General features: G+C 54.3%; 30 non-coding genes and 1 pseudogene across 30 annotated transcripts; all 31 read left to right on the top strand.

Annotated features, from left to right (window-relative positions):
* Nucleotides 1–5,763: 5,763 nt before the first annotated feature.
* On the top strand, nt 5,764–5,882 carry LOC149457182 (5S ribosomal RNA). Its single transcript, XR_016313700.1, has one exon. It is a non-coding gene; the product is annotated as a 5S ribosomal RNA (ribosomal RNA).
* A 2,762-nt stretch (nt 5,883–8,644) lies between these two features.
* On the top strand, nt 8,645–8,763 carry LOC149457181 (5S ribosomal RNA). Its single transcript, XR_016313699.1, has one exon. It is a non-coding gene; the product is annotated as a 5S ribosomal RNA (ribosomal RNA).
* Nucleotides 8,764–11,525: 2,762 nt separating this feature from the next.
* Nucleotides 11,526–11,644, top strand: LOC149457180 (5S ribosomal RNA). Its single transcript, XR_016313693.1, has one exon. It is a non-coding gene; the product is annotated as a 5S ribosomal RNA (ribosomal RNA).
* Nucleotides 11,645–14,406: 2,762 nt separating this feature from the next.
* Nucleotides 14,407–14,525, top strand: LOC149457179 (5S ribosomal RNA). The gene has a single exon (XR_016313743.1). It is a non-coding gene; the product is annotated as a 5S ribosomal RNA (ribosomal RNA).
* Nucleotides 14,526–17,287: 2,762 nt separating this feature from the next.
* On the top strand, nt 17,288–17,406 carry LOC149457178 (5S ribosomal RNA). Its single transcript, XR_016313682.1, has one exon. It is a non-coding gene; the product is annotated as a 5S ribosomal RNA (ribosomal RNA).
* Nucleotides 17,407–20,172: 2,766 nt separating this feature from the next.
* On the top strand, nt 20,173–20,291 carry LOC149457177 (5S ribosomal RNA). The gene has a single exon (XR_016313742.1). It is a non-coding gene; the product is annotated as a 5S ribosomal RNA (ribosomal RNA).
* Nucleotides 20,292–23,057: 2,766 nt separating this feature from the next.
* On the top strand, nt 23,058–23,176 carry LOC149457176 (5S ribosomal RNA). Its single transcript, XR_016313656.1, has one exon. It is a non-coding gene; the product is annotated as a 5S ribosomal RNA (ribosomal RNA).
* A 2,763-nt stretch (nt 23,177–25,939) lies between these two features.
* Nucleotides 25,940–26,058, top strand: LOC149457175 (5S ribosomal RNA). Its single transcript, XR_016313687.1, has one exon. It is a non-coding gene; the product is annotated as a 5S ribosomal RNA (ribosomal RNA).
* A 2,763-nt stretch (nt 26,059–28,821) lies between these two features.
* LOC149457174 (5S ribosomal RNA) lies at nt 28,822–28,940 on the top strand. Its single transcript, XR_016313733.1, has one exon. It is a non-coding gene; the product is annotated as a 5S ribosomal RNA (ribosomal RNA).
* Nucleotides 28,941–31,706: 2,766 nt separating this feature from the next.
* Nucleotides 31,707–31,825, top strand: LOC149457173 (5S ribosomal RNA). Its single transcript, XR_016313741.1, has one exon. It is a non-coding gene; the product is annotated as a 5S ribosomal RNA (ribosomal RNA).
* A 2,766-nt stretch (nt 31,826–34,591) lies between these two features.
* Nucleotides 34,592–34,710, top strand: LOC149457172 (5S ribosomal RNA). Its single transcript, XR_016313655.1, has one exon. It is a non-coding gene; the product is annotated as a 5S ribosomal RNA (ribosomal RNA).
* A 2,763-nt stretch (nt 34,711–37,473) lies between these two features.
* LOC149457171 (5S ribosomal RNA) lies at nt 37,474–37,592 on the top strand. The gene has a single exon (XR_016313686.1). It is a non-coding gene; the product is annotated as a 5S ribosomal RNA (ribosomal RNA).
* Nucleotides 37,593–40,355: 2,763 nt separating this feature from the next.
* On the top strand, nt 40,356–40,474 carry LOC149457170 (5S ribosomal RNA). Its single transcript, XR_016313685.1, has one exon. It is a non-coding gene; the product is annotated as a 5S ribosomal RNA (ribosomal RNA).
* Nucleotides 40,475–43,231: 2,757 nt separating this feature from the next.
* Nucleotides 43,232–43,350, top strand: LOC149457169 (5S ribosomal RNA). Its single transcript, XR_016313732.1, has one exon. It is a non-coding gene; the product is annotated as a 5S ribosomal RNA (ribosomal RNA).
* A 2,769-nt stretch (nt 43,351–46,119) lies between these two features.
* On the top strand, nt 46,120–46,238 carry LOC149457168 (5S ribosomal RNA). Its single transcript, XR_016313671.1, has one exon. It is a non-coding gene; the product is annotated as a 5S ribosomal RNA (ribosomal RNA).
* Nucleotides 46,239–49,001: 2,763 nt separating this feature from the next.
* LOC149457167 (5S ribosomal RNA) lies at nt 49,002–49,120 on the top strand. The gene has a single exon (XR_016313698.1). It is a non-coding gene; the product is annotated as a 5S ribosomal RNA (ribosomal RNA).
* Nucleotides 49,121–51,883: 2,763 nt separating this feature from the next.
* LOC149457166 (5S ribosomal RNA) lies at nt 51,884–52,002 on the top strand. Its single transcript, XR_016313697.1, has one exon. It is a non-coding gene; the product is annotated as a 5S ribosomal RNA (ribosomal RNA).
* Nucleotides 52,003–54,759: 2,757 nt separating this feature from the next.
* Nucleotides 54,760–54,878, top strand: LOC149457165 (5S ribosomal RNA). The gene has a single exon (XR_016313659.1). It is a non-coding gene; the product is annotated as a 5S ribosomal RNA (ribosomal RNA).
* Nucleotides 54,879–57,647: 2,769 nt separating this feature from the next.
* On the top strand, nt 57,648–57,766 carry LOC149457164 (5S ribosomal RNA). The gene has a single exon (XR_016313665.1). It is a non-coding gene; the product is annotated as a 5S ribosomal RNA (ribosomal RNA).
* Nucleotides 57,767–60,532: 2,766 nt separating this feature from the next.
* Nucleotides 60,533–60,651, top strand: LOC149457163 (5S ribosomal RNA). Its single transcript, XR_016313658.1, has one exon. It is a non-coding gene; the product is annotated as a 5S ribosomal RNA (ribosomal RNA).
* Nucleotides 60,652–63,420: 2,769 nt separating this feature from the next.
* LOC149457162 (5S ribosomal RNA) lies at nt 63,421–63,539 on the top strand. Its single transcript, XR_016313657.1, has one exon. It is a non-coding gene; the product is annotated as a 5S ribosomal RNA (ribosomal RNA).
* A 2,769-nt stretch (nt 63,540–66,308) lies between these two features.
* Nucleotides 66,309–66,427, top strand: LOC149457161 (5S ribosomal RNA). The gene has a single exon (XR_016313664.1). It is a non-coding gene; the product is annotated as a 5S ribosomal RNA (ribosomal RNA).
* A 2,766-nt stretch (nt 66,428–69,193) lies between these two features.
* Nucleotides 69,194–69,312, top strand: LOC149457160 (5S ribosomal RNA). The gene has a single exon (XR_016313660.1). It is a non-coding gene; the product is annotated as a 5S ribosomal RNA (ribosomal RNA).
* A 2,762-nt stretch (nt 69,313–72,074) lies between these two features.
* On the top strand, nt 72,075–72,194 carry LOC149457159 (5S ribosomal RNA). Its single transcript, XR_016313690.1, has one exon. It is a non-coding gene; the product is annotated as a 5S ribosomal RNA (ribosomal RNA).
* A 2,763-nt stretch (nt 72,195–74,957) lies between these two features.
* On the top strand, nt 74,958–75,076 carry LOC149457158 (5S ribosomal RNA). The gene has a single exon (XR_016313738.1). It is a non-coding gene; the product is annotated as a 5S ribosomal RNA (ribosomal RNA).
* Nucleotides 75,077–77,842: 2,766 nt separating this feature from the next.
* On the top strand, nt 77,843–77,961 carry LOC149457157 (5S ribosomal RNA). The gene has a single exon (XR_016313694.1). It is a non-coding gene; the product is annotated as a 5S ribosomal RNA (ribosomal RNA).
* A 2,764-nt stretch (nt 77,962–80,725) lies between these two features.
* LOC149457156 (5S ribosomal RNA) lies at nt 80,726–80,844 on the top strand. Its single transcript, XR_016313684.1, has one exon. It is a non-coding gene; the product is annotated as a 5S ribosomal RNA (ribosomal RNA).
* A 2,762-nt stretch (nt 80,845–83,606) lies between these two features.
* Nucleotides 83,607–83,725, top strand: LOC149457155 (5S ribosomal RNA). Its single transcript, XR_016313683.1, has one exon. It is a non-coding gene; the product is annotated as a 5S ribosomal RNA (ribosomal RNA).
* Nucleotides 83,726–86,487: 2,762 nt separating this feature from the next.
* Nucleotides 86,488–86,606, top strand: LOC149457154 (5S ribosomal RNA). Its single transcript, XR_016313696.1, has one exon. It is a non-coding gene; the product is annotated as a 5S ribosomal RNA (ribosomal RNA).
* A 2,758-nt stretch (nt 86,607–89,364) lies between these two features.
* LOC149457153 (5S ribosomal RNA) lies at nt 89,365–89,478 on the top strand (annotated as a pseudogene).
* A 2,763-nt stretch (nt 89,479–92,241) lies between these two features.
* LOC149457152 (5S ribosomal RNA) lies at nt 92,242–92,360 on the top strand. Its single transcript, XR_016313692.1, has one exon. It is a non-coding gene; the product is annotated as a 5S ribosomal RNA (ribosomal RNA).
* Nucleotides 92,361–111,336: the final 18,976 nt, after the last annotated feature.

The following is a 111,336-nucleotide window of genomic DNA, read 5'->3' as shown; positions in this document are numbered from 1 at the left end:
CTGTGCGAGTGGGCGGTCCAGGGAAGTATAACACTTAGCCTGGTTACCACAAACACTTCGGGTGGTCAGGATCACACAAATTGCGCTGTGGGAGTGGGAGGTGTGCTCTCAGTCTGACCGCCACTTGATGCGCTTCGGGTGATCGATAAGTATCACATAAATTACGCTGTGCTGGGAAAGTGGTGGAATCAGGCCTCTCGGTAGGATCCCACCGAGTGCTCCAGGGGGTAAACAGGTACCCGGACGCGGGATATATACCAGTGACTAGTCACGATGGGCAGTAGTCAGTCCATGAAGAGAGAGGGGGAACCAGCCCTCTTCAGGGTAAGGACAGCTGCACAACTGATGAAGGTGAGTTTGGGGGGGAAGTCTACAGAACCCCTCAAAAGGTGGAATAAATGGTCGAAGGGTACCAGATGGGAAATTCCCCGGGAAGGTACATTTGACGCATGGAGGTGGGAAAAATTCATCTCTGAATTTGAACCACGGATGCAGGCGTCAGAACTAGAGATCGCACAGCTATGGCTTCACAGGTCAATCCGATTAGGGAAGCAGGGCATACATAAACTGGTGTCTGTCCGGAAGAACCAGGTGATGTATACCTGGCCTCCAGAGGGAATAAAACAGGAGGATCCGGTGTCAGAGGTGGAGGAAGCTCTTTCAGGGCTGACTCTACTAAGGCAGGCAGGATCAGGGTCTGCTGGGGTCCCCCAACAACCAACAGTGGCTGAGATAAGTATAACTGCACCTGTCTCTTCTGTTAGTGACGTCACTCTTGACATACCTTCTGTGTCTTCTGTCTCTATGCCTCAGCCTCTGCCTCTACCTCTCCCTTCTCCCTGCTTCACCCCAGCTCCTTCTGTTTCCAACTATGAAGCCTACTCAACAACCGATTTGCAGACTATCTGTGAATCAAGGGGAATAGACACCCGGTTAAAAAACAGGGCGGATTGCATCAAAGCGCTACGAGCCACTGATCAGACCCCTGCCCCCCAGCTATACCCTGATCTGAGGGACCTCAAACCTGAAGGTGCAGTAAGCGAGGTGGTTAATCTAAGCCCACCGATGATGCTGGGTCAGCCCTTGCACTCTTCCCGGACCGAGGCCTATCCAGTCAGGGTGCAGCAATTTGAAGGTCCTCCCAATGCACGGGGGGAACGGACTTTAGGGGAACGGGTAGTTTGGCATGTCCCCTTCACCCCGGCAGAGATCCGCACTATTCTGGCTGAGCTCCCGGACTATCGAGTCAATCCGAGAGGATTTGCTCGAATGTTTGGACAAAACCAGTTCAGCTATGGTATGAGCGGGTCAGATTGTGCACAGATCCTACGGGCAAAGGTGGGCATGGAAGTGGCCAGTACAGTGATTGCAGGGTGCTCTATAACCACGCATGAGGAGATGACTTCAGGGGGCAAAGAGTTCTGTACACAGCTAAAGGCAAAGCTTCCAGAAATGTATGGTGCTACCTCTACTACGGACATGATGAAGCTCACCCAGGGTCCTAATGAGGAAAGCGCCTGCTTCTGGCGCCGTCTCAAGCAGACGGCACTGGATGCGGATCTGGAAGTTGGACCTGATGCTCCAACTGAAGGGGTAAAGGTGACCGCGACGCACATTCTGTTGCGGGCCAAATTTTTGGAAGGCATCAATATTAAAATTCGGGAAAGGCTGGTTCTGGCCCGACCCGAATATAATGAGATGTCTATCCCTGCTATCCTTTCCACTCTTGCGGCAATAGAGAGGGAAATGGATAGAAGAAAACAAGACAAGGCCAAAGTTCTTATGTCCCAGACCCCACACGAAAAACCAAGGGATCTGGGTCACAGGAAGAATAGGCCCCCACCCAGGTGCTTCCAGTGCCACCAAACGGGGCACATGAGGAGGAGCTGTCCCCAATTACCTAAAGGTCGGTGGCAGTTCATTCCTGATGAGTCCTCCGCCCCTATGACCACCATGGTAAGTAACTCCTATGAATTCTCATAGGAAGTTGACAAATCGGTGTCGGCCCAGATCCATCTTTTTCTAGAGGAATTAAAATATCCCCTCCCTTGCCTCACCGACACCAGTGCAGCAAGAACGGTCCTGCGAAAACAGGACATCCAAGGCAAGGTACCCCTCTCAGGGGAAAACCCTCCTAACCCCTACTAACCTCACTATCAAACGATGCACTATTCTTAACCCAGCTTCTCTTCTTCCTGTGTCGGAAGATGAGAAGGGGGGGGAGGACAGCAATGACAGTGCTGAATTTTGCAACACGACTAACAATACTAACACCTCTTCTGCTAACATGTCTTCTTTGTCCACTACTAATCTCTCTTCCAAAGGACACGACTGCATCTCTTTGGTGGAACTGGAGTCAGCGGCGACACACCCCATATCACCCCGAGAGTAGCGGTAAGGTTGAACGTCTTCCGATACCCAAAAACCTTGGCCTGAGTGTCTCCCCATTGCCCCCTATTCCATCCGGAATGCCCCTCGGCAACCACATGGGCTGTCACCCTACGAGGTGTTGTTTGGGGGACCTCCCAAAACAGGGTTGTACTTTCCTCAACAGTTGTCGTCTTTGCATTCACAGCTTACAGGTTATGTGCAATCTCTGCAACGGGAGCTGCAGAAGATACACCATCGGGTTCGCGAATCGCTCCCCGATCCAAATACAATAACAGGTGTTCTTTCTATTGAGCCAGGTGATTGGGTCGTCCTAAAGAAACATCAAAGAACCGGACTCGAGCCACGGTTCACCGGACCATACCAAGTCCAGCTGACGACACCTACCTCACTCAAGCTCGAGGGACGAGACAACTGGGTGCACGCAAGCCACTGCAAGAAGCTTCTCAGCTACACCAGAGAATGAGGGGTGTCATTTTCCTTTTTCTTTTTGTTTGTATGTCATACATGTGTGTGAACGGAGGAAAAGACGGCAGATACCCCAACCTTTTATTTAAAATGCACCTGCGTTTAGCCAGAACCGCCAACAAAACCAACTGTTGGGTATGCTCTAAGCCCCCACCCAGTCATCACATGTCCGCAATGGCCGCTGTTCATGCCCTATATGACATCCGCGTCGGCATGAAAAAGCAAGGGACCCCTGGTCAGCCCCCACGTAGACATTTGTCGGTAGAACTTAATGACACATTTTTAGCAGGTAACATCAGTTTCAGCACCAATATTAGCTCTAGCTCCTGTAGGGCCCTCACCAGTCCATTATGGGTAACTGGGCAGCTAGGCAGCCCTCAGGTGTGCTTTAACATCAGCTTTGGCACAGGTAACAAGTTTGTTGGGATTACCACCTGCGAGGGAGGTATAACTGTCAATCTGACTAACCAGACTTCCTTTCTGAGTAACCACACTGACCGACCAGACCACGTGTGTTGGAAGGACGGATGTGATGTGCAGACTGAGGGAGCAATCCCCCAGTCTGTGCAACTGTTGCTCAGTACCAGAGGCCGAACGAGGAACTCCTCCTGTTCTGCTCTGACAGGTCCATACTATTTTCTGTGTGGTTCGGCAGCCTATAGAACATTTCCCCAGAACGCGAAAGGTTCGTGTGCCCTCATAAAGCTAGTCCCCGCATCCTATGTAGTGATGGACCATGAAGAGTTGATGGTCCACAAGAAGGTAAGGATGGCAGGGAGAGTTCGCAGGGAGCTGTTCTCTGAGGGCGACCAGGCATGGGCTTGGTTCCCCTCATGGACAGGATGGGGAATAGAACTTATGAAGCGCCTGAACAATTTTTCTGTCATCGTGGATAGTATGTTTAACGAGACCGTAGAGGCTGTCAGAGAAATTGCCCAAGAACAACGGCAGATGGGAATTTTAGTGCTTCAGGAGAAGATGGCCCTCGATTATCTTTTAGCCGCCAAAGGGGGGTTCTGTGAGTTCATCGGAGAGGATTGTTGTACTTGGATAGAAGACACCGATGACAAGGTCCAGGCCCATATGGACAAAGTTAGTGAACTACAGGGAAAAGCTAGAGCTATAGCTAGTGAGGGTTGGAATCCGTTCAAGGGTTTGGGAGGATTGGGAGATTTCCTGTTCTCCATCGGATCTTGGTTGAAGGAAGTGGGAGTGTATATCCTGATGCTTCTCTTTTTCATCTGCCTTTTATATGCCGCGGTGAGATGTTCCTGTTGCCTCATCGACCGTGTAAGCCAAGCTCGGGCAGACGACCACATCTCCATGCCCGCTCCGGGGATCCCACTCCAACCACTGATCGGAGGAAGACCTCACCAACCATCCACCTTCTCTACAGATTACGTCCTGGCTTCCCTCTAATTTATCTCTCTGAAGACCACATTCTCCAAGACCTTCAAGCAAGCTTCAAGCCTCATCATGGTTTGTGTCTGCGATTTGGAAAACTGTCTGGGTCGAGACCAGCCTTGTGTGGCCCCGTCTGCAGGGGCAATTTGAGAATCTGTTGCTGGATCTCCCCAGACCACCGTGGGATCACAAGCTTTATTCATACCACAAGTCTGTTTGTGGTTTTTGCAAGAGCCTTCCTGTAGTGAAGGTTCCAACGCTCTTGAGGATCATCGCTTCAATCAAGCCTGTTTGCGTCGAGTCTGCGTCGGGTCTTGTTGTTTCAGGTACCCCGTGGAGCTTTATTCTCAGGGACAACTACAGGAACTCTTTGAAGTTTGAGACTACACCCATCAAGCTGAAGAAGATCAAGAAGGGACACGAGGAGAATATGATAAAACAGGAGGGAATGTCATGGAAATTTTGTATTGTTGGTCGAACTTTAAATGTGTCATGTATTCGTGTTATTCATATGTCTCTCGTGTGGCTTAATTAAAGCTCTGAAGGCTGCAATTGGGCCATGCGCATGTACAATGTATGTATTACAGTACTCGGCTTGGTAATGGATGAGATGGCAGATCTGCGCTTATAGACCGGCGTGTATACCACCACGGCATTCCATGCGAATGCTGCTGTCAGTAGACCGTGGGCCTGTATCCACATATCAGCAGCATGGTACCACGTGGGCTTCATAACGCAATGCGCAAGCGGTGTGAACTCCACGTGTAGGCTTGTGCATATCTTACAACCCATTACTAATCTGAACTGTATCTCGGATGGATGTGTTTTAATAAAGATCGTATCGGGCCCATCCAGGTACAGACTGATATTTTTAGGGAGTCCTTGTGCAGAGAATTTTACATACCAATAGAAGCTAGTAGGACAGGAAATATGACCTCAGATGGCTCATAGGGGGGAAGGGGAGGAAGTCTGCTGACCTCAGAAGGTTCATGGGGGAGGACCAGTGATAGATAATAGCAAAGGCTATGCTCCAATTGGAATGTATATCCTCTGTATAGGTACTCCCCATTGCATTGTTCGGTGGGAGGGATTGACTTTATTCATGTGGGGGGCATGTGTGTATTCTTAATAAAACAGAGAGCTGAGCCTAAAATCAGCCCTTATGTGGATTGCAACACCAGCCTTAGAGTGTCGTGTGATCATTCTAGGGTAGCGGAGCTCCAATCACCCACAAATTCAACAGGACCAAAGTATTTGGATGGGCAGGAATCGTGTAGTTTGGCTGCAGTCGTGGTAAGCGAGATTCGCACAGCTTTATGGGGGATTTCTGCGCATCCAACTGCGAGTACTCACGGTAAGGAGAAATTCGTTAAAGCGAATTTCCAAGACAAAAGGAAACAGCAGTAGCAGCAGGCGGCTTGTCCTGGGTAGTAGAGCCGAGGAAAGGCGGAGGCCAGGCTGCCCGTGACAAGTAGAAGAGGCTTGAAGGAGAGCCTGAGTACTGCCTACGGCCACACCACCCTGAACGCGCCCGATCTCGTCTGATCTCGGAAGCTAAGCAGGGTCGGGCCTGGTTAGTACTTGGATGGGAGACCGCCTGGGAATACCAGGTGCTGTAGGCTTTTGCTTTTCCTCCAGCAGGGGTCACTCTCCTCCTCCATGGCTCTTTCACATTCGCTTTTACCTCCCCGCTCTCCAAGCCCTCCTGCTGCACACCTGCACTCAAGCAAACAACCTTTTCATCCCCTGCTCGTTTGCCAGCTCGGCCCACTCACAAACAAATCAGCCCTCTCAAAATACAATGCTAGCTGCTGCATCGGAACACTCACAGACAGAAGAGCAAGAAAAAACTCACAAGAAATGCATGGCTAACAAATCAGGCGCTCATTTGCAGCTTCACCAGGGAACACAGGTATCTCACCCCCTTCACCAAACAGGGCTTAGTGCTTGCTGGCAAATCCCTTCTTGGCAATCCCAGAGGTCAGGCGTTACCTGGAGTTGGCCACCAGCTTTGCACACATCTCAGGAGGGATTTTGGCCCACTCCTCTTGGCAGATCCTCTCCAAATCATGAAGGTTTGGCGGCTGACGTTTGGCAACTCCAACTTTCAGCTCCCTCCACAGAGATATTGTCAGCCGGATGAAGGTCTGGAGACTGGCTAGGCCACTCCAGGAGCTTAACGTGCTTCTTCTCCAGCCGCTGCTTTGTTGCCTTGGCCGCGTGTTTTGGCTCCTTGTCATGCTGGAACAGCCACCCGCCATTCATTTTCAATGCCCTGGCTGAGGGGAGAAGGTTCTCGCCCAAGATTTGCCGCTCCGTTGCCCCGTCCATGGTCCCCTTGATGCGGTGCAGTTGTCCTGTCCCCTTAGCAGAAAAACACCCCCAAAGCAGCATATTTCCACCGCCATGTTTGACAGTTGGGATGGTGTTCTTGGGGTCATAGGCAGCATTCCTCGTCCTCCTCCTCCTCCTCCAAACGCGGCGAGTTGAGTTGATGCCAAAGAGCTCCATTTTGGTGGTCTCATCTGACCAGGACACTTTCAACCAGTCCTGCTCTGCCTCATTCAGATGTTCAGTGGCAAACTTCAGACGGGCCTGGACATGTGCTCTCTTGAGCAGAGTGACCTTGCGGGCACTGCGGGATTTCAATCCTCGTCGGCGTAGTGTGTTACCCATTGTTCTCTTGGTGACTGCGGTCCCAGCTGGCCGGAGATCATTGACAAGATCCTCACTCGTAGTTCTGGGATGATGCCTCACTGTTGTCATGATCATTGACACTCCACGAGGGGAGATCTTGCTCGGTGCACCGGTCCTAGGGAGACTGACAGTTGCTTTGTGTTTCTTCCATTTGCGAATGATTGCACCGACTGTTGTCACCTTCTCACTAAGCTGCTTGGCCATAGTTTGGTAGCCCAGTCCAGCCTTGTGTAGGTCTTCGATCCTGTTGCTGACATCCCTGGACAGCTCTTTGGTCTTTGCCGTGGTGGAGGGTTTGGAATCTGATGGTTTGATTGCTCCTGTGGACAGGTGTCTTTTATACAGGTAAGAAAATGAGATTAGCATCTCTCCCTTTAAGAGGCTGCTTCTAATCTCAGCTTGTTACCTGTGTGAAAGACACCTGGGAGCCAGAAATGCTGCTGAATGATAGGGGATGGAATACTTCTTTCCCTCAGGAACATGCGAATCAGCGCATCATTGGTTAGACATGCAGTGCTTTTGAATGTTTTCTTGCTAGTCTGTCTCTCAGTCAATACACCTAGCATTGGATTTTTAGACCGATCGATCATTTGTTTGTGAGCGGGCAAAGATTCAAAATCAGCAGGGGGTGAAATACTCCTTTCCTTCACTGTAGCTCCCCCAAAGTCCTCAGGCCAGCCTAGGCTTTTGTGAGCCCGCTTCCCTTTTGCGGCCCGCTCTTTTCAAAACACGCTGGCTTTCTTCTCTGTGTCCCTCAGGAGCTGGCCACGCATCCAGTCCCCTCCGGCAGCGGAGCAACGCTCAGACGCCACCCCCCAGCCAGCTAGCCCCGTCCTGCATCCCGCTTAGGCTCCACGGCCCAGCCCTTTGCCAGCGCTCTCCTCAGCCGCTTTGGCGCTCTCACGCCTGCTCTCCAGTCGCCTTGCGCCGACACATTCCGCTGCGCTCCCCAGGCCGGGGGACAGCAGCGGGGAAGGCAAGCGCGCCGGCCCCCCAAGCCAGCCAGAAGCAACAGAGCCGCCGAAGGCCACGATACCTGCGCCCTGAGGCGGTTAGAGCGCTGGGCCCGCTGCTGGAGGCAGGGGCCTGAGCGTCAGGGCCCTGTGGTGTGCGCAAGGGGGAGCCGGCCACTGGGGCGGTGAAAAAGAGCGAGGGCCGGAGCGCAAGGAACTGGCGTTTGTAGGCCCCGGTGCCAGCAGGGTCCCTAGCCTTGGTTTGGGTCAGGGGCAGGGAGGCGGGAGCGCTGTGCGGCGCCCCGAGAGGTGTGGCTGGCAAGCGAGCTTGGCCCCTTGCTTTGCGGTGCGCTTTGCGGATGCTGTGTCCAAAGCTTGCTCCCTGCGGCTGGTGTGCTGCTCAGCCCTGCGAGCCAAAGGCTTGAAGTCAGGCCAGGGGAAGGCGGGAAGGAGAAGGAGGAGCGGTTGAGGCCAGGCTGGTGTGGTGTGCTTGTGCGTGAGGAGGTGCGGTCAGGAAGAGGTTAAAGAGGGAGCAAAGCAGCGGGAGGGAGGCAGGGGTTTGAGGAGAGTGAGTGAGAGAGGAGAGACGGGGCGGTGTGTGTCAGTTTTGCCGGTGGGTGAAAAGGAAACAGCAGTAGCAGCAGGCGGCTTGTCCTGGGTAGTAGAGCCGAGGAAAGGCGGAGGCCAGGCTGCCCGTGACAAGTAGAAGAGGCTTGAAGGAGAGCCTGAGTACTGCCTACGGCCACACCACCCTGAACGCGCCCGATCTCGTCTGATCTCGGAAGCTAAGCAGGGTCGGGCCTGGTTAGTACTTGGATGGGAGACCGCCTGGGAATACCAGGTGCTGTAGGCTTTTGCTTTTCCTCCAGCAGGGGTCACTCTCCTCCTCCATGGCTCTTTCACATTCGCTTTTACCTCCCCGCTCTCCAAGCCCTCCTGCTGCACACCTGCACTCAAGCAAACAACCTTTTCATCCCCTGCTCGTTTGCCAGCTCGGCCCACTCACAAACAAATCAGCCCTCTCAAAATACAATGCTAGCTGCTGCATCGGAACACTCACAGACAGAAGAGCAAGAAAAAACTCACAAGAAATGCATGGCTAACAAATCAGGCGCTCATTTGCAGCTTCACCAGGGAACACAGGTATCTCACCCCCTTCACCAAACAGGGCTTAGTGCTTGCTGGCAAATCCCTTCTTGGCAATCCCAGAGGTCAGGCGTTACCTGGAGTTGGCCACCAGCTTTGCACACATCTCAGGAGGGATTTTGGCCCACTCCTCTTGGCAGATCCTCTCCAAATCATGAAGGTTTGGCGGCTGACGTTTGGCAACTCCAACTTTCAGCTCCCTCCACAGAGATATTGTCAGCCGGATGAAGGTCTGGAGACTGGCTAGGCCACTCCAGGAGCTTAACGTGCTTCTTCTCCAGCCGCTGCTTTGTTGCCTTGGCCGCGTGTTTTGGCTCCTTGTCATGCTGGAACAGCCACCCGCCATTCATTTTCAATGCCCTGGCTGAGGGGAGAAGGTTCTCGCCCAAGATTTGCCGCTCTGTTGCCCCGTCCATGGTCCCCTTGATGCGGTGCAGTTGTCCTGTCCCCTTAGCAGAAAAACACCCCCAAAGCAGCATATTTCCACCGCCATGTTTGACAGTTGGGATGGTGTTCTTGGGGTCATAGGCAGCATTCCTCGTCCTCCTCCTCCTCCTCCAAACGCGGCGAGTTGAGTTGATGCCAAAGAGCTCCATTTTGGTGGTCTCATCTGACCAGGACACTTTCAACCAGTCCTGCTCTGCCTCATTCAGATGTTCAGTGGCAAACTTCAGACGGGCCTGGACATGTGCTCTCTTGAGCAGAGTGACCTTGTGGGCACTGCGGGATTTCAATCCTCGTCGGCGTAGTGTGTTACCCATTGTTCTCTTGGTGACTGCGGTCCCAGCTGGCCGGAGATCATTGACAAGATCCTCACTCGTAGTTCTGGGATGATGCCTCACTGTTGTCATGATCATTGACACTCCACGAGGGGAGATCTTGCTCGGTGCACCGGTCCTAGGGAGACTGACAGTTGCTTTGTGTTTCTTCCATTTGCGAATGATTGCACCGACTGTTGTCACCTTCTCACTAAGCTGCTTGGCCATAGTTTGGTAGCCCAGTCCAGCCTTGTGTAGGTCTTCGATCCTGTTGCTGACATCCCTGGACAGCTCTTTGGTCTTTGCCGTGGTGGAGGGTTTGGAATCTGATGGTTTGATTGCTCCTGTGGACAGGTGTCTTTTATACAGGTAAGAAAATGAGATTAGCATCTCTCCCTTTAAGAGGCTGCTTCTAATCTCAGCTTGTTACCTGTGTGAAAGACACCTGGGAGCCAGAAATGCTGCTGAATGATAGGGGATGGAATACTTCTTTCCCTCAGGAACATGCGAATCAGCGCATCATTGGTTAGACATGCAGTGCTTTTGAATGTTTTCTTGCTAGTCTGTCTCTCAGTCAATACACCTAGCATTGGATTTTTAGACCGATCGATCATTTGTTTGTGAGCGGGCAAAGATTCAAAATCAGCAGGGGGTGAAATACTCCTTTCCTTCACTGTAGCTCCCCCAAAGTCCTCAGGCCAGCCTAGGCTTTTGTGAACCCGCTTCCCTTTTGCGGCCCGCTCTTTTCAAAACACGCTGGCTTTCTTCTCTGTGTCCCTCAGGAGCTGGCCACGCATCCAGCCCCCTCCGGCAGCGGAGCAACGCTCAGACGCCACCCCCCAGCCAGCTAGCCCCGTCCTGCATCCCGCTTAGGCTCCACGGCCCAGCCCTTTGCCAGCGCTCTCCTCAGCCGCTTTGGCGCTCTCACGCCTGCTGTCCAGTCGCCTTGCGCCGACACATTCCGCTGCGCTCCCCAGGCCGGGGGACAGCAGCGGGGAAGGCACGCGCGCCGGCCCCCCAAGCCAGCCAGAAGCAACAGAGCCGCCGAAGGCCACGATACCTGCTCCCTGAGGCGGTTAGAGCGCTGGGCCCGCTGCTGGAGGCAGGGGCCTGAGCGTCAGGGCCCTGTGGTGTGCGCAAGGGGGAGCCGGCCACTGGGGCGGTGAAAAAGAGCGAGGGCCGGAGCGCAAGGAACTGGCGTTTGTAGGCCCCGGTGCCAGCAGGGTCCCTAGCCTTGGTTTGGGTCAGGGGCAGGGAGGCGGGAGCGCTGTGCGGCGCCCCAAGAGGTCTGGCTGGCAAGCGAGCTTGGCCCCTTGCTTTGCGGTGCGCTTTGCGGCTGCTGTGTCCAAAGCTTGCTCCCTGCGGCTGGTGTGCTGCTCAGCCCTGCGAGCCAAAGGCTTGAAGTCAGGCCAGGGGAAGGCGGGAAGGAGAAGGAGGAGCGGTTGAGGCCAGGCTGGTGTGGTGTGCTTGTGCGTGAGGAGGTGCGGTCAGGAAGAGGTTAAAGAGGGAGCAAAGCAGCGGGAGGGAGGCAGGGGTTTGAGGAGAGTGAGTGAGAGAGGAGAGACGGGGCGGTGTGTGTCAGTTGTGCCGGTGGGTGAAAAGGAAAGAGCAGTAGCAGCAGGCGGCTTGTCCTGGGTAGTAGAGCCGAGGAAAGGCGGAGGCCAGGCAGCCCGTGACAAGTAGAAGAGGCTTGAAGGAGAGCCTGAGTACTGCCTACGGCCACACCACCCTGAACGCGCCCGATCTCGTCTGATCTCGGAAGCTAAGCAGGGTCGGGCCTGGTTAGTACTTGGATGGGAGACCGCCTGGGAATACCAGGTGCTGTAGGCTTTTGCTTTTCCTCCAGCAGGGGTCACTCTCCTCCTCCATGGCTCTTTCACATTCGCTTTTACCTCCCCGTTCTCCAAGCCCTCCTGCTGCACACCTGCACTCAAGCAAACAACCTTTTCATCCCCTGCTCGTTTGCCAGCTCGGCCCACTCACAAACAAATCAGCCCTCTCAAAATACAATGCTAGCTGCTGCATCGGAACACTCACAGACAGAAGAGCAAGAAAAAACTCACAAGAAATGCATGGCTAACAAATCAGGCGCTCATTTGCAGCTTCACCAGGGAACACAGGTATCTCACCCCCTTCACCAAACAGGGCTTAGTGCTTGCTGGCAAATCCCTTCTTGGCAATCCCAGAGGTCAGGCGTTACCTGGAGTTGGCCACCAGCTTTGCACACATCTCAGGAGGGATTTTGGCCCACTCCTCTTGGCAGATCCTCTCCAAATCATGAAGGTTTGGCGGCTGACGTTTGGCAACTCCAACTTTCAGCTCCCTCCACAGAGATATTGTCAGCCGGATGAAGGTCTGGAGACTGGCTAGGCCACTCCAGGAGCTTAACGTGCTTCTTCTCCAGCCGCTGCTTTGTTGCCTTGGCCGCGTGTTTTGGCTCCTTGTCATGCTGGAACAGCCACCCGCCATTCATTTTCAATGCCCTGGCTGAGGGGAGAAGGTTCTCGCCCAAGATTTGCCGCTCCGTTGCCCCGTCCATGGTCCCCTTGATGCGGTGCAGTTGTCCTGTCCCCTTAGCAGAAAAACACCCCCAAAGCAGCATATTTCCACCGCCATGTTTGACAGTTGGGATGGTGTTCTTGGGGTCATAGGCAGCATTCCTCGTCCTCCTCCTCCTCCTCCAAACGCGGCGAGTTGAGTTGATGCCAAAGAGCTCCATTTTGGTGGTCTCATCTGACCAGGACACTTTCAACCAGTCCTGCTCTGCCTCATTCAGATGTTCAGTGGCAAACTTCAGACGGGCCTGGACATGTGCTCTCTTGAGCAGAGTGACCTTGTGGGCACTGCGGGATTTCAATCCTCGTCGGCGTAGTGTGTAACCCATTGTTCTCTTGGTGACTGCGGTCCCAGCTGGCCGGAGATCATTGACAAGATCCTCACTCGTAGTTCTGGGATGATGCCTCACTGTTGTCATGATCATTGACACTCCACGAGGGGAGATCTTGCTCGGTGCACCGGTCCTAGGGAGACTGACAGTTGCTTTGTGTTTCTTCCATTTGCGAATGATTGCACCGACTGTTGTCACCTTCTCACTAAGCTGCTTGGCCATAGTTTGGTAGCCCAGTCCAGCCTTGTGTAGGTCTTCGATCCTGTTGCTGACATCCCTGGACAGCTCTTTGGTCTTTGCCGTGGTGGAGGGTTTGGAATCTGATGGTTTGATTGCTCCTGTGGACAGGTGTCTTTTATACAGGTAAGAAAATGAGATTAGCATCTCTCCCTTTAAGAGGCTGCTTCTAATCTCAGCTTGTTACCTGTGTGAAAGACACCTGGGAGCCAGAAATGCTGCTGAATGATAGGGGATGGAATACTTCTTTCCCTCAGGAACATGCGAATCAGCGCATCATTGGTTAGACATGCAGTGCTTTTGAATGTTTTCTTGCTAGTCTGTCTCTCAGTCAATACACCTAGCATTGGATTTTTAGACCGATCGATCATTTGTTTGTGAGCGGGCAAAGATTCAAAATCAGCAGGGGGTGAAATACTCCTTTCCTTCACTGTAGCTCCCCCAAAGTCCTCAGGCCAGCCTAGGCTTTTGTGAACCCGCTTCCCTTTTGCGGCCCGCTCTTTTCAAAACACGCTGGCTTTCTTCTCTGTGTCCCTCAGGAGCTGGCCACGCATCCAGCCCCCTCCGGCAGCGGAGCAACGCTCAGACGCCACCCCCCAGCCAGCTAGCCCCGTCCTGCATCCCGCTTAGGCTCCACGGCCCAGCCCTTTGCCAGCGCTCTCCTCAGCCGCTTTGGCGCTCTCACGCCTGCTCTCCAGTCGCCTTGCGCCGACACATTCCGCTGCGCTCCCCAGGCCGGGGGACAGCAGCGGGGAAGGCACGCGCGCCGGCCCCCCAAGCCAGCCAGAAGCAACAGAGCCGCCGAAGGCCACGATACCTGCGCCCTGAGGCGGTTAGAGCGCTGGGCCCGCTGCTGGAGGCAGGGGCCTGAGCGTCAGGGCCCTGTGGTGTGCGCAAGGGGGAGCCGGCCACTGGGGCGGTGAAAAAGAGCGAGGGCCGGAGCGCAAGGAACTGGCGTTTGTAGGCCCCGGTGCCAGCAGGGTCCCTAGCCTTGGTTTGGGTCAGGGGCAGGGAGGCGGGAGCGCTGTGCGGCGCCCCGAGAGGTCTGGCTGGCAAGCGAGCTTGGCCCCTTGCTTTGCGGTGCGCTTTGCGGCTGCTGTGTCCAAAGCTTGCTCCCTGCGGCTGGTGTGCTGCTCAGCCCTGCGAGCCAAAGGCTTGAAGTCAGGCCAGGGGAAGGCGGGAAGGAGAAGGAGGAGTGGTTGAGGCCAGGCTGGTGTGGTGTGCTTGTGCGTGAGGAGGTGCGGTCAGGAAGAGGTTAAAGAGGGAGCAAAGCAGCGGGAGGGAGGCAGGGGTTTGAGGAGAGTGAGTGAGAGAGGAGAGACGGGGCGGTGTGTGTCAGTTGTGCCGGTGGGTGAAAAGGAAAGAGCAGTAGCAGCAGGCGGCTTGTCCTGGGTAGTAGAGCCGAGGAAAGGCGGAGGCCAGGCTGCCCGTGACAAGTAGAAGAGGCTTGAAGGAGAGCCTGAGTACTGCCTATGGCCACACCACCCTGAACGCGCCCGATCTCGTCTGATCTCGGAAGCTAAGCAGGGTCGGGCCTGGTTAGTACTTGGATGGGAGACCGCCTGGGAATACCAGGTGCTGTAGGCTTTTGCTTTTCCTCCAGCAGGGGTCACTCTCCTCCTCCATGGCTCTTTCACATTCACTTTTACCTCCCCGCTCTCCAAGCCCTCCTGCTGCACACCTGCACTCAAGCAAACAACCTTTTCATCCCCTGCTCGTTTGCCAGCTCGGCCCACTCACAAACAAATCAGCCCTCTCAAAATACAATGCTAGCTGCTGCATCGGAACACTCACAGACAGAAGAGCAAGAAAAAACTCACAAGAAATGCATGGCTAACAAATCAGGCGCTCATTTGCAGCTTCACCAGGGAACACAGGTATCTCACCCCCTTCACCAAACAGGGCTTAGTGCTTGCTGGCAAATCCCTTCTTGGCAATCCCAGAGGTCAGGCGTTACCTGGAGTTGGCCACCAGCTTTGCACACATCTCAGGAGGGATTTTGGCCCACTCCTCTTGGCAGATCCTCTCCAAATCATGAAGGTTTGGCGGCTGACGTTTGGCAACTCCAACTTTCAGCTCCCTCCACAGAGATATTGTCAGCCGGATGAAGGTCTGGAGACTGGCTAGGCCACTCCAGGAGCTTAACGTGCTTCTTCTCCAGCCGCTGCTTTGTTGCCTTGGCCGCGTGTTTTGGCTCCTTGTCATGCTGGAACAGCCACCCGCCATTCATTTTCAATGCCCTGGCTGAGGGGAGAAGGTTCTCGCCCAAGATTTGCCGCTCCGTTGCCCCGTCCATGGTCCCCTTGATGCGGTGCAGTTGTCCTGTCCCCTTAGCAGAAAAACACCCCCAAAGCAGCATATTTCCACCGCCATGTTTGACAGTTGGGATGGTGTTCTTGGGGTCATAGGCAGCATTCCTCGTCCTCCTCCTCCTCCTCCAAACGCGGCGAGTTGAGTTGATGCCAAAGAGCTCCATTTTGGTGGTCTCATCTGACCAGGACACTTTCAACCAGTCCTGCTCTGCCTCATTCAGATGTTCAGTGGCAAACTTCAGACGGGCCTGGACATGTGCTCTCTTGAGCAGAGGGACCTTGCGGGCACTGCGGGATTTCAATCCTCGTCGGCGTAGTGTGTTACCCATTGTTCTCTTGGTGACTGCGGTCCCAGCTGGCCGGAGATCATTGACAAGATCCTCACTCGTAGTTCTGGGATGATGCCTCACTGTTGTCATGATCATTGACACTCCACGAGGGGAGATCTTGCTCGGTGCACCGGTCCTAGGGAGACTGACAGTTGCTTTGTGTTTCTTCCATTTGCGAATGATTGCACCGACTGTTGTCACCTTCTCACTAAGCTGCTTGGCCATAGTTTGGTAGCCCAGTCCAGCCTTGTGTAGGTCTTCGATCCTGTTGCTGACATCCCTGGACAGCTCTTTGGTCTTTGCCGTGGTGGAGGGTTTGGAATCTGATGGTTTGATTGCTCCTGTGGACAGGTGTCTTTTATACAGGTAAGAAAATGAGATTAGCATCTCTCCCTTTAAGAGGCTGCTTCTAATCTCAGCTTGTTACCTGTGTGAAAGACACCTGGGAGCCAGAAATGCTGCTGAATGATAGGGGATGGAATACTTATTTCCCTCAGGAACATGCGAATCAGCGCATCATTGGTTAGACATGCAGTGCTTTTGAATGTTTTCTTGCTAGTCTGTCTCTCAGTCAATACACCTAGCATTGGATTTTTAGACCGATCGATCATTTGTTTGTGAGCGGGCAAAGATTCAAAATCAGCAGGGGGTGAAATACTCCTTTCCTTCACTGTAGCTCCCCCAAAGTCCTCAGGCCAGCCTAGGCTTTTGTGAGCCCGCTTCCCTTTTGCGGCCCGCTCTTTTCAAAACACGCTGGCTTTCTTCTCTGTGTCCCTCAGGAGCTGGCCACGCATCCAGCCCCCTCCGGCAGCGGAGCAACGCTCAGACGCCACCCCCCAGCCAGCTAGCCCCGTCCTGCATCCCGCTTTGGCTCCACGGCCCAGCCCTTTGCCAGCGCTCTCCTCAGCCGCTTTGGCGCTCTCACGCCTGCTCTCCAGTCGCCTTGCGCCGACACATTCCGCTGCGCTCCCCAGGCCGGGGGACAGCAGCGGGGAAGGCACGCGCGCCGGCCCCCCAAGCCAGCCAGAAGCAACAGAGCCGCCGAAGGCCACGATACCTGCGCCCTGAGGCGGTTAGAGCGCTGGGCCCGCTGCTGGAGGCAGGGGCCTGAGCGTCAGGGCCCTGTGGTGTGCGCAAGGGGGAGCCGGCCACTGGGGCGGTGAAAAAGAGCGAGGGCCGGAGCGCAAGGAACTGGCGTTTGTAGGCCCCGGTGCCAGCAGGGTCCCTAGCCTTGGTTTGGGTCAGGGGCAGGGAGGCGGGAGCGCTGTGCGGCGCCCCAAGAGGTCTGGCTGGCAAGCGAGCTTGGCCCCTTGCTTTGCGGTGCGCTTTGCGGCTGCTGTGTCCAAAGCTTGCTCCCTGCGGCTGGTGTGCTGCTCAGCCCTGCGAGCCAAAGGCTTGAAGTCAGGCCAGGGGAAGGCGGGAAGGAGAAGGAGGAGTGGTTGAGGCCAGGCTGGTGTGGTGTGCTTGTGCGTGAGGAGGTGCGGTCAGGAAGAGGTTAAAGAGGGAGCAAAGCAGCGGGAGGGAGGCAGGGGTTTGAGGAGAGTGAGTGAGAGAGGAGAGACGGGGCGGTGTGTGTCAGTTGTGCCGGTGGGTGAAAAGGAAACAGCAGTAGCAGCAGGCGGCTTGTCCTGGGTAGTAGAGCCGAGGAAAGGCGGAGGCCAGGCTGCCCGTGACAAGTAGAAGAGGCTTGAAGGAGAGCCTGAGTACTGCCTACGGCCACACCACCCTGAACGCGCCCGATCTCGTCTGATCTCGGAAGCTAAGCAGGGTCGGGCCTGGTTAGTACTTGGATGGGAGACCGCCTGGGAATACCAGGTGCTGTAGGCTTTTGCTTTTCCTCCAGCAGGGGTCACTCTCCTCCACCATGGCTCTTTCACATTCACTTTTACCTCCCCGCTCTCCAAGCCCTCCTGCTGCACACCTGCACTCAAGCAAACAACCTTTTCATCCCCTGCTCGTTTGCCAGCTCGGCCCACTCACAAACAAATCAGCCCTCTCAAAATACAATGCTAGCTGCTGCATCGGAACAGTCACAGACAGAAGAGCAAGAAAAAACTCACAAGAAATGCATGGCTAACAAATCAGGCGCTCATTTGCAGCTTCACCAGGGAACACAGGTATCTCACCCCCTTCACCAAACAGGGCTTAGTGCTTGCTGGCAAATCCCTTCTTGGCAATCCCAGAGGTCAGGCGTTACCTGGAGTTGGCCACCAGCTTTGCACACATCTCAGGAGGGATTTTGGCCCACTCCTCTTGGCAGATCCTCTCCAAATCATGAAGGTTTGGCGGCTGACGTTTGGCAACTCCAACTTTCAGCTCCCTCCACAGAGATATTGTCAGCCGGATGAAGGTCTGGAGACTGGCTAGGCCACTCCAGGAGCTTAACGTGCTTCTTCTCCAGCCGCTGCTTTGTTGCCTTGGCCGTGTGTTTTGGCTCCTTGTCATGCTGGAACAGCCACCCGCCATTCATTTTCAATGCCCTGGCTGAGGGGAGAAGGTTCTCGCCCAAGATTTGCCGCTCCGTTGCCCCGTCCATGGTCCCCTTGATGCGGTGCAGTTGTCCTGTCCCCTTAGCAGAAAAACACCCCCAAAGCAGCATATTTCCACCGCCATGTTTGACAGTTGGGATGGTGTTCTTGGGGTCATAGGCAGCATTCCTCGTCCTCCTCCTCCTCCTCCAAACGCGGCGAGTTGAGTTGATGCCAAAGAGCTCCATTTTGGTGGTCTCATCTGACCAGGACACTTTCAACCAGTCCTGCTCTGCCTCATTCAGATGTTCAGTGGCAAACTTCAGACGGGCCTGGACATGTGCTCTCTTGAGCAGAGTGACCTTGCGGGCACTGCGGGATTAAAATCCTCGTCGGCGTAGTGTGTTACCCATTGTTCTCTTGGTGACTGCGGTCCCAGCTGGCCGGAGATCATTGACAAGATCCTCACTCGTAGTTCTGGGATGATGCCTCACTGTTGTCATGATCATTGACACTCCACGAGGGGAGATCTTGCTCGGTGCACCGGTCCTAGGGAGACTGACAGTTGCTTTGTGTTTCTTCCATTTGCGAATGATTGCACCGACTGTTGTCACCTTCTCACTAAGCTGCTTGGCCATAGTTTGGTAGCCCAGTCCAGCCTTGTGTAGGTCTTCGATCCTGTTGCTGACATCCCTGGACAGCTCTTTGGTCTTTGCCGTGGTGGAGGGTTTGGAATCTGATGGTTTGATTGCTCCTGTGGACAGGTGTCTTTTATACAGGTAAGAAAATGAGATTAGCATCTCTCCCTTTAAGAGGCTTCTTCTAATCTCAGCTTGTTACCTGTGTGAAAGACACCTGGGAGCCAGAAATGCTGCTGAATGATAGGGGATGGAATACTTATTTCCCTCAGGAACATGCGAATCAGTGCATCATTGGTTAGACATGCAGTGCTTTTGAATGTTTTCTTGCTAGTCTGTCTCTCAGTCAATACACCTAGCATTGGATTTTTAGACCGATCGATCATTTGTTTGTGAGCGGGCAAAGATTCAAAATCAGCAGGGGGTGAAATACTCCTTTCCTTCACTGTAGCTCCCCCAAAGTCCTCAGGCCAGCCTAGGCTTTTGTGAGCCCGCTTCCCTTTTGCGGCCCGCTCTTTTCAAAACACGCTGGCTTTCTTCTCTGTGTCCCTCAGGAGCTGGCCATGCATCCAGCCCCCTCCGGCAGCGGAGCAACGCTCAGACGCCACACCCCAGCCAGCTAGCCCCGTCCTGCATCCCGCTTTGGCTCCACGGCCCAGCCCTTTGCCAGCGCTCTCCTCAGCCGCTTTGGCGCTCTCACGCCTGCTCTCCAGTCGCCTTGCGCCGACACATTCCGCTGCGCTCCCCAGGCCGGGGGACAGCAGCGGGGAAGGCACGCGCGCCGGCCCCCCAAGCCAGCCAGAAGCAACAGAGCCGCCGAAGGCCACGATACCTGCGCCCTGAGGCGGTTAGAGCGCTGGGCCCGCTGCTGGAGGCAGGGGCCTGAGCGTCAGGGCCCTGTGGTGTGCGCAAGGGGGAGCCGGCCACTGGGGCGGTGAAAAAGAGCGAGGGCCGGAGCGCAAGGAACTGGCGTTTGTAGGCCCCGGTGCCAGCAGGGTCCCTAGCCTTGGTTTGGGTCAGGGGCAGGGAGGCGGGAGCGCTGTGCGGCGCCCCGAGAGGTCTGGCTGGCAAGCGAGCTTGGCCCCTTGCTTTGCGGTGTGCTTTGCGGCTGCTGTGTCCAAAGCTTGCTCCCTGCGGCTGGTGTGCTGCTCAGCCCTGCGAGCCAAAGGCTTGAAGTCAGGCCAGGGGAAGGCGGGAAGGAGAAGGAGGAGCGGTTGAGGCCAGGCTGGTGTGGTGTGCTTGTGCGTGAGGAGGTGCGGTCAGGAAGAGGTTAAAGAGGGAGCAAAGCAGCGGGAGGGAGGGAGGCAGGGGTTTGAGGAGAGTGAGTGAGAGAGGAGAGACGGGGCGGTGTGTGTCAGTTGTGCCGGTGGGTGAAAAGGAAAGAGCAGTAGCAGCAGGCGGCTTGTCCTGGGTAGTAGAGCCGAGGAAAGGCGGAGGCCAGGCTGCCCGTGACAAGTAGAAGAGGCTTGAAGGAGAGCCTGAGTACTGCCTATGGCCACACCACCCTGAACGCGCCCGATCTCGTCTGATCTCGGAAGCTAAGCAGGGTCGGGCCTGGTTAGTACTTGGATGGGAGACCGCCTGGGAATACCAGGTGCTGTAGGCTTTTGCTTTTCCTCCAGCAGGGGTCACTCTCCTCCACCATGGCTCTTTCACATTCACTTTTACCTCCCCGCTCTCCAAGCCCTCCTGCTGCACACCTGCACTCAAGCAAACAACCTTTTCATCCCCTGCTCGTTTGCCAGCTCGGCCCACTCACAAACAAATCAGCCCTCTCAAAATACAATGCTAGCTGCTGCATCGGAACACTCACAGACAGAAGAGCAAGAAAAAACTCACAAGAAATGCATGGCTAACAAATCAGGCGCTCATTTGCAGCTTCACCAGGGAACACAGGTATCTCACCCCCTTCACCAAACAGGGCTTAGTGCTTGCTGGCAAATCCCTTCTTGGCAATCCCAGAGGTCAGGCGTTACCTGGAGTTGGCCACCAGCTTTGCACACATCTCAGGAGGGATTTTGGCCCACTCCTCTTGGCAGATCCTCTCCAAATCATGAAGGTTTGGCGGCTGACGTTTGGCAACTCCAACTTTCAGCTCCCTCCACAGAGATATTGTCAGCCGGATGAAGGTCTGGAGACTGGCTAGGCCACTCCAGGAGCTTAACGTGCTTCTTCTCCAGCCGCTGCTTTGTTGCCTTGGCCGCGTGTTTTGGCTCCTTGTCATGCTGGAACAGCCACCCGCCATTCATTTTCAATGCCCTGGCTGAGGGGAGAAGGTTCTCGCCCAAGATTTGCCGCTCCGTTGCCCCGTCCATGGTCCCCTTGATGCGGTGCAGTTGTCCTGTCCCCTTAGCAGAAAAACACCCCCAAAGCAGCATATTTCCACCGCCATGTTTGACAGTTGGGATGGTGTTCTTGGGGTCATAGGCAGCATTCCTCGTCCTCCTCCTCCTCCTCCAAACGCGGCGAGTTGAGTTGATGCCAAAGAGCTCCATTTTGGTGGTCTCATCTGACCAGGACACTTTCAACCAGTCCTGCTCTGCCTCATTCAGATGTTCAGTGGCAAACTTCAGACGGGCCTGGACATGTGCTCTCTTGAGCAGAGTGACCTTGCGGGCACTGCGGGATTAAAATCCTCGTCGGCGTAGTGTGTTACCCATTGTTCTCTTGGTGACTGCGGTCCCAGCTGGCCGGAGATCATTGACAAGATCCTCACTCGTAGTTCTGGGATGATGCCTCACTGTTGTCATGATCATTGACACTCCACGAGGGGAGATCTTGCTCGGTGCACCGGTCCTAGGGAGACTGACAGTTGCTTTGTGTTTCTTCCATTTGCGAATGATTGCACCGACTGTTGTCACCTTCTCACTAAGCTGCTTGGCCATAGTTTGGTAGCCCAGTCCAGCCTTGTGTAGGTCTTCGATCCTGTTGCTGACATCCCTGGACAGCTCTTTGGTCTTTGCCGTGGTGGAGGGTTTGGAATCTGATGGTTTGATTGCTCCTGTGGACAGGTGTCTTTTATACAGGTAAGAAAATGAGATTAGCATCTCTCCCTTTAAGAGGCTTCTTCTAATCTCAGCTTGTTACCTGTGTGAAAGACACCTGGGAGCCAGAAATGCTGCTGAATGATAGGGGATGGAATACTTATTTCCCTCAGGAACATGCGAATCAGTGCATCATTGGTTAGACATGCAGTGCTTTTGAATGTTTTCTTGCTAGTCTGTCTCTCAGTCAATACACCTAGCATTGGATTTTTAGACCGATCGATCATTTGTTTGTGAGCGGGCAAAGATTCAAAATCAGCAGGGGGTGAAATACTCCTTTCCTTCACTGTAGCTCCCCCAAAGTCCTCAGGCCAGCCTAGGCTTTTGTGAGCCCGCTTCCCTTTTGCGGCCCGCTCTTTTCAAAACACGCTGGCTTTCTTCTCTGTGTCCCTCAGGAGCTGGCCATGCATCCAGCCCCCTCCGGCAGCGGAGCAACGCTCAGACGCCACACCCCAGCCAGCTAGCCCCGTCCTGCATCCCGCTTTGGCTCCACGGCCCAGCCCTTTGCCAGCGCTCTCCTCAGCCGCTTTGGCGCTCTCACGCCTGCTCTCCAGTCGCCTTGCGCCGACACATTCCGCTGCGCTCCCCAGGCCGGGGGACAGCAGCGGGGAAGGCACGCGCGCCGGCCCCCCAAGCCAGCCAGAAGCAACAGAGCCGCCGAAGGCCACGATACCTGCGCCCTGAGGCGGTTAGAGCGCTGGGCCCGCTGCTGGAGGCAGGGGCCTGAGCGTCAGGGCCCTGTGGTGTGCGCAAGGGGGAGCCGGCCACTGGGGCGGTGAAAAAGAGCGAGGGCCGGAGCGCAAGGAACTGGCGTTTGTAGGCCCCGGTGCCAGCAGGGTCCCTAGCCTTGGTTTGGGTCAGGGGCAGGGAGGCGGGAGCGCTGTGCGGCGCCCCGAGAGGTCTGGCTGGCAAGCGAGCTTGGCCCCTTGCTTTGCGGTGTGCTTTGCGGCTGCTGTGTCCAAAGCTTGCTCCCTGCGGCTGGTGTGCTGCTCAGCCCTGCGAGCCAAAGGCTTGAAGTCAGGCCAGGGGAAGGCGGGAAGGAGAAGGAGGAGCGGTTGAGGCCAGGCTGGTGTGGTGTGCTTGTGCGTGAGGAGGTGCGGTCAGGAAGAGGTTAAAGAGGGAGCAAAGCAGCGGGAGGGAGGGAGGCAGGGGTTTGAGGAGAGTGAGTGAGAGAGGAGAGACGGGGCGGTGTGTGTCAGTTGTGCCGGTGGGTGAAAAGGAAAGAGCAGTAGCAGCAGGCGGCTTGTCCTGGGTAGTAGAGCCGAGGAAAGGCGGAGGCCAGGCTGCCCGTGACAAGTAGAAGAGGCTTGAAGGAGAGCCTGAGTACTGCCTACGGCCACACCACCCTGAAAGCGCCTGATCTCGTCTGATCTCGGAAGCTAAGCAGGGTCGGGCCTGGTTAGTACTTGGATGGGAGACCGCCTGGGAATACCAGGTGCTGTAGGCTTTTGCTTTTCCTCCAGCAGGGGTCACTCTCCTCCATGGCTCTTTCACATTCGCTTTTACCTCCCCGCTCTCCAAGCCCTCCTGCTGCACACCTGCACTCAAGGAAACAACCTTTTCATCCCCTGCTCGTTTGCCAGCTCGGCCCACTCACAAACAAATCAGCCCTCTCAAAATACAATGCTAGCTGCTGCATCGGAACACTCACAGACAGAAGAGCAAGAAAAAACTCACAAGAAATGCATGGCTAACAAATCAGGCGCTCATTTGCAGCTTCACCAGGGAACACAGGTATCTCACCCCCTTCACCAAACAGGGCTTAGTGCTTGCTGGCAAATCCCTTCTTGGCAATCCCAGAGGTCAGGCGTTACCTGGAGTTGGCCACCAGCTTTGCACACATCTCAGGAGGGATTTTGGCCCACTCCTCTTGGCAGATCCTCTCCAAATCATGAAGGTTTGGCGGCTGACGTTTGGCAACTCCAACTTTCAGCTCCCTCCACAGAGATATTGTCAGCCGGATGAAGGTCTGGAGACTGGCTAGGCCACTCCAGGAGCTTAACGTGCTTCTTCTCCAGCCGCTGCTTTGTTGCCTTGGCCGCGTGTTTTGGCTCCTTGTCATGCTGGAACAGCCACCCGCCATTCATTTTCAATGCCCTGGCTGAGGGGAGAAGGTTCTCGCCCAAGATTTGCCGCTCCGTTGCCCCGTCCATGGTCCCCTTGATGCGGTGCAGTTGTCCTGTCCCCTTAGCAGAAAAACACCCCCAAAGCAGCATATTTCCACCGCCATGTTTGACAGTTGGGATGGTGTTCTTGGGGTCATAGGCAGCATTCCTCGTCCTCCTCCTCCTCCTCCAAACGCGGCGAGTTGAGTTGATGCCAAAGAGCTCCATTTTGGTGGTCTCATCTGACCAGGACACTTTCAACCAGTCCTGCTCTGCCTCATTCAGATGTTCAGTGGCAAACTTCAGACGGGCCTGGACATGTGCTCTCTTGAGCAGAGGGACCTTGCGGGCACTGCGGGATTTCAATCCTCGTCGGCGTAGTGTGTTACCCATTGTTCTCTTGGTGACTGCGGTCCCAGCTGGCCGGAGATCATTGACAAGATCCTCACTCGTAGTTCTGGGATGATGCCTCACTGTTGTCATGATCATTGACACTCCACGAGGGGAGATCTTGCTCGGTGCACCGGTCCTAGGGAGACTGACAGTTGCTTTGTGTTTCTTCCATTTGCGAATGATTGCACCGACTGTTGTCACCTTCTCACTAAGCTGCTTGGCCATAGTTTGGTAGCCCAGTCCAGCCTTGTGTAGGTCTTCGATCCTGTTGCTGACATCCCTGGACAGCTCTTTGGTCTTTGCCGTGGTGGAGGGTTTGGAATCTGATGGTTTGATTGCTCCTGTGGACAGGTGTCTTTTATACAGGTAAGAAAATGAGATTAGCATCTCTCCCTTTAAGAGGCTGCTTCTAATCTCAGCTTGTTACCTGTGTGAAAGACACCTGGGAGCCAGAAATGCTGCTGAATGATAGGGGATGGAATACTTATTTCCCTCAGGAACATGCGAATCAGCGCATCATTGGTTAGACATGCAGTGCTTTTGAATGTTTTCTTGCTAGTCTGTCTCTCAGTCAATACACCTAGCATTGGATTTTTAGACCGATCGATCATTTGTTTGTGAGCGGGCAAAGATTCAAAATCAGCAGGGGGTGAAATACTCCTTTCCTTCACTGTAGCTCCCCCAAAGTCCTCAGGCCAGCCTAGGCTTTTGTGAGCCCGCTTCCCTTTTGCGGCCCGCTCTTTTCAAAACACGCTGGCTTTCTTCTCTGTGTCCCTCAGGAGCTGGCCACGCATCCAGCCCCCTCCGGCAGCGGAGCAACGCTCAGACGCCACCCCCCAGCCAGCTAGCCCCGTCCTGCATCCCGCTTAGGCTCCACGGCCCAGCCCTTTGCCAGCGCTCTCCTCAGCCGCTTTGGCGCTCTCACGCCTGCTCTCCAGTCGCCTTGCGCCGACACATTCCGCTGCGCTCCCCAGGCCGGGGGACAGCAGCGGGGAAGGCACGCGCGCCGGCCCCCCAAGCCAGCCAGAAGCAACAGAGCCGCCGAAGGCCACGATACCTGCTCCCTGAGGCGGTTAGAGCGCTGGGCCCGCTGCTGGAGGCAGGGGCCTGAGCGTCAGGGCCCTGTGGTGTGCGCAAGGGGGAGCCGGCCACTGGGGCGGTGAAAAAGAGCGAGGGCCGGAGCGCAAGGAACTGGCGTTTGTAGGCCCCGGTGCCAGCAGGGTCCCTAGCCTTGGTTTGGGTCAGGGGCAGGGAGGCGGGAGCGCTGTGCGGCGCCCCGAGAGGTCTGGCTGGCAAGCGAGCTTGGCCCCTTGCTTTGCGGTGCGCTTTGCGGCTGCTGTGTCCAAAGCTTGCTCCCTGCGGCTGGTGTGCTGCTCAGCCCTGCGAGCCAAAGGCTTGAAGTCAGGCCAGGGGAAGGCGGGAAGGAGAAGGAGGAGCGGTTGAGGCCAGGCTGGTGTGGTGTGCTTGTGCGTGAGGAGGTGCGGTCAGGAAGAGGTTAAAGAGGGAGCAAAGCAGCGGGAGGGAGGGAGGCAGGGGTTTGAGGAGAGTGAGTGAGAGAGGAGAGACGGGGCGGTGTGTGTCAGTTGTGCCGGTGGGTGAAAAGGAAAGAGCAGTAGCAGCAGGCGGCTTGTCCTGGGTAGTAGAGCCGAGGAAAGGCGGAGGCCAGGCTGCCCGTGACAAGTAGAAGAGGCTTGAAGGAGAGCCTGAGTACTGCCTACGGCCACACCACCCTGAACGCGCCCGATCTCGTCTGATCTCGGAAACTAAGCAGGGTCGGGCCTGGTTAGTACTTGGATGGGAGACCGCCTGGGAATACCAGGTGCTGTAGGCTTTTGCTTTTCCTCCAGCAGGGGTCACTCTCCTCCATGACTCTTTCACATTCGCTTTTACCTCCCCGCTCTCCAAGCCCTCCTGCTGCACACCTGCACTCAAGCAAACAACCTTTTCATCCCCTGCTCGTTTGCCAGCTCGGCCCACTCACAAACAAATCAGCCCTCTCAAAATACAATGCTAGCTGCTGCATCGGAACACTCACAGACAGAAGAGCAAGAAAAAACTCACAAGAAATGCATGGCTAACAAATCAGGCGCTCATTTGCAGCTTCACCAGGGAACACAGGTATCTCACCCCCTTCACCAAACAGGGCTTAGTGCTTGCTGGCAAATCCCTTCTTGGCAATCCCAGAGGTCAGGCGTTACCTGGAGTTGGCCACCAGCTTTGCACACATCTCAGGAGGGATTTTGGCCCACTCCTCTTGGCAGATCCTCTCCAAATCATGAAGGTTTGGCGGCTGACGTTTGGCAACTCCAACTTTCAGCTCCCTCCACAGAGATATTGTCAGCCGGATGAAGGTCTGGAGACTGGCTAGGCCACTCCAGGAGCTTAACGTGCTTCTTCTCCAGCCGCTGCTTTGTTGCCTTGGCCGCGTGTTTTGGCTCCTTGTCATGCTGGAACAGCCACCCGCCATTCATTTTCAATGCCCTGGCTGAGGGGAGAAGGTTCTCGCCCAAGATTTGCCGCTCCGTTGCCCCGTCCATGGTCCCCTTGATGCGGTGCAGTTGTCCTGTCCCCTTAGCAGAAAAACACCCCCAAAGCAGCATATTTCCACCGCCATGTTTGACAGTTGGGATGGTGTTCTTGGGGTCATAGGCAGCATTCCTCGTCCTCCTCCTCCTCCTCCAAACGCGGCGAGTTGAGTTGATGCCAAAGAGCTCCATTTTGGTGGTCTCATCTGACCAGGACACTTTCAACCAGTCCTGCTCTGCCTCATTCAGATGTTCAGTGGCAAACTTCAGACGGGCCTGGACATGTGCTCTCTTGAGCAGAGGGACCTTGCGGGCACTGCGGGATTTCAATCCTCGTCGGCGTAGTGTGTTACCCATTGTTCTCTTGGTGACTGCGGTCCCAGCTGGCCGGAGATCATTGACAAGATCCTCACTCGTAGTTCTGGGATGATGCCTCACTGTTGTCATGATCATTGACACTCCACGAGGGGAGATCTTGCTCGGTGCACCGGTCCTAGGGAGACTGACAGTTGCTTTGTGTTTCTTCCATTTGCGAATGATTGCACCGACTGTTGTCACCTTCTCACTAAGCTGCTTGGCCATAGTTTGGTAGCCCAGTCCAGCCTTGTGTAGGTCTTCGATCCTGTTGCTGACATCCCTGGACAGCTCTTTGGTCTTTGCCGTGGTGGAGGGTTTGGAATCTGATGGTTTGATTGCTCCTGTGGACAGGTGTCTTTTATACAGGTAAGAAAATGAGATTAGCATCTCTCCCTTTAAGAGGCTGCTTCTAATCTCAGCTTGTTACCTGTGTGAAAGACACCTGGGAGCCAGAAATGCTGCTGAATGATAGGGGATGGAATACTTATTTCCCTCAGGAACATGCGAATCAGCGCATCATTGGTTAGACATGCAGTGCTTTTGAATGTTTTCTTGCTAGTCTGTCTCTCAGTCAATACACCTAGCATTGGATTTTTAGACCGATCGATCATTTGTTTGTGAGCGGGCAAAGATTCAAAATCAGCAGGGGGTGAAATACTCCTTTCCTTCACTGTAGCTCCCCCAAAGTCCTCAGGCCAGCCTAGGCTTTTGTGAGCCCGCTTCCCTTTTGCGGCCCGCTCTTTTCAAAACACGCTGGCTTTCTTCTCTGTGTCCCTCAGGAGCTGGCCACGCATCCAGCCCCCTCCGGCAGCGGAGCAACGCTCAGACGCCACCCCCCAGCCAGCTAGCCCCGTCCTGCATCCCGCTTAGGCTCCACGGCCCAGCCCTTTGCCAGCGCTCTCCTCAGCCGCTTTGGCGCTCTCACGCCTGCTCTCCAGTCGCCTTGCGCCGACACATTCCGCTGCGCTCCCCAGGCCGGGGGACAGCAGCGGGGAAGGCACGCGCGCCGGCCCCCCAAGCCAGCCAGAAGCAACAGAGCCGCCGAAGGCCACGATACCTGCTCCCTGAGGCGGTTAGAGTGCTGGGCCCGCTGCTGGAGGCAGGGGCCTGAGCGTCAGGGCCCTGTGGTGTGCGCAAGGGGGAGCCGGCCACTGGGGCGGTGAAAAAGAGCGAGGGCCGGAGCGCAAGGAACTGGCGTTTGTAGGCCCCGGTGCCAGCAGGGTCCCTAGCCTTGGTTTGGGTCAGGGGCAGGGAGGCGGGAGCGCTGTGCGGCGCCCCGAGAGGTCTGGCTGGCAAGCGAGCTTGGCCCCTTGCTTTGCGGTGCGCTTTGCGGCTGCTGTGTCCAAAGCTTGCTCCCTGCGGCTGGTGTGCTGCTCAGCCCTGCGAGCCAAAGGCTTGAAGTCAGGCCAGGGGAAGGCGGGAAGGAGAAGGAGGAGCGGTTGAGGCCAGGCTGGTGTGGTGTGCTTGTGCGTGAGGAGGTGCGGTCAGGAAGAGGTTAAAGAGGGAGCAAAGCAGCGGGAGGGAGGGAGGCAGGGGTTTGAGGAGAGTGAGTGAGAGAGGAGAGACGGGGCGGTGTGTGTCAGTTGTGCCGGTGGGTGAAAAGGAAAGAGCAGTAGCAGCAGGCGGCTTGTCCTGGGTAGTAGAGCCGAGGAAAGGCGGAGGCCAGGCTGCCCGTGACAAGTAGAAGAGGCTTGAAGGAGAGCCTGAGTACTGCCTACGGCCACACCACCCTGAACACGCCCGATCTCGTCTGATCTCGGAAGCTAAGCAGGGTCGGGCCTGGTTAGTACTTGGATGGGAGACCGCCTGGGAATACCAGGTGCTGTAGGCTTTTGCTTTTCCTCCAGCAGGGGTCACTCTCCTCCACCATGGCTCTTTCACATTCACTTTTACCTCCCCGCTCTCCAAGCCCTCCTGCTGCACACCTGCACTCAAGCAAACAACCTTTTCATCCCCTGCTCGTTTGCCAGCTCGGCCCACTCACAAACAAATCAGCCCTCTCAAAATACAATGCTAGCTGCTGCATCGGAACAGTCACAGACAGAAGAGCAAGAAAAAACTCACAAGAAATGCATGGCTAACAAATCAGGCGCTCATTTGCAGCTTCACCAGGGAACACAGGTATCTCACCCCCTTCACCAAACAGGGCTTAGTGCTTGCTGGCAAATCCCTTCTTGGCAATCCCAGAGGTCAGGCGTTACCTGGAGTTGGCCACCAGCTTTGCACACATCTCAGGAGGGATTTTGGCCCACTCCTCTTGGCAGATCCTCTCCAAATCATGAAGGTTTGGCGGCTGACGTTTGGCAACTCCAACTTTCAGCTCCCTCCACAGAGATATTGTCAGCCGGATGAAGGTCTGGAGACTGGCTAGGCCACTCCAGGAGCTTAACGTGCTTCTTCTCCAGCCGCTGCTTTGTTGCCTTGGCCGTGTGTTTTGGCTCCTTGTCATGCTGGAACAGCCACCCGCCATTCATTTTCAATGCCCTGGCTGAGGGGAGAAGGTTCTCGCCCAAGATTTGCCGCTCCGTTGCCCCGTCCATGGTCCCCTTGATGCGGTGCAGTTGTCCTGTCCCCTTAGCAGAAAAACACCCCCAAAGCAGCATATTTCCACCGCCATGTTTGACAGTTGGGATGGTGTTCTTGGGGTCATAGGCAGCATTCCTCGTCCTCCTCCTCCTCCTCCAAACGCGGCGAGTTGAGTTGATGCCAAAGAGCTCCATTTTGGTGGTCTCATCTGACCAGGACACTTTCAACCAGTCCTGCTCTGCCTCATTCAGATGTTCAGTGGCAAACTTCAGACGGGCCTGGACATGTGCTCTCTTGAGCAGAGTGACCTTGCGGGCACTGCGGGATTAAAATCCTCGTCGGCGTAGTGTGTTACCCATTGTTCTCTTGGTGACTGCGGTCCCAGCTGGCCGGAGATCATTGACAAGATCCTCACTCGTAGTTCTGGGATGATGCCTCACTGTTGTCATGATCATTGACACTCCACGAGGGGAGATCTTGCTCGGTGCACCGGTCCTAGGGAGACTGACAGTTGCTTTGTGTTTCTTCCATTTGCGAATGATTGCACCGACTGTTGTCACCTTCTCACTAAGCTGCTTGGCCATAGTTTGGTAGCCCAGTCCAGCCTTGTGTAGGTCTTCGATCCTGTTGCTGACATCCCTGGACAGCTCTTTGGTCTTTGCCGTGGTGGAGGGTTTGGAATCTGATGGTTTGATTGCTCCTGTGGACAGGTGTCTTTTATACAGGTAAGAAAATGAGATTAGCATCTCTCCCTTTAAGAGGCTTCTTCTAATCTCAGCTTGTTACCTGTGTGAAAGACACCTGGGAGCCAGAAATGCTGCTGAATGATAGGGGATGGAATACTTATTTCCCTCAGGAACATGCGAATCAGTGCATCATTGGTTAGACATGCAGTGCTTTTGAATGTTTTCTTGCTAGTCTGTCTCTCAGTCAATACACCTAGCATTGGATTTTTAGACCGATCGATCATTTGTTTGTGAGCGGGCAAAGATTCAAAATCAGCAGGGGGTGAAATACTCCTTTCCTTCACTGTAGCTCCCCCAAAGTCCTCAGGCCAGCCTAGGCTTTTGTGAGCCCGCTTCCCTTTTGCGGCCCGCTCTTTTCAAAACACGCTGGCTTTCTTCTCTGTGTCCCTCAGGAGCTGGCCATGCATCCAGCCCCCTCCGGCAGCGGAGCAACGCTCAGACGCCACACCCCAGCCAGCTAGCCCCGTCCTGCATCCCGCTTTGGCTCCACGGCCCAGCCCTTTGCCAGCGCTCTCCTCAGCCGCTTTGGCGCTCTCACGCCTGCTCTCCAGTCGCCTTGCGCCGACACATTCCGCTGCGCTCCCCAGGCCGGGGGACAGCAGCGGGGAAGGCACGCGCGCCGGCCCCCCAAGCCAGCCAGAAGCAACAGAGCCGCCGAAGGCCACGATACCTGCGCCCTGAGGCGGTTAGAGCGCTGGGCCCGCTGCTGGAGGCAGGGGCCTGAGCGTCAGGGCCCTGTGGTGTGCGCAAGGGGGAGCCGGCCACTGGGGCGGTGAAAAAGAGCGAGGGCCGGAGCGCAAGGAACTGGCGTTTGTAGGCCCCGGTGCCAGCAGGGTCCCTAGCCTTGGTTTGGGTCAGGGGCAGGGAGGCGGGAGCGCTGTGCGGCGCCCCGAGAGGTCTGGCTGGCAAGCGAGCTTGGCCCCTTGCTTTGCGGTGTGCTTTGCGGCTGCTGTGTCCAAAGCTTGCTCCCTGCGGCTGGTGTGCTGCTCAGCCCTGCGAGCCAAAGGCTTGAAGTCAGGCCAGGGGAAGGCGGGAAGGAGAAGGAGGAGCGGTTGAGGCCAGGCTGGTGTGGTGTGCTTGTGCGTGAGGAGGTGCGGTCAGGAAGAGGTTAAAGAGGGAGCAAAGCAGCGGGAGGGAGGGAGGCAGGGGTTTGAGGAGAGTGAGTGAGAGAGGAGAGACGGGGCGGTGTGTGTCAGTTGTGCCGGTGGGTGAAAAGGAAAGAGCAGTAGCAGCAGGCGGCTTGTCCTGGGTAGTAGAGCCGAGGAAAGGCGGAGGCCAGGCTGCCCGTGACAAGTAGAAGAGGCTTGAAGGAGAGCCTGAGTACTGCCTATGGCCACACCACCCTGAACGCGCCCGATCTCGTCTGATCTCGGAAGCTAAGCAGGGTCGGGCCTGGTTAGTACTTGGATGGGAGACCGCCTGGGAATACCAGGTGCTGTAGGCTTTTGCTTTTCCTCCAGCAGGGGTCACTCTCCTCCACCATGGCTCTTTCACATTCACTTTTACCTCCCCGCTCTCCAAGCCCTCCTGCTGCACACCTGCACTCAAGCAAACAACCTTTTCATCCCCTGCTCGTTTGCCAGCTCGGCCCACTCACAAACAAATCAGCCCTCTCAAAATACAATGCTAGCTGCTGCATCGGAACACTCACAGACAGAAGAGCAAGAAAAAACTCACAAGAAATGCATGGCTAACAAATCAGGCGCTCATTTGCAGCTTCACCAGGGAACACAGGTATCTCACCCCCTTCACCAAACAGGGCTTAGTGCTTGCTGGCAAATCCCTTCTTGGCAATCCCAGAGGTCAGGCGTTACCTGGAGTTGGCCACCAGCTTTGCACACATCTCAGGAGGGATTTTGGCCCACTCCTCTTGGCAGATCCTCTCCAAATCATGAAGGTTTGGCGGCTGACGTTTGGCAACTCCAACTTTCAGCTCCCTCCACAGAGATATTGTCAGCCGGATGAAGGTCTGGAGACTGGCTAGGCCACTCCAGGAGCTTAACGTGCTTCTTCTCCAGCCGCTGCTTTGTTGCCTTGGCCGCGTGTTTTGGCTCCTTGTCATGCTGGAACAGCCACCCGCCATTCATTTTCAATGCCCTGGCTGAGGGGAGAAGGTTCTCGCCCAAGATTTGCCGCTCCGTTGCCCCGTCCATGGTCCCCTTGATGCGGTGCAGTTGTCCTGTCCCCTTAGCAGAAAAACACCCCCAAAGCAGCATATTTCCACCGCCATGTTTGACAGTTGGGATGGTGTTCTTGGGGTCATAGGCAGCATTCCTCGTCCTCCTCCTCCTCCTCCAAACGCGGCGAGTTGAGTTGATGCCAAAGAGCTCCATTTTGGTGGTCTCATCTGACCAGGACACTTTCAACCAGTCCTGCTCTGCCTCATTCAGATGTTCAGTGGCAAACTTCAGACGGGCCTGGACATGTGCTCTCTTGAGCAGAGTGACCTTGCGGGCACTGCGGGATTAAAATCCTCGTCGGCGTAGTGTGTTACCCATTGTTCTCTTGGTGACTGCGGTCCCAGCTGGCCGGAGATCATTGACAAGATCCTCACTCGTAGTTCTGGGATGATGCCTCACTGTTGTCATGATCATTGACACTCCACGAGGGGAGATCTTGCTCGGTGCACCGGTCCTAGGGAGACTGACAGTTGCTTTGTGTTTCTTCCATTTGCGAATGATTGCACCGACTGTTGTCACCTTCTCACTAAGCTGCTTGGCCATAGTTTGGTAGCCCAGTCCAGCCTTGTGTAGGTCTTCGATCCTGTTGCTGACATCCCTGGACAGCTCTTTGGTCTTTGCCGTGGTGGAGGGTTTGGAATCTGATGGTTTGATTGCTCCTGTGGACAGGTGTCTTTTATACAGGTAAGAAAATGAGATTAGCATCTCTCCCTTTAAGAGGCTTCTTCTAATCTCAGCTTGTTACCTGTGTGAAAGACACCTGGGAGCCAGAAATGCTGCTGAATGATAGGGGATGGAATACTTATTTCCCTCAGGAACATGCGAATCAGTGCATCATTGGTTAGACATGCAGTGCTTTTGAATGTTTTCTTGCTAGTCTGTCTCTCAGTCAATACACCTAGCATTGGATTTTTAGACCGATCGATCATTTGTTTGTGAGCGGGCAAAGATTCAAAATCAGCAGGGGGTGAAATACTCCTTTCCTTCACTGTAGCTCCCCCAAAGTCCTCAGGCCAGCCTAGGCTTTTGTGAGCCCGCTTCCCTTTTGCGGCCCGCTCTTTTCAAAACACGCTGGCTTTCTTCTCTGTGTCCCTCAGGAGCTGGCCATGCATCCAGCCCCCTCCGGCAGCGGAGCAACGCTCAGACGCCACACCCCAGCCAGCTAGCCCCGTCCTGCATCCCGCTTTGGCTCCACGGCCCAGCCCTTTGCCAGCGCTCTCCTCAGCCGCTTTGGCGCTCTCACGCCTGCTCTCCAGTCGCCTTGCGCCGACACATTCCGCTGCGCTCCCCAGGCCGGGGGACAGCAGCGGGGAAGGCACGCGCGCCGGCCCCCCAAGCCAGCCAGAAGCAACAGAGCCGCCGAAGGCCACGATACCTGCGCCCTGAGGCGGTTAGAGCGCTGGGCCCGCTGCTGGAGGCAGGGGCCTGAGCGTCAGGGCCCTGTGGTGTGCGCAAGGGGGAGCCGGCCACTGGGGCGGTGAAAAAGAGCGAGGGCCGGAGCGCAAGGAACTGGCGTTTGTAGGCCCCGGTGCCAGCAGGGTCCCTAGCCTTGGTTTGGGTCAGGGGCAGGGAGGCGGGAGCGCTGTGCGGCGCCCCGAGAGGTCTGGCTGGCAAGCGAGCTTGGCCCCTTGCTTTGCGGTGTGCTTTGCGGCTGCTGTGTCCAAAGCTTGCTCCCTGCGGCTGGTGTGCTGCTCAGCCCTGCGAGCCAAAGGCTTGAAGTCAGGCCAGGGGAAGGCGGGAAGGAGAAGGAGGAGCGGTTGAGGCCAGGCTGGTGTGGTGTGCTTGTGCGTGAGGAGGTGCGGTCAGGAAGAGGTTAAAGAGGGAGCAAAGCAGCGGGAGGGAGGGAGGCAGGGGTTTGAGGAGAGTGAGTGAGAGAGGAGAGACGGGGCGGTGTGTGTCAGTTGTGCCGGTGGGTGAAAAGGAAAGAGCAGTAGCAGCAGGCGGCTTGTCCTGGGTAGTAGAGCCGAGGAAAGGCGGAGGCCAGGCTGCCCGTGACAAGTAGAAGAGGCTTGAAGGAGAGCCTGAGTACTGCCTACGGCCACACCACCCTGAAAGCGCCTGATCTCGTCTGATCTCGGAAGCTAAGCAGGGTCGGGCCTGGTTAGTACTTGGATGGGAGACCGCCTGGGAATACCAGGTGCTGTAGGCTTTTGCTTTTCCTCCAGCAGGGGTCACTCTCCTCCATGGCTCTTTCACATTCGCTTTTACCTCCCCGCTCTCCAAGCCCTCCTGCTGCACACCTGCACTCAAGGAAACAACCTTTTCATCCCCTGCTCGTTTGCCAGCTCGGCCCACTCACAAACAAATCAGCCCTCTCAAAATACAATGCTAGCTGCTGCATCGGAACACTCACAGACAGAAGAGCAAGAAAAAACTCACAAGAAATGCATGGCTAACAAATCAGGCGCTCATTTGCAGCTTCACCAGGGAACACAGGTATCTCACCCCCTTCACCAAACAGGGCTTAGTGCTTGCTGGCAAATCCCTTCTTGGCAATCCCAGAGGTCAGGCGTTACCTGGAGTTGGCCACCAGCTTTGCACACATCTCAGGAGGGATTTTGGCCCACTCCTCTTGGCAGATCCTCTCCAAATCATGAAGGTTTGGCGGCTGACGTTTGGCAACTCCAACTTTCAGCTCCCTCCACAGAGATATTGTCAGCCGGATGAAGGTCTGGAGACTGGCTAGGCCACTCCAGGAGCTTAACGTGCTTCTTCTCCAGCCGCTGCTTTGTTGCCTTGGCCGCGTGTTTTGGCTCCTTGTCATGCTGGAACAGCCACCCGCCATTCATTTTCAATGCCCTGGCTGAGGGGAGAAGGTTCTCGCCCAAGATTTGCCGCTCCGTTGCCCCGTCCATGGTCCCCTTGATGCGGTGCAGTTGTCCTGTCCCCTTAGCAGAAAAACACCCCCAAAGCAGCATATTTCCACCGCCATGTTTGACAGTTGGGATGGTGTTCTTGGGGTCATAGGCAGCATTCCTCGTCCTCCTCCTCCTCCTCCAAACGCGGCGAGTTGAGTTGATGCCAAAGAGCTCCATTTTGGTGGTCTCATCTGACCAGGACACTTTCAACCAGTCCTGCTCTGCCTCATTCAGATGTTCAGTGGCAAACTTCAGACGGGCCTGGACATGTGCTCTCTTGAGCAGAGGGACCTTGCGGGCACTGCGGGATTTCAATCCTCGTCGGCGTAGTGTGTTACCCATTGTTCTCTTGGTGACTGCGGTCCCAGCTGGCCGGAGATCATTGACAAGATCCTCACTCGTAGTTCTGGGATGATGCCTCACTGTTGTCATGATCATTGACACTCCACGAGGGGAGATCTTGCTCGGTGCACCGGTCCTAGGGAGACTGACAGTTGCTTTGTGTTTCTTCCATTTGCGAATGATTGCACCGACTGTTGTCACCTTCTCACTAAGCTGCTTGGCCATAGTTTGGTAGCCCAGTCCAGCCTTGTGTAGGTCTTCGATCCTGTTGCTGACATCCCTGGACAGCTCTTTGGTCTTTGCCGTGGTGGAGGGTTTGGAATCTGATGGTTTGATTGCTCCTGTGGACAGGTGTCTTTTATACAGGTAAGAAAATGAGATTAGCATCTCTCCCTTTAAGAGGCTGCTTCTAATCTCAGCTTGTTACCTGTGTGAAAGACACCTGGGAGCCAGAAATGCTGCTGAATGATAGGGGATGGAATACTTATTTCCCTCAGGAACATGCGAATCAGCGCATCATTGGTTAGACATGCAGTGCTTTTGAATGTTTTCTTGCTAGTCTGTCTCTCAGTCAATACACCTAGCATTGGATTTTTAGACCGATCGATCATTTGTTTGTGAGCGGGCAAAGATTCAAAATCAGCAGGGGGTGAAATACTCCTTTCCTTCACTGTAGCTCCCCCAAAGTCCTCAGGCCAGCCTAGGCTTTTGTGAGCCCGCTTCCCTTTTGCGGCCCGCTCTTTTCAAAACACGCTGGCTTTCTTCTCTGTGTCCCTCAGGAGCTGGCCACGCATCCAGCCCCCTCCGGCAGCGGAGCAACGCTCAGACGCCACCCCCCAGCCAGCTAGCCCCGTCCTGCATCCCGCTTAGGCTCCACGGCCCAGCCCTTTGCCAGCGCTCTCCTCAGCCGCTTTGGCGCTCTCACGCCTGCTCTCCAGTCGCCTTGCGCCGACACATTCCGCTGCGCTCCCCAGGCCGGGGGACAGCAGCGGGGAAGGCACGCGCGCCGGCCCCCCAAGCCAGCCAGAAGCAACAGAGCCGCCGAAGGCCACGATACCTGCTCCCTGAGGCGGTTAGAGCGCTGGGCCCGCTGCTGGAGGCAGGGGCCTGAGCGTCAGGGCCCTGTGGTGTGCGCAAGGGGGAGCCGGCCACTGGGGCGGTGAAAAAGAGCGAGGGCCGGAGCGCAAGGAACTGGCGTTTGTAGGCCCCGGTGCCAGCAGGGTCCCTAGCCTTGGTTTGGGTCAGGGGCAGGGAGGCGGGAGCGCTGTGCGGCGCCCCGAGAGGTCTGGCTGGCAAGCGAGCTTGGCCCCTTGCTTTGCGGTGCGCTTTGCGGCTGCTGTGTCCAAAGCTTGCTCCCTGCGGCTGGTGTGCTGCTCAGCCCTGCGAGCCAAAGGCTTGAAGTCAGGCCAGGGGAAGGCGGGAAGGAGAAGGAGGAGCGGTTGAGGCCAGGCTGGTGTGGTGTGCTTGTGCGTGAGGAGGTGCGGTCAGGAAGAGGTTAAAGAGGGAGCAAAGCAGCGGGAGGGAGGGAGGCAGGGGTTTGAGGAGAGTGAGTGAGAGAGGAGAGACGGGGCGGTGTGTGTCAGTTGTGCCGGTGGGTGAAAAGGAAAGAGCAGTAGCAGCAGGCGGCTTGTCCTGGGTAGTAGAGCCGAGGAAAGGCGGAGGCCAGGCTGCCCGTGACAAGTAGAAGAGGCTTGAAGGAGAGCCTGAGTACTGCCTACGGCCACACCACCCTGAACGCGCCCGATCTCGTCTGATCTCGGAAACTAAGCAGGGTCGGGCCTGGTTAGTACTTGGATGGGAGACCGCCTGGGAATACCAGGTGCTGTAGGCTTTTGCTTTTCCTCCAGCAGGGGTCACTCTCCTCCATGACTCTTTCACATTCGCTTTTACCTCCCCGCTCTCCAAGCCCTCCTGCTGCACACCTGCACTCAAGCAAACAACCTTTTCATCCCCTGCTCGTTTGCCAGCTCGGCCCACTCACAAACAAATCAGCCCTCTCAAAATACAATGCTAGCTGCTGCATCGGAACACTCACAGACAGAAGAGCAAGAAAAAACTCACAAGAAATGCATGGCTAACAAATCAGGCGCTCATTTGCAGCTTCACCAGGGAACACAGGTATCTCACCCCCTTCACCAAACAGGGCTTAGTGCTTGCTGGCAAATCCCTTCTTGGCAATCCCAGAGGTCAGGCGTTACCTGGAGTTGGCCACCAGCTTTGCACACATCTCAGGAGGGATTTTGGCCCACTCCTCTTGGCAGATCCTCTCCAAATCATGAAGGTTTGGCGGCTGACGTTTGGCAACTCCAACTTTCAGCTCCCTCCACAGAGATATTGTCAGCCGGATGAAGGTCTGGAGACTGGCTAGGCCACTCCAGGAGCTTAACGTGCTTCTTCTCCAGCCGCTGCTTTGTTGCCTTGGCCGCGTGTTTTGGCTCCTTGTCATGCTGGAACAGCCACCCGCCATTCATTTTCAATGCCCTGGCTGAGGGGAGAAGGTTCTCGCCCAAGATTTGCCGCTCCGTTGCCCCGTCCATGGTCCCCTTGATGCGGTGCAGTTGTCCTGTCCCCTTAGCAGAAAAACACCCCCAAAGCAGCATATTTCCACCGCCATGTTTGACAGTTGGGATGGTGTTCTTGGGGTCATAGGCAGCATTCCTCGTCCTCCTCCTCCTCCTCCAAACGCGGCGAGTTGAGTTGATGCCAAAGAGCTCCATTTTGGTGGTCTCATCTGACCAGGACACTTTCAACCAGTCCTGCTCTGCCTCATTCAGATGTTCAGTGGCAAACTTCAGACGGGCCTGGACATGTGCTCTCTTGAGCAGAGGGACCTTGCGGGCACTGCGGGATTTCAATCCTCGTCGGCGTAGTGTGTTACCCATTGTTCTCTTGGTGACTGCGGTCCCAGCTGGCCGGAGATCATTGACAAGATCCTCACTCGTAGTTCTGGGATGATGCCTCACTGTTGTCATGATCATTGACACTCCACGAGGGGAGATCTTGCTCGGTGCACCGGTCCTAGGGAGACTGACAGTTGCTTTGTGTTTCTTCCATTTGCGAATGATTGCACCGACTGTTGTCACCTTCTCACTAAGCTGCTTGGCCATAGTTTGGTAGCCCAGTCCAGCCTTGTGTAGGTCTTCGATCCTGTTGCTGACATCCCTGGACAGCTCTTTGGTCTTTGCCGTGGTGGAGGGTTTGGAATCTGATGGTTTGATTGCTCCTGTGGACAGGTGTCTTTTATACAGGTAAGAAAATGAGATTAGCATCTCTCCCTTTAAGAGGCTGCTTCTAATCTCAGCTTGTTACCTGTGTGAAAGACACCTGGGAGCCAGAAATGCTGCTGAATGATAGGGGATGGAATACTTATTTCCCTCAGGAACATGCGAATCAGCGCATCATTGGTTAGACATGCAGTGCTTTTGAATGTTTTCTTGCTAGTCTGTCTCTCAGTCAATACACCTAGCATTGGATTTTTAGACCGATCGATCATTTGTTTGTGAGCGGGCAAAGATTCAAAATCAGCAGGGGGTGAAATACTCCTTTCCTTCACTGTAGCTCCCCCAAAGTCCTCAGGCCAGCCTAGGCTTTTGTGAGCCCGCTTCCCTTTTGCGGCCCGCTCTTTTCAAAACACGCTGGCTTTCTTCTCTGTGTCCCTCAGGAGCTGGCCACGCATCCAGCCCCCTCCGGCAGCGGAGCAACGCTCAGACGCCACCCCCCAGCCAGCTAGCCCCGTCCTGCATCCCGCTTAGGCTCCACGGCCCAGCCCTTTGCCAGCGCTCTCCTCAGCCGCTTTGGCGCTCTCACGCCTGCTCTCCAGTCGCCTTGCGCCGACACATTCCGCTGCGCTCCCCAGGCCGGGGGACAGCAGCGGGGAAGGCACGCGCGCCGGCCCCCCAAGCCAGCCAGAAGCAACAGAGCCGCCGAAGGCCACGATACCTGCTCCCTGAGGCGGTTAGAGTGCTGGGCCCGCTGCTGGAGGCAGGGGCCTGAGCGTCAGGGCCCTGTGGTGTGCGCAAGGGGGAGCCGGCCACTGGGGCGGTGAAAAAGAGCGAGGGCCGGAGCGCAAGGAACTGGCGTTTGTAGGCCCCGGTGCCAGCAGGGTCCCTAGCCTTGGTTTGGGTCAGGGGCAGGGAGGCGGGAGCGCTGTGCGGCGCCCCGAGAGGTCTGGCTGGCAAGCGAGCTTGGCCCCTTGCTTTGCGGTGCGCTTTGCGGCTGCTGTGTCCAAAGCTTGCTCCCTGCGGCTGGTGTGCTGCTCAGCCCTGCGAGCCAAAGGCTTGAAGTCAGGCCAGGGGAAGGCGGGAAGGAGAAGGAGGAGCGGTTGAGGCCAGGCTGGTGTGGTGTGCTTGTGCGTGAGGAGGTGCGGTCAGGAAGAGGTTAAAGAGGGAGCAAAGCAGCGGGAGGGAGGGAGGCAGGGGTTTGAGGAGAGTGAGTGAGAGAGGAGAGACGGGGCGGTGTGTGTCAGTTGTGCCGGTGGGTGAAAAGGAAAGAGCAGTAGCAGCAGGCGGCTTGTCCTGGGTAGTAGAGCCGAGGAAAGGCGGAGGCCAGGCTGCCCGTGACAAGTAGAAGAGGCTTGAAGGAGAGCCTGAGTACTGCCTACGGCCACACCACCCTGAACGCGCCCGATCTCGTCTGATCTCGGAAACTAAGCAGGGTCGGGCCTGGTTAGTACTTGGATGGGAGACCGCCTGGGAATACCAGGTGCTGTAGGCTTTTGCTTTTCCTCCAGCAGGGGTCACTCTCCTCCATGGCTCTTTCACATTCGCTTTTACCTCCCCGCTCTCCAAGCCCTCCTGCTGCACACCTGCACTCAAGCAAACAACCTTTTCATCCCCTGCTCGTTTGCCAGCTCGGCCCACTCACAAACAAATCAGCCCTCTCAAAATACAATGCTAGCTGCTGCATCGGAACACTCACAGACAGAAGAGCAAGAAAAAACTCACAAGAAATGCATGGCTAACAAATCAGGCGCTCATTTGCAGCTTCACCAGGGAACACAGGTATCTCACCCCCTTCACCAAACAGGGCTTAGTGCTTGCTGGCAAATCCCTTCTTGGCAATCCCAGAGGTCAGGCGTTACCTGGAGTTGGCCACCAGCTTTGCACACATCTCAGGAGGGATTTTGGCCCACTCCTCTTGGCAGATCCTCTCCAAATCATGAAGGTTTGGCGGCTGACGTTTGGCAACTCCAACTTTCAGCTCCCTCCACAGAGATATTGTCAGCCGGATGAAGGTCTGGAGACTGGCTAGGCCACTCCAGGAGCTTAACGTGCTTCTTCTCCAGCCGCTGCTTTGTTGCCTTGGCCGCGTGTTTTGGCTCCTTGTCATGCTGGAACAGCCACCCGCCATTCATTTTCAATGCCCTGGCTGAGGGGAGAAGGTTCTCGCCCAAGATTTGCCGCTCCGTTGCCCCGTCCATGGTCCCCTTGATGCGGTGCAGTTGTCCTGTCCCCTTAGCAGAAAAACACCCCCAAAGCAGCATATTTCCACCGCCATGTTTGACAGTTGGGATGGTGTTCTTGGGGTCATAGGCAGCATTCCTCGTCCTCCTCCTCCAAACGCGGCGAGTTGAGTTGATGCCAAAGAGCTCCATTTTGGTGGTCTCTTTTGACCAGGACACTTTCAACCAGTCCTGCTCTGCCTCATTCAGATGTTCAGTGACAAACTTCAGACGGGCCTGGACATGTGCTCTCTTGAGCAGAGGGACCTTGCGGGCACTGCGGGATTTCAATCCTCGTCGGCGTAGTGTGTTACCCATTGTTCTCTTGGTGACTGCGGTCCCAGCTGGCCGGAGATCATTGACAAGATCCTCACTCGTAGTTCTGGGATGATGCCTCACTGTTGTCATGATCATTGACACTCCACGAGGGGAGATCTTGCTCGGTGCACCGGTCCTAGGGAGACTGACAGTTGCTTTGTGTTTCTTCCATTTGCGAATGATTGCACCGACTGTTGTCACCTTCTCACTAAGCTGCTTGGCCATAGTTTGGTAGCCCAGTCCAGCCTTGTGTAGGTCTTCGATCCTGTTGCTGACATCCCTGGACAGCTCTTTGGTCTTTGCCGTGGTGGAGGGTTTGGAATCTGATGGTTTGATTGCTCCTGTGGACAGGTGTCTTTTATACAGGTAAGAAAATGAGATTAGCATCTCTCCCTTTAAGAGGCTGCTTCTAATCTCAGCTTGTTACCTGTGTGAAAGACACCTGGGAGCCAGAAATGCTGCTGAATGATAGGGGATGGAATACTTATTTCCCTCAGGAACATGCGAATCAGTGCATCATTGGTTAGACATGCAGTGCTTTTGAATGTTTTCTTGCTAGTCTGTCTCTCAGTCAATACACCTAGCATTGGATTTTTAGACCGATCGATCATTTGTTTGTGAGCGGGCAAAGATTCAAAATCAGCAGGGGGTGAAATACTCCTTTCCTTCACTGTAGCTCCCCCAAAGTCCTCAGGCCAGCCTAGGCTTTTGTGAGCCCGCTTCCCTTTTGCGGCCCGCTCTTTTCAAAACACGCTGGCTTTCTTCTCTGTGTCCCTCAGGAGCTGGCCACGCATCCAGCCCTCTCCGGCAGCGAAGCAACGCTCAGACGCCACCCCCCAGCCAGCTAGCCCCGTCCTGCATCCCGCTTAGGCTCCACGGCCCAGCCCTTTGCCAGCGCTCTCCTCAGCCGCTTTGGCGCTCTCACGCCTGCTCTCCAGTCGCCTTGCGCCGACACATTCCGCTGCGCTCCCCAGGCCGGGGGACAGCAGCGGGGAAGGCACGCGCGCCGGCCCCCCAAGCCAGCCAGAAGCAACAGAGCCGCCGAAGGCCACGATACCTGCGCCCTGAGGCGGTTAGAGCGCTGGGCCCGCTGCTGGAGGCAGGGGCCTGAGCGTCAGGGCCCTGTGGTGTGCGCAAGGGGGAGCCGGCCACTGGGGCGGTGAAAAAGAGCGAGGGCCGGAGTGCAAGGAACTGGCGTTTGTAGGCCCCGGTGCCAGCAGGGTCCCTAGCCTTGGTTTGGGTCAGGGGCAGGGAGGCGGGAGCGCTGTGCGGCGCCCCGAGAGGTCTGGCTGGCAAGCGAGCTTGGCCCCTTGCTTTGCGGTGCGCTTTGCGGCTGCAGTGTCCAAAGCTTGCTCCCTGCGGCTGGTGTGCTGCTCAGCCCTGCGAGCCAAAGGCTTGAAGTCAGGCCAGGGGAAGGCGGGAAGGAGAAGGAGGAGCGGTTGAGGCCAGGCTGGTGTGGTGTGCTTGTGCGTGAGGAGGTGCGGTCAGGAAGAGGTTAAAGAGGGAGCAAAGCAGCGGGAGGGAGGGAGGCAGGGGTTTGAGGAGAGTGAGTGAGAGAGGAGAGACGGGGCGGTGTGTGTCAGTTGTGCCGGTGGGTGAAAAGGAAAGAGCAGTAGCAGCAGGCGGCTTGTCCTGGGTAGTAGAGCCGAGGAAAGGCGGAGGCCAGGCTGCCCGTGACAAGTAGAAGAGGCTTGAAGGAGAGCCTGAGTACTGCCTACGGCCACACCACCCTGAACGCGCCCGATCTCGTCTGATCTCGGAAGCTAAGCAGGGTCGGGCCTGGTTAGTACCTGGATGGGAGACCGCCTGGGAATACCAGGTGCTGTAGGCTTTTGCTTTTCCTCCAGCAGGGGTCACTCTCCTCCTCCATGGCTCCTCTTTCACATTCACTTTTACCTCCCCGCTCTCCAAGCCCTCCTGCTGCACACCTGCACTCAAGCAAACAACCTTTTCATCCCCTGCTCGTTTGCCAGCTCGGCCCACTCACAAACAAATCAGCCCTCTCAAAATACAATGCTAGCTGCTGCATCGGAACACTCACAGACAGAAGAGCAAGAAAAAACTCACAAGAAATGCATGGCTAACAAATCAGGCGCTCATTTGCAGCTTCACCAGGGAACACAGGTATCTCACCCCCTTCACCAAACAGGGCTTAGTGCTTGCTGGCAAATCCCTTCTTGGCAATCCCAGAGGTCAGGCGTTACCTGGAGTTGGCCACCAGCTTTGCACACATCTCAGGAGGGATTTTGGCCCACTCCTCTTGGCAGATCCTCTCCAAATCATGAAGGTTTGGCGGCTGACGTTTAGCAACTCCAACTTTCAGCTCCCTCCACAGAGATATTGTCAGCCGGATGAAGGTCTGGAGACTGGCTAGGCCACTCCAGGAGCTTAACGTGCTTCTTCTCCAGCCGCTGCTTTGTTGCCTTGGCCGCGTGTTTTGGCTCCTTGTCATGCTGGAACAGCCACCCGCCATTCATTTTCAATGCCCTGGCTGAGGGGAGAAGGTTCTCGCCAAAGATTTGCCGCTCCGTTGCCCCGTCCATGGTCCCCTTGATGCGGTGCAGTTGTCCTGTCCCCTTAGCAGAAAAACACCCCCAAAGCAGCATATTTCCACCGCCATGTTTGACAGTTGGGATGGTGTTCTTGGGGTCATAGGCAGCATTCCTCGTCCTCCTCCTCCTCCTCCAAACGCGGCGAGTTGAGTTGATGCCAAAGAGCTCCATTTTGGTGGTCTCATCTGACCAGGACACTTTCAACCAGTCCTGCTCTGCCTCATTCAGATGTTCAGTGGTAAACTTCAGACGGGCCTGGACATGTGCTCTCTTGAGCAGAGGGACCTTGCGGGCACTGCGGGATTTCAATCCTCGTCGGCGTAGTGTGTTACCCATTGTTCTCTTGGTGACTGCGGTCCCAGCTGGCCGGAGATCATTGACAAGATCCTCACTCGTAGTTCTGGGATGATGCCTCACTGTTGTCATGATCATTGACACTCCACGAGGGGAGATCTTGCTCGGTGCACCGGTCCTAGGGAGACTGACAGTTGCTTTGTGTTTCTTCCATTTGCGAATGATTGCACCGACTGTTGTCACCTTCTCACTAAGCTGCTTGGCCATAGTTTGGTAGCCCAGTCCAGCCTTGTGTAGGTCTTCGATCCTGTTGCTGACATCCCTGGACAGCTCTTTGGTCTTTGCCGTGGTGGAGGGTTTGGAATCTGATGGTTTGATTGCTCCTGTGGACAGGTGTCTTTTATACAGGTAAGAAAATGAGATTAGCATCTCTCCCTTTAAGAGGCTTCTTCTAATCTCAGCTTGTTACCTGTGTGAAAGACACCTGGGAGCCAGAAATGCTGCTGAATGATAGGGGATGGAATACTTATTTCCCTCAGGAACATGCGAATCAGTGCATCATTGGTTAGACATGCAGTGCTTTTGAATGTTTTCTTGCTAGTCTGTCTCTCAGTCAATACACCTAGCATTGGATTTTTAGACCGATCGATCATTTGTTTGTGAGCAGGCAAAGATTCAAAATCAGCAGGGGGTGAAATACTCCTTTCCTTCACTGTAGCTCCCCCAAAGTCCTCAGGCAAGCCTAGGCTTTTGTGAGCCCGCTTCCCTTTTGCGGCCCGCTCTTTTCAAAACACGCTGGCTTTCTTCTCTGTGTCCCTCAGGAGCTGGCCATGCATCCAGCCCCCTCCGGCAGCGGAGCAACGCTCAGACGCCACCCCCCAGCCAGCTAGCCCCGTCCTGCATCCCGCTTTGGCTCCACGGCCCAGCCCTTTGCCAGCGCTCTCCTCAGCCGCTTTGGCGCTCTCACGCCTGCTCTCCAGTCGCCTTGCGCCGACACATTCCGCTGCGCTCCCCAGGCCGGGGGACAGCAGCGGGGAAGGCACGCGCGCCGGCCCCCCAAGCCAGCCAGAAGCAACAGAGCCGCCGAAGGCCACGATACCTGCGCCCTGAGGCGGTTAGAGCGCTGGGCCCGCTGCTGGAGGCAGGGGCCTGAGCGTCAGGGCCCTGTGGTGTGCGCAAGGGGGAGCCGGCCACTGGGGCGGTGAAAAAGAGCGAGGGCCGGAGCGCAAGGAACTGGCGTTTGTAGGCCCCGGTGCCAGCAGGGTCCCTAGCCTTGGTTTGGGTCAGGGGCAGGGAGGCGGGAGCGCTGTGCGGCGCCCCGAGAGGTCTGGCTGGCAAGCGAGCTTGGCCCCTTGCTTTGCGGTGTGCTTTGCGGCTGCTGTGTCCAAAGCTTGCTCCCTGCGGCTGGTGTGCTGCTCAGCCCTGCGAGCCAAAGGCTTGAAGTCAGGCCAGGGGAAGGCGGGAAGGAGAAGGAGGAGCGGTTGAGGCCAGGCTGGTGTGGTGTGCTTGTGCGTGAGGAGGTGCGGTCAGGAAGAGGTTAAAGAGGGAGCAAAGCAGCGGGAGGGAGGGAGGCAGGGGTTTGAGGAGAGTGAGTGAGAGAGGAGAGACGGGGCGGTGTGTGTCAGTTGTGCCGGTGGGTGAAAAGGAAAGAGCAGTAGCAGCAGGCGGCTTGTCCTGGGTAGTAGAGCCGAGGAAAGGCGGAGGCCAGGCTGCCCGTGACAAGTAGAAGAGGCTTGAAGGAGAGCCTGAGTACTGCCTACGGCCACACCACCCTGAACGCGCCCGATCTCGTCTGATCTCGGAAGCTAAGCAGGGTCGGGCCTGGTTAGTACTTGGATGGGAGACCGCCTGGGAATACCAGGTGCTGTAGGCTTTTGCTTTTCCTCCAGCAGGGGTCACTCTCCTCCATGGCTCTTTCACATTCGCTTTTACCTCCCCGCTCTCCAAGCCCTCCTGCTGCACACCTGCACTCAAGCAAACAACCTTTTCATCCCCTGCTCGTTTGCCAGCTCGGCCCACTCACAAACAAATCAGCCCTCTCAAAATACAATGCTAGCTGCTGCATCGGAACACTCACAGACAGAAGAGCAAGAAAAAACTCACAAGAAATGCATGGCTAACAAATCAGGCGCTCATTTGCAGCTTCACCAGGGAACACAGGTATCTCACCCCCTTCACCAAACAGGGCTTAGTGCTTGCTGGCAAATCCCTTCTTGGCAATCCCAGAGGTCAGGCGTTACCTGGAGTTGGCCACCAGCTTTGCACACATCTCAGGAGGGATTTTGGCCCACTCCTCTTGGCAGATCCTCTCCAAATCATGAAGGTTTGGCGGCTGACGTTTGGCAACTCCAACTTTCAGCTCCCTCCACAGAGATATTGTCAGCCGGATGAAGGTCTGGAGACTGGCTAGGCCACTCCAGGAGCTTAACGTGCTTCTTCTCCAGCCGCTGCTTTGTTGCCTTGGCCGCGTGTTTTGGCTCCTTGTCATGCTGGAACAGCCACCCGCCATTCATTTTCAATGCCCTGGCTGAGGGGAGAAGGTTCTCGCCCAAGATTTGCCGCTCCGTTGCCCCGTCCATGGTCCCCTTGATGCGGTGCAGTTGTCCTGTCCCCTTAGCAGAAAAACACCCCCAAAGCAGCATATTTCCACCGCCATGTTTGACAGTTGGGATGGTGTTCTTGGGGTCATAGGCAGCATTCCTCGTCCTCCTCCTCCTCCTCCAAACGCGGCGAGTTGAGTTGATGCCAAAGAGCTCCATTTTGGTGGTCTCATCTGACCAGGACACTTTCAACCAGTCCTGCTCTGCCTCATTCAGATGTTCAGTGGCAAACTTCAGACGGGCCTGGACATGTGCTCTCTTGAGCAGAGGGACCTTGCGGGCACTGCGGGATTTCAATCCTCGTCGGCGTAGTGTGTTACCCATTGTTCTCTTGGTGACTGCGGTCCCAGCTGGCCGGAGATCATTGACAAGATCCTCACTCGTAGTTCTGGGATGATGCCTCACTGTTGTCATGATCATTGACACTCCACGAGGGGAGATCTTGCACGGTGCACCGGTCCTAGGGAGACTGACAGTTGCTTTGTGTTTCTTCCATTTGCGAATGATTGCACCGACTGTTGTCACCTTCTCACTAAGCTGCTTGGCCATAGTTTGGTAGCCCAGTCCAGCCTTGTGTAGGTCTTCGATCCTGTTGCTGACATCCCTGGACAGCTCTTTGGTCTTTGCCGTGGTGGAGGGTTTGGAATCTGATGGTTTGATTGCTCCTGTGGACAGGTGTCTTTTATACAGGTAAGAAAATGAGATTAGCATCTCTCCCTTTAAGAGGCTGCTTCTAATCTCAGCTTGTTACCTGTGTGAAAGACACCTGGGAGCCAGAAATGCTGCTGAATGATAGGGGATGGAATACTTCTTTCCCTCAGGAACATGCGAATCAGCGCATCATTGGTTAGACATGCAGTGCTTTTGAATGTTTTCTTGCTAGTCTGTCTCTCAGTCAATACACCTAGCATTGGATTTTTAGACCGATCGATCATTTGTTTGTGAGCGGGCAAAGATTCAAAATCAGCAGGGGGTGAAATACTCCTTTCCTTCACTGTAGCTCCCCCAAAGTCCTCAGGCCAGCCTAGGCTTTTGTGAGCCCGCTTCCCGTTTGCGGCCCGCTCTTTTCAAAACACGCTGGCTTTCTTCTCTGTGTCCCTCAGAAGCTGGCCACGCATCCAGCCCCCTCCGGCAGCGGAGCAACGCTCAGACGCCACCCCCCAGCCAGCTAGCCCCGTCCTGCATCCCGCTTAGGCTCCACGGCCCAGCCCTTTGCCAGCGCTCTCCTCAGCCGCTTTGGCGCTCTCACGCCTGCTCTCCAGTCGCCTTGCGCCGACACATTCTGCTGCGCTCCCCAGGCCGGGGGACAGCAGCGGGGAAGGCACGCGCGCCGGCCCCCCAAGCCAGCCAGAAGCAACAGAGCCGCCGAAGGCCACGATACCTGCTCCCTGAGGCGGTTAGAGCGCTGGGCCCGCTGCTGGAGGCAGGGGCCTGAGCGTCAGGGCCCTGTGGTGTGCGCAAGGGGGAGCCGGCCACTGGGGCGGTGAAAAAGAGCGAGGGCCGGAGCGCAAGGAACTGGCGTTTGTAGGCCCCGGTGCCAGCAGGGTCCCTAGCCTTGGTTTGGGTCAGGGGCAGGGAGGCGGGAGCGCTGTGCGGCGCCCCGAGAGGTCTGGCTGGCAAGCGAGCTTGGCCCCTTGCTTTGCGGTGCGCTTTGCGGCTGCTGTGTCCAAAGCTTGCTCCCTGCGGCTGGTGTGCTGCTCAGCCCTGCGAGCCAAAGGCTTGAAGTCAGGCCAGGGGAAGGCGGGAAGGAGAAGGAGGAGCGGTTGAGGCCAGGCTGGTGTGGTGTGCTTGTGCGTGAGGAGGTGCGGTCAGGAAGAGGTTAAAGAGGGAGCAAAGCAGCGGGAGGGAGGGAGGCAGGGGTTTGAGGAGAGTGAGTGAGAGAGGAGAGACGGGGCGGTGTGTGTCAGTTGTGCCGGTGGGTGAAAAGGAAACAGCAGTAGCAGCAGGCGGCTTGTCCTGGGTAGTAGAGCCGAGGAAAGGCGGAGGCCAGGCTGCCCGTGACAAGTAGAAGAGGCTTGAAGGAGAGCCTGAGTACTGCCTACGGCCACACCAACTTGAACGCACCTGATCTTGTCTGATCTCGGAAGCTAAGCAGGGTCGGGCCTGGTTAGTACTTGGATGGGAGACCGCCTGGGAATACCAGGTGCTGTAGGCTTTTGCTTTTCCTCCAGCAGGGGTCACTCTCCTCCATGGCTCTTTCACATTCGCTTTTACCTCCCCGCTCTCCAAGCCCTCCTGCTGCACACCTGCACTCAAGCAAACAACCTTTTCATCCCCTGCTCGTTTGCCAGCTCGGCCCACTCACAAACAAATCAGCCCTCTCAAAATACAATGCTAGCTGCTGCATCGGAACACTCACAGACAGAAGAGCAAGAAAAAACTCACAAGAAATGCATGGCTAACAAATCAGGCGCTCATTTGCAGCTTCACCAGGGAACACAGGTATCTCACCCCCTTCACCAAACAGGGCTTAGTGCTTGCTGGCAAATCCCTTCTTGGCAATCCCAGAGGTCAGGCGTTACCTGGAGTTGGCCACCAGCTTTGCACACATCTCAGGAGGGATTTTGGCCCACTCCTCTTGGCAGATCCTCTCCAAATCATGAAGGTTTGGCGGCTGACGTTTGGCAACTCCAACTTTCAGCTCCCTCCACAGAGATATTGTCAGCCGGATGAAGGTCTGGAGACTGGCTAGGCCACTCCAGGAGCTTAACGTGCTTCTTCTCCAGCCGCTGCTTTGTTGCCTTGGCCGCGTGTTTTGGCTCCTTGTCATGCTGGAACAGCCACCCGCCATTCATTTTCAATGCCCTGGCTGAGGGGAGAAGGTTCTCGCCCAAGATTTGCCGCTCCGTTGCCCCGTCCATGGTCCCCTTGATGCGGTGCAGTTGTCCTGTCCCCTTAGCAGAAAAACACCCCCAAAGCAGCATATTTCCACCGCCATGTTTGACAGTTGGGATGGTGTTCTTGGGGTCATAGGCAGCATTCCTCGTCCTCCTCCTCCTCCTCCAAACGCGGCGAGTTGAGTTGATGCCAAAGAGCTCCATTTTGGTGGTCTCATCTGACCAGGACACTTTCAACCAGTCCTGCTCTGCCTCATTCAGATGTTCAGTGGCAAACTTCAGACGGGCCTGGACATGTGCTCTCTTGAGCAGAGGGACCTTGCGGGCACTGCGGGATTTCAATCCTCGTCGGCGTAGTGTGTTACCCATTGTTCTCTTGGTGACTGCGGTCCCAGCTGGCCGGAGATCATTGACAAGATCCTCACTCGTAGTTCTGGGATGATGCCTCACTGTTGTCATGATCATTGACACTCCACGAGGGGAGATCTTGCACGGTGCACCGGTCCTAGGGAGACTGACAGTTGCTTTGTGTTTCTTCCATTTGCGAATGATTGCACCGACTGTTGTCACCTTCTCACTAAGCTGCTTGGCCATAGTTTGGTAGCCCAGTCCAGCCTTGTGTAGGTCTTCGATCCTGTTGCTGACATCCCTGGACAGCTCTTTGGTCTTTGCCGTGGTGGAGGGTTTGGAATCTGATGGTTTGATTGCTCCTGTGGACAGGTGTCTTTTATACAGGTAAGAAAATGAGATTAGCATCTCTCCCTTTAAGAGGCTGCTTCTAATCTCAGCTTGTTACCTGTGTGAAAGACACCTGGGAGCCAGAAATGCTGCTGAATGATAGGGGATGGAATACTTATTTCCCTCAGGAACATGCGAATCAGCGCATCATTGGTTAGACATGCAGTGCTTTTGAATGTTTTCTTGCTAGTCTGTCTCTCAGTCAATACACCTAGCATTGGATTTTTAGACCGATCGATCATTTGTTTGTGAGCGGGCAAAGATTCAAAATCAGCAGGGGGTGAAATACTCCTTTCCTTCACTGTAGCTCCCCCAAAGTCCTCAGGCCAGCCTAGGCTTTTGTGAGCCCGCTTCCCGTTTGCGGCCCGCTCTTTTCAAAACACGCTGGCTTTCTTCTCTGTGTCCCTCAGGAGCTGGCCACGCATCCAGCCCCCTCCGGCAGCGGAGCAACGCTCAGACGCCACCCCCCAGCCAGCTAGCCCCGTCCTGCATCCCGCTTAGGCTCCACGGCCCAGCCCTTTGCCAGCGCTCTCCTCAGCCGCTTTGGCGCTCTCACGCCTGCTCTCCAGTCGCCTTGCGCCGACACATTCTGCTGCGCTCCCCAGGCCGGGGGACAGCAGCGGGGAAGGCACGCGCGCCGGCCCCCCAAGCCAGCCAGAAGCAACAGAGCCGCCGAAGGCCACGATACCTGCTCCCTGAGGCGGTTAGAGCGCTGGGCCCGCTGCTGGAGGCAGGGGCCTGAGCGTCAGGGCCCTGTGGTGTGCGCAAGGGGGAGCCGGCCACTGGGGCGGTGAAAAAGAGCGAGGGCCGGAGCGCAAGGAACTGGCGTTTGTAGGCCCCGGTGCCAGCAGGGTCCCTAGCCTTGGTTTGGGTCAGGGGCAGGGAGGCGGGAGCGCTGTGCGGCGCCCCGAGAGGTCTGGCTGGCAAGCGAGCTTGGCCCCTTGCTTTGCGGTGCGCTTTGCGGCTGCTGTGTCCAAAGCTTGCTCCCTGCGGCTGGTGTGCTGCTCAGCCCTGCGAGCCAAAGGCTTGAAGTCAGGCCAGGGGAAGGCGGGAAGGAGAAGGAGGAGCGGTTGAGGCCAGGCTGGTGTGGTGTGCTTGTGCGTGAGGAGGTGCGGTCAGGAAGAGGTTAAAGAGGGAGCAAAGCAGCGGGAGGGAGGGAGGCAGGGGTTTGAGGAGAGTGAGTGAGAGAGGAGAGACGGGGCGGTGTGTGTCAGTTGTGCCGGTGGGTGAAAAGGAAACAGCAGTAGCAGCAGGCGGCTTGTCCTGGGTAGTAGAGCCGAGGAAAGGCGGAGGCCAGGCTGCCCGTGAAAAGTAGAAGAGGCTTGAAGGAGAGCCTGAGTACTGCCTACGGCCACACCAACTTGAACGCACCTGATCTTGTCTGATCTCGGAAGCTAAGCAGGGTCGGGCCTGGTTAGTACTTGGATGGGAGACCGCCTGGGAATACCAGGTGCTGTAGGCTTTTGCTTTTCCTCCAGCAGGGGTCACTCTCCTCCATGGCTCTTTCACATTCGCTTTTACCTCCCCGCTCTCCAAGCCCTCCTGCTGCACACCTGCACTCAAGCAAACAACCTTTTCATCCCCTGCTCGTTTGCCAGCTCGGCCCACTCACAAACAAATCAGCCCTCTCAAAATACAATGCTAGCTGCTGCATCGGAACACTCACAGACAGAAGAGCAAGAAAAAACTCACAAGAAATGCATGGCTAACAAATCAGGCGCTCATTTGCAGCTTCACCAGGGAACACAGGTATCTCACCCCCTTCACCAAACAGGGCTTAGTGCTTGCTGGCAAATCCCTTCTTGGCAATCCCAGAGGTCAGGCGTTACCTGGAGTTGGCCACCAGCTTTGCACACATCTCAGGAGGGATTTTGGCCCACTCCTCTTGGCAGATCCTCTCCAAATCATGAAGGTTTGGCGGCTGACGTTTGGCAACTCCAACTTTCAGCTCCCTCCACAGAGATATTGTCAGCCGGATGAAGGTCTGGAGACTGGCTAGGCCACTCCAGGAGCTTAACGTGCTTCTTCTCCAGCCGCTGCTTTGTTGCCTTGGCCGCGTGTTTTGGCTCCTTGTCATGCTGGAACAGCCACCCGCCATTCATTTTCAATGCCCTGGCTGAGGGGAGAAGGTTCTCGCCCAAGATTTGCCGCTCTGTTGCCCCGTCCATGGTCCCCTTGATGCGGTGCAGTTGTCCTGTCCCCTTAGCAGAAAAACACCCCCAAAGCAGCATATTTCCACCGCCATGTTTGACAGTTGGGATGGTGTTCTTGGGGTCATAGGCAGCATTCCTCGTCCTCCTCCTCCAAACGCGGCGAGTTGAGTTGATGCCAAAGAGCTCCATTTTGGTGGTCTCATTTGACCAGGACACTTTCAACCAGTCCTGCTCTGCCTCATTCAGATGTTCAGTGGCAAACTTCAGACGGGCCTGGACATGTGCTCTCTTGAGCAGAGGGACCTTGCGGGCACTGCGGGATTTCAATCCTCGTCGGCGTAGTGTGTTACCCATTGTTCTCTTGGTGACTGCGGTCCCAGCTGGCCGGAGATCATTGACAAGATCCTCACTCGTAGTTCTGGGATGATGCCTCACTGTTGTCATGATCATTGACACTCCACGAGGGGAGATCTTGCTCGGTGCACCGGTCCTAGGGAGACTGACAGTTGCTTTGTGTTTCTTCCATTTGCGAATGATTGCACCGACTGTTGTCACCTTCTCACTAAGCTGCTTGGCCATAGTTTGGTAGCCCAGTCCAGCCTTGTGTAGGTCTTCGATCCTGTTGCTGACATCCCTGGACAGCTCTTTGGTCTTTGCCGTGGTGGAGGGTTTGGAATCTGATGGTTTGATTGCTCCTGTGGACAGGTGTCTTTTATACAGGTAAGAAAATGAGATTAGCATCTCTCCCTTTAAGAGGCTGCTTCTAATCTCAGCTTGTTACCTGTGTGAAAGACACCTGGGAGCCAGAAATGCTGCTGAATGATAGGGGATGGAATACTTATTTCCCTCAGGAACATGCGAATCAGAGCATCATTGGTTAGACATGCAGTGCTTTTGAATGTTTTCTTGCTAGTCTGTCTCTCAGTCAATACACCTAGCATTGGATTTTTAGACCGATCGATCATTTGTTTGTGAGCGGGCAAAGATTCAAAATCAGCAGGGGGTGAAATACTCCTTTCCTTCACTGTAGCTCCCCCAAAGTCCTCAGGCCAGCCTAGGCTTTTGTGAGCCCGCTTCCCTTTTGCGGCCCGCTCTTTTCAAAACACGCTGGCTTTCTTCTCTGTGTCCCTCAGGAGCTGGCCACGCATCCAGTCCCCTCCGGCAGCGGAGCAACGCTCAGACGCCACCCCCCAGCCAGCTAGCCCCGTCCTGCATCCCGCTTAGGCTCCACGGCCCAGCCCTTTGCCAGCGCTCTCCTCAGCCGCTTTGGCGCTCTCACGCCTGCTCTCCAGTCGCCTTGCGCCGACACATTCCGCTGCGCTCCCCAGGCCGGGGGACAGCAGCGGGGAAGGCACGCGCGCCGGCCCCCCAAGCCAGCCAGAAGCAACAGAGCCGCCGAAGGCCACGATACCTGCGCCCTGAGGCGGTTAGAGCGCTGGGCCCGCTGCTGGAGGCAGGGGCCTGAGCGTCAGGGCCCTGTGGTGTGCGCAAGGGGGAGCCGGCCACTGGGGCGGTGAAAAAGAGCGAGGGCCGGAGCGCAAGGAACTGGCGTTTGTAGGCCCCGGTGCCAGCAGGGTCCCTAGCCTTGGTTTGGGTCAGGGGCAGGGAGGCGGGAGCGCTGTGCGGCGCCCCGAGAGGTCTGGCTGGCAAGCGAGCTTGGCCCCTTGCTTTGCGGTGCGCTTTGCGGCTGCAGTGTCCAAAGCTTGCTCCCTGCGGCTGGTGTGCTGCTCAGCCCTGCGAGCCAAAGGCTTGAAGTCAGGCCAGGGGAAGGCGGGAAGGAGAAGGAGGAGCGGTTGAGGCCAGGCTGGTGTGGTGTGCTTGTGCGTGAGGAGGTGCGGTCAGGAAGAGGTTAAAGAGGGAGCAAAGCAGCGGGAGGGAGGGAGGCAGGGGTTTGAGGAGAGTGAGTGAGAGAGGAGAGACGGGGCGGTGTGTGTCAGTTGTGCCGGTGGGTGAAAAGGAAAGAGCAGTAGCAGCAGGCGGCTTGTCCTGGGTAGTAGAGCCGAGGAAAGGCGGAGGCCAGGCTGCCCGTGACAAGTAGAAGAGGCTTGAAGGAGAGCCTGAGTACTGCCTACGGCCACACCACCCTGAACACGCCCGATCTCGTCTGATCTCGGAAGCTAAGCAGGGTCGGGCCTGGTTAGTACCTGGATGGGAGACCGCCTGGGAATACCAGGTGCTGTAGGCTTTTGCTTTTCCTCCAGCAGGGGTCACTCTCCTCCTCCATGGCTCCTCTTTCACATTCACTTTTACCTCCCCGCTCTCCAAGCCCTCCTGCTGCACACCTGCACTCAAGCAAACAACCTTTTCATCCCCTGCTCGTTTGCCAGCTCGGCCCACTCACAAACAAATCAGCCCTCTCAAAATACAATGCTAGCTGCTGCATCGGAACACTCACAGACAGAAGAGCAAGAAAAAACTCACAAGAAATGCATGGCTAACAAATCAGGCGCTCATTTGCAGCTTCACCAGGGAACACAGGTATCTCACCCCCTTCACCAAACAGGGCTTAGTGCTTGCTGGCAAATCCCTTCTTGGCAATCCCAGAGGTCAGGCGTTACCTGGAGTTGGCCACCAGCTTTGCACACATCTCAGGAGGGATTTTGGCCCACTCCTCTTGGCAGATCCTCTCCAAATCATGAAGGTTTGGCGGCTGACGTTTAGCAACTCCAACTTTCAGCTCCCTCCACAGAGATATTGTCAGCCGGATGAAGGTCTGGAGACTGGCTAGGCCACTCCAGGAGCTTAACGTGCTTCTTCTCCAGCCGCTGCTTTGTTGCCTTGGCCGCGTGTTTTGGCTCCTTGTCATGCTGGAACAGCCACCCGCCATTCATTTTCAATGCCCTGGCTGAGGCGAGAAGGTTCTCGCCCAAGATTTGCCGCTCCGTTGCCCCGTCCATGGTCCCCTTGATGCGGTGCAGTTGTCCTGTCCCCTTAGCAGAAAAACACCCCCAAAGCAGCATATTTCCACCGCCATGTTTGACAGTTGGGATGGTGTTCTTGGGGTCATAGGCAGCATTCCTCGTCCTCCTCCTCCTCCTCCAAACGCGGCGAGTTGAGTTGATGCCAAAGAGCTCCATTTTGGTGGTCTCATCTGACCAGGACACTTTCAACCAGTCCTGCTCTGCCTCATTCAGATGTTCAGTGGTAAACTTCAGACGGGCCTGGACAGGTGCTCTCTTGAGCAGAGGGACCTTGCGGGCACTGCGGGATTTCAATCCTCGTCGGCGTAGTGTGTTACCCATTGTTCTCTTGGTGACTGCGGTCCCAGCTGGCCGGAGATCATTGACAAGATCCTCACTCGTAGTTCTGGGATGATGCCTCACTGTTGTCATGATCATTGACACTCCACGAGGGGAGATCTTGCTCGGTGCACCGGTCCTAGGGAGACTGACAGTTGCTTTGTGTTTCTTCCATTTGCGAATGATTGCACCGACTGTTGTCACCTTCTCACTAAGCTGCTTGGCCATAGTTTGGTAGCCCAGTCCAGCCTTGTGTAGGTCTTCGATCCTGTTGCTGACATCCCTGGACAGCTCTTTGGTCTTTGCCGTGGTGGAGGGTTTGGAATCTGATGGTTTGATTGCTCCTGTGGACAGGTGTCTTTTATACAGGTAAGAAAATGAGATTAGCATCTCTCCCTTTAAGAGGCTTCTTCTAATCTCAGCTTGTTACCTGTGTGAAAGACACCTGGGAGCCAGAAATGCTGCTGAATGATAGGGGATGGAATACTTCTTTCCCTCAGGAACATGCGAATCAGCGCATCATTGGTTAGACATGCAGTGCTTTTGAATGTTTTCTTGCTAGTCTGTCTCTCAGTCAATACACCTAGCATTGGATTTTTAGACCGATCGATCATTTGTTTGTGAGCGGGCAAAGATTCAAAATCAGCAGGGGGTGAAATACTCCTTTCCTTCACTGTAGCTCCCCCAAAGTCCTCAGGCAAGCCTAGGCTTTTGTGAGCCCGCTTCCCTTTTGCGGCCCGCTCTTTTCAAAACACGCTGGCTTTCTTCTCTGTGTCCCTCAGGAGCTGGCCACGCATCCAGCCCCCTCCGGCAGCGGAGCAACGCTCAGACGCCACCCCCCAGCCAGCTAGCCCCGTCCTGCATCCCGCTTTGGCTCCACGGCCCAGCCCTTTGCCAGCGCTCTCCTCAGCCGCTTTGGCGCTCTCACGCCTGCTCTCCAGTCGCCTTGCGCCGACACATTCCGCTGCGCTCCCCAGGCCGGGGGACAGCAGCGGGGAAGGCACGCGCGCCGGCCCCCCAAGCCAGCCAGAAGCAACAGAGCCGCCGAAGGCCACGATACCTGCGCCCTGAGGCGGTTAGAGCGCTGGGCCCGCTGCTGGAGGCAGGGGCCTGAGCGTCAGGGCCCTGTGGTGTGCGCAAGGGGGAGCCGGCCACTGGGGCGGTGAAAAAGAGCGAGGGCCGGAGCGCAAGGAACTGGCGTTTGTAGGCCCCGGTGCCAGCAGGGTCCCTAGCCTTGGTTTGGGTCAGGGGCAGGGAGGCGGGAGCGCTGTGCGGCGCCCCGAGAGGTCTGGCTGGCAAGCGAGCTTGGCCCCTTGCTTTGCGGTGCGCTTTGCGGCTGCTGTGTCCAAAGCTTGCTCCCTGCGGCTGGTGTGCTGCTCAGCCCTGCGAGCCAAAGGCTTGAAGTCAGGCCAGGGGAAGGCGGGAAGGAGAAGGAGGAGCGGTTGAGGCCAGGCTGGTGTGGTGTGCTTGTGCGTGAGGAGGTGCGGTCAGGAAGAGGTTAAAGAGGGAGCAAAGCAGCGGGAGGGAGGGAGGCAGGGGTTTGAGGAGAGTGAGTGAGAGAGGAGAGACGGGGCGGTGTGTGTCAGTTGTGCCGGTGGGTGAAAAGGAAACAGCAGTAGCAGCAGGCGGCTTGTCCTGGGTAGTAGAGCCGAGGAAAGGCGGAGGCCAGGCTGCCCGTGACAAGTAGAAGAGGCTTGAAGGAGAGCCTGAGTACTGCCTACGGCCACACCACCCTGAACGTGCCCGATCTCGTCTGATCTCGGAAGCTAAGCAGGGTCGGGCCTGGTTAGTACTTGGATGGGAGACCGCCTGGGAATACCAGGTGCTGTAGGCTTTTGCTTTTCCTCCAGCAGGGGTCACTCTCCTCCTCCATGGCTCTTTCACATTCGCTTTTACCTCCCCGCTCTCCAAGCCCTCCTGCTGCACACCTGCACTCAAGCAAACAACCTTTTCATCCCCTGCTCGTTTGCCAGCTCGGCCCACTCACAAACAAATCAGCCCTCTCAAAATACAATGCTAGCTGCTGCATCGGAACACTCACAGACAGAAGAGCAAGAAAAAACTCACAAGAAATGCATGGCTAACAAATCAGGCGCTCATTTGCAGCTTCACCAGGGAACACAGGTATCTCACCCCCTTCACCAAACAGGGCTTAGTGCTTGCTGGCAAATCCCTTCTTGGCAATCCCAGAGGTCAGGCGTTACCTGGAGTTGGCCACCAGCTTTGCACACATCTCAGGAGGGATTTTGGCCCACTCCTCTTGGCAGATCCTCTCCAAATCATGAAGGTTTGGCGGCTGACGTTTAGCAACTCCAACTTTCAGCTCCCTCCACAGAGATATTGTCAGCCGGATGAAGGTCTGGAGACTGGCTAGGCCACTCCAGGAGCTTAACGTGCTTCTTCTCCAGCCGCTGCTTTGTTGCCTTGGCCGCGTGTTTTGGCTCTTTGTCATGCTGGAACAGCCACCCGCCATTCATTTTCAATGCCCTGGCTGAGGGGAGAAGGTTCTCGCCAAAGATTTGCCGCTCCGTTGCCCCGTCCATGGTCCCCTTGATGCGGTGCAGTTGTCCTGTCCCCTTAGCAGAAAAACACCCCCAAAGCAGCATATTTCCACCGCCATGTTTGACAGTTGGGATGGTGTTCTTGGGGTCATAGGCAGCATTCCTCGTCCTCCTCCTCCTCCTCCAAACGCGGCGAGTTGAGTTGATGCCAAAGAGCTCCATTTTGGTGGTCTCATCTGACCAGGACACTTTCAACCAGTCCTGCTCTGCCTCATTCAGATGTTCAGTGGTAAACTTCAGACGGGCCTGGACAGGTGCTCTCTTGAGCAGAGGGACCTTGCGGGCACTGCGGGATTTCAATCCTCGTCGGCGTAGTGTGTTACCCATTGTTCTCTTGGTGACTGCGGTCCCAGCTGGCCGGAGATCATTGACAAGATCCTCACTCGTAGTTCTGGGATGATGCCTCACTGTTGTCATGATCATTGACACTCCACGAGGGGAGATCTTGCTCGGTGCACCGGTCCTAGGGAGACTGACAGTTGCTTTGTGTTTCTTCCATTTGCGAATGATTGCACCGACTGTTGTCACCTTCTCACCAAGCTGCTTGGCCATAGTTTGGTAGCCCAGTCCAGCCTTGTGTAGGTCTTCGATCCTGTTGCTGACATCCCTGGACAGCTCTTTGGTCTTTGCCGTGGTGGAGGGTTTGGAATCTGATGGTTTGATTGCTCCTGTGGACAGGTGTCTTTTATACAGGTAAGAAAATGAGATTAGCATCTCTCCCTTTAAGAGGCTGCTTCTAATCTCAGCTTGTTACCTGTGTGAAAGACACCTGGGAGCCAGAAATGCTGCTGAATGATAGGGGATGGAATACTTATTTCCCTCAGGAACATGCGAATCAGCGCATCATTGGTTAGACATGCAGTGCTTTTGAATGTTTTCTTGCTAGTCTGTCTCTCAGTCAGTACACCTAGCATTGGATTTTTAGACCGATCGATCATTTGTTTGTGAGCGGGCAAAGATTCAAAATCAGCAGGGGGTGAAATACTCCTTTCCTTCACTGTAGCTCCCCCAAAGTCCTCAGGCCAGCCTAGGCTTTTGTGAGCCCGCTTCCCTTTTGCGGCCCGCTCTTTTCAAAACACGCTGGCTTTCTTCTCTGTGTCCCTCAGGAGCTGGCCACGCATCCAGTCCCCTCCGGCAGCGGAGCAACGCTCAGACGCCACCCCCCAGCCAGCTAGCCCCGTCCTGCATCCCGCTTAGGCTCCACGGCCCAGCCCTTTGCCAGCGCTCTCCTCAGCCGCTTTGGCGCTCTCACGCCTGCTCTCCAGTCGCCTTGCGCCGACACATTCCGCTGCGCTCCCCAGGCCGGGGGACAGCAGCGGGGAAGGCACGCGCGCCGGCCCCCCAAGCCAGCCAGAAGCAACAGAGCCGCCGAAGGCCACGATACCTGCGCCCTGAGGCGGTTAGAGCGCTGGGCCCGCTGCTGGAGGCAGGGGCCTGAGCGTCAGGGCCCTGTGGTGTGCGCAAGGGGGAGCCGGCCACTGGGGCGGTGAAAAAGAGCGAGGGCCGGAGCGCAAGGAACTGGCGTTTGTAGGCCCCGGTGCCAGCAGGGTCCCTAGCCTTGGTTTGGGTCAGGGGCAGGGAGGCGGGAGCGCTGTGCGGCGCCCCGAGAGGTCTGGCTGGCAAGCGAGCTTGGCCCCTTGCTTTGCGGTGCGCTTTGCGGCTGCAGTGTCCAAAGCTTGCTCCCTGCGGCTGGTGTGCTGCTCAGCCCTGCGAGCCAAAGGCTTGAAGTCAGGCCAGGGGAAGGCGGGAAGGAGAAGGAGGAGCGGTTGAGGCCAGGCTGGTGTGGTGTGCTTGTGCGTGAGGAGGTGCGGTCAGGAAGAGGTTAAAGAGGGAGCAAAGCAGCGGGAGGGAGGGAGGCAGGGGTTTGAGGAGAGTGAGTGAGAGAGGAGAGACGGGGCGGTGTGTGTCAGTTGTGCCGGTGGGTGAAAAGGAAAGAGCAGTAGCAGCAGGCGGCTTGTCCTGGGTAGTAGAGCCGAGGAAAGGCGGAGGCCAGGCTGCCCGTGACAAGTAGAAGAGGCTTGAAGGAGAGCCTGAGTACTGCCTACGGCCACACCACCCTGAACACGCCCGATCTCGTCTGATCTCGGAAGCTAAGCAGGGTCGGGCCTGGTTAGTACCTGGATGGGAGACCGCCTGGGAATACCAGGTGCTGTAGGCTTTTGCTTTTCCTCCAGCAGGGGTCACTCTCCTCCTCCATGGCTCCTCTTTCACATTCACTTTTACCTCCCCGCTCTCCAAGCCCTCCTGCTGCACACCTGCACTCAAGCAAACAACCTTTTCATCCCCTGCTCGTTTGCCAGCTCGGCCCACTCACAAACAAATCAGCCCTCTCAAAATACAATGCTAGCTGCTGCATCGGAACACTCACAGACAGAAGAGCAAGAAAAAACTCACAAGAAATGCATGGCTAACAAATCAGGCGCTCATTTGCAGCTTCACCAGGGAACACAGGTATCTCACCCCCTTCACCAAACAGGGCTTAGTGCTTGCTGGCAAATCCCTTCTTGGCAATCCCAGAGGTCAGGCGTTACCTGGAGTTGGCCACCAGCTTTGCACACATCTCAGGAGGGATTTTGGCCCACTCCTCTTGGCAGATCCTCTCCAAATCATGAAGGTTTGGCGGCTGACGTTTAGCAACTCCAACTTTCAGCTCCCTCCACAGAGATATTGTCAGCCGGATGAAGGTCTGGAGACTGGCTAGGCCACTCCAGGAGCTTAACGTGCTTCTTCTCCAGCCGCTGCTTTGTTGCCTTGGCCGCGTGTTTTGGCTCCTTGTCATGCTGGAACAGCCACCCGCCATTCATTTTCAATGCCCTGGCTGAGGGGAGAAGGTTCTCGCCCAAGATTTGCCGCTCCGTTGCCCCGTCCATGGTCCCCTTGATGCGGTGCAGTTGTCCTGTCCCCTTAGCAGAAAAACACCCCCAAAGCAGCATATTTCCACCGCCATGTTTGACAGTTGGGATGGTGTTCTTGGGGTCATAGGCAGCATTCCTCGTCCTCCTCCTCCTCCTCCAAACGCGGCGAGTTGAGTTGATGCCAAAGAGCTCCATTTTGGTGGTCTCATCTGACCAGGACACTTTCAACCAGTCCTGCTCTGCCTCATTCAGATGTTCAGTGGTAAACTTCAGACGGGCCTGGACAGGTGCTCTCTTGAGCAGAGGGACCTTGCGGGCACTGCGGGATTTCAATCCTCGTCGGCGTAGTGTGTTACCCATTGTTCTCTTGGTGACTGCGGTCCCAGCTGGCCGGAGATCATTGACAAGATCCTCACTCGTAGTTCTGGGATGATGCCTCACTGTTGTCATGATCATTGACACTCCACGAGGGGAGATCTTGCTCGGTGCACCGGTCCTAGGGAGACTGACAGTTGCTTTGTGTTTCTTCCATTTGCGAATGATTGCACCGACTGTTGTCACCTTCTCACTAAGCTGCTTGGCCATAGTTTGGTAGCCCAGTCCAGCCTTGTGTAGGTCTTCGATCCTGTTGCTGACATCCCTGGACAGCTCTTTGGTCTTTGCCGTGGTGGAGGGTTTGGAATCTGATGGTTTGATTGCTCCTGTGGACAGGTGTCTTTTATACAGGTAAGAAAATGAGATTAGCATCTCTCCCTTTAAGAGGCTTCTTCTAATCTCAGCTTGTTACCTGTGTGAAAGACACCTGGGAGCCAGAAATGCTGCTGAATGATAGGGGATGGAATACTTCTTTCCCTCAGGAACATGCGAATCAGCGCATCATTGGTTAGACATGCAGTGCTTTTGAATGTTTTCTTGCTAGTCTGTCTCTCAGTCAATACACCTAGCATTGGATTTTTAGACCGATCGATCATTTGTTTGTGAGCGGGCAAAGATTCAAAATCAGCAGGGGGTGAAATACTCCTTTCCTTCACTGTAGCTCCCCCAAAGTCCTCAGGCAAGCCTAGGCTTTTGTGAGCCCGCTTCCCTTTTGCGGCCCGCTCTTTTCAAAACACGCTGGCTTTCTTCTCTGTGTCCCTCAGGAGCTGGCCACGCATCCAGCCCCCTCCGGCAGCGGAGCAACGCTCAGACGCCACCCCCCAGCCAGCTAGCCCCGTCCTGCATCCCGCTTTGGCTCCACGGCCCAGCCCTTTGCCAGCGCTATCCTCAGCCGCTTTGGCGCTCTCACGCCTGCTCTCCAGTCGCCTTGCGCCGACACATTCCGCTGCGCTCCCCAGGCCGGGGGACAGCAGCGGGGAAGGCACGCGCGCCGGCCCCCCAAGCCAGCCAGAAGCAACAGAGCCGCCGAAGGCCACGATACCTGCGCCCTGAGGCGGTTAGAGCGCTGGGCCCGCTGCTGGAGGCAGGGGCCTGAGCGTCAGGGCCCTGTGGTGTGCGCAAGGGGGAGCCGGCCACTGGGGCGGTGAAAAAGAGCGAGGGCCGGAGCGCAAGGAACTGGCGTTTGTAGGCCCCGGTGCCAGCAGGGTCCCTAGCCTTGGTTTGGGTCAGGGGCAGGGAGGCGGGAGCGCTGTGCGGCGCCCCGAGAGGTCTGGCTGGCAAGCGAGCTTGGCCCCTTGCTTTGCGGTGCGCTTTGCGGCTGCTGTGTCCAAAGCTTGCTCCCTGCGGCTGGTGTGCTGCTCAGCCCTGCGAGCCAAAGGCTTGAAGTCAGGCCAGGGGAAGGCGGGAAGGAGAAGGAGGAGCGGTTGAGGCCAGGCTGGTGTGGTGTGCTTGTGCGTGAGGAGGTGCGGTCAGGAAGAGGTTAAAGAGGGAGCAAAGCAGCGGGAGGGAGGGAGGCAGGGGTTTGAGGAGAGTGAGTGAGAGAGGAGAGACGGGGCGGTGTGTGTCAGTTGTGCCGGTGGGTGAAAAGGAAAGAGCAGTAGCAGCAGGCGGCTTGTCCTGGGTAGTAGAGCCGAGGAAAGGCGGAGGCCAGGCTGCCCGTGACAAGTAGAAGAGGCTTGAAGGAGAGCCTGAGTACTGCCTACGGCCACACCACCCTGAACACGCCCGATCTCGTCTGATCTCGGAAGCTAAGCAGGGTCGGGCCTGGTTAGTACCTGGATGGGAGACCGCCTGGGAATACCAGGTGCTGTAGGCTTTTGCTTTTCCTCCAGCAGGGGTCACTCTCCTCCTCCATGGCTCCTCTTTCACATTCACTTTTACCTCCCCGCTCTCCAAGCCCTCCTGCTGCACACCTGCACTCAAGCAAACAACCTTTTCATCCCCTGCTCGTTTGCCAGCTCGGCCCACTCACAAACAAATCAGCCCTCTCAAAATACAATGCTAGCTGCTGCATCGGAACACTCACAGACAGAAGAGCAAGAAAAAACTCACAAGAAATGCATGGCTAACAAATCAGGCGCTCATTTGCAGCTTCACCAGGGAACACAGGTATCTCACCCCCTTCACCAAACAGGGCTTAGTGCTTGCTGGCAAATCCCTTCTTGGCAATCCCAGAGGTCAGGCGTTACCTGGAGTTGGCCACCAGCTTTGCACACATCTCAGGAGGGATTTTGGCCCACTCCTCTTGGCAGATCCTCTCCAAATCATGAAGGTTTGGCGGCTGACGTTTAGCAACTCCAACTTTCAGCTCCCTCCACAGAGATATTGTCAGCCGGATGAAGGTCTGGAGACTGGCTAGGCCACTCCAGGAGCTTAACGTGCTTCTTCTCCAGCCGCTGCTTTGTTGCCTTGGCCGCGTGTTTTGGCTCCTTGTCATGCTGGAACAGCCACCCGCCATTCATTTTCAATGCCCTGGCTGAGGGGAGAAGGTTCTCGCCCAAGATTTGCCGCTCCGTTGCCCCGTCCATGGTCCCCTTGATGCGGTGCAGTTGTCCTGTCCCCTTAGCAGAAAAACACCCCCAAAGCAGCATATTTCCACCGCCATGTTTGACAGTTGGGATGGTGTTCTTGGGGTCATAGGCAGCATTCCTCGTCCTCCTCCTCCTCCTCCAAACGCGGCGAGTTGAGTTGATGCCAAAGAGCTCCATTTTGGTGGTCTCATCTGACCAGGACACTTTCAACCAGTCCTGCTCTGCCTCATTCAGATGTTCAGTGGTAAACTTCAGACGGGCCTGGACAGGTGCTCTCTTGAGCAGAGGGACCTTGCGGGCACTGCGGGATTTCAATCCTCGTCGGCGTAGTGTGTTACCCATTGTTCTCTTGGTGACTGCGGTCCCAGCTGGCCGGAGATCATTGACAAGATCCTCACTCGTAGTTCTGGGATGATGCCTCACTGTTGTCATGATCATTGACACTCCACGAGGGGAGATCTTGCTCGGTGCACCGGTCCTAGGGAGACTGACAGTTGCTTTGTGTTTCTTCCATTTGCGAATGATTGCACCGACTGTTGTCACCTTCTCACTAAGCTGCTTGGCCATAGTTTGGTAGCCCAGTCCAGCCTTGTGTAGGTCTTCGATCCTGTTGCTGACATCCCTGGACAGCTCTTTGGTCTTTGCCGTGGTGGAGGGTTTGGAATCTGATGGTTTGATTGCTCCTGTGGACAGGTGTCTTTTATACAGGTAAGAAAATGAGATTAGCATCTCTCCCTTTAAGAGGCTTCTTCTAATCTCAGCTTGTTACCTGTGTGAAAGACACCTGGGAGCCAGAAATGCTGCTGAATGATAGGGGATGGAATACTTCTTTCCCTCAGGAACATGCGAATCAGCGCATCATTGGTTAGACATGCAGTGCTTTTGAATGTTTTCTTGCTAGTCTGTCTCTCAGTCAATACACCTAGCATTGGATTTTTAGACCGATCGATCATTTGTTTGTGAGCGGGCAAAGATTCAAAATCAGCAGGGGGTGAAATACTCCTTTCCTTCACTGTAGCTCCCCCAAAGTCCTCAGGCAAGCCTAGGCTTTTGTGAGCCCGCTTCCCTTTTGCGGCCCGCTCTTTTCAAAACACGCTGGCTTTCTTCTCTGTGTCCCTCAGGAGCTGGCCACGCATCCAGCCCCCTCCGGCAGCGGAGCAACGCTCAGACGCCACCCCCCAGCCAGCTAGCCCCGTCCTGCATCCCGCTTTGGCTCCACGGCCCAGCCCTTTGCCAGCGCTATCCTCAGCCGCTTTGGCGCTCTCACGCCTGCTCTCCAGTCGCCTTGCGCCGACACATTCCGCTGCGCTCCCCAGGCCGGGGGACAGCAGCGGGGAAGGCACGCGCGCCGGCCCCCCAAGCCAGCCAGAAGCAACAGAGCCGCCGAAGGCCACGATACCTGCGCCCTGAGGCGGTTAGAGCGCTGGGCCCGCTGCTGGAGGCAGGGGCCTGAGCGTCAGGGCCCTGTGGTGTGCGCAAGGGGGAGCCGGCCACTGGGGCGGTGAAAAAGAGCGAGGGCCGGAGCGCAAGGAACTGGCGTTTGTAGGCCCCGGTGCCAGCAGGGTCCCTAGCCTTGGTTTGGGTCAGGGGCAGGGAGGCGGGAGCGCTGTGCGGCGCCCCGAGAGGTCTGGCTGGCAAGCGAGCTTGGCCCCTTGCTTTGCGGTGCGCTTTGCGGCTGCAGTGTCCAAAGCTTGCTCCCTGCGGCTGGTGTGCTGCTCAGCCCTGCGAGCCAAAGGCTTGAAGTCAGGCCAGGGGAAGGCGGGAAGGAGAAGGAGGAGCGGTTGAGGCCAGGCTGGTGTGGTGTGCTTGTGCGTGAGGAGGTGCGGTCAGGAAGAGGTTAAAGAGGGAGCAAAGCAGCGGGAGGGAGGGAGGCAGGGGTTTGAGGAGAGTGAGTGAGAGAGGAGAGACGGGGCGGTGTGTGTCAGTTGTGCCGGTGGGTGAAAAGGAAAGAGCAGTAGCAGCAGGCGGCTTGTCCTGGGTAGTAGAGCCGAGGAAAGGCGGAGGCCAGGCTGCCCGTGACAAGTAGAAGAGGCTTGAAGGAGAGCCTGAGTACTGCCTACGGCCACACCACCCTGAACGTGCCCGATCTCGTCTGATCTCGGAAGCTAAGCAGGGTCGGGCCTGGTTAGTACTTGGATGGGAGACCGCCTGGGAATACCAGGTGCTGTAGGCTTTTGCTTTTCCTCCAGCAGGGGTCACTCTCCTCCTCCATGGCTCTTTCACATTCGCTTTTACCTCCCCGCTCTCCAAGCCCTCCTGCTGCACACCTGCACTCAAGCAAACAACCTTTTCATCCCCTGCTCGTTTGCCAGCTCGGCCCACTCACAAACAAATCAGCCCTCTCAAAATACAATGCTAGCTGCTGCATCGGAACACTCTCAGACAGAAGAGCAAGAAAAAACTCACAAGAAATGCATGGCTAACAAATCAGGCGCTCATTTGCAGCTTCACCAGGGAACACAGGTATCTCACCCCCTTCACCAAACAGGGCTTAGTGCTTGCTGGCAAATCCCTTCTTGGCAATCCCAGAGGTCAGGCGTTACCTGGAGTTGGCCACCAGCTTTGCACACATCTCAGGAGGGATTTTGGCCCACTCCTCTTGGCAGATCCTCTCCAAATCATGAAGGTTTGGCGGCTGACGTTTAGCAACTCCAACTTTCAGCTCCCTCCACAGAGATATTGTCAGCCGGATGAAGGTCTGGAGACTGGCTAGGCCACTCCAGGAGCTTAACGTGCTTCTTCTCCAGCCGCTGCTTTGTTGCCTTGGCCGCGTGTTTTGGCTCCTTGTCATGCTGGAACAGCCACCCGCCATTCATTTTCAATGCCCTGGCTGAGGGGAGAAGGTTCTCGCCAAAGATTTGCCGCTCCGTTGCCCCGTCCATGGTCCCCTTGATGCGGTGCAGTTGTCCTGTCCCCTTAGCAGAAAAACAGCCCCAAAGCAGCATATTTCCACCGCCATGTTTGACAGTTGGGATGGTGTTCTTGGGGTCATAGGCAGCATTCCTCGTCCTCCTCCTCCTCCTCCAAACGCGGCGAGTTGAGTTGATGCCAAAGAGCTCCATTTTGGTGGTCTCATCTGACCAGGACACTTTCAACCAGTCCTGCTCTGCCTCATTCAGATGTTCAGTGGTAAACTTCAGACGGGCCTGTACAGGTGCTCTCTTGAGCAGAGGGACCTTGCGGGCACTGCGGGATTTCAATCCTCGTCGGCGTAGTGTGTTACCCATTGTTCTCTTGGTGACTGCGGTCCCAGCTGGCCGGAGATCATTGACAAGATCCTCACTCGTAGTTCTGGGATGATGCCTCACTGTTGTCATGATCATTGACACTCCACGAGGGGAGATCTTGCTCGGTGCACCGGTCCTAGGGAGACTGACAGTTGCTTTGTGTTTCTTCCATTTGCGAATGATTGCACCGACTGTTGTCACCTTCTCACCAAGCTGCTTGGCCATAGTTTGGTAGCCCAGTCCAGCCTTGTGTAGGTCTTCGATCCTGTTGCTGACATCCCTGGACAGCTCTTTGGTCTTTGCCGTGGTGGAGGGTTTGGAATCTGATGGTTTGATTGCTCCTGTGGACAGGTGTCTTTTATACAGGTAAGAAAATGAGATTAGCATCTCTCCCTTTAAGAGGCTGCTTCTAATCTCAGCTTGTTACCTGTGTGAAAGACACCTGGGAGCCAGAAATGCTGCTGAATGATAGGGGATGGAATACTTCTTTCCCTCAGGAACATGCGAATCAGCGCATCATTGGTTAGACATGCAGTGCTTTTGAATGTTTTCTTGCTAGTCTGTCTCTCAGTCAATACACCTAGCATTGGATTTTTAGACCGATCGATCATTTGTTTGTGAGCGGGCAAAGATTCAAAATCAGCAGGGGGTGAAATACTCCTTTCCTTCACTGTAGCTCCCCCAAAGTCCTCAGGCCAGCCTAGGCTTTTGTGAGCCCGCTTCCCTTTTGCGGCCCGCTCTTTTCAAAACACGCTGGCTTTCTTCTCTGTGTCCCTCAGGAGCTGGCCACGCATCCAGTCCCCTCCGGCAGCGGAGCAACGCTCAGACGCCACCCCCCAGCCAGCTAGCCCCGTCCTGCATCCCGCTTAGGCTCCACGGCCCAGCCCTTTGCCAGCGCTCTCCTCAGCCGCTTTGGCGCTCTCACGCCTGCTCTCCAGTCGCCTTGCGCCGACACATTCCGCTGCGCTCCCCAGGCCGGGGGACAGCAGCGGGGAAGGCACGCGCGCCGGCCCCCCAAGCCAGCCAGAAGCAACAGAGCCGCCGAAGGCCACGATACCTGCGCCCTGAGGCGGTTAGAGCGCTGGGCCCGCTGCTGGAGGCAGGGGCCTGAGCGTCAGGGCCCTGTGGTGTGCGCAAGGGGGAGCCGGCCACTGGGGCGGTGAAAAAGAGCGAGGGCCGGAGCGCAAGGAACTGGCGTTTGTAGGCCCCGGTGCCAGCAGGGTCCCTAGCCTTGGTTTGGGTCAGGGGCAGGGAGGCGGGAGCGCTGTGCGGCGCCCCGAGAGGTCTGGCTGGCAAGCGAGCTTGGCCCCTTGCTTTGCGGTGCGCTTTGCGGCTGCAGTGTCCAAAGCTTGCTCCCTGCGGCTGGTGTGCTGCTCAGCCCTGCGAGCCAAAGGCTTGAAGTCAGGCCAGGGGAAGGCGGGAAGGAGAAGGAGGAGCGGTTGAGGCCAGGCTGGTGTGGTGTGCTTGTGCGTGAGGAGGTGCGGTCAGGAAGAGGTTAAAGAGGGAGCAAAGCAGCGGGAGGGAGGGAGGCAGGGGTTTGAGGAGAGTGAGTGAGAGAGGAGAGACGGGGTGGTGTGTGTCAGTTGTGCCGGTGGGTGAAAAGGAAAGAGCAGTAGCAGCAGGCGGCTTGTCCTGGGTAGTAGAGCCGAGGAAAGGCGGAGGCCAGGCTGCCCGTGACAAGTAGAAGAGGCTTGAAGGAGAGCCTGAGTACTGCCTACGGCCACACCACCCTGAACGCGCCCGATCTCGTCTGATCTCGGAAGCTAAGCAGGGTCGGGCCTGGTTAGTACTTGGATGGGAGACCGCCTGGGAATACCAGGTGCTGTAGGCTTTTGCTTTTCCTCCAGCAGGGGTCACTCTCCTCCATGGCTCTTTCACATTCACTTTTACCTCCCCGCTCTCCAAGCCCTCCTGCTGCACACCTGCACTCAAGCAAACAACCTTTTCATCCCCTGCTCGTTTGCCAGCTCGGCCCACTCACAAACAAATCAGCCCTCTCAAAATACAATGCTAGCTGCTGCATCGGAACACTCTCAGACAGAAGAGCAAGAAAAAACTCACAAGAAATGCATGGCTAACAAATCAGGCGCTCATTTGCAGCTTCACCAGGGAACACAGGTATCTCACCCCCTTCACCAAACAGGGCTTAGTGCTTGCTGGCAAATCCCTTCTTGGCAATCCCAGAGGTCAGGCGTTACCTGGAGTTGGCCACCAGCTTTGCACACATCTCAGGAGGGATTTTGGCCCACTCCTCTTGGCAGATCCTCTCCAAATCATGAAGGTTTGGCGGCTGACGTTTAGCAACTCCAACTTTCAGCTCCCTCCACAGAGATATTGTCAGCCGGATGAAGGTCTGGAGACTGGCTAGGCCACTCCAGGAGCTTAACGTGCTTCTTCTCCAGCCGCTGCTTTGTTGCCTTGGCCGCGTGTTTTGGCTCCTTGTCATGCTGGAACAGCCACCCGCCATTCATTTTCAATGCCCTGGCTGAGGGGAGAAGGTTCTCGCCAAAGATTTGCCGCTCCGTTGCCCCGTCCATGGTCCCCTTGATGCGGTGCAGTTGTCCTGTCCCCTTAGCAGAAAAACAGCCCCAAAGCAGCATATTTCCACCGCCATGTTTGACAGTTGGGATGGTGTTCTTGGGGTCATAGGCAGCATTCCTCGTCCTCCTCCTCCTCCTCCAAACGCGGCGAGTTGAGTTGATGCCAAAGAGCTCTATTTTGGTGGTCTCATCTGACCAGGACACTTTCAACCAGTCCTGCTCTGCCTCATTCAGATGTTCAGTGGTAAACTTCAGACGGGCCTGTACAGGTGCTCTCTTGAGCAGAGGGACCTTGCGGGCACTGCGGGATTTCAATCCTCGTCGGCGTAGTGTGTTACCCATTGTTCTCTTGGTGACTGCGGTCCCAGCTGGCCGGAGATCATTGACAAGATCCTCACTCGTAGTTCTGGGATGATGCCTCACTGTTGTCATGATCATTGACACTCCACGAGGGGAGATCTTGCTCGGTGCACCGGTCCTAGGGAGACTGACAGTTGCTTTGTGTTTCTTCCATTTGCGAATGATTGCACCGACTGTTGTCACCTTCTCACCAAGCTGCTTGGCCATAGTTTGGTAGCCCAGTCCAGCCTTGTGTAGGTCTTCGATCCTGTTGCTGACATCCCTGGACAGCTCTTTGGTCTTTGCCGTGGTGGAGGGTTTGGAATCTGATGGTTTGATTGCTCCTGTGGACAGGTGTCTTTTATACAGGTAAGAAAATGAGATTAGCATCTCTCCCTTTAAGAGGCTGCTTCTAATCTCAGCTTGTTACCTGTGTGAAAGACACCTGGGAGCCAGAAATGCTGCTGAATGATAGGGGATGGAATACTTATTTCCCTCAGGAACATGCGAATCAGCGCATCATTGGTTAGACATGCAGTGCTTTTGAATGTTTTCTTGCTAGTCTGTCTCTCAGTCAATACACCTAGCATTGGATTTTTAGACCGATCGATCATTTGTTTGTGAGCGGGCAAAGATTCAAAATCAGCAGGGGGTGAAATACTCCTTTCCTTCACTGTAGCTCCCCCAAAGTCCTCAGGCCAGCCTAGGCTTTTGTGAGCCCGCTTCCCTTTTGCGGCCCGCTCTTTTCAAAACACGCTGGCTTTCTTCTCTGTGTCCCTCAGGAGCTGGCCACGCATCCAGTCCCCTCCGGCAGCGGAGCAACGCTCAGACGCCACCCCCCAGCCAGCTAGCCCCGTCCTGCATCCCGCTTAGGCTCCACGGCCCAGCCCTTTGCCAGCGCTCTCCTCAGCCGCTTTGGCGCTCTCACGCCTGCTCTCCAGTCGCCTTGCGCCGACACATTCCGCTGCGCTCCCCAGGCCGGGGGACAGCAGCGGGGAAGGCACGCGCGCCGGCCCCCCAAGCCAGCCAGAAGCAACAGAGCCGCCGAAGGCCACGATACCTGCGCCCTGAGGCGGTTAGAGCGCTGGGCCCGCTGCTGGAGGCAGGGGCCTGAGCGTCAGGGCCCTGTGGTGTGCGCAAGGGGGAGCCGGCCACTGGGGCGGTGAAAAAGAGCGAGGGCCGGAGCGCAAGGAACTGGCGTTTGTAGGCCCCGGTGCCAGCAGGGTCCCTAGCCTTGGTTTGGGTCAGGGGCAGGGAGGCGGGAGCGCTGTGCGGCGCCCCGAGAGGTCTGGCTGGCAAGCGAGCTTGGCCCCTTGCTTTGCGGTGCGCTTTGCGGATGCTGTGTCCAAAGCTTGCTCCCTGCGGCTGGTGTGCTGCTCAGCCCTGCGAGCCAAAGGCTTGAAGTCAGGCCAGGGGAAGGCGGGAAGGAGAAGGAGGAGCGGTTGAGGCCAGGCTGGTGTGGTGTGCTTGTGCGTGAGGAGGTGCGGTCAGGAAGAGGTTAAAGAGGGAGCAAAGCAGCGGGAGGGAGGGAGGGCAGGGGTTTGAGGAGAGTGAGTGAGAGAGGAGAGACGGGGCGGTGTGTCAGTTGTGCCGGTGGGTGAAAAGGAAACAGCAGTAGCAGCAGGCGGCTTGTCCTGGGTAGTAGAGCCGAGGAAAGGCGGAGGCCAGGCTGCCCGTGACAAGTAGAAGAGGCTTGAAGGAGAGCCTGAGTACTGCCTACGGCCACACCACCCTGAACGCGCCCGATCTCGTCTGATCTCGGAAGCTAAGCAGGGTCGGGGCCTGGTTAGTACCTGGATGGGAGACCGCCTGGGAATACCAGGTGCTGTAGGCTTTTGCTTTTCCTCCAGCAGGGGTCACTCTCCTCCTCCATGGCTCTTTCACATTCGCTTTTACCTCCCCGCTCTCCAAGCCCTCCTGCTGCACACCTGCACTCAAGCAAACAACCTTTTCATCCCCTGCTCGTTTGCCAGCTCGGCCCACTCACAAACAAATCAGCCCTCTCAAAATACAATGCTAGCTGCTGCATCGGAACACTCACAGACAGAAGAGCAAGAAAAAACTCACAAGAAATGCATGGCTAACAAATCAGGCGCTCATTTGCAGCTTCACCAGGGAACACAGGTATCTCACCCCCTTCACCAAACAGGGCTTAGTGCTTGCTGGCAAATCCCTTCTTGGCAATCCCAGAGGTCAGGCGTTACCTGGAGTTGGCCACCAGCTTTGCACACATCTCAGGAGGGATTTTGGCCCACTCCTCTTGGCAGATCCTCTCCAAATCATGAAGGTTTGGTGGCTGACGTTTGGCAACTCCAACTTTCAGCTCCCTCCACAGAGATATTGTCAGCCGGATGAAGGTCTGGAGACTGGCTAGGCCACTCCAGGAGCTTAACGTGCTTCTTCTCCAGCCGCTGCTTTGTTGCCTTGGCCGCGTGTTTTGGCTCCTTGTCATGCTGGAACAGCCACCCGCCATTCATTTTCAATGCCCTGGCTGAGGGGAGAAGGTTCTCGCCCAAGATTTGCCGCTCTGTTGCCCCGTCCATGGTCCCCTTGATGCGGTGCAGTTGTCCTGTCCCCTTAGCAGAAAAACACCCCCAAAGCAGCATATTTCCACCGCCATGTTTGACAGTTGGGATGGTGTTCTTGGGGTCATAGGCAGCATTCCTCGTCCTCCTCCTCCTCCTCCAAACGCGGCGAGTTGAGTTGATGCCAAAGAGCTCCATTTTGGTGGTCTCATCTGACCAGGACACTTTCAACCAGTCCTGCTCTGCCTCATTCAGATGTTCAGTGGCAAACTTCAGACGGGCCTGGACATGTGCTCTCTTGAGCAGAGGGACCTTGCGGGCACTGCGGGATTTCAATCCTCGTCGGCGTAGTGTGTTACCCATTGTTCTCTTGGTGACTGCGGTCCCAGCTGGCCGGAGATCATTGACAAGATCCTCACTCGTAGTTCTGGGATGATGCCTCACTGTTGTCATGATCATTGACACTCCACGAGGGGAGATCTTGCTCGGTGCACCGGTCCTAGGGAGACTGACAGTTGCTTTGTGTTTCTTCCATTTGCGAATGATTGCACCGACTGTTGTCACCTTCTCACTAAGCTGCTTGGCCATAGTTTGGTAGCCCAGTCCAGCCTTGTGTAGGTCTTCGATCCTGTTGCTGACATCCCTGGACAGCTCTTTGGTCTTTGCCGTGGTGGAGGGTTTGGAATCTGATGGTTTGATTGCTCCTGTGGACAGGTGTCTTTTATACAGGTAAGAAAATGAGATTAGCATCTCTCCCTTTAAGAGGCTGCTTCTAATCTCAGCTTGTTACCTGTGTGAAAGACACCTGGGAGCCAGAAATGCTGCTGAATGATAGGGGATGGAATACTTATTTCCCTCAGGAACATGCGAATCAGCGCATCATTGGTTAGACATGCAGTGCTTTTGAATGTTTTCTTGCTAGTCTGTCTCTCAGTCAATACACCTAGCATTGGATTTTTAGACCGATCGATCATTTGTTTGTGAGCGGGTAAAGATTCAAAATCAGCAGGGGGTGAAATACTCCTTTCCTTCACTGTAGCTCCCCCAAAGTCCTCAGGCCAGCCTAGGCTTTTGTGAGCCCGCTTCCCTTTTGCGGCCCGCTCTTTTCAAAACACGCTGGCTTTCTTCTCTGTGTCCCTCAGGAGCTGGCCACGCATCCAGCCCCCTCCGGCAGCGGAGCAACGCTCAGACGCCACCCCCCAGCCAGCTAGCCCCGTCCTGCATCCCGCTTAGGCTCCACAGCCCAGCCCTTTGCCAGCGCTCTCCTCAGCCGCTTTGGCGCTCTCACGCCTGCTCTCCAGTCGCCTTGCGCCGACACATTCCGCTGCGCTCCCCAGGCCGGGGGACAGCAGTGGGGAAGGCACGCGCGCCGCCCCCCCCAAGCCAGCCAGAAGCAACAGAGCCGCCGAAGGCCACGATACCTGCGCCCTGAGGCGGTTAGAGTGCTGGGCCCGCTGCTGGAGGCAGGGGCCTGAGCGTCAGGGCCCTGTGGTGTGCGCAAGGGGGAGCCGGCCACTGGGGCGGTGAAAAAGAGCGAGGGCCGGAGCGCAAGGAACTGGCGTTTGTAGGCCCCGGTGCCAGCAGGGTCCCTAGCCTTGGTTTGGGTCAGGGGCAGGGAGGCGGGAGCGCTGTGCGGCGCCCCGAGAGGTCTGGCTGGCAAGCGAGCTTGGCCCCTTGCTTTGTGGTGCGCTTTGCGGCTGCTGTGTCCAAAGCTTGCTCCCTGTGGCTGGTGTGCTGCTCAGCCCTGCGAGCCAAAGGCTTGAAGTCAGGCCAGGGGAAGGCGGGAAGGAGAAGGAGGAGTGGTTGAGGCCAGGCTGGTGTGGTGTGCTTGTGCGTGAGGAGGTGCGGTCAGGAAGAGGTTAAAGAGGGAGCAAAGCAGCGGGAGGGAGGCAGGGGTTTGAGGAGAGTGAGTGAGAGAGGAGAGACGGGGCGGTGTGTGTCAGTTGTGCCGGTGGGTGAAAAGGAAAGAGCAGTAGCAGCAGGCGGCTTGTCCTGGGTAGTAGAGCCGAGGAAAGGCGGAGGCCAGGCTGCCCGTGACAAGTAGAAGAGGCTTGAAGGAGAGCCTGAGTACTGCCTACGGCCACACCACCCTGAACGCGCCCGATCTCGTCTGATCTCGGAAGCTAAGCAGGGTCGGGCCTGGTTAGTACTTGGATGGGAGACCGCCTGGGAATACCAGGTGCTGTAGGCTTTTGCTTTTCCTCCAGCAGGGGTCACTCTCCTCCTCCATGGCTCTTTCACATTCGCTTTTACCTCCCCGCTCTCCAAGCCCTCCTGCTGCACACCTGCACTCAAGCAAACAACCTTTTCATCCCCTGCTCGTTTGCCAGCTCGGCCCACTCACAAACAAATCAGCCCTCTCAAAATACAATGCTAGCTGCTGCATCGGAACACTCACAGACAGAAGAGCAAGAAAAAACTCACAAGAAATGCATGGCTAACAAATCAGGCGCTCATTTGCAGCTTCACCAGGGAACACAGGTATCTCACCCCCTTCACCAAACAGGGCTTAGTGCTTGCTGGCAAATCCCTTCTTGGCAATCCCAGAGGTCAGGCGTTACCTGGAGTTGGCCACCAGCTTTGCACACATCTCAGGAGGGATTTTGGCCCACTCCTCTTGGCAGATCCTCTCCAAATCATGAAGGTTTGGTGGCTGACGTTTGGCAACTCCAACTTTCAGCTCCCTCCACAGAGATATTGTCAGCCGGATGAAGGTCTGGAGACTGGCTAGGCCACTCCAGGAGCTTAACGTGCTTCTTCTCCAGCCGCTGCTTTGTTGCCTTGGCCGCGTGTTTTGGCTCCTTGTCATGCTGGAACAGCCACCCGCCATTCATTTTCAATGCCCTGGCTGAGGGGAGAAGGTTCTCGCCCAAGATTTGCCGCTCTGTTGCCCCGTCCATGGTCCCCTTGATGCGGTGCAGTTGTCCTGTCCCCTTAGCAGAAAAACACCCCCAAAGCAGCATATTTCCACCGCCATGTTTGACAGTTGGGATGGTGTTCTTGGGGTCATAGGCAGCATTCCTCGTCCTCCTCCTCCTCCTCCAAACGCGGCGAGTTGAGTTGATGCCAAAGAGCTCCATTTTGGTGGTCTCATCTGACCAGGACACTTTCAACCAGTCCTGCTCTGCCTCATTCAGATGTTCAGTGGCAAACTTCAGACGGGCCTGGACATGTGCTCTCTTGAGCAGAGGGACCTTGCGGGCACTGCGGGATTTCAATCCTCGTCGGCGTAGTGTGTTACCCATTGTTCTCTTGGTGACTGCGGTCCCAGCTGGCCGGAGATCATTGACAAGATCCTCACTCGTAGTTCTGGGATGATGCCTCACTGTTGTCATGATCATTGACACTCCACGAGGGGAGATCTTGCTCGGTGCACCGGTCCTAGGGAGACTGACAGTTGCTTTGTGTTTCTTCCATTTGCGAATGATTGCACCGACTGTTGTCACCTTCTCACTAAGCTGCTTGGCCATAGTTTGGTAGCCCAGTCCAGCCTTGTGTAGGTCTTCGATCCTGTTGCTGACATCCCTGGACAGCTCTTTGGTCTTTGCCGTGGTGGAGGGTTTGGAATCTGATGGTTTGATTGCTCCTGTGGACAGGTGTCTTTTATACAGGTAAGAAAATGAGATTAGCATCTCTCCCTTTAAGAGGCTGCTTCTAATCTCAGCTTGTTACCTGTGTGAAAGACACCTGGGAGCCAGAAATGCTGCTGAATGATAGGGGATGGAATACTTCTTTCCCTCAGGAACATGCGAATCAGCGCATCATTGGTTAGACATGCAGTGCTTTTGAATGTTTTCTTGCTAGTCTGTCTCTCAGTCAATACACCTAGCATTGGATTTTTAGACCGATCGATCATTTGTTTGTGAGCGGGCAAAGATTCAAAATCAGCAGGGGGTGAAATACTCCTTTCCTTCACTGTAGCTCCCCCAAAGTCCTCAGGCCAGCCTAGGCTTTTGTGAGCCCGCTTCCCTTTTGCGGCCCGCTCTTTTCAAAACACGCTGGCTTTCTTCTCTGTGTCCCTCAGGAGCTGGCCACGCATCCAGCCCCCTCCGGCAGCGGAGCAACGCTCAGACGCCACCCCCCAGCCAGCTAGCCCCGTCCTGCATCCCGCTTAGGCTCCACAGCCCAGCCCTTTGCCAGCGCTCTCCTCAGCCGCTTTGGCGCTCTCACGCCTGCTCTCCAGTCGCCTTGCGCCGACACATTCCGCTGCGCTCCCCAGGCCGGGGGACAGCAGTGGGGAAGGCACGCGCGCCGCCCCCCCAAGCCAGCCAGAAGCAACAGAGCCGCCGAAGGCCACGATACCTGCGCCCTGAGGCGGTTAGAGCGCTGGGCCCGCTGCTGGAGGCAGGGGCCTGAGCGTCAGGGCCCTGTGGTGTGCGCAAGGGGGAGCCGGCCACTGGGGCGGTGAAAAAGAGCGAGGGCCGGAGCGCAAGGAACTGGCGTTTGTAGGCCCCGGTGCCAGCAGGGTCCCTAGCCTTGGTTTGGGTCAGGGGCAGGGAGGCGGGAGCGCTGTGCGGCGCCCCGAGAGGTCTGGCTGGCAAGCGAGCTTGGCCCCTTGCTTTGTGGTGCGCTTTGCGGCTGCTGTGTCCAAAGCTTGCTCCCTGTGGCTGGTGTGCTGCTCAGCCCTGCGAGCCAAAGGCTTGAAGTTAGGCCAGGGGAAGGCGGGAAGGAGAAGGAGGAGCGGTTGAGGCCAGGCTGGTGTGGTGTGCTTGTGCGTGAGGAGGTGCGGTCAGGAAGAGGTTAAAGAGGGAGCAAAGCAGCGGGAGGGAGGGAGGCAGGGGTTTGAGGAGAGTGAGTGAGAGAGGAGAGACGGGGCGGTGTGTGTCAGTTGTGCCGGTGGGTGAAAAGGAAAGAGCAGTAGCAGCAGGCGGCTTGTCCTGGGTAGTAGAGCCGAGGAAAGGCGGAGGCCAGGCTGCCCGTGACAAGTAGAAGAGGCTTGAAGGAGAGCCTGAGTACTGCCTACGGCCACATCACCCTGAACGCGCCTGATCTCGTCTGATCTCGGAAGCTAAGCAGGGTCGGGCCTGGTTAGTACTTGGATGGGAGACTGCCTGGGAATACCAGGTGCTGTAGGCTTTTGCTTTTCCTCCAGCAGGGGTCACTCTCCTCCATGGCTCTTTCACATTCCCTTTTACCTCCCCGCTCTCCAAGCCCTCCTGCTGCACACCTGCACTCAAGCAAACAACCTTTTCATCCCCTGCTCATTTGCCAGCTCGGCCCACTCACAAACAAATCAGCCCTCTCAAAATACAATGCTAGCTGCTGCATCGGAACACTCACAGACAGAAGAGCAAGAAAAAACTCACAAGAAATGCAAGGCTAACAAATCAGGCGCTCATTTGCAGCTTAACCGGGGAACACAGGTATCTCACCCCCTTCACCAAACAGGGCTTAGTGCTTGCTGGCAAATCCCTTCTTGGCAATCCCAGAGGTCAGGCGTTACCTGGAGTTGGCCACCAGCTCTGCACACATCTCAGGAGGGATTTTGGCCCACTCCTCTTTGGCAGATCCACTCCAAATCATGAAGGTTTGGCGGCTGACGTTTGGCAACTCCAACTTTCAGCTCCCTCCACAGAGATATTGTCAGCCGGATGAAGGTCTGGAGACTGGCTAGGCCACTCCAGGAGCTTAACGTGCTTCTTCTCCAGCCGCTGCTTTGTTGCCTTGGCCGCGTGTTTTGGCTCCTTGTCATGCTGGAACAGCCACCCGCCATTCATTTTCAATGCCCTGGCTGAGGGGAGAAGGTTCTCGCCCAAGATTTGCCGCTCTGTTGCCCCGTCCATGGTCCCCTTGATGCGGTGCAGTTGTCCTGTCCCCTTAGCAGAAAAACACCCCCAAAGCAGCATATTTCCACCGCCATGTTTGACAGTTGGGATGGTGTTTTTGGGGTCATAGGCAGCATTCCTCGTCCTCCTCCTCCTCCTCCAAACGCGGCGAGTTGAGTTGATGCCAAAGAGCTCCATTTTGGTGGTCTCATCTGACCAGGACACTTTCAACCAGTCCTGCTCTGCCTCATTCAGATGTTCAGTGGCAAACTTCAGACGGGCCTGGACATGTGCTCTCTTGAGCAGAGGGACCTTGCGGGCACTGCGGGATTTCAATCCTCGTCGGCGTAGTGTGTTACCCATTGTTCTCTTGGTGACTGCGGTCCCAGCTGGCCGGAGATCATTGACAAGATCCTCACTCGTAGTTCTGGGATGATGCCTCACTGTTGTCATGATCATTGACACTCCACGAGGGGAGATCTTGCTCGGTGCACCGGTCCTAGGGAGACTGACAGTTGCTTTGTGTTTCTTCCATTTGCGAATGATTGCACCGACTGTTGTCACCTTCTCACTAAGCTGCTTGGCCATAGTTTGGTAGCCCAGTCCAGCCTTGTGTAGGTCTTCGATCCTGTTGCTGACATCCCTGGACAGCTCTTTGGTCTTTGCCGTGGTGGAGGGTTTGGAATCTGATGGTTTGATTGCTCCTGTGGACAGGTGTCTTTTATACAGGTAAGAAAATGAGATTAGCATCTCTCCCTTTAAGAGGCTGCTTCTAATCTCAGCTTGTTACCTGTGTGAAAGACACCTGGGAGCCAGAAATGCTGCTGAATGATAGGGGATGGAATACTTATTTCCCTCAGGAACATGCGAATCAGCGCATCATTGGTTAGACATGCAGTGCTTTTGAATGTTTTCTTGCTAGTCTGTCTCTCAGTCAATACACCTAGCATTGGATTTTTAGACCGATCGATCATTTGTTTGTGAGCGGGCAAAGATTCAAAATCAGCAGGGGGTGAAATACTCCTTTCCTTCACTGTAGCTCCCCCAAAGTCCTCAGGCCAGCCTAGGCTTTTGTGAGCCCGCTTCCCTTTTGCGGCCCGCTCTTTTCAAAACACGCTGGCTTTCTTCTCTGTGTCCCTCAGGAGCTGGCCACGCATCCAGCCCCCTCCGGCAGCGGAGCAACGCTCAGACGCCACCCCCCAGCCAGCTAGCCCCGTCCTGCATCCCGCTTAGGCTCCACGGCCCAGCCCTTTGCCAGCGCTCTCCTCAGCCGCTTTGGCGCTCTCACGCCTGCTCTCCAGTCGCCTTGCGCCGACACATTCCGCTGCGCTCCCCAGGCCGGGGGACAGCAGCGGGGAAGGCACGCGCGCCGGCCCCCCAATCCAGCCAGAAGCAACAGAGCCGCCGAAGGCCACGATATCTGCGCCCTGAGGCGGTTAGAGCGCTGGGCCCGCTGCTGGAGGCAGGGGCCTGAGCGTCAGGGCCCTGTGGTGTGCGCAAGGGGAAGCCGGCCACTGGGGCGGTGAAAAAGAGCGAGGGCCGGAGCGCAAGGAACTGGCGTTTGTAGGCCCCGGTGCCAGCAGGGTCCCTAGCCTTGGTTTGGGTCAGGGGCAGGGAGGCGGGAGCGCTGTGCGGCGCCCCGAGAGGTCTGGCTGGCAAGCGAGCTTGGCCCCTTGCTTTGCGGTGCGCTTTGCGGCTGCAGTGTCCAAAGCTTGCTCCCTGCGGCTGGTGTGCTGCTCAGCCCTGCGAGCCAAAGGCTTGAAGTCAGGCCAGGGGAAGGCGGGAAGGAGAAGGAGGAGCGGTTGAGGCCAGGCTGGTGTGGTGTGCTTGTGCGTGAGGAGGTGCGGTCAGGAAGAGGTTAAAGAGGGAGCAAAGCAGCGGGAGGGAGGGAGGCAGGGGTTTGAGGAGAGTGAGTGAGAGAGGAGAGACGGGGCGGTGTGTGTCAGTTGTGCCGGTGGGTGAAAAGGAAAGAGCAGTAGCAGCAGGCGGCTTGTCCTGGGTAGTAGAGCCGAGGAAAGGCGGAGGCCAGGCTGCCCGTGACAAGTAGAAGAGGCTTGAAGGAGAGCCTGAGTACTGCCTACGGCCACACCACCCTGAACGCGCCCGATCTCGTCTGATCTCGGAAGCTAAGCAGGGTCGGGCCTGCTTAGTACCTGGATGGGAGACCGCCTGGGAATACCAGGTGCTGTAGGCTTTTGCTTTTCCTCCAGCAGGGGTCACTCTCCTCCTCCATGGCTCTTTCACATTCGCTTTTACCTCCCCGCTCTCCAAGCCCTCCTGCTGCACACCTGCACTCAAGCAAACAACCTTTTCATCCCCTGCTCGTTTGCCAGCTCGGCCCACTCACAAACAAATCAGCCCTCTCAAAATACAATGCTAGCTGCTGCATCGGAACACTCACAGACAGAAGAGCAAGAAAAAACTCACAAGAAATGCATGGCTAACAAATCAGGCGCTCATTTGCAGCTTCACCAGGGAACACAGGTATCTCACCCCCTTCACCAAACAGGGCTTAGTGCTTGCTGGCAAATCCCTTCTTGGCAATCCCAGAGGTCAGGCGTTACCTGGAGTTGGCCACCAGCTTTGCACACATCTCAGGAGGGATTTTGGCCCACTCCTCTTGGCAGATCCTCTCCAAATCATGAAGGTTTGGCGGCTGACGTTTAGCAACTCCAACTTTCAGCTCCCTCCACAGAGATATTGTCAGCCGGATGAAGGTCTGGAGACTGGCTAGGCCACTCCAGGAGCTTAACGTGCTTCTTCTCCAGCCGCTGCTTTGTTGCCTTGGCCGCGTGTTTTGGCTCCTTGTCATGCTGGAACAGCCACCCGCCATTCATTTTCAATGCCCTGGCTGAGGGGAGAAGGTTCTCGCCAAAGATTTGCCGCTCCGTTGCCCCGTCCATGGTCCCCTTGATGCGGTGCAGTTGTCCTGTCCCCTTAGCAGAAAAACACCCCCAAAGCAGCATATTTCCACCGCCATGTTTGACAGTTGGGATGGTGTTCTTGGGGTCATAGGCAGCATTCCTCGTCCTCCTCCTCCTCCTCCAAACGCGGCGAGTTGAGTTGATGCCAAAGAGCTCCATTTTGGTGGTCTCATCTGACCAGGACACTTTCAACCAGTCCTGCTCTGCCTCATTCAGATGTTCAGTGGTAAACTTCAGACGGGCCTGGACAGGTGCTCTCTTGAGCAGAGGGACCTTGCGGGCACTGCGGGATTTCAATCCTCGTCGGCGTAGTGTGTTACCCATTGTTCTCTTGGTGACTGCGGTCCCAGCTGGCCGGAGATCATTGACAAGATCCTCACTCGTAGTTCTGGGATGATGCCTCACTGTTGTCATGATCATTGACACTCCACGAGGGGAGATCTTGCTCGGTGCACCGGTCCTAGGGAGACTGACAGTTGCTTTGTGTTTCTTCCATTTGCGAATGATTGCACCGACTGTTGTCACCTTCTCACCAAGCTGCTTGGCCATAGTTTGGTAGCCCAGTCCAGCCTTGTGTAGGTCTTCGATCCTGTTGCTGACATCCCTGGACAGCTCTTTGGTCTTTGCCGTGGTGGAGGGTTTGGAATCTGATGGTTTGATTGCTCCTGTGGACAGGTGTCTTTTATACAGGTAAGAAAATGAGATTAGCATCTCTCCCTTTAAGAGGCTGCTTCTAATCTCAGCTTGTTACCTGTGTGAAAGACACCTGGGAGCCAGAAATGCTGCTGAATGATAGGGGATGGAATACTTATTTCCCTCAGGAACATGCGAATCAGCGCATCATTGGTTAGACATGCAGTGCTTTTGAATGTTTTCTTGCTAGTCTGTCTCTCAGTCAATACACCTAGCATTGGATTTTTAGACCGATCGATCATTTGTTTGTGAGCGGGCAAAGATTCAAAATCAGCAGGGGGTGAAATACTCCTTTCCTTCACTGTAGCTCCCCCAAAGTCCTCAGGCCAGCCTAGGCTTTTGTGAGCCCGCTTCCCTTTTGCGGCCCGCTCTTTTCAAAACACGCTGGCTTTCTTCTCTGTGTCCCTCAGGAGCTGGCCACGCATCCAGTCCCCTCCGGCAGCGGAGCAACGCTCAGACGCCACCCCCCAGCCAGCTAGCCCCGTCCTGCATCCCGCTTAGGCTCCACGGCCCAGCCCTTTGCCAGCGCTCTCCTCAGCCGCTTTGGCGCTCTCACGCCTGCTCTCCAGTCGCCTTGCGCCGACACATTCCGCTGCGCTCCCCAGGCCGGGGGACAGCAGCGGGGAAGGCACGCGCGCCGGCCCCCCAAGCCAGCCAGAAGCAACAGAGCCGCCGAAGGCCACGATACCTGCGCCCTGAGGCGGTTAGAGCGCTGGGCCCGCTGCTGGAGGCAGGGGCCTGAGCGTCAGGGCCCTGTGGTGTGCGCAAGGGGGAGCCGGCCACTGGGGCGGTGAAAAAGAGCGAGGGCCGGAGCGCAAGGAACTGGCGTTTGTAGGCCCCGGTGCCAGCAGGGTCCCTAGCCTTGGTTTGGGTCAGGGGCAGGGAGGCGGGAGCGCTGTGCGGCGCCCCGAGAGGTCTGGCTGGCAAGCGAGCTTGGCCCCTTGCTTTGCGGTGCGCTTTGCAGCTGCTGTGTCCAAAGCTTGCTCCCTGCGGCTGGTGTGCTGCTCAGCCCTGCGAGCCAAAGGCTTGAAGTCAGGCCAGGGGAAGGCGGGAAGGAGAAGGAGGAGCGGTTGAGGCCAGGCTGGTGTGGTGTGCTTGTGCGTGAGGAGGTGCGGTCAGGAAGAGGTTAAAGAGGGTGCAAAGCAGCGGGAGGGAGGCAGGGGTTTGAGGAGAGTGAGTGAGAGAGGAGAGACGGGGCGGTGTGTGTCAGTTGTGCCGGTGGGTGAAAAGGAAAGAGCAGTAGCAGCAGGCGGCTTGTCCTGGGTAGTAGAGCCGAGGAAAGGCGGAGGCCAGGCTGCCCGTGACAAGTAGAAGAGGCTTGAAGGAGAGCCTGAGTACTGCCTACGGCCACACCACCCTGAACGCGCCCGATCTCGTCTGATCTCGGAAGCTAAGCAGGGTCGGGCCTGCTTAGTACCTGGATGGGAGACCGCCTGGGAATACCAGGTGCTGTAGGCTTTTGCTTTTCCTCCAGCAGGGGTCACTCTCCTCCTCCATGGCTCTTTCACATTCGCTTTTACCTCCCCGCTCTCCAAGCCCTCCTGCTGCACACCTGCACTCAAGCAAACAACCTTTTCATCCCCTGCTCGTTTGCCAGCTCGGCCCACTCACAAACAAATCAGCCCTCTCAAAATACAATGCTAGCTGCTGCATCGGAACACTCACAGACAGAAGAGCAAGAAAAAACTCACAAGAAATGCATGGCTAACAAATCAGGCGCTCATTTGCAGCTTCACCAGGGAACACAGGTATCTCACCCCCTTCACCAAACAGGGCTTAGTGCTTGCTGGCAAATCCCTTCTTGGCAATCCCAGAGGTCAGGCGTTACCTGGAGTTGGCCACCAGCTTTGCACACATCTCAGGAGGGATTTTGGCCCACTCCTCTTGGCAGATCCTCTCCAAATCATGAAGGTTTGGCGGCTGACGTTTAGCAACTCCAACTTTCAGCTCCCTCCACAGAGATATTGTCAGCCGGATGAAGGTCTGGAGACTGGCTAGGCCACTCCAGGAGCTTAACGTGCTTCTTCTCCAGCCGCTGCTTTGTTGCCTTGGCCGCGTGTTTTGGCTCCTTGTCATGCTGGAACAGCCACCCGCCATTCATTTTCAATGCCCTGGCTGAGGGGAGAAGGTTCTCGCCAAAGATTTGCCGCTCCGTTGCCCCGTCCATGGTCCCCTTGATGCGGTGCAGTTGTCCTGTCCCCTTAGCAGAAAAACACCCCCAAAGCAGCATATTTCCACCGCCATGTTTGACAGTTGGGATGGTGTTCTTGGGGTCATAGGCAGCATTCCTCGTCCTCCTCCTCCTCCTCCAAACGCGGCGAGTTGAGTTGATGCCAAAGAGCTCCATTTTGGTGGTCTCATCTGACCAGGACACTTTCAACCAGTCCTGCTCTGCCTCATTCAGATGTTCAGTGGTAAACTTCAGACGGGCCTGGACAGGTGCTCTCTTGAGCAGAGGGACCTTGCGGGCACTGCGGGATTTCAATCCTCGTCGGCGTAGTGTGTTACCCATTGTTCTCTTGGTGACTGCGGTCCCAGCTGGCCGGAGATCATTGACAAGATCCTCACTCGTAGTTCTGGGATGATGCCTCACTGTTGTCATGATCATTGACACTCCACGAGGGGAGATCTTGCTCGGTGCACCGGTCCTAGGGAGACTGACAGTTGCTTTGTGTTTCTTCCATTTGCGAATGATTGCACCGACTGTTGTCACCTTCTCACCAAGCTGCTTGGCCATAGTTTGGTAGCCCAGTCCAGCCTTGTGTAGGTCTTCGATCCTGTTGCTGACATCCCTGGACAGCTCTTTGGTCTTTGCCGTGGTGGAGGGTTTGGAATCTGATGGTTTGATTGCTCCTGTGGACAGGTGTCTTTTATACAGGTAAGAAAATGAGATTAGCATCTCTCCCTTTAAGAGGCTGCTTCTAATCTCAGCTTGTTACCTGTGTGAAAGACACCTGGGAGCCAGAAATGCTGCTGAATGATAGGGGATGGAATACTTATTTCCCTCAGGAACATGCGAATCAGCGCATCATTGGTTAGACATGCAGTGCTTTTGAATGTTTTCTTGCTAGTCTGTCTCTCAGTCAATACACCTAGCATTGGATTTTTAGACCGATCGATCATTTGTTTGTGAGCGGGCAAAGATTCAAAATCAGCAGGGGGTGAAATACTCCTTTCCTTCACTGTAGCTCCCCCAAAGTCCTCAGGCCAGCCTAGGCTTTTGTGAGCCCGCTTCCCTTTTGCGGCCCGCTCTTTTCAAAACACGCTGGCTTTCTTCTCTGTGTCCCTCAGGAGCTGGCCACGCATCCAGTCCCCTCCGGCAGCGAAGCAACGCTCAGACGCCACCCCCCAGCCAGCTAGCCCCGTCCTGCATCCCGCTTAGGCTCCACGGCCCAGCCCTTTGCCAGCGCTCTCCTCAGCCGCTTTGGCGCTCTCACGCCTGCTCTCCAGTCGCCTTGCGCCGACACATTCCGCTGCGCTCCCCAGGCCGGGGGACAGCAGCGGGGAAGGCACGCGCGCCGGCCCCCCAAGCCAGCCAGAAGCAACAGAGCCGCCGAAGGCCACGATACCTGCGCCCTGAGGCGGTTAGAGCGCTGGGCCCGCTGCTGGAGGCAGGGGCCTGAGCGTCAGGGCCCTGTGGTGTGCGCAAGGGGGAGCCGGCCACTGGGGCGGTGAAAAAGAGCGAGGGCCGGAGCGCAAGGAACTGGCGTTTGTAGGCCCCGGTGCCAGCAGGGTCCCTAGCCTTGGTTTGGGTCAGGGGCAGGGAGGCGGGAGCGCTGTGCGGCGCCCCGAGAGGTCTGGCTGGCAAGCGAGCTTGGCCCCTTGCTTTGCGGTGCGCTTTGCAGCTGCTGTGTCCAAAGCTTGCTCCCTGCGGCTGGTGTGCTGCTCAGCCCTGCGAGCCAAAGGCTTGAAGTCAGGCCAGGGGAAGGCGGGAAGGAGAAGGAGGAGCGGTTGAGGCCAGGCTGGTGTGGTGTGCTTGTGCGTGAGGAGGTGCGGTCAGGAAGAGGTTAAAGAGGGTGCAAAGCAGCGGGAGGGAGGCAGGGGTTTGAGGAGAGTGAGTGAGAGAGGAGAGACGGGGCGGTGTGTGTCAGTTGTGCCGGTGGGTGAAAAGGAAAGAGCAGTAGCAGCAGGCGGCTTGTCCTGGGTAGTAGAGCCGAGGAAAGGCGGAGGCCAGGCTGCCCGTGACAAGTAGAAGAGGCTTGAAGGAGAGCCTGAGTACTGCCTACGGCCACACCACCCTGAACGCGCCCGATCTCGTCTGATCTCGGAAGCTAAGCAGGGTCGGGCCTGGTTAGTACTTGGATGGGAGACAGCCTGGGAATACCAGGTGCCGTAGGGTTTTGCTTTTCCTCCAGCAGGGGTCACTCTCCTCCATGGCTCTTTCACATTCGCTTTTACCTCCCCGCTCTCCAAGCCCTCCTGCTGCACACCTGCACTCAAGCAAACAACCTTTTCATCCCCTGCTCGTTTGCCAGCTCGGCCCACTCACAAACAAATCAGCCCTCTCAAAATACAATGCTAGCTGCTGCATCGGAACACTCACAGACAGAAGAGCAAGAAAAAACTCACAAGAAATGCATGGCTAACAAATCAGGCGCTCATTTGCAGCTTCACCAGGGAACACAGGTATCTCACCCCCTTCACCAAACAGGGCTTAGTGCTTGCTGGCAAATCCCTTCTTGGCAATCCCAGAGGTCAGGCGTTACCTGGAGTTGGCCACCAGCTTTGCACACATCTCAGGAGGGATTTTGGCCCACTCCTCTTGGCAGATCCTCTCCAAATCATGAAGGTTTGGTGGCTGACGTTTGGCAACTCCAACTTTCAGCTCCCTCCACAGAGATATTGTCAGCCGGATGAAGGTCTGGAGACTGGCTAGGCCACTCCAGGAGCTTAACGTGCTTCTTCTCCAGCCGCTGCTTTGTTGCCTTGGCCGCGTGTTTTGGCTCCTTGTCATGCTGGAACAGCCACCCGCCATTCATTTTCAATGCCCTGGCTGAGGGGAGAAGGTTCTCGCCCAAGATTTGCCGCTCTGTTGCCCCGTCCATGGTCCCCTTGATGCGGTGCAGTTGTCCTGTCCCCTTAGCAGAAAAACACCCCCAAAGCAGCATATTTCCACCGCCATGTTTGACAGTTGGGATGGTGTTCTTGGGGTCATAGGCAGCATTCCTCGTCCTCCTCCTCCTCCTCCAAACGCGGCGAGTTGAGTTGATGCCAAAGAGCTCCATTTTGGTGGTCTCATCTGACCAGGACACTTTCAACCAGTCCTGCTCTGCCTCATTCAGATGTTCAGTGGCAAACTTCAGACGGGCCTGGACATGTGCTCTCTTGAGCAGAGGGACCTTGCGGGCACTGCGGGATTTCAATCCTCGTCGGCGTAGTGTGTTACCCATTGTTCTCTTGGTGACTGCGGTCCCAGCTGGCCGGAGATCATTGACAAGATCCTCACTGGTAGTTGTGGGATGATGCCTCACTGTTGTCATGATCATTGACACTCCACGAGGGGAGATCTTGCACGGTGCACCGGTCCTAGGGAGACTGACAGTTGCTTTGTGTTTCTTCCATTTGCGAATGATTGCACCGACTGTTGTCACCTTCTCACCAAGCTGCTTGGCCATAGTTTGGTAGCCCAGTCCAGCCTTGTGTAGGTCTTCGATCCTGTTGCTGACATCCCTGGACAGCTCTTTGGTCTTTGCCGTGGTGGAGGGTTTGGAATCTGATGGTTTGATTGCTCCTGTGGACAGGTGTCTTTTATACAGGTAAGAAAATGAGATTAGCATCTCTCCCTTTAAGAGGCTGCTTCTAATCTCAGCTTGTTACCTGTGTGAAAGACACCTGGGAGCCAGAAATGCTGCTGAATGATAGGGGATGGAATACTTATTTCCCTCAGGAACATGCGAATCAGCGCATCATTGGTTAGACATGCAGTGCTTTTGAATGTTTTCTTGCTAGTCTGTCTCTCAGTCAATACACCTAGCATTGGATTTTTAGACCGATCGATCATTTGTTTGTGAGCGGGCAAAGATTCAAAATCAGCAGGGGGTGAAATACTCCTTTCCTTCACTGTAGCTCCCCCAAAGTCCCCAGGCCAGCCTAGGCTTTTGTGAGCCCGCTTCCCTTTTGCGGCCCGCTCTTTTCAAAACACGCTGGCTTTCTTCTCTGTGTCCCTCAGGAGCTGGCCACGCATCCAGCCCCCTCCGGCAGCGGAGCAACGCTCAGACGCCACCCCCAGCCAGCTAGCCCCGTCCTGCATCCCGCTTAGGCTCCACGGCCCAGCCCTTTGCCAGCGCTCTCCTCAGCCGCTTTGGCGTTCTCACGCCTGCTCTCCAGTCGCCTTGCGCCGACACATTCCGCTGCGCTCCCCAGGCCGGGGGACAGCAGCGGGGAAGGCACGCGCGCCGGCCCCCCAAGCCAGCCAGAAGCAACAGAGCCGCCGAAGGCCACGATACCTGTGCCCTGAGGCGGTTAGAGCGCTGGGCCCGCTGCTGGAGGCAGGGGCCTGAGCGTCAGGGCCCTGTGGTGTGCGCAAGGGGGAGCCGGCTACTGGGGCGGTGAAAAAGAGCGAGGGCCGGAGCGCAAGGAACTGGCGTTTGTAGGCCCCGGTGCCAGCAGGGTCCCTAGCCTTGGTTTGGGTCAGGGGCAGGGAGGCGGGAGCGCTGTGCGGCGCCCCGAGAGGTCTGGCTGGCAAGCGAGCTTGGCCCCTTGCTTTGCGGTGCGCTTTGCGGCTGCTGTGTCCAAAGCTTGCTCCCTGCGGCTGGTGTGCTGCTCAGCCCTGCGAGCCAAAGGCTTGAAGTCAGGCCAGGGGAAGGCGGGAAGGAGAAGGAGGAGTGGTTGAGGCCAGGCTGGTGTGGTGTGCTTGTGCGTGAGGAGGTGCGGTCAGGAAGAGTTTAAAGAGGGAGCAAAGCAGCGGGAGGGAGGCAGGGGTTTGAGGAGAGTGAGTGAGAGAGGAGAGACGGGGCGGTGTGTGTCAGTTGTGCCGGTGGGTGAAAAGGAAACAGCAGTAGCAGCAGGCGGCTTGTCCTGGGTAGTAGAGCCGAGGAAAGGTGGAGGCCAGGCTGCCCGTGACAAGTAGAAGAGGCTTGAAGGAAAGCCTGAGTACTGCCTACGGCCACACCAAACGCGCCCGATCTCGTCTGATCTCGGAAGCTAAGTAGGGTCGGGCCTGGTTAGTACTTGGATGGGAGACCGCCTGGGAATACCAGGTGCTGTAGGCTTTTGCTTTTCCTCCAGCAGGGGTCACTCTCCTCCTCCATGGCTCTTTCACATTCACTTTTACCTCCCCGCTCTCCAAGCCCTCCTGCTGCACACCTGCACTCAAGCAAACAACCTTTTCATCCCCTGCTCGTTTGCCAGCTCGGCCCACTCACAAACAAATCAGCCCTCTCAAAATACAATGCTAGCTGCTGCATCGGAACACTCACAGACAGAAGAGCAAGAAAAAACTCACAAGAAATGCATGGCTAACAAATCAGGCGCTCATTTGCAGCTTCACCAGGGAACACAGGTATCTCACCCCCTTCACCAAACAGGGCTTAGTGCTTGCTGGCAAATCCCTTCTTGGCAATCCCAGAGGTCAGGCGTTACCTGGAGTTGGCCACCAGCTTTGCACACATCTCAGGAGGGATTTTGGCCCACTCCTCTTGGCAGATCCTCTCCAAATCATTTAGGTTTGGCGGCTGACGTTTGGCAACTCCAACTTTCAGCTCCCTCCACAGAGATATTGTCAGCCGGATGAAGGTCTGGAGACTGGCTAGGCCACTCCAGGAGCTTAACGTGCTTCTTCTCCAGCCGCTGCTTTGTTGCCTTGGCCGCGTGTTTTGGCTCCTTGTCATGCTGGAACAGCCACCCGCCATTCATTTTCAATGCCCTGGCTGAGGGGAGAAGGTTCTCGCCCAAGATTTGCCGCTCCGTTGCCCCGTCCATGGTCCCCTTGATGCGGTGCAGTTGTCCTGTCCCCTTAGCAGAAAAACACCCCCAAAGCAGCATATTTCCACCGCCATGTTTGACAGTTGGGATGGTGTTCTTGGGGTCATAGGCAGCATTCCTCGTCCTCCTCCTCCTCCTCCAAACGCGGCGAGTTAAGTTGATGCCAAAGAGCTCCATTTTGGTGGTCTCATCTGACCAGGACACTTTCAACCAGTCCTGCTCTGCCTCATTCAGATGTTCAGTGGCAAACTTCAGACGGGCCTGGACATGTGCTCTCTTGAGCAGAGGGACCTTGCGGGCACTGCGGGATTTCAATCCTCGTCGGCGTAGTGTGTTACCCATTGTTCTCTTGGTGACTGCGGTCCCAGCTGGCCGGAGATCATTGACAAGATCCTCACTGGTAGTTGTGGGATGATGCCTCACTGTTGTCATGATCATTGACACTCCACGAGGGGAGATCTTGCACGGTGCACCGGTCCTAGGGAGACTGACAGTTGCTTTGTGTTTCTTCCATTTGCGAATGATTGCACCGACTGTTGTCACCTTCTCACCAAGCTGCTTGGCCATAGTTTGGTAGCCCAGTCCAGCCTTGTGTAGGTCTTCGATCCTGTTGCTGACATCCCTGGACAGCTCTTTGGTCTTTGCCGTGGTGGAGGGTTTGGAATCTGATGGTTTGATTGCTCCTGTGGACAGGTGTCTTTTATACAGGTAAGAAAATGAGATTAGCATCTCTCCCTTTAAGAGGCTGCTTCTAATCTCAGCTTGTTACCTGTGTGAAAGACACCTGGGAGCCAGAAATGCTGCTGAATGATAGGGGATGGAATACTTATTTCCCTCAGGAACATGCGAATCAGCGCATCATTGGTTAGACATGCAGTGCTTTTGAATGTTTTCTTGCTAGTCTGTCTCTCAGTCAATACACCTAGCATTGGATTTTTAGACCGATCGATCATTTGTTTGTGAGCGGGCAAACATTCAAAATCAGCAGGGGGTGAAATACTCCTTTCCTTCACTGTAGCTCCCCCAAAGTCCCCAGGCCAGCCTAGGCTTTTGTGAGCCCGCTTCCCTTTTGCGGCCCGCTCTTTTCAAAACACGCTGGCTTTCTTCTCTGTGTCCCTCAGGAGCTGGCCACGCATCCAGCCCCCTCCGGCAGCGGAGCAATGCTCAGACGCCACCCCCAGCCAGCTAGCCCCGTCCTGCATCCCGCTTAGGCTCCACGGCCCAGCCCTTTGCCAGCGCTCTCCTCAGCCGCTTTGGCGTTCTCACACCTGCTCTCCAGTCGCCTTGCGCCGACACATTCCGCTGCGCTCCCCAGGCCGGGGGACAGCAGCGGGGAAGGCACGCGCGCCGGCCCCCCAAGCCAGCCAGAAGCAACAGAGCCGCCGAAGGCCACGATACCTGTGCCCTGAGGCGGTTAGAGCGCTGGGCCCGCTGCTGGAGGCAGGGGCCTGAGCGTCAGGGCCCTGTGGTGTGCGCAAGGGGGAGCCGGCTACTGGGGCGGTGAAAAAGAGCGAGGGCCGGAGCGCAAGGAACTGGCGTTTGTAGGCCCCGGTGCCAGCAGGGTCCCTAGCCTTGGTTTGGGTCAGGGGCAGGGAGGCGGGAGCGCTGTGCGGCGCCCCGAGAGGTCTGGCTGGCAAGCGAGCTTGGCCCCTTGCTTTGCGGTGCGCTTTGCGGCTGCTGTGTCCAAAGCTTGCTCCCTGCGGCTGGTGTGCTGCTCAGTCCTGCGAGCCAAAGGCTTGAAGTCAGGCCAGGGGAAGGCGGGAAGGAGAAGGAGGAGTGGTTGAGGCCAGGCTGGTGTGGTGTGCTTGTGCGTGAGGAGGTGCGGTCAGGAAGAGGTTAAAGAGGGAGCAAAGCAGCGGGAGGGTGGGAGGCAGGGGTTTGAGGAGAGTGAGTGAGAGAGGAGAGACGGGGCGGTGTGTCAGTTGTGCTGGTGGGTGAAAAGGAAACAGCAGTAGCAGCAGGCGGCTTGTCCTGGGTAGTAGAGCCGAGGAAAGGCGGAGGCCAGGCTGCCCGTGACAAGTAGAAGAGGCTTGAAGGAGAGCCTGAGTACTGCCTACGGCCACACCACCCTGAACGCGCCCGATCTCGTCTGATCTTGGAAGCTAAGCAGGGTCGGGCCTGCTTAGTACCTGGATGGGAGACCGCCTGGGAATACCAGGTGCTGTAGGCTTTTGCTTTTCCTCCAGCAGGGGTCACTCTCCTCCATGGCTCTTTCACATTCACTTTTACCTCCCCGCTCTCCAAGCCCTCCTGCTGCACACCTGCACTCAAGGAAACAACCTTTTCATCCCCTGCTCATTTGCCAGCTCGGCCCACTCACAAACAAATCAGCCCTCTCAAAATACAATGCTAGCTGCTGCATCGGAACACTCTCAGACAGAAGAGAAAGAAAAAAACTCACAAGAAATGCATGGCTAACAAATCAGGCGCTCATTTGCAGGTTCACCAGGGAACACAGGTATCTCATCCCCTTCACAAAACAGGGCTTAGTGCTTGCTGGCAAATCCCTTCTTGGCAATCCCAGAGGTCAGGCGTTACCTGGAGTTGGCCACCAGCTTTGCACACATCTCAGGAGGGATTTTGGCCCACTCCTCTTGGCAGATCCTCTCCAAATCATGAAGGTTTGGCGGCTGACGTTTGGCAACTCCAACTTTCAGCTCCCTCCACAGAGATATTGTCAGCCGGATGAAGGTCTGGAGACTGGCTAGGCCACTCCAGGAGCTTAACGTGCTTCTTCTCCAGCCGCTGCTTTGTTGCCTTGGCCGTGTGTTTTTGTTCCTTGTCATGCTGGAACAGCCATCCGCCATTCATTTTCAATGCCCTGGCTGAGGGAAGAAGGTTGTCGCCCAAGATTTGCCGCTCCATTGCCCCGTCCATGGTCCCCTTGATGCGGTGCAGTTGTCCTGTCCCCTTAGCAAAAAAACACCCCCAAAGCAGAATATTTCCACCACCATGTTTGACAGTTGGGATGGTGTTCTTGGGGTCATAGGCAGCATTCCTCGTCCTCCTCCTCCAAACACGGCGAGTTGAGTTGATGCCAAAGAGCTCCATGTTGGTCGTCTCATCTGACCACGACACTTTCAACCAGTCCTGCTCTGCCTCATTCAGATGTTCAGTGGCAAACTTCAGACGGGCCTGGACATGTGCTCTCTTGAGCAGAGGGACCTTGCGGGCACTGCGGGATTTCAATCCTCGTCGGCGTAGTGTGTTACCCATTGTTCTCTTGGTGACTGCGGTCCCAGCTGGCCGGAGATCATTGACAAGATCCTCACTCGTAGTTCTGGGATGATGCCTCACTGTTGTCATGATCGTTGACACTCCACGAGGGGAGATCTTGCACGGTGCACCGGTCCTAGGGAGACTGACAGTTGCTTTGTGTTTCTTCCATTTGCGAATGATTGCACCGACTGTTGTCACCTTCTCACCAAGCTGCTTGGCCATAGTTTGGTAGCCCAGTCCAGCCTTGTGTAGGTCTACGATCCTGTTGCTGACATCCCTGGACAGCTCTTTGGTCTTTGCCGTGGTGGAGGGTTTGGAATCTGATGGTTTGATTGCTCCTGTGGACAGGTGTCTTTTATACAGGTAAGAAAATGAGATTAGCATCTCTCCCTTTAAGAGGCTGCTTCTAATCTCAGCTTGTTACCTGTGTGAAAGACACCTGGGAGCTAGAAATGCTGCTGAATGATAGGGGATGGAATACTTATTTCCCTCAGGAACATGCGAATCAGCGCATCATTGGTTAGACATGCAGTTCTTTTGAATGTTTTCTTGCTAGTCTGTCTCTCAGTCAATACACCTAGCATTGGATTTTTAGACCGATCGATCATTTGTTTGTGAGCGGGCAAACATTCAAAATCAGCAGGGGGTGAAATACTCCTTTCCTTCACTGTAGCTCCCCCAAAGTCCCCAGGCCAGCCTAGGCTTTTCTGAGCCCGCTTCCTTTTTTCGGGCCGCTCTTTTCAAAACACGCTGGCTTTCTTCTCTGTGTCCCTCAGGAGCTGGCCACGCATCCAGCCCCCTCCGGCAACGGAGCAACGCTCAGACGCCACCCGCAGCCAGCTAGCCCCGTCCTACATCCCGCTTAGGCTCCACGGCCCAGCCCTTTGCCAGCGCTCTCCTCAGCCACTTTGGCGCTCTCACGCCTGCTCTCCAGTCGCCTTGCACCAACACATTCCGCTGCGCTCCCCAGGCCGGGGGACAGCAGCGGGGAAGGCACGCGCGCCGGCCCCCCAAGCCAGCCAGAAGCAACAGAGCCGCCGAAGGCCACGATACCTGCGCCCTGAGGCGGTTAGAGCGCTGGGCCCGCTGCTGGAGGCAGGGGCCTGAGCGTCAGGGCCCTGTGGTGTGCGCAAGGGGGAGCCGGCCACTGGGGCGGTGAAAAAGAGCGAGGGCCGGAGCGCAAGGAAATGGCGTTTGTAGGCCCCGGTGCCACCAGGGTCCCTAGCCTTGGTTTGGGTCAGGGGCAGGGAGGCGGGAGCGCTGGCCGGCGCCCCGAGAGGTCTGGCTGGCAAGCGAGCGGAGGCCCCTCCCTTTCCGGTGCGCTTTGCAGGTGCTGTTTCCAAAGCTTGCTCCCTGCGGCTGGTGTAGTGCTCAGCCCTGCGAGCCAGAGGCTTGAAGTCAGGCCAGGGGAAGCCGGGAAGGAGGAGGATGAGCCCTTCAGGCCAGGCTGGGAAGGTGTGCTTGTGTGTGAGGAGGTGCGGGCAGAAGGAGGTTAAAGAGGGAGCAAAGCAGCGGGAGGGAGGCAGGGGTTTGAGGAGAGTGAGTGAGTGAGAGAGGAGAGACGGGGCGGTGTGTCAGTGCTGCCGGTGGGTGGAAAAGAAACAGCAGCAGCAGCAGGCTTGTCCTGAGTAGTAGAGCCAAGGAAAGGCAGAGGCCAGGCTGCCCGTGACAAATAGAAGAGGCTTGAAGGAGAGCCTGAGTACTGCCTATGGCCACACCATCCTGAATGTGCCTTATCTTGTCTGATTTCAGAAGCTAAGTAAGGTTGGCCCCAGTTAGCATTTGGATGGGAGACCGCCTGGGAATAGCAGGTGCTGTAGGCTTTTGCTTTTCCTCCAGCCGGGATCACTCTCCTCTATGGCTCTTTTACATTCATTTTTATCTTCTCCGCTCTGACAGCCCTCCTGCTGCACAAGCAGCTCCTCCAAAGTCACCAGTCCAGCCTAGGCTTTTCCTCGGCCGCTTCCCTTTTGCACACCGCTCTTTTCAAAACACGTTACTGTGACAATCGCGGCGTCAGACCCCTGACCTTCTCACGAAACTCGTGACCGAAGGACTAGCTAATCTAAAACCGCGATGTCAGGTGCGTAACAATGCCACACCCAGCTGCACCCTGCACAACGATTTTACAGCTAATGGACCACTAATCGATGTATCGGCAGCCTGAATGCGCTTTTTACTGGGTCTGGTTAATTATGCAATTAACCCTTCACACTGCCACCACCTCCTTTTTGTACAGAGATAGAGGAAACTCGGCAATACCAGCAATAACACTATGATGTTGAGATAATTGTCTGTATAGCACTGTCACCGCAGACAGGTTATACAAACGCAGTAGCGCTTTTTTAGAGGCAGGAATTCGTAAGTTTCAATAAAGAGCTATAGAAACAGTTCAACACTTTCAGTAGGAAAGATTTATTACTAAAAGGTCAAAAGTGTGCAATAAAAATATTTACAGAAAAATGATGTAACCAATATATATATAAATATACAGAGAACAACAGCACAACAAAGAGATAACAGAGAGAACGTAATGGGTTAAAGTACTTGCCAAAGTCCTGGGTTAGCAGATCAAGTTTCAGAGCAAAAGGGCACGTCTCCCATCATGGTTCTGATGTTAAAAGGGAGAATTCTTCAACTCCTTCTCTTAGGCCTGACAGCCCATTTTGTATTCCCCCAGCAGGGGGTGTCTCTAAAGCCAAGGACCAATGCCTCATTAAGGGAGGGAAGGTCTGGGCGGAGACCTAAACTAGAGCCAAAATCTCTCCTAGTTAATATTTTGGCTCATAACTTTTCCTATGCACAAGTGACATTCCACCCGCGGGTAGATTACTATGCAGACGCATCTGAGGAACGGTTAGATATGAAATATGAAATACATACTCTAAGGGTTCCAGAGATGTAATTTTCTGCTTTTCTAGGTATCCCAGTCAGGGAGTGTGACCTATCAAACTGTTTGTCCAAGATATGAGACACACATGGATTTTAAAAGTGTTATCTAGTCTCTACTCCTCTGGAGTGTCTTTGAACTCAGGGGAAGGCTTGGGTTATCTTTTTAGGAGATGCCAGATTACTCAGCTTCCCAGCCTGCCCGGCACCCAGCTCAAAAATTTTTTATAGCTGCTTCCTGCTGTGCCCTGGCCGGCCTGTGACATTTCCAACACACAGACACAGCCGGGGGAGGGCTGGGAAGGCACGCGCCAGAAGTAACAGAGCCGCCGAAGGCCATGATACCTGCGCCCTGAAGCGGTTAGAGCGCTGGGCCTGCTGCTGGAGGCAGGGGCTTGAGCGGCAGGGCCTTGTGGTGCTCGCGCAAGGGGGAGCTGGCCACTGGGCCATCCACACAGAGTGAGGGCCAGAGCACAAGGGAATGGCGTTTGTAGGCCCCGGTGCCACCAGGGTCCCTAGCCTTGGTTTGGGTCACGGGCGGGCAGTCGGGAGAGCTAGCTGGCGCCCCAAGAGGTCTGGCTGGCAAGCAAGCAAGTCCCAGGACTCCTCTCTGTCTGGAACCGCTCTAAAAACAAACATTTTATTTGAGCATGTATTCATATGCGTATTTTATCTGGTTTTCTTTTTTATTTATTTATATGTATGTACAGTCAGGTCCATAAATATTGGGACATCGACACAATTCTAACATTTTTGGCTCTATACACCACCACAATGGATTTGAAATGAAACGAACAAGATGTGCTTTAACTGCAGACTGTCAGCTTTAATTTGAGGGTATTTACATCCAAATCAGGTAAACGGTGTAGGAATTACAACAGTTTGCATATGTGCCTCCCACTTGTTAAGGGACCAAAAGTAATGGGACAGAATAATAATCACAAATCAAACTTTCACTTTTTAATACTTGGTTGCAAATCCTTTGCAGTCAATTACAGCCTGAAGTCTGGAACGCATAGACATCACCAGACGCTGGGTTTCATCCCTGGTGATGCTCTGCCAGGCCTCTACTGCAACTGTCTTCAGTTCCTGCTTGTTCTTGGGGCATTTTCCCTTCAATTTTGTCTTCAGCAAGTGAAATGCTGAATCGGATTCAGGTCAGGTGATTGACTTGGCCATTGCATAACATTCCACTTCTTTCCCTTAAAAAAACTCTTTGGCTGCTTTTGCAGTCTGCTTTGGGTCATTGTCCATCTGTACTGTGAAGCGTCCAATGAGTTGTGAAGCATTCGGCTGAATATGAGCAGATAATATTCCCGAAACACTTCACAATTCATCCGGCTGCTTCTGTCAGCCGTCACATCATCAATAAATACAAGAGAAGCAGTTCCATTGGCAGCCATACATGCCCACGTCATGACACTACCACCACCATGCTTCACTGATGAGGTGGTATGCTTAGGATCATGAGCAGTTCCTTTCCTTCTCCATACTCTTCTCTTCCCATCACTCTGGTACAAGTTGATGTCGGTCTCATCTGTCCATAGGATGTTGTTCCAGAACTGTGAAGGCTTTTTTAGATGTCGTTTGGCAAACTCTAATCTGGCCTTCCTGTTTTTGAGGCTCACCAATGGTTTCCATCTTGTGGTGAACCCTCTGTATTCACTCTGGTGAAGTCTTCTCTTGATTGGTGACTTTGACACACATACACCTACCTCCTGGAGAGTGTTCTTGATCTGGCCAACTGTTGTGAAGGGTGTTTTCTTCACCAGGGAAAGAATTCTTTGGTCATCCACCACAGTTGTTTTCCGTGGTCTTCCAGGTCTTTTGGTGTTGCTGAGCTCACCGGTGCGTTCCTTCTTTTTAAGAATGTTCCAAACAGTTGTTTTGGCCACGCCTAATGTTTTTGCTATCTCTCTAAAGGGTTTCTTTTGTTTTTTTCAGCCCAATGATGGCTTGCTTCACTGATAGTGACAGCTCTTTGGATCTCATCTTGAGAGTTGACAGCAACAGATTCCAAATGCAAATAGCACACTTGAAATGAACTCTGGACCTTTTATCTGCTCATTGTAATTGGGATAATGAGGGAATAACACACACCTGACCATGAAACAGCTGAGAAGCCAATTGTCCCATTACTTTTGGTCCCTTAACAAGTGGGAGGCACATATGCAAACTGTTGTAATTCCTACACCGTTCACCTGATTTGGATGTAAATACCCTCAAATTAAAGCTGACAGTCTGCAGTTAAAGCACATCTTGTTTGTTTCATTTCAAATCCATTGTGGTGGTGTATAGAGCCAAAAATGTTAGAATTGTGTCCATGTCCCAATATTTATGGACCTGACTGTATGTGTATTTTTTATTATATATTTATATATAGATTTTTTAACCCGAACTAGTATTGCCCCATTCTCTTGTATTATTCCCCTTTATTGATTCTTCACGCTAGTGTTGTTTGTATTCATCCATCCATGTCCATTTTGGATTGTTTTTGAGGGTCTTGTTCATCCAGTCTATCTATTTATAATTTTAATAACACTATTTTCATATAGTATTTTTGTGCCTTTAGTTGCCCCTTATTGTATGTGTATATATTTGTATGTATTTTGAAACTGCCCTACTAAAGCTCTCTAATGACCTACTAACGGCAAAAACCAACGGCCACTCTTCAATATTCCTACTACTCGACCTCTCTGCGGCTTTTGACACGGTTGACCATCCCCTCCTCTTCAAAAAGCTGCACTCTCTTGGCCTCAGAGACTCTGCTCTCTCCTGGTTCTCCTCCTATCTATCGCAGCGCTCCTTCAGTGTTACCTATAACTCTGCCACCTCCTCTTCACTCCCTCTTTCTATAGGGGTCCCCCAAGGTTCTGTCCTCGGACCCCTTCTCTTCTCCATCTACACCTCCTCCCTTGGTCACTTGATAAACTCCCACGGCTTCAACTATCATCTCTATGCTGATGACACGCAAATCTATCTTTCTACCCCTCACCTCACCCCTTCAGTTTCCACCCGTATCGCTAGCCACATATCGGATTGGATGTCACTCCACTTCCTCAAACTCAACCTTTCCAAAACTGAGCTCCTAGTATTCCCCCCAGCCTGTGCCCCCTCCCCCCACGACCTCACCATAAATATCGATAACACTATCATCAGTCCATCCCCTCATGCCAGAGTACTAGGTGTCATCCTAGACTCCCATCTGTCCTTCCAGCCCCAGATCCAATCGCTGACAAAATCATGTAGACTTCACCTCCGCAACATCTCCAAGATACGCCCGTTCCTAACCCCGGAAACCACTAAGCAACTCATTCACTCCCTTGTTATATCACGCCTCGACTATTGTAACTCCCTTCTCATTGGCCGACCTCATCGCAGGCTATCCCCCCTCCAGTCTATCATGAACATTGCTGCCAGACTCATCCACCTCACTAACTGTTCCGTATCTGCCACCCCCTCTGCCAATCCCTCCACTGGCCTCCACTCAGTGTCCTCCACCCCTCTCTGCCAATCCCTCCACTGGCCTCCACTCAGTGTCCTCCATCCCTCTCTGCCAATCCCTCCACTGGCCTCCACTCAGTGTCCTCCACCCCCCTTTGCCAATCCCTCCACTGGCCTCCACTCAGTGTCCTCCACCCTCCTCTGCCGATCCCTCCACTGGCCTCCACTCAGTGTCCTCCACCCCCCTTTGCCAATCCCTCCACTGGCCTCCACTCAGTGTCCTCTACCCCCCTTTGCCAATCCCTCCACTGGCCTCCACTCAGTGTCCTCCACCCTCCTCTGCCGATCCCTCCACTGGCTCCCAGTTGCCCAACGGATAAAATTCAAAACTCTAACAATGACATATAAAGCCATCCACAACACTGCCCCAACTTACATAACCGATCTTATCTCTAAATATCACCCAAACCGTACACTACGCTCCTTGCTCTTACTCTCTAGCTCCCTTGTCTCCTCCTCCCATGCTCGTCTCCAAGACTTCTACAGGGCGTCACCCATCCTCTGGAACTCTCTACCCCAATCTATCAGACTATCACCTACTCTTCTTGCCTTTTGGCGATCACTGAAAACCTTTCTCTTCAGGGAAGCCTATCCCGCCCTCTGCTAATTCTGGAATCCTCTACTCTTCCAACCAGTCCATCCCCCACAGTGACTACCTACTGTACCACTTACCCCACCCTCCTAGATTGTAAGCTCCGAGGATCAGGGCCCTCCTGTCCCTCTTGTATTGAACTGTATTGTTGCTGTATTGTCTCCCACTATAATGTAAAGCGCTGAGCAAACCGTTGGCGCCATAAATCCTGTATAATAATTTATATATTTCTATGTTTTTTCTTATCTTGCTTTTTCATTTTACCCGATATTTTAAAAGTTCCATGGCCGCTGGTCACCTGCCCCCTAGATTAGTTTCACCTATGAGCTCGCTATAAAAGGAGCCCAATGTCACCACTACCGCACCCTGAAGAAGTCACGTGACAGTGATGTAACACGTAGATCAGAGAGTGGTGACGTTATCCCTGACACGAACAGCCGCAGCCCCCCTTTCTCTCTTGTATTGATCTGTATTGTTGCTGTATTGCCTCCCGTTATATTGTAAAGCGCTGAGCAAACTGTTGGCGCCATAAATCCTGTATAATAATAATAATAATATATAAATCCTGTATAATAATAAAAATAATATATAAATCCTGTATAATAATAATAATAATATATAAATCCTGTATTATAATAATAATATATAAATCCTGTATAATAATAAAAATAATATATAAATCCTGTATTATAATAATAATAATAATAATAATATATAAATCCTGTATAATAATAATAATAATAATAATATATAAATCCTGTATAATAATTAAAATAATATATAAATCCTGTATTATAATAATAATAATAATAATAATATATAATTCCTGTTTAATAATAATAATAATAATAATAATAATAATATATAAATCATGTATTATAATAATAACAATAATAATATATAAATCCTGTATAATAATAATAATATATAAATCCTGTATTATAATAATAATATATAAATCCTGTATAATAATAATAATAATAATAATATATAAATCCTGTATAATAATAAAAATAATATATAAATCCTGTATTATAATAATAATAATATATAAATCCTGTATAATAATAATAATATATAAATCATGTATTATAATAATAACAATAATAATATATAAATCCTGTATAATAATAATAATATATAAATCCTGTATAATAATACAAATAATATATAAATCCTGTATAATAATAATAATAATAATAATATATAAATCCTGTATAATAATACAAATAATATATAAATCCTGTATAATAATAATAATAATATATAAATCCTGTATAATAATAAAAATAATATATAAATCCTGTATTATAATAATAATAATAATATATAATTCCTGTTTAATAATAATAATAATAATAATAATATATAAATCATGTATTATAATAATAACAATAATAATATATAAATCCTATATAATAATAATAATATATAAATCCTGTATAATAATAATAATAATATATAATTCCTGTATTATAATAATAACAATAATATATAAATACTGTATAATAATAATATATAAATCCTGTATAATAATAATAATTATATTGGTGCACCCAGTACACCCATATCAACACATGTAATTGATGACTATTTTGATCTGTTAAGTGCGCATTTGTCTCTACAATAAATTTGATTCTTTTACAATATCACACTATGGAAGCACTTGTTCTTGTCTCCTTGGGAGTGCTGTGAGCTGGCAGTTCTTTCTGGTCCAAAAAACCCCTGGCAGGAGTTCTGTCTGTTGCCGTGTCCAAAGGTGAAAGATATATTACCACCCCTGAACAGTATGGTCCACCAGTGAGGGGAATATCATCCCTACATCGCCGTTTGGGATTCCACTTAAAGGGCCCCTGCAGTGAGTGTCTTGAAAGCCTTTTGGCCCCTTGGGGTCTGGGCGGGAGGTGAGGAGGCAATTTAGCTGGTGTGGGATTCAACAATCATTTACTTATCCACGTTGGGTTTTTTTTTTATGTGTTTTTGTTGGATGTTTTTGCACATGGACCTTATGTCGTATTTACGTTTTTTTTAGTCACATGTTATTTATTTCTTCATTGTGTTATTGTATTTTACGGTGCACAGCAATACATTCATGTGGTGCGTTTATATCACCATTTTCTGTTTTATACTAGTTGCACTCTCTATATGTTTGCCACATTTATTTATTGTATCTATACGGTCACTTATTAGTCGTTTTATGTCACATGGCCCTTTGATGCACATTGTGATATGACTCTTTAGTCGCATGGTCAACATTTTTGGCCTCACTGTGCGTTGTTATTGTCATTCTTTTGTGATAAGTGGTTTGTCCACTTTTAACCACTTGCCCTCCAGAGGATTTACCCCCCTTAATGACCACGCCTCTTTTTGCTACTCGGCGCTGCACCAATTCAACTGATAATTGCGCGGTCATGCAATGCTGCACCCAAACGAAATTTATGTCCTTTTTTCACACAAATAGAGTTTTCTTTCGGTGGTATTTGATCACCTGTGCGCTTTTTATTTTATAAACAAAAAAAGGCCAAAAATTTTGAAGAAAAACTATATTTTTTACTTTCAGCTATAAAAAATATATAGTAAACTCAAAGTTGGTTATAAATTTAGGCCAAAATGTATTCTGCTCCATGTTTTTGGTGAAAAAAATCCCAATAAGTGTATATTGATTGCTTTGTGTGAAGTTATAGCGTCTACAAACTATGGGATAGATACTGCAATTTACGCCATTTTTTTGCTATACAGCGCTGCGCTAGTTTAACAGACAATTGCGCGGTCATGCAATACGGTACATAAATGAAATTTACATCCTTTTTTTCCCCACAAATTGAGCTTTCTTTTGGTGGTATTTGATCGCCTGTGTGGTTTTTATTTTTTTGCTCTATAAAAAAAAGGCTGACAATTTTGAGTAAAAAAAACTATATTTTGGTCTTTTTGCTATAAAACATGTCCAGTAAAAAAAAATTTCAAAATCCAATTTAGTCATAAATTTCTGCCAAAATGCATTCTGCGACATGTCTTTGCTAAAAAAAACCCCAATATGTGTAAATTAATTGGTTTACGCGAAAGTTATAGCATTTACAAACGGCAGAAAAGATACTGGGATTTTTAGGATTTTTTTATACTAATAATGGCGGCGATCAGCGACTTATGGCGGACTGCGGGACTGCGGCGGACATTCTGACATTGGGGGGTACTGATTTGGGGTCACTGACATCCCCAGTGACACCAATACAGTGATCAGTGCAAAAAAAAAACACTGACACTGTACTAATGGCACTGGGGAGGAAGGGGTTAAGTTTATTATTCAGGGAAAGGGTTAACTGTGGGAGGGGAGTGTTTTACTAGGGGGCGGGGGGGGGGGTGTACTGCAGGGAACACCGCTGATCGGGAGAGAGAAACTCTTCTGTCCCGATCACCGTGTCCTGGAGCTGTCAGGGAACTGACAGAAAGCACAGCTACTGCAGCTGTGCTCTCTGTCAGCGATTGCCGCTGATCGCCGGGACATAGCCGGTAACGACCGGCTGTGACCCGGCGACTGACATCCGAGGCCTTGATCGGCGGGACAGGTAGGGCGGCGGCGCGCCTCGCGCGCGCCCCCTACCTGTTTACAAAACACACGTTTTAAAACGTGCTTTTGCCTAGCCGTGCCAACGTATTTATACAGGCTGGGCGGCATGTGGTTAATATTAAGCACTTTTATATTTTTCACATTTTGCTCCACTCTCTCATCAGTCGTATTCAAGGTATTTCATTTATGTTGTGACGGACTCATATATCCCACTATTGTGATTTAGTTAATATTTTATTTCTCCCGGATCATTTCCGTGCGTTTTGCCCACGGTCACAATTTTTTGTCTGTTACACCTTTTGGTCCTCATTTTGGACCTTTATGATTTCACCTTTCCCTTCACTCCCATATTCCTTCCAGTTACTGATTATGTTATGGTGTATTATCTATCGTCTTCTCATCTCATTATTTGTCTTGGAATGTCTGCGGCATTATTGTGATTAGCGCAACATCAATTTTCTGTTTGTTGCCTTTTGCTAGTGGTATAGCCAGGTGTGTGGTGCTGTCCCAATAGTCACATCTTTTCTAGTCGCAGCGCAAAACGTTTTTTACATTCTTTACCTCCCCCCCCACACACAGTACACCCCTCTACAGTAAAGAGCCCCCCATACACATACAGCACAGCCCCCACACACAGTACAGTCCCCCCACAGTACAGACCCCCAAAGTACAGGCTCCCCACACACAGTACACCCCTCTACAGTAAAGAGCCCCCCACACACACACAGCACAGCCCGCACACACTGTACAGTCCCCCCACAGTACAGACCCCAAAAGTACAGGCCCCCCACACACAGTACACCCCTCTACAGTAAAGAGCCCCCCCCCACACACACAGCACAGCCCGCACACAATGTACAGTCCCCCCATAGTACAGACCCCCCCCCCATAGTACAGCCCCCCCACACACAGCACAGCCCCCCCCCTGCACAGTACAGTCCCTCCACAGTACAGACCCCCCCAAAGTACAGACCCCTCCACAGTAAAGATCTCCCCCCACACACACAGCACAGCCCCCTTGCACAGTACAGTCGCTCCACAGTACAGACCCCCCAAAGTACAGACCCCTCCACAGTAAAGATCCCCCCACACACACAGCACAGCCCCCACTGCACAGTACAGAGCCCCCATATACAGTGTAGGGCCCCCCACAGTACACAGTCCCCCCAGCACACAGTACAGAACACCCAAATTGAAAGTGTTGTCTAGGTTTGACCTCATATTATATGATTTTGGGTAAATCTAAAGCACAAATCTCAAGAAAATTGCATAATGTAAGGCCAGCCTTACTGACAGGAAAATGGTAGAAAGAGTCGGAAGTTTTTGTAAAAAAATACACTGGAATGTTTCATGAGAACTGGTTTTGTGTGTTTTCTGACTTTCGTTTTCAGTTGTGATTGATGCGGCAACAATAGTTTATGACCGGAAGCAAATCATTGGTATTAGAACAATGTGAAAATAGCATTTATTACACGGAGTGCTTAGATCGGCCTTTTCTGTGCAAATCTAATGTTTGACTCACAAGTCATGAATGTCATTCAACAGTTACTCACCAGAGATTCATGCAAAGATGTGAATCCAGGAAACAATCTGTGTTGATTCTACTTGGCATGAAATTATTTCCTTCTTGCAAATAGAGGTAAATCGGCACTACCTTCTAGGGTCAGGTCTCGGCCTTGGCTGTCCTTTCTTAGAACCCTTTGGAGGCTAACTCTCCACTTCTTACCATCGTTCAGGGAGTTACTCCTAAAATGCAGTCAGTCAGAACCAGTGTATCCTCCATGGGTGCAATATGTGCGGTGCACATGGGCCCCAAGGTCGGGGGGGGGGGGCCCTGTGCCCTCACACATTGAACAACAATAGGGAAATGTCATTCTATGTCTTTGCTGCACCTCCAATTGTCACTCACAGCTGCAGCAAAGGTCCATCTGTGAGGTGGGGAAACAGCTCTCATTGCTTGAACACTGTGTGGAAGTAAATTAATGTTTTGACTGACATTCTGCGGTTTAGCCACAAGATGTCTCTGTTTTTCTAACACAGCCTCAGACTGCATAGATATTTGTATATTCATGAAGAGGTGGGGTTTTGCACTCAGAGTTGGAGTTTAGTGAACAGGAAGAGGAGACTGCAGCCATGTTTTGGATGATGCTGAATGAAGGGGCCGTGTGAGCTGAGAATCCGATGACATCCAGGTGTGAATGCGTCCCTCAGTAACCAGACCTGCAGCTGAGTGAAGCTGATGAGTTTGCTGCCAGGAAGCTGATGAGATTGCTGTCAAGAATGCTGATGAGATTGTTGCCAGGAAGCTGATGAAATTGCTGCCAGGAATGCTGATGAGATTGCTGCCAGGAAGGCTGATGAGAGCAGAGGAACTAAGCAACATATACGGCAAGACCGCATGCTTGTTGGAGACATTTGTTCTGTTCAGAGTCACCAGCGGATGCAAAGCAGACCCGGGTCGGTAAGATCGTGCACGCACCTCATTTCACTGTTGGCGCCTTGAGACTGAATCCAGGCCTATAGTTAGTTAGGGTCTCTGTGTCAGGCCACAAGTGTTATTGCTGATCATTGGAAGGACTCCACAACTTAAAGTGACATTTCACATTGGAGAGCTGATAAAATCCTACAAACTCAAGCCAGACTGGCATTTTGCTCAGAAGGAATACTCAGGCACGTGCTACAGGACCAGTTATGGGAGGGGGAATACTGTAGATTTGTGTAATATTGTAAGCTGTTGTGCTGCACCGCAGGCTAGCCCATACAGTACACCCATACACTGATTCCTGCTCTGTAGGGTAATAACAGGTAAGGTGTGGCAGCTTAGTTGTGCCCCCCAGTAGGTAAATTACTACACCTTCTACCTTCATCCATCAGGAGGCGCCGTGCTGTGCAGTACAAGGGTCTCAGCCTTTGGGCTGGGTGTATGTAAATTTATTGTATAATAATTCACAGGGTAAGTGAGCGCTTCAGGTAAAATGATAAATGAATAGAATTCGAAAGCAGCAGCTGAACACCAAAAAAGGTACCATATAAACCTCCAAAGTGATCAAAATCAAGCAGGGTGCAGCGCTAAAATGTTGTGTTTAAAACATATAAACATCTTTATGCCAAAAACCAATAGAACAGCATAATAAAACAATTTTAAAGTGCAAATAAAAATGTCACCTATTGGTGACTATAGGTGATTGGACCCTAAACCAAAATACAGTCTATGGCGTGATCAGGAAAGATCCAAAATGATCTTCAAGAAATCCAGTAGCTGGATCCGTGGATGAGGTGATAGATATGTAAGGATTGCGCACTCACCAGATACGCAATCCCAATGCTCATTTAAAGCAGATACTCTCAGGACATCAAGGATCCTTATATGGGTCTGGTCAGATCTGGTCAAATGCCCCTCGCCACTTGATAGTGTTGCCATGTGTGGAAATAGCCGCTCACATATGGCCATCTGCGCTCAGCTCCTGCCAATCCTGGCGTCCAACACTGGAAGAAGTCACAAAGTTTATCAAATCCCAGCACAGGTATTGCAAGAGATCCCGAATCAGCAAATGCATATTGGCACGTCAGTCATCCAGTCTGGCTGTTTTTTGAACACAGGGAGATCTGATTGGACAGGTGAGAACTCTTTAGATCCAATCCAGTGAGTACCCCTAACCTATTTAATTTTAATCCCACAGTGACTTCTTTGCATCTAGGCTTCTTTTTCCTTTACTCCAGGCCCGACTTTAAACTCGGCTTGAACTAGGTTAAAAGTATCCAGTATGGAAAAGGGTGGAGGAGGCCCAAGATTCGAGAGGTTGTAGATGGCTAATCAGAAAGGGGAACTAAAGAGTTCTCACCTGTCCAATCAGATCTCCCTCCCACCATGGTGTAAATACCCAACTGGGTTTCCAAAAATTGGAATTAGTTAATTAGAGAATTAGTGCGGTTCCTATAGGTGTAGATGAGACTAAAGTCCCATGTCACTAACCGTTTAAAACATAGTATATTATATACCAGCTAGAGTCCAAAAATTTCCCTCAGACTAGGGCTATAGGCAAAACAAACAACATTCGGGATATAATTCCTGTTAAAAAATGCTGTCTAAAGTGACTCAGCCAAACAGACTTTTACTTGCCACCGGTGGAAGTGAACTGTGTCTCTTAAATTGCCAAAAAGACTCTTCATGCACCATCCAACTCTGCCCAAGTCACTCCACCAGGAAGCTGTCAAACCCAGGCAGCAGAGGCATTCCCCACCTCACAGCTTGCCCGTTGTATAAGTGTGGCTGTGGGGTGGGGAATGCCTCCACCACCTATGATTTGCTGTCGGGTTTGACAGCTTCCTGCAGGAATAGCTGGGGTGGGTTCTCACTTGTGGGAGGAGATCAGTGCCAGTATAATGCTAGTGGTGGCCTTGTTTCCAGGGGCAGTAGTAGCCAATTACAGTTTATTTAGCCCGGCCTGCCAAACCCAGGGCTGTGGACAGAAGCAGGGAAAGCAAAAGGAGAGATGGCCCATCTGGTTATGCCGGGTGCCACATCCCAGAATTGAATCAATAAAAACCAGAGCAAAATGATGAGGGACTTTAACGTCTCTGGAAAAATGTTAATTCCTGTTTAAAACTCAAAAATGTTATTACCAAATAGTTAAAACACTGTAAATATAATTACAGCAGAAGAAGACCTTCCAAAGAAAAGACATAAAACCACCACAGAGCATATGAAATTAATAATACATACAGTATGACAACCCCAACATGTTTCAACCCTTGATACAAATCTTCATCAGGGGGGTAATGTTGAGGTGGTTATATCTGGAACAGAAACATATATATATATATATCACTACCATAGTATAGAGATGAGCGAATCGAAGTATCCGAAGTGGAATTCGAGTCGAATATCGGAAAAATTTCGATTCGTGCCGAATCCGAAAAACAGCCTAATTCGGACGCGCGAATCGAAATTTTTCCGAAAATGGCGGCTGACATGTGCGGCGACGGAGCGGGGATGTCGGGGAAGGCGCGCAGACAAGGCGCGCTGCCCCATAATGCATTCCTCAACGACATGTGATCGCATCAGCCAATCAGCAGCCAGCCAGCCAGCACTGTGTAATGGTCGAGGTATATATAGCGGCCATTTTGGAAATCTTCATTTGCCTGCAGTCATTGAACAGAGGCAGACCGCTCTGTACTAGGGACAGGGACAGAGTTAGGGCCACAGAAACGAGAATTGGGGACAGAGAGAAGTTACTTAGGGACAGAGAACCATTACTCAGGGACACAGACTTGTTAATGAGGGCCACAGAATCGTTATTTAGGGACAAAGAAACGCTAGTTAGGGCCACAGAATTCATACTCAGGGACAGACAGAATTGTTACTCAGTGCCAGAGAATTGTTACTTAGGGCCACAGAAACGTTATTAGGGCCACAGAATTTTTACTCAGGGACAGACAGAATTGTTACTGAGTGCCAGAGAATTGTTACTCAGGGACAGACAGAATTGTTACTGAGTGCCAGAGAATTCTTACTCAGGGCCACAGAATTCATTCTCAGGGACAGACAGAATTGTTACTCAGGGACAGACAGAATTGTTACTGAGTGCCAGAGAATTGTTACTCAGGGACAGACAGAATTGTTACTGAGTGCCAGAGAATTGTTACTCAGGGACAGACAGAATTGTTACTGAGTGCCAGAGAATTGTTACTCAGGGACAGACAGAATTGTTACTGAGTGCCAGAGAATTGTTACTCAGGGACAGACAGAATTGTTACTGAGTGCCAGAGAATTGTTACTCAGGGACAGACAGAATTGTTACTGAGTGCCAGAGAATTGTTACTCAGGGACAGACAGAATTGTTACTGAGTGCCAGAGAATTGTTACTCGCACAGACACAAAATTGTTACTTGCACAGACACAGAATTGTTACTCGCGCAGACACAGAATTGTTACTCAGGGCCACAGAATTCATACTCAGGGACAGACAGAATTGTTACTGAGTGCCAGAGAATTGTTACTCAGGGACAGACAGAATTGTTACTGAGTGCCAGAGAATTGTTACTCAGGGACAGACAGAATTGTTACTGAGTGCCAGAGAATTGTTACTCGCACAGACACAAAATTGTTACTTGCACAGACACAGAATTGTTACTCGCACAGACACAGAATTGTTACTCAGGGCCACAGAATTCATACTCAGGGACAGACAGAATTGTTACTGAGCGCCAGAGAATTGTTACTCAGGGACAGACAGAATTGTTACTGAGTGCCAGAGAATTGTTACTCAGGGACAGACAGAATTGTTACTGAGTGCCAGAGAATTGTTACTCAGGGACAGACAGAATTGTTACTGAGTGCCAGAGAATTGTTACTCAGGGACAGACAGAATTGTTACTGAGTGCCAGAGAATTGTTACTCGCACAGACACAAAATTGTTACTTGCACAGACACAGAATTGTTACTCGCACAGACACAGAATTGTTACTCAGGGCCACAGAATTCATACTCAGGGACAGACAGAATTGTTACTGAGTGCCAGAGAATTGTTACTCAGGGACAGACAGAATTGTTACTGAGTGCCAGAGAATTGTTACTCGCACAGACACAAAATTGTTACTTGCACAGACACAGAATTGTTACTCGCACAGACACAGAATTGTTACTCAGGGCCACAGAATTCATACTCAGGGACAGACAGAATTGTTACTGAGTGCCAGAGAATTGTTACTCAGGGACAGACAGAATTGTTACTGAGTGCCAGAGAATTGTTACTCGCACAGACACAAAATTGTTACTTGCACAGACACAGAATTGTTACTCGCACAGACACAGAATTGTTACTCAGGGCCACAGAATTCATACTCAGGGACAGACAGAATTGTTACTGAGTGCCAGAGAATTGTTACTCAGGGACAGACAGAATTGTTACTGAGTGCCAGAGAATTCTTACTCAGGGACAGACAGAATTGTTACTGAGTGCCAGAGAATTGTTACTCTCACAGACACAAAATTGTTACTTGCACAGACACAGAATTGTTACTCGCACAGAGACAGAATTGTTACTCAGGGCCACAGAATTCATACTCAGGGACAGACAGAATTGTTACTGAGTGCCAGAGAATTGTTACTCAGGGACAGACAGAATTGTTACTGAGTGCCAGAGAATTGTTACTCTCACAGACACAAAATTGTTACTTGCACAGACACAGAATTGTTACTTGCACAGACACACAATTGTTACTCAGGGCCACAGAATTCATACTCAGGGACAGACAGAATTGTTACTGAGTGCCAGAGAATTCTTACTCAGGGCCACAGAATTCATACTCAGGGACAGACAGAATTGTTACTCAGGGACAGACAGAATTGTTACTGAGTGCCAGAGAATTGTTACT

Source organism: Staurois parvus, unplaced genomic scaffold (genome assembly GCF_062004578.1).
Source record: "Staurois parvus isolate SC_StPar_1 unplaced genomic scaffold, SC_StPar_1.0 ptg000333l, whole genome shotgun sequence".
In the NCBI taxonomy this organism is placed as follows: Eukaryota; Metazoa; Chordata; class Amphibia; order Anura; family Ranidae; genus Staurois; species Staurois parvus.
The sequence above is the reverse complement of the archived record's forward strand: the minus strand, read 5'-3'. Positions and strand labels throughout refer to the sequence as shown.